The 144,179-nt window shown below is 42.4% G+C and overlaps 1 protein-coding gene across 3 annotated transcripts; it reads left to right on the top strand.

Moving 5' to 3' along the window:
• Positions 1–23,188: 23,188 nt before the first annotated feature.
• TSHZ3 (teashirt zinc finger homeobox 3) lies at positions 23,189–111,950 on the top strand. Of its 3 annotated transcripts, none has more exons than XM_040409671.1 (3): positions 23,189–26,199; positions 28,282–28,459; positions 106,993–111,950. In XM_040409671.1, the coding sequence occupies exons 2-3, from the start codon at positions 28,420–28,422 to the stop codon at positions 110,178–110,180; spliced, it is 3,228 nt and encodes a 1,075-aa protein (XP_040265605.1). In that variant the 5' UTR covers positions 23,189–26,199; positions 28,282–28,419; the 3' UTR covers positions 110,181–111,950. The 3 variants fall into 3 exon arrangements, with proteins under 3 accessions (XP_040265605.1, XP_040265606.1, XP_040265604.1); XM_040409672.1 differs by lacking the exon at positions 23,189–26,199 and adding an exon at positions 27,731–27,848; XM_040409670.1 differs by lacking the exon at positions 23,189–26,199 and having other exon boundaries at positions 27,920–28,459.
• The last annotated feature ends 32,229 nt before the right edge of the window (positions 111,951–144,179 follow it).

Below are 144,179 nucleotides of genomic sequence, written 5' to 3' on the forward strand. Positions count from 1 at the left end.
TAACCGATTCTAAGATTGTTTTCTGGTAACACATTATATTTCATGTTAGTGGTAAATTTGGGTCAATATTTTTCCCTTTATTTATAAAATCAAAATTTACAGAAAACTTTGAAAAATTCACAATTTTCTAAATTGTAATTTCTCTACTTTTAAGACAGATAGTAATACCGCATAAAATAATTATCAATTAACATTCCCAATATGTTTAGTTTATGTTGACATTATTTTGTAAGTGGAATTTTTTTTTTTTTTGGGACATTTGAAGTCTTAGAATTTTAGAAGGCATTTTGCAAATTTTAAAGTCAATTTCCAAAACAGTTTTTTCAAGCACCAATTCAGTTTTGTATAAAATATTGAGCCGTTCTGTCATAAAGGGTTACGGTAATTGTTTTTCTAGCTGTGTGCATCCTACTTTCACTTTGTTCTGGTAATCTAATAACCCTGATCTCTAAATTACTATGAGGTTTTAAACACTTATTTAAGCCACATTCTTATCAGTAAGAGAAGGATTGAGCTTTGAGTGTTTATAAGGTCTGAGAGCAGAGATAAGGAGCCCATCAGTGGAAAAGAGAGAAAATTCAGATCCCTCTATTACAGCATCTCAGCTCTGTACTAAGAAAAGGCTTCCATATTTTTTATAAAGACCAACTGAAAAAAAAAAAGATTTTTAGCTCATAATAAGTACAATGCACTAATAAAAAAAATTGCCCCAAAGGTGTACAATAAAGGAAAAACACTTTTTGCAGACTTTTTACGTTAATTCATTTTAACAGTAAAATAAACCTTAATATTTGTTTCCCTGATTCTGCAGTTTACAGAAACACCCCATATGTGGGGCAAATAGCAGTGGTCAGAAGGGATGGAGCGCTATGGTTTTCTTGAAATGGTTCTTGGGTGCCCTGTTGTATTTGAAAAGACCCAGGGTACCCCTACAGTGGAAACCCCAAAAAGGTGGCCCTGTTTTGCAAACTACACCCCTCAAGGAATTTAGTAAAGGGTGTACTGAGCACTTTGACCCCTCAGGCGTTTTACAGAATTTTGAAACACTTAGCTGTGAAAATGAAAAATGTAACTTCCAATAAAATGTTGATTTAGCCCCACATTTTAAATTTTCACAAGCAGTGACGGGAGAAAAAGCACCGCATAATTGGTTACTTATTTTCTCCTGAATATGGAAACACCCCATATGTGTTCATAAACTGCTGTAGGGGCACACTGCTGGACTCAGAAGGGAAGGTGCGCCATATGTCTTTTGTATCGCAGATTTTGATTGGTTTATGGGCACCATTTTGGTAATGAACTGGGGTAATAGTACAGCTGTTTTCTGATAACCATACGTTTTTCGCTGTGTGAGGACTTATTTTTTGCACGATGAGTTGCCATCATCATTGGTTGTATTTTGGGGCTCATACAACTTTTGGATCACTTTTTATTTTGCTTTTTGGGAAGCAGGATAGAGAAATGCAACCATTCTACCATTGATTTTTTATTTTTTTTTATTGCGGCATACACTGTCCGGGAAAAATGAAACGTTATCTTTAGGCCTCATGCACACGACCGTTCCGTTTTTTGCAGTCCGCGTCCGTGTGCCTTCTGCAATTTACAGAACGGGCGGGCCATTGTAGAAGTGCCTATTCTTGTCTGCAAAACGGACAAGAATAGGACATGCTAAATTTGGGTCCGCACCCGAGCCGCAAAAAATGCGGCTCGGATGCGGACCACAACAACGGCTGTGTGTATGAGGCCTTATTCTGTTGGTCAGTATGATTGCAGAGATACCAAGTTTTTTTTAGTTTTTTTTTTTACATTTTACCACTTTTACACAAAGCATTTTTATAAAGAAAAATGTTTTTGCATCGAAATTTTCTGAAAACCATAATTTTTTGGGGAGGTTGGAGGGGCGCGCAAATGTCTTGGGTAGGGTCAAGTTTTTTGCAGGATGACATGATGGTTTCATTGGTACCGTTTTGGGGGTACATACAACTTTTTGATCGCTTGGTATTACACTTTTTGTGAGGCAAAATGACCAAAAATTGTGGTTTTGGCACCATTTTAATTTTTTTTTTTTTTTTTTACAGCATTCACTTGATGCAGTGGGTCATGTGATACTTTTATAGAGCCGGTTGATACGGACGCGGAAATACCTAAAATGTATTTTTTTCTTTTTTTTTCCCCCTATTTTTTTAAATAATTTTATATGACTTAAGCCTCATTCACATGTCATTGTTTCACGGACATGTGCTGTACGTGTTCTCCATGGACAGCACACGTCCCCATTCATTTTAATGTGTGTATTCACATATCAGTGTTTTAGCACGGTCTGTGAGTCAGTATTTTTAGCACGGATGCATGCTCTATTTTGTCCGTGTTCACGGATCCATCACGTCCATTATAGTCTATGTGTCTGTGAAAACCACGGATATAACACGGATGCCATCCGTGTTGCATCCGTGTTTCACGGATCATTAAGAAGAGATGCTTTGAAAATTTATTTTCAGCAGTTCAGTGTCAGTGAAACATGGATGCAACACGGACAGCAAAAAACAGACACACAGACCCAACACAGATCCATCACGGACAGCTTCACGGATGCATCACTGACCACCTGCTCACGGATTTGAGCATGGACACGGACGTGTGAATGAGGCTTTAATCATGGGAAAAAGGCTTTAGTTTTTCTTACTTGGAACTTTTTTTATTTTATTTTGTAAAATACTTTTTTTTTTTCTTACTTTTCTTTGCTTTTTATTTTTGTCCCACTATGAGACATAACTTTTGGGGGTCTGAGCCCCTCTACAATACATGTGTAATTGTAATACATTGCCTGTCTGTGTATTAGACTGACATCGTGCCTATGAGACCCAGCCTGGGGGTTGGATCTCATAGGCTATCATAGGAGGCAAGCCCTGATGCCTCTGTAAGGCATCGGGCTGCCTTCCCAGCCATTGGATCCCTGTCACCAGAGGGTGCTGGTACTCTTTGCAAATCCCGTACATGCCGCAGATGCCGGTGTATACAGCAGGGCCCCTGCACCCTCCGGATCATGTATGGTGCTGGGGCTTAAGTCAAGTCCCGCATTAAAGTCAGCAAAATGTAATTTTTTTAATTATTTTGTATTTGAGGGAAGCAGAAAGCATTATATAGGAAAATTTAGTCAAAGCACACATTCGATATTGTCTGTTGTCCTTTTAAAACCTATATACATTTAATATAATAAAACCGAGAAGCTTGCTGGTATTTGAAGCTTAAAAGAAAAAAACAAAAAACAAACCAGAGAACAGATTTCTCTCTCATGAAACAAGCCTAGTAACTACACAACGGGCTGTACAGCGCGAGCCTCAGCCTTTGTAATCAGCCAACTTGGCAATTACATAGTGTTGTTCATTGATTTAAGTGTTTGTCAAGTGGGGAGTAGAGTTCATTCAAAATATATCCAGTTACAAATGAGAGACTTGTGATTCACTACAGAACACTCATTCACTCCCAGTCGCCTCTACCTGAACGGCTTAAAGGAGCTTTGTGTCTTGGGGAAAAAAATAGTAATTTGGCTTTTCCAGAGTACTATAAGGTTTTCTCAGCAGTGCTGGTCATAAGAACCCTAGAAATCCAAGTGATAAGGGATTGAGAATTCATTGTGTCCTGAAATCCTTCTTTTCAAGGAACACCATAATTTTTTATTCACCTATTAACAACAAATATGTGACTATTCTATATATATATACAAGCAAAAAAAAATACAAAAAAATCAGGTAGTTTTTCTGGATATATATATATTTTTAAAAGTCACTCCATGTATTTTACTTGGACTTTTAGCACAGCAGACAGTTTACCTTAACTATCTGTCAGGCCAACAATGTGGGCAGAGACGGTGGGTGGGTGACTCAATTAGAGCATCATACATTAGAAAAATCTGTGCAGCTCTCTTCTGTGGTCATCTTTATTTACATCTGTCAAACAATAGAGCTGTCATACTTTTAAGCAAATTCTACACCTACTATTATAACATGGAATACCTTGCAGTTAGCCCCTCTCCCCCTCACAACAGCAGTGAACTAACAATGGATTACCCATATTGATATTAATTTGGGTCCAGCTCACTTCCCCCTCATTGGAGAGTCCCGTAGGGCCTTTGAAGTTGCCTTCTAGCTAGTCACACCTCAGCAACCCGAGATAACGCAGGGCTGGCGTCATAAAAGCGTCTCATGAATCTTAGCTATACTCAAATATTCCACATTGACATCAGAGGATGGGGGATGGATAGAGAAAGAGAAAGGTTCATAAGTTATTAATAACCAGGGTTGGGTGTCATTTTTGGGGGCTCACCAAAGTAGTGAAGATACTTATATCCTGGTTTTCTGCCTGCCCCAGGACAGGAGCCTATGCCATCAACATGAGAGAGTTAGGTTTCTGGTTTATTTCCTTGTATTTTATGAAACTGTTGTACGTTGTATTTCTGTTTGTCTTTTGTTACGATAGATATATATGACAAAAAAGACAGCAGTCAGAACAAGTGAGTGTGGGTTATTCCTCCACTATTAGAGCCAAAAGCAAAAAATGAGGCAGCACTCCATGATGGTGAAAGGGTGTTGACCCGTTTATTCCCAAGCAACGTTTTAGTCCAGCACAATGAGGCCTTTATCAATTATACATTATTAGCATACACTTAGTGACATAATTAGTAAATAAAAATCAATTATATAAAAAATATACATTGTTTGTGTAAAGAGGCATGATTTTTAAAGAGTAACTAAACTTTTATAATCATTTTTAATATGTTATCCCTAATCCCCTAAACAAAAAATTTCTAATATACTTTATTAATTTTGTATTTTTACTGTACTTTTACATCCATAAAGCGCACATTCAGTGCGCGCTTAAAACTCTGTTTTCCCTACACCGCTGACAGCTCAGGGGAGTACGGAGTACTCATTTTATGAATGGGGCCGCAGGGAGTAGGGGCAGGAGTGCTTCATTGCTGCTCCTGCCCATGCTCCCCGGACAATTACTAACTCTTGGCATAGTACATGGGTACCCTGTATCCATGTACTAAGCCAGGATTAGCTGAGCGGAGTGAGCGCCTGCCTGTGCCTGCTCCGCTAAGCTAAGAGAACTGTCATGCAGTTCTCTTAGCTTAGCAGAGCATGCAGAAGCAGGAGCCCACTCCGCTCAGCTAATTTTGAGATGAGATAGGGGATTGGATGGCTCACTCCTCCTCTCAGTCGCAGCAGGATGATGTAGAGGTGTCCGACACCGTCCCGTGGAGCTGGGGGTCACATCGTTCCTCATGCTCCTCCTCCTTGCAGCCCCAAAGAAGGCTTTCAGTGGAGTCCTCCAAGTCTTTACTGCCCCTTCCTAGAGGGGTGCCTCTAGGGGTGATAGTCAAGAGAGTCTGTTTTGACGACTTGTGTGAGAGCAGTCAGTGTTTGTACTGCCCTGAGGAGGTGGACAAGGAGGCTGCAGACCCCAGGCAAAGTCATGTTGTTTGTGGTAGTAGTGGCCCCCGTCGCCGCTCTATTGACATTGGTGGCCAGTGTCAGTCAGGGAAGAGCAGGGGAGGGGAGCCAAAGAACTCGCCATAATATGCCACAGTCTGATAGAAGCGAAAGGGAGAGTGATGACTCAGATGATGTTTGTGTGCTGGACAGGACCTGGGAGCCAGATCAGGTTGCTGAGGAGGAGGCAACATCAGAAGAGGAGGGTGATCCTCCTTGGCATCAAGAAAGAGCAGAAGCTACGGATTTCCCAAATAACAGCCATGGCCATGTCTGATTCAGGGTCTGGTGATGACGCTGTGGGTGGGTTAGGCTCAAAACGCGCCAGGGTTAAGCCCAGCTCGGCTGCCTCTATCTCTGCTCTGCGAGTATCTCCAGGCCACATCCATGAGCAGTACGGAGTCTTTCACATGGTCATCATTCCTCCCGCTCAGACGGAATATGTGGCCAGGAAACACCTCTATGTGCCCAGCAATCCAATGGTGAGCAAGCTTAATTCCCATCTGGCCACGTTGCTGGCAGTGCAGTTTCTTCAGTACCATTTAGTCGAGTCTGCTGCCTTTAGTGAGCTAACGCTGTGTGATCAGGGAGATTCCTAGCCAGCATTATTCCTCCAGAAAATCCATCCCAGCATTGTACACACATCTGGCAGACAATGTGGGCCGATTTTAGCTGTGTGTTAAGGTTCACGCTACGGTGAACACCTGGAGCAGCTATTACTGGCAGGAACAGTACATGTCTTTCACATCCCACTGGATAAATGTTTTTTCCAGCAGTGACGAGGCAGCACCCCGGCAACAAAGCCAGGTCCTTTTTACCCCCACCCGTTCTTGTTCCCAACAGCAGCTGGGCACAGGGTCACTCGCACTACCCCTCCTTCCTATCACATGTTTCAGGTCAAGCGTTGCCACGCCGTGTTGGAGTTGATCGGCCTGGGAGAGAGTAGCCACATCAGCAAGTCACCCCACTGACTCCAACTGGGCAAGGTCAGCGACAATGGGCGCCATATCCTGGCTGCCCTGAACATAGGCGAAATAACACATGCTCCCTGCATGGGGCACATAAACCTAGTGGTGCAGCACTTTCTAATAAGTACATTGGATTGCGGTGTGCTGGCCTGTAAGACTGAGCCATGCCAATGTATAGCAGAGTAATCTAGAACATTTCCCCTAAGTGCAACCACACAGTACTAATGCCACTCTTGTGGCCCCTCACAGTAGTTATGCCCACCTTTGTTCCTGTCACAGTAGTTATGCCCAGATATATGCCCCCTCATAGTAGTTATGCCAAATATGTGTCCCCTTACAGTAGTTATGCCCAGATATGTGCCCCCTCAGAGTGGTTATGCCAGATTATGTGTCCCCTCATAGTAGTAATGCCAGATTATGTGTCCCCTCACAGTAGTAATGCCAGATTATGTGCCCCCTCACAGTAGTAATGCCATATTATGTGCCCCCTCACCTAATAACGCCAGATTATATGCCCCTCACAGTAGTAATGCCAGATTATGTGCCCCTCACAGTAGTTATGGCAGATTATGTGCCCCCTCAAAGTATATATGCGCCCCCTCAGAGTGGTTATGCCAGATTATGTGCCCCCTCACAGTAGTAATGCCAGATTATGTGCCCCTTCACAGTATTTATGCCCGGTTATGTGCCCCCTCAAAGTAAATATGCCCAGATATTTGCCCCCTCAGAGTGGTTATGCCAGATTTTGTGTCCCCTCACAGTAGTAATGCCAGATTATGTGCCCCTTCACAGTAGTTATGCCCATTTATGTGCCCCCTCAAAGTAAATATGCCCAGATATGTGCCCCCTCAGAGTGGTTATGCCAGATTATGTGCCCCTTAGATTAGATATGCCCACATATGTGCCCCTCACAGTGGTTATGCCAGATTACGTGCCCCGTCACAGTAGTTATACCTTCACATAACTCACAATGGGGCAGATGAGAAGGGCTCCCCGTCTTCTTTACCACTCCGCGCCGGTACGCTTAGCCACTATGTCTTATTTTCGGGGTATGTCTTATTTTCGGGGAAACACGGTACCGACATTTTCTCACAGCTCACAGCCAATTTCAATAGAAAAACCTCACCTTGCTGGCGGTGCTCCATCTTGCCACTGTCGCTGTCTGTCGGCCTTACCACCATCACGTTCTGTACCGCTGCTGCCACCGCCTCCGTCGTGCCATCACCGCCATCATGCTACTTCTGTGACCTGCCTACCATCATCTTCCATAAGGCTGCTTTTGCCACCATCATGCTGCTGCCATTCTGCCAACATGTACCATGTACTATGTGGCTGCTGCTGCAGCCGCCGCTGCTCCTTACTGTTAATCCCTTACCGCCACCACCATTGACGCAAAGCAGCTACCACCACTATCACTACTACTATTACTAATATGGCCACTACCACCCATAGACAGCATTGTATGCCCCATGCTACACTCCTCCTGCTGTTGCAACTATTGCAGCCGCATGCCACTATATCTGTGCCCTTTTCACATCCACACTGCACTGCTACTGCTCCCAATTAGGAGAATTTTTGTAGGCTCGTTCACAAGACACTTTTCCTTCTGACTATAAACACTTGTGTGTGTCGTACATGTAGGCATTCCAAGCCTAGAGGAGGTTATATACCCACTTTCAGGGCAATTGGAGCCTAAATCGATTTGGGTCTGAACTGAACTTTTTCCAAAATTCAGCGAACCAGACCCAAACTAATCTCGACTGGTTCGCTCCTGTCTAGATAGTACTACCGAAGTGAAAACACTTTAAAAGTTCTAAAAAATACTTTATTATTTTTTTTTTTTATGAATGTTGAGTTTTCTGTGGAAATGTTTTATATTTTTCTTAAAGTAAACAGGAAGTCTGTTTCTCTGTGTATTCCTATGGGAGCCTCAATGTCAGTCTCATAGGAATGAATAGAGAAGTAACTGGCTTCCTTCCCTGTGTCATCTGGAGTTAAGAGTGCTGGCCACATAACACAGCTGAGCATCAGAAGAGAGGTTATAACTCACAAATACAGTCACTGGTGAGAAGATTACCTTCACTACAGTTTACATCATGTACCTTTCTAGCAGGTCAGAGAATAAAGATTTTTGTGGGATCTCTTTAACTATATATATATATATATATATATATATATATATATATAAAATAAATAAATACACGGCAGCACATTTTTTATTTTATTTTATATTGTGACACTGAGGTAGAGTGTCGACACCGCTGGCACCCAGTACTTGCTACAAGGTGTGCTGCCCTGAACTCCCGTTACACTATATATATATATATATATATATATATATATATATATATATATATATATTGTATTCTTCTCTCTCTGGTGAAGCTCACAATCTAACTTTCCTAATTAAGACACGCTCACTAGGGCCAGTTTTCTCAGAAGACAGTTAATCTGAATGTTCTTGGAGTGTGGGAGAGAGAGAAAATCCATGCAGATGGTTGGGTTTGAAAGTTGGTCTTCACTGTTGCGAGGCACCACTAGGCCACTCTGCTGCCCATAAATGCTATATGTTTCAAATAGTTTCTGATGTTACGGGTTGAAGAAAATAGTGGAGCTAATTATATGAAATATTTTTAATATCATTATATTTATGTATTTTTTTTCATTTAAGAGGCAAGTTTCTCAGCCGCTCAGGGCAATTAGTTGGGAGGTAGCAGGGTAAAACCTGGTGCTCTCAGATCTGTGTGTTCCATGGTGTCTCGAAGATATTTTATGCAGATCAAATTAGCTATGGTAATTACATAAAAAGCAGCCGCTTTGTAAACTTTTCCGGAGATTTTGCATGATAAATATGATGCTAGAGGTAAAATCTTGCACATAACTTACTGGTATTAATGAGCAGGAGATGAGTGTCTGAACTGGCCGTCGAGAGAATTAACACTTTACTTGGCGTTTGGTGTGGTACTGCTCTAATTTTGTGATATTTCATGGCCAGACTTTGATGACTTTCTTACTAATCCATGTGTAAATGAATTCTAATATGTTTAGGTTCTGTACTCCTATACAGATTATTAATAATAATAATAATAAAATGTATTTATATAGCGCCACCATATTCCGCAGCGCTTTACAAATTCATAGGGTTCATGTATGAAACAAAACTAACTAGCTAATATGCAACTGAAACACTAGAAGTCAGGGCCCTGCTCGCAAGAGCTTACAATCTATGAGGAATTGGGGGTGACACATAAGGTAGTTGATTGTGATAAGTAGGATTTGAGCCATTATTGAATTGACATGAGTGGTGCCGGCCAATCTGCTTGGGATTTGGGACTACTAGAGGATCGAGTTTAGGCCAGAGGAGTTGGTGGGGGAGAGGTTTAGTCGGGGAATAGTCAGTTAAGGTAGCTTGATAAGCCTGTCTGAAAAGATGTGTTTTTAAGGCACGTTTGAAGGTGGAGAAGTTGGGAATTGACCTAGTATTCCCGGGCAGAGTATTCCAGAGAGTAGGTGCAGCTCGAGAAAAGTCTTGAAGACGGGAGTGAGAGGTACGAATTATGGAGGTTATTAATCTTAGGTCGCTAACAGAACTGAGAGCATGAGTAGGGTGGTAGATGGAGATGAGGGAGAAGATATATGGAGGTGCAGCATTGTGGAGAGCTTTGTGGGTGAGGGTGAGAAGTTTGAACTGTATTCTGTGGTGGATGGGCAACCAGTGAAGTGACTGGCACAGACTAGTGACATCAGTGTAGCGGTTGGATGGATAGATGAGCCTGGTTGTAGCATTTAGGACAGATTGTTCCATTTATGGAAATCATTTACTTTCTTAAAGGGGTTGTCCAGCCTTTTAGATGTTTTAACTATCGATAGCAGCATGCTCTACCTGCTGGAAAAACTGTACTTGCCCACTCCACTGGGCTCCATTCTGGCTCCTTTCAATGGTGATGTGTCCCTAAGCGGCATATGACCCAGAAGCAATTTGCTGCTTAGGGACTTGTCCCCCTTTAAGGCCAGTCATTAGACTCTTGGGCCAGATTTCTTACCTTTCCCTCACAGATTGGTAGAGCCCCAGTGACCTGGAACAGCACATAATGATGAGGTCGGCAGTTTGCCCATTTCCCAACTGTTTTTCCCCATGTCTTAATAATGGTCCTCTTGATTTTGAGACTATTGCTTTCTGTGCAGCAATATTTAAAGGGTTATTCCCATCTTGGACATTGGGGGCATATCGCTAGAATGTTCCCCCAATGTATCATAGGTGCGGGTCCCACTTCTCGGACCCTCACCTATCAGACCCTCTATACTTAGAACAGAGCCCTCAAAGTGCTGATGCGCACTGCACATGCACGGCCACCCTCCTCGGCTATTTCCGTAAGTCCCATAGAAGTGAGTGGAGCAGTGGCCGCACTTGCGTGCTGCTCTTCTCATTCATTTCAATAGGACCTGAAAATAGCCAAGTGCGCCGCACAGCTATTTTCAGCAGTCCAGTAGAAATAAATGGAGGGCAGCCGCACATGCACCGTGCACCCTCTGTCACTTTGTGGGCTCCGTTCTCAGTATGGGTGCGGGTCCCAGAAGAGGGGAACTAGCAATATGTCCCCGAAGTCAAAGATGGGAGTACGCCTTTAATCATTGGTCTACATATTCTCAATGAATATTTAGGTAAAGCAGAGGTTTTACACAACTGGATGAGAATCAGACTATTCATGGACAACTATTGAGCACATTTGTCAAAAAGTCAGTTTTTAGGGAGAGGATTTGGCATCAAGAGCTTTTTCATTGGATATAGCGCTTACAGGCTATGGACACCTTGGAAAAAATATTTTTAGATATGTTAGTAGTTATCGTGAGTAAAAATAAGTTGCACCATGGTTCAAACTACAATCTTCATTCCATCTTTTATTTTTCAGACCACTGATGAGCAGTTTACAACATGCTCCTAGTCCAAGATACTGATGTTTTCCCCTGGAAACTGCATTGTGGGTCTGTTCCTCCCCATCTACAACCTGTATCAGATGCCCTCTTTGGATTTTCTCTTCCCTCTCGACTGATCTGCAATGTACTGTACAGACTTCTCTCCCTTCCTGCTGCTATCTTTAACACAGAGAGAAGGAGAGGGGGAGAGCAGAGAGAGCCATCAGAAGCAGAGCTTTGACAGATTAATGTCAGATTGAGCACTACCACAAGCTAAGACTTTCAAACAGGCTCTGCATCATGTATAAAGTTACGTGTGTTCACAGGCTACATATAGAAACATGCGCACAGTTCCAAGCACAAAATGCTAAAATATGTCTTTATAGAGGTTTGCCTTTTGCTTTTAAAAATAGATAAAATCGTGGAATAAAAAAAATACTCTCTCACTGATCCCCCGTCTCTCACCAGTTTAGTTGCTTACTGGGCCCCACTGGCCCAGCTTCCTGGTCCGCTGTCATCACACAGGAAATGCCTTCTTAAGGTGCCTAGACAGATTAGATATAATTTGCTTGCTGGTCGAACAAACATCTGGTGAACAATCGCTTCGCAGAAACGGACATACACATTTTACTCCATTTTGGCCATTCCAAGTTGAGGAAACAGGCCATACAAATGCAATGAAACCAGGCAAGGGACAAAATATCTTTTGGCTTACTATCAGACGAAAATATTAAACATGGCCGACTTCTTCTTCTGAATGATGATCTGTCATCAGTCAGCTAAAAAGATTGATCGTTGATGGTTGAAATTGTCTGTTTTGATCAACTGTAGACTAATGTGAATTGCCACCTTTAGCCAATGACTGGCTACAGCGGAGTTTTTCTAAAAGTTCCTTGGGTATTTTTTTTTTCTTTTTTCTTTCACTTTGAACCCTTTGTAATGAAATGTTTAATTGGACAATCTGATCTGGATATACAGGACGTTTATTTGGATGTGTCCCATCCATACACATGTAAACCTGCAATGCATTACCCGCAGTTTATGGACACTACACAAAGCTTTGAACCCTGTATGGGGGGGGGGGGGGGGGGAGGAGGAGAGACACAGAATCCTTTTTATTATGGGTCTGTAGTGACTGTGAGGCATGAGAAAACAAATGTCCATAGGCCCTTAGACTGTGTTATCTTGTGTCAGACCAATGATCGATATATGACCTTCTTAATTTTTTAGTAATTTTATACCCCCCACATGTCTAGTTTCCTCAGCAGGACTACTATGAACATCCCAGAATCTGTTCCACTCTGGTAGCGTATTCTCATACACCGTAGGAGACTGTAGCAACACTTGATGTATATTAGTAGCTTCAACCGTTGGCTCTCCAGCTGTTATGAAACTACAACTCCCAGCATGGCCTCATCTTTCCATATGCATTTGATCTTTATGTTTAAACATTTTGTGCAAATGACCACTCACTATAGCCAATACCTGTCGAAGCTGCCGAAAATCTGGTTGGTCATGTAGGGTTCAATTTCTGCTTGACTGCAATGATGTGTATATGGTATTGTCAGCTGAGTCAGCCATCAATTTGTGTATTCGTTATCCTCTTAAATAAATATATATTTTTTATTTATTTTTCTCCTTTGTACATCAGTGTTATTAAGTATGGCTGCAAACATACCATTATAAAGAAGATGACTATAAAGCAGAAACTGTTCAGATGTATGACTGGCAACGAGATAATGTACATGGAAATTTCTGTTATTGCGGATAGGGTGTGTGCACCGTTTGCATGTGGGGGACTACATGTTGCAGGAATTCTTTTGCATTATCAACGTGTAACACAATCAATGAATAACTATCCAGATGCATCACAATGTTGGTGGTAAACAGGAAAATGCAGTGAGTTGGCCTGATGTTCCATCTGGCTGGACGTACTGACACTTGTAGTCCTACCACAGCTCGTGAGACTGATTAATTACCTGCCACAAAGCGATGCATCTAGTATTGATCAAGTTGCTGTGCTTTGATGTTTGTTACTAAGGAAATTGAATCATGTCTGGGTGGTGCTAGTGCAAGGCCTGCTGCAACTTGTGGTCCAACCAGGCCTGGAATCCCCCTTTAACATCTGGCTGGAGCTTAGCCACAGATTTTTTTATTTTTATGCTTATGATGAGCAAATGCTTCAGTATAGTCAAAGGTTATTTGACTGGATGTGCTGTTACTTGTAGTTCTGCGCCTCAGCTGCTACCACTTACCTGTTACCCTGTTTAATGAATGTCAAGTTGACTTTGTACTTGGCTGTTTTTAATTTTCTTAGTGGATCTGGTTGATTGGTGGTTTGCTGGGACATGTAGTTCTGCCAGAGCTCTAGCCCGTGCCAGCTGTTGTAGGGAACTCCCTGGAGCTCACACACTGTGCACTCAGATCAGTTTACACAGGCAGAACATGTGCTCAGTCTCTGGACTTTTGGCTCGGAGAGATGAATTTCGATGCTTAGTTTATTTCTGCAGACTCCAGGTCCTGCCGACGACAGGAATCTTGTTCTCCTGAGCAGATGGAATTTGCTTCTTTCCTCATCTCTGCGGCCAGTCTTCCACTAGTGGCCGCAGACAGAACAGCACGTGGGTTAGGAATCTGCCTTCCCTGTCAAGTTTTCCACCTTCACAATTAGCAGAATGGAAATGTAGCTATGTGATCAATAATCTGCTCTCACCCATAATCTGTGGAGACGTCTGCCCCACCCGAATGTGATAAACTTCTTCATAGCATAAAGTGGACAGTTCTATAATAAATATTAATTCATATTGTCATTTTATTTAGTTTGCTATGATCCTTTCTCTAATGACAATTGCCCCAAACATGCCCATTGCATACCATGCTCCGCCCAGAGCATACAGTCCTATATGTACATGTGTAGATGCAGCAGGGCTGAGTTTTGGCATATCGCACAGTTTGGATATGGTGATATGTTTTGCTTTGTTTTCCATAGGCTGCAGGTAACCATCTCTTTTGTCTTGACCAGTTTCACATGAGTCTTTTATATTGTCCCTATTACAGCCACAATAACTGTACCTTGCCACACTATGATGACCTAAGCTCAGTCCAGTAGAACCCCAGGGTGCCTGGTCATTGGGTCTGCAATAGGGACTGTTAGATCCTGATGCATTAAGCCTGTCTGGAGATAGCCTAAGGGCTCGGTCACACGACCGTAGGTGTCCCGTTCCCGTATTGCGGACCGCATTTGCAGATCCGCAATACACAGGCACCATTCAGTTGTCATTCCGCATCACGGATGCGGACCCATTCATTTCAATGGGTCCGCAAATCCAGAGATGCGAAACGGAAGCACGGAACAGAACACTACGGAGTGCTTTCTGGGGTTCCGTTCCATACCTCCGCAAAAAGATAGAACATGCTCAAGTGAATGAGTCTGCGATCCCCATGCGCCTGTCCCACGGAAGGTGTCCGTGCATTGCGGACCGCAATTTGCGGTCCACAGCACGGGCACGGGCTTCACACGTTCTGACAGGCTTGTCAGAAAATAAAAATCTGATTGTGGTTGATCGAGAGGAATCATCAGGGCACAAGTACAAAAATGGCATTGCTAAATATTGCAGAATTAAATGATATGCAACGGACTGCTTGCATTGCATACGGTACAGATTGCCTGATGGTGTGCTACCATTTAGTGCCCCCCAGGAGCAAAAAAATATTTTACATAAGCTGCATGTGTGTGCCATGTATGTCAGAAAACGGCACATTTTGCACGTTTCTATATTGTACTTAACATGTTAAAGGTAACCACAGAGATGTTATCAAATGTTAAACAGAAATCTGGAGGCCCCTAGTAACCCCCCCCCCTCAAACAGCAGACACCCCAATATGTCCTGTATATACATTCATTGTCATTTTAATGTCTAGTCACCAGGATAACAAGGTTAGCCATAGAAGGGGCTGCTCAAAAGCCTTGTTAAATGAACATTGCTGCCCCTTTGTGTACTTATTAAAGGCCATGTTAATTAACATACCATGTATAGAGAAGGGGCCCGGACATCGCTGTATGCCCATTACAATTACAGACTTCATCAAAAAGTCTTTTTCCTCTCCTTTTTGTAATTGTTCATTAATAGTTATTGTGTATTAAGAGAAATCTTACATTTTGGCATGTTTTCCAACACACGACAATATATTTGATATATATATGGGAAAAGACAGTAAATGTAATTCATTTTTATTTATTTGCTATGACTTTTGGGTCTAGTTATAATAAATCTATATTCCATTAAATAATAGTGACAAATGATTGCGAATTCAGCGGCCATAGATAAATATACATTATATATATATATATATATATATATATATATATATCAAAGTATATCTATTTTTGTATCTTTTCTTTCTGGTTGTAATACACATTGGACCATTGCTTCCACCAGAGCAAATGGCTTCACCGTCCATGCACACTTCCTCATCTATGCAAGAGATCAATAAGCTGAATACACTTTAATACATAGCAAAGGCTAAAATATAGGAGCATTAAACGACGACTCCCAGCTAATATATAATCCTGCAGAGGTCCCTTTTTTCCAGTTACTCGCAGGGCAATCTTTCAGTTTTATCTGATTTTTACATTACTTTTTTTTTCCAGCAGCCATTACAGTTTTATGGTTAAACTGAGGAAATTAGATAAATACGCTTCAAACAATCAAATAAAAATAAATATATAGATATTATTTTCCTGTTAAGTGCATCTAGGTCATTCCAGATTATTGCACTTTGAATATCGTGATGCAGTATGGAGATAGAAATAAGATGGGAATTAATAGGAGGCCAAAAAGGGTGACAAATTAGCTGAGAAATGGGTAATTGGAAAAAAATATATAAGGAACCCCTTGTAAAGCGAGGGTTTGCGATGTTGATGTTCGGTAACGTACCTTGTATTTTTGTAGCTCAGCTCAATGTGATATTTTTATTTTTTTTCAGTTCGTTCCCACAGTGTCGGGAATAGATACTTATGTAGCAGGTGACCAATAAAGAATAATGTGTTCTCGTCTGCCACTACCTTATTTAAATGAAGACACAGGATGAATAATTTATTGCAATTTATTATGTACACGGCATGTCCTCATTGGCTTCTGACTATATGTGAAATAGGCTGTTATGGGTTTGTTGAGACACCTGCCTTGGAGGACCCATCTCGCATCATAGACAATTTATTATTTCAGGGAGGGGGGCGCAATATGCATTGCTTGATTGTAATTATATCATTTAAATATTTTATTAGAGACAACAAATATGATTAATTCTTAATAGAAAAAAGCACATAAGTCAGGTGAATCTTCCTGGCAATTAAATCACAGTTAAAAAACATTTATCTTTTATCCGCATAATAATCTGCTGATTCCACATGGATTTAGTTTTATTTTCATGCTGAATGATGATATCCCGGCCTATTTTCTTAATTTTTTTTTATTATTTTTTTGCTGAGCGCAGATAAAACACGTGTTACTCTCGTAATAATGTAATAAAATTAATTAGCAAATAATTGGAAAATGGTCGCTTACAGAGTCCACTTTATTATTCAGCCTATGGCTCTTTAGCCACATTAAAACTACAAGAACCAGCATACCTCTGGGAGCTAGGGAGCCATCGTGGAGCTGCAGCTGGCTGTCTATAGTCACTATAGTGTGAAGGAATGCTCTTAGGGCAGGTGAGTGTTACAGTATCTTTGTTTTTTCTCCCTTTTTTCCTGTTTAGTGCAGTCTGTTCTCCCAAGCCATTGAGCTATGGACCCACTGGGAAGGATTCACAGTACAGTCAGGTAATTAAGCAGTGCTTTCTTGCGATATAATGCTTCCATTAGCGATCAGCAATCGATATCATTAGCGTATTACAGACTAGTTGCTAAGTTTACACAAAAGTAAAGCTGCCAATTAAGCCGTTTAATTATGCCTCTGTGTTCTGCATCATCAGTACTGAGATAGCTTGGTGTCTGACTCCCCCACCCTCACATTTGGACGATAATTTGAGAGGATGGACATCAAACACCCAGATTGCTGCGCTCATAACGCCATGGTAGTGTTACTGGGTATTAATTGCATCTAAATCTTTCACTTTTTAAAATGACCAGTCATGGATGATTGATAAAAGCATTAACCCTTCCGTTTGCATGGTACGTGCAGCTGAATTCACAGGGAATTTGTAAAATCTTATGCGGAAGTAAAAAAGTATTAATATTCCCTCATGACAAGACGACGCACTCTCCCGAATCCAAACCAAAGGGTAAATCTTGAATATTCTTGCTATATAACAAGTCTCTTTGCTTATTAGATAGACTAAAAAGTCTTGCAAATGTTGCAGTGGTGTGCATATTAAATCTGGTCTAGGATACAGACGGAGGGGATGGTACCAAGAATACTACTTTAATGCGTGCAGTATTCTGGATCTACTTTGTAGAATTTATTTTCCTCCCATTAGAGTTTTGCTTAAAGATCTGTAATGCAATTATAAGGACGCTTTGATCTTGAGCGACCTTGGAAGTTTTTTATTTATTTATTTTTTATAAGGATGCCCTTAACATAGCTAGCCATGGTTGTGACGATTTCCCCCCGCATACGTTCCCATATTTATACAGCATCCTTGACTTACTGTAGAAGCACCTGTGCTGCTATATTTGCAGTTATTTTCCCCTTAGAAAGTCCTCCTTATTGTTTGTCTGCGTTGCCCCACGTGAGAGATCCTCTGCTGATTGTTGTCTATTCCTATAACTACCTGCGACCGAGAGAAAGATATATAATATCCAATGCATCTTTCCAAATGAGCTAACAGATTTCAGAAGCAGTGGTCGCTCGCCGTATTGGCCAACAATAAATAAATAAAAAATTATATGAAATTTGAAATAAAATTCTAAATTTGTGAACACGGTAGAAAAATATCATGGTAGGGAAATGGTTAAACTAACACCTATCTACAAAGCAATGCTCCAGGTTTGAGCAGCACATGGCCTTCCTGTGCTTGTACGAGTATGCTAGTTCCAGGCAGCTGGTACTTGTAGTTCTACATTAGATTGCAGGCGTCTACCGATAGTCACTTAGAGGAGGTCCTGTCTCCTGCCCCTGCTTCTTTTTCCCCGCAGTGGTTACATGACAAACTTTACAAGAAGTTTTTGAAGCCAGAATTGACTCTGCCGCCCATTCACACTGTTCAGCAGGGTTCACGATATGTCGAAATTGGAGAATTTACAGACTGCATCTGGATTGTTACAAAATGAAGAGGGGGGGGAAAACTCCAGAGCGAATTAACTAAACAAACTTTGCTGCTGTGCAAATTTTTACTTAGCAAAACAATTTACATTCATGCGAGACTTAGCCAGGACTTAAACCCTTTGTATAATATGAATTTAAGAGGCTGGAGGGAGACACTTAGGAGCGCGCTGTTCTGCTCCTTTTAATTAGATTTTTTTTTTCTAGCGACAAGAATAGGTACGTGCGTGTACCTACATAGACATATACACACTCACGCTGGTGCATGTGTAATTAACAGTAAGAAAACTTACAAGGTACACGCACGGATGTAACCGCGACGGTTTAGCCACTTGCCAAAATAAACATGTTGTGAACAGCAGATGATAAAGTTTTAATTACATGGAAATATCCCTTATTTAGATGCAGAAAAGAAATCATAATATTTAGTGCCTGCTGAGAAATGAGAAGATATCACCGTAAAATATCCAACTAATGGTTGAGCATACCTTGCTGGAAATAACTGGCCACAGACGGAAAAAAGAAATGGCTGAATGTATTAAAATTAAACATATGAAGTTTGGTTGGGTCTGAATTTTCTGTATGCTTACTTTGCGCAGAAAACTGGTCATTCAGTAGCCATGGTCTCTTATATATTTGGTTGTAAGCTGGTACTGGGGGTACGTCTGCCCCATAGCATGGCCCAAAATGTGCCAGGCTACCATGGCTTAAACAATTCATAAATTATGTAGAAAGGATTTTCTGTCGCCTGCCAGATCCCTCTACATACATGGACAGATAGAGGTCACCTTGCCGTGGTAGATGGGAAGAAATAATTTAGATTAAAATATATTTGCCTCATATTCATTTATATAGTGATTATGGCCTTAGTTCATATTAAAATCCAAAAACCGTCATGGCGGTGCATTTGCATTTCCCAGGGCTGTGACGATCGCTACATAATAGTGACACAGACTTTAATCGTTCTCTTATTTCAGACTTACTGATTATTACCAATGGTAGGCTCAATTAAAGGGGTTGTGCTGTAATAGAATATTGATCTCCTTTGGGTAGTATCAGTATCAGAATGGCTCCTGGCACCCACACCAATCAGCAGTTTGAAGCGGTAGTGGTGCTTGTGCGAGTGCTGATCCCGCTTCAAAATTACCTGCGCGTCACCTTGCTTATAGAGGCGGCGCAGTGCAATTACAACTGCTCTTCCATAATGGTCCAAGCACTTATAGTTACACTGCGCTGCCTCTATAAGCGAGATGAAGCGGGAGCCCGAGCAGCTGATCGACAGGGTGGGTGCCAGGAGTTGGACTCCCGCCGATCTGATATTGATGACTTATCTAGAGGATAACTCATCAATATTTTACTCCTTGAAGTGATGATCCCATGCAGAATATTTGTTGCAGAAATTTCTATAACTGTCCCATCTGAATGAGATTTGCAGAAAGCCATCCACATACTGCGGATATAACCCCGTTAAGGTGTATGGGGCAGATTTTCATTTGCAGAAATATTACTTTCTGTGAAGGTAGCTTATTGTATTGGTTGGACCAGCTCAGGATGTGCAGTTTTCTAATTAGCTACCCAAAATACAGCGTATATGTGATCCTCTGCCTACCATAATATAAAACAGGGAGCATGCTCTATGAAAGGTTTATAGCCAATGGTCAAAATAAAATATAAAACAAATGAATACAAAACCTATGTAAATGGCTATAAACATATAAAAAGCAAAGACATGCAAAACCTGAGTCTCAGAACGGCCGTAAAACTACTTCACATTCCATAAGACACATGATAATGTATGTACTGCGCCCAAACTTCTCCTCTTCATGTGATCCCAGAACATAGAACTTTAAAAAGGAGGAGGAATCTGAGCTATTGCTAATCAATCTGCTCATTAACATGCAGACTGATGAGCTCTTAATATCTGATATGTTTTGGGATACAAAAGCAGGCCTGTGACATTATAGATGGGGGTGTTTATATATTGGATATTTGCATGGAAAAGGGGATTTTACAAATACGTCATATAATCTTTTTATCACATAATCACATTTTTTATATGACCTTTGACATATGCTCACAATTACTTTACATTATTCGGGAGCATTTCTCTATAACAAATAATCATGCTTAGGTCATCGAGGTCAATTAATGATCTATTATCAGAAGTCTTTCCTACATTAATGACAAGTGGTTCAGTTTTTGTATGAACACCTTTTGTATAGTGCGTCCCTCCTTGTGTCAGTAAATCAGGCGGATGGGAGTTTGCACGGTCCTTACATACGCTGCGTCTGTCTATAGTGAAATTACAATTAGGAGGCTCAATAAAGAGGCCACTATTGACCGGACGTTGCCTTCTGATGCTTTTCCTGGCACTTTTCAGTCTGGAAGTTTACATTTCAGATCATTATCATACAACCTCATCAGAATACTCCTATTTACTGCTATCTCACACCTATGTGTGTCCTGCAGTGTCAGTGAGCACAGCTGAGGACTGTGGACAGCGCTGCACAATATTCTAGAACTGTGTTAGCAATGCACAGTAAATACATATGTTATGTGGACAGCATGGCAGCAGAGGATAAAAAGTCAAAAAATTACATCTATGAATGCACATTTTCAGTAGTATTAATGACTTTAAAAAAGAGCATAATTGGAAACGTCATCATACTGATATTCATACATTGTATCTGCCACTTAATATGTACGTATCAGTGTATTGTCATAATGCAACTATTTATCATCTGATATTTATCTATCGCATATCTATCTATCATCTCATATCTCTCTTATATCTATCATCGCATATTTATAATTCATCTATCATCTCATATCTATCATTGTATATTTATCTATGTCATCTATCATCTCATATTTATCTATCGCATATCTATCTTCTCATATCTATCTATAACGTATCTCTCTCTCTCATATCTATCTATCTATCTATCTCTATCCGTCTATCTCATATCTTTGTCTATCTTTCATATCAATAGAATTAGCAGTTTCAAAATTGTTTTATTAAATGTCTTGATGATAACATGTTTGATTGCGAACACCAAGGAGCATATAGAAGAAGTTAACTGATATATAGATTGATATATAAGAGCGGATCTATAAGAAGGCTAAGGTCCACGCAGTGAAGGTTAGCATCAGATCCTTATGTATTTTTTCAGGGTTTTTTTCTGATAGTAATGGAAACTTTGCTGGTTAAAGTTTCTACAGAGAGACATTAATAAGAACGTTCCTGCCCTTACTCCCTTCTGTATTGTACATTGGAGACCTCTACCTACAATTGTAATTTGCGTAGGCTATCATTACACATAAAAGGAGGTTTATTAAATATTAGAGGCACCTTAGTACAGCGGAGAGAATAGCATCATTTTGCTGCAGCTACAACCCTGTTCAGCTAATAGAATAGAGTGGTAAGAAGTTGTACTCATCCTCACATGTCTGTGCACAATACAGAATGCATAGAAATGTAGAAATTAGCTGCACGTTCTCGTGTTATAATGATGCAAAACAAAATGACAATGAGTCAGTGCTTCTATTCTAACAGTGAGGTACAGTGGGTGGGTGGGGAGACGTCTACCAAGATCTGTCATTTTTTTTAAAGGGAAGACCAGGAAAGATGTATATAATTAATGATAAGACTGATTTTACATGTTCTGCACCTGCAACAATTATGTTCAGTATCTGAAGGGAAAGAGAACTTACAGAGAGTCCATAGATTACCTTTAATACACGTAGAAGCCTAGCTAGTATTCAGGCATACAGTGAGGTCCAGCAACTAGAATGCCTCCACTGTGTGAGCTGCTAGTTATCTCTCTATACAATTATTTCCTCCCTGCCCCATCAAACATGCTGCCACCGTCCTGGTCCCACGTCATCTTCCTAATTATTTGGTGAGACACACTCTGCAGGAGTTGTGTGGAGATTTGCTGTTCACAATTTTAGATTTTAAAAGGAGTTTCTTTCCTTGTGTAGTCTTTAATTACTGATATATATATATATATATATATATATATATATATACACACACACACCGTACATATATAGATAAAATTCTAGTAATATATTTTGCTAACATATAAGCTGGACTTGATTTTTACATGAAGCTTTAGAATTTTCTTTTGTGTTGATGAAATTCTCCACAAATCTAGGGAGAAATAGCTGATAATATTAAATTATATGGTATTGCCTTCAGTTTATAACGTCACAAAATTGAAACGATAATCTGTTTAAAAGCTATAACGAGAATTTTTTTATTTAGAAGTCTTTTTTCAGTGTATCTATCTATCTATCTATCTATCTATCTATCTATCTCTGTCCATATCATTATCTATCTGTATGTCTCTGTCTATATCATTATCTTTCTATATATCTCATATCTATGTGTCTGTTTATCCGTCTGTTTTTATCGTATCTCTATCTATCTATCTGTCTATATCGTATCTATCTATCATATCTACCTCATATCTATCTGTCTATATCGTATCTATCTATCTATCTATCATATCTACCTCATATCTATCTGTCTATGTCGTATCTATCTAGTATGTCTTTCTAGCTATCTAATATGGATTATCTATCTAGCTATCTAATATGTACCTGTAGCTTTCTAGAACATATACATACCATATCTATCAGTCCTTCCACTTGCTCTACACATTACATTACACACCCCAATGCAATAAAAATGACTTTTTATCTAAAGTAGCAAAAGTTTCATGCACACCATTTATAATGTTCACAACCTGCACATTCACCCACAGACTAATAGAGAATCAATACAGGCAATGCTTTCCTTGTATACTGTTGGAAACGCTATATCTTAACTGTACGTTCCCTGATGGAAAGTAAGATTCTTTTAACCAAACCAAAATAACATAAAACACGTATGACAAATTTATATTAATCAGCAAAATATTCTGCTATTAAAAATATCCGATAAAATGAAATGGATCTCCTTTCTATAGAAAATAATTATCTTCAGTGTCTCTTACCACCCACCTCTTGACATAGCAGGCTTTAAAGCCTGGATCAGGGCATGCAGGTTACAGGCTTGTGAGATCCCTGTAAATCAGGGGGTGTCCAGGTTCTTGTAGATTAGGCAGCAGATTACAGCAGAAGTGGATGCTTATTGATTTTTCTTTACAATACTTAGGTTAATGTAACATGCTGGAGCAGGAAAAGGGTCCTGTGTGTGTAATGCAGGTGCTGACCTTCCCACCTCTCAAATAAAAAAGATCATCCAAATAAATGGATGATTATTAATCCAATCAATAGTAGCCACCTTCTCCACCCCCCTCCTCGCCAGGCACATATGGTCCTTATTGTCATCATCAACATCGTAAAAGGTATGTTATTTACTTAGGCTATTGTTAGTATGATCCAGAGGCAGCTGGACCTATGTATGTGGTACAGAATGATAACATGGAAAATAAACATGGAAATTACAGGTTTACACAGGGTTATAAAGGCTGTGACCCAATGGGTGGTAAATAACCGAGGCGGAAATTAAGTTGTGAAACTTTAAAGAACTAGTTTAGATGTGAAGAAGAAGCTGAGTGTCCTGTAAAGCTCTATGCATGGCTGGCAATGGAATCGGCTGCTTAATGCCATCATTTTCTTAGCATTATTGCTTTTATTATTAACCATTATGACATCATTGATTACTCTAGAAATCTATGGACATCTGCTTTTCATTATACTAGAAAGTGAGACAAACTAGTGATAGGCTGCAGACTTCTTGGAACAAAATGGTCATATCTAATACCGAAATGCACTAATAATAATTCATATGCATTTGCAACCTGATCCATGCAGCTTGTTGCTATTGCAAAGCTATGCACGGCGCTTTAGGCAGTGCACAGCAAAAGGATAAAATGCAATGATTTTGCTTAGGGGCAATGATGCATTTTGTGCATTAAATGTAGCAATTGCAATTCTATGGAATATGGGGGTGGGTGTGTGGGGTAATCGGAAGTTAATAGGAGAGTAAATCCAGGTTAGTTGGCAGCATGCAAGCAGAAGCAGCAGCGTGCAGGCAGAGAGAGCCCCCTTGGCTGAGCTGTGGGGCTGAGCAGGGTCCCACATTGAATGGCAGCCTGTGTGTGTGTGATGTGTTGTGCTTTCAGAGTGCAGCAGTGTGACACTGATGGATGAGCCAATGGTTAGACGGACAGATGTTAGGGCGGATCTAAGACTATGCAATGCCAAACCAGCAGATAGAACAGAGAGAGGGAGGGAGGCAAGAAGGAGGTTAGGCAGCAAAAATCCCGATTCCTTGAAAATCACCTAATCCTGACAGACGACACACTGGATGTGGAAAGCATTTACCTCTCTGCAGATCACACCCCGGCTCCTCTGATCACCCCTCCATACCAGCACCCCAGACCCTTGGCATTCAGCAACATCATCTTACCAACTCACCATCCTCTTCTGTGACTGCTATTTGTTATTTAATTTTTTTCATTTTGCTTTTAAATCCCCCATTTTCCAGCGCATTTCAGGAAAAAGAGCTGCAATATATATTTTTGGGGGCATCAGTCAAGATCAAGAGAATAGCTGAGGAAAAAAAAGAAAGAACTTCAAAGTCCTGAGAACAGCAAGTTGGTGGGGAAAGCAGTCTTCTTCTTGTTGTTGTGCCTGTGAATGCAGCATGTGAAGAAGAAACATCTGCAGAGAGGGAAGGAGGCATTTGGAAATATCCCAGGTCCTGAAGGATGGGGGCAGTAGGAGATTTTTTGATCTTGTAAGCTCATCCTCTCTCTCTGTGCTTTTTTTTTTCTTCCCTCCTCTCTCTTTCCTGTAAACTGAAAGTAAAGGGCACAGAGCTGCTGGAGAGAGTGCACAAGGCGCATGGGACTTGGAGTGAAGCCTGTAATTTGCTGTTGCTGTCATGAAATATCTATTAGCCACACAAAGGGGGGGAAAAATTGCAATTGGCAGCCAAGAAGGTGTTTGGCAATAGCTTGCAATCCAAGCCCAGAAAAAGCATTGAGACAGTGTTAGGAAAGAGTCCATCCCTCTCTGATTCAGGAACAGGATTCCAGCCAGGAATGCGTAATCGAGCTCACTGTGCATCGATCGTCTGTTCTTCTGCCTGGGGGTTCCCTTCTTGTGAACTTGGATTCGAGTAATCCGCAGCTCCCACATAAGAGTGTCATCTGATCCCGGACATCAAAGTAATCCGCTCTAAAGGGCGTTGCAAGATCCGGCTCATAAACTAAAGTGATCTGATGTTCCAGTTGCTGGACGAGGCTGTCTTTGATTACTGTGGCCCCAAGTAAAAACGCGGCGTGTGCACACACTGATAGAAAAGACACAACAACAAAAAAAAAGAACAGAGAATCTAATTTTGTTTCTTGCCGATCAATCTTGATGCACACCAGAAAGAAACTTGTAGGGCTTCCCTTGAAACTCCACATCCCTTTCTCTGAGCCGTTTTGGGATTGCATCAGGAAGCAGGAGGGTGCTGGCTGTCAATCATGCGCTGATCGGTGTACGTGGAGAGACATCGCCGGTCGCTTGGCCCAAGAACAATAGCACATTTTTTTTGTAAGTAAATTCATTTCCCAGTGTTTTTTTTTTTTTTTTATATATCAAAAATTGTAGAGCCTGGAGATGCTTGATTCTTCTTGCTATTGTTAAGGACTTGAATAGAGAAAGTTTTCTAGATGTCCCAGTGTGGTAAAACCCCCTCTTTGTAAATCTGTGCTGATGCTGATAGTCATGCATGCTTTATGCTGGCAGACCCACAAAGTGAGGGTATTCAGGGGTCAGCGTGGTGTAGTTGTAGCAGAGGGGGTGAAGAGTCTGCATGTGGTCTGGGCTCTTGGCAATAGCACATAGTTTAGGATAAGGCCTCTAGCATCATGCTGTGTTCTGGAAGTGGCCTGAACTTAACTCAATGGGAAAAAAAAAAAAGGTAAGGCGTGTCTGTTATGGGAAAGTGCTGCAAGTCTCATAGGATGTGGTGGCTGTAGAGTGCTGGGAGTCGGGCAGAGGACAGGGGAGGGTGTTGGGGCTGTGACATAGAAAATCCCAGAACCTAGGTATCATCCAGTACAGTCACCGCTATCATGGCTATAAAGGGTAGCACTACCTGTATATTGTGATCATGCCCCCAGGCTCATAGCAGTGGAGGTGGGCTTGCACATCAATCAGCCTACCCACAGTCTGCTAATAAGTGACTCCCAGTTGGGATCCAGCGACCCTGGGGTTGTTGTCTGTAGGACACTGAGGTTTTGCTGTACCTTTTCCCATGATAGGACTGACACAGCGTTAAAGGGGGCAGCACAGCCCTGCCAGGAAGTGTCTTATCTGCAGGCTCTGGGCATGTGCATGTCAGCACCAATAGCTGATATGTGTGCCATGCATCTGGTGTCCCTCTGGCACCTAAGCAGTTAATGAGACCGAGCCGGATGTGTGTATTATATACTTAGTCAGACACTGCCTCTTTGTAGCAGCACCAGATAAGAGTTAAGGTGACAGCAACCAGTCCATCTGTCTGTGCAGGCTCTGCTCCTTACAATATGGGGTATAAACAGTTAATCTGACAGCTACACTGTGCATGTGAGACATTCTTGTCAGCAGAGCATGCACTTTAATTGGCAGGCTGTATATCTGTAGTTATTAGTGATCCGGGTAAGGGCCAACCACCACTGCGTGCCCCCTTGTAACGTTTAGGTGCAAAGTCACCATATGTATGTTTAGACAGTGTGAATATAGGTGAATCCTGTAATATCTTGTCATAAGAGCTTGCACTTTAAATGGCAGGCCATGCACAGAAAGGCTATTGAAGTATTAAAGTAGCAGCTGCCCCCAACACTGCATGCAACCAAGAAATTACCGAGTGCCCTGTATCTGCAGATTGATGTGGCCAGTCAGTGTGACTTTATATATACATATATATCCATGTATAGCCATGTTTACGGACAGTGACTGCCCCTCTATAACTGCGTCCTGCTTGTAATACTCTTTATTTGCATGCCTTTTGGCGCAGCTATAGTTAAATTATAAGCACTGACGCTGCACTTTATATGGCAGGATATATGCATATTATATACTGTACATACCTTTCTATAAATCCCAAGACTGCATGCTCGTAGTCACACAGAAATCCTGTCGGAGAGCATGCACTTTCCCTGGCAGTCCATGTGCATTGTGTGTAATCATTGTGTGCAGGGACAGCAGTCTCAGCATGAGTTAAGTGACAGCCTCCCATTAGCTGCACACTCCCTGGAACGCTCTAGACAGCGTATGTTTCTGCTCTTGGTCGCTGTGCACACATGGTTAAATGCCAGTCACTGCATACTGTGTGTATGTGACAGCGGCGCTGCTCCCCCCAGGAAGGAGTTAAAGTGACAGCCCCTGTGGGTGCTGATGTCTCTCAGAGAGGAGCTTTCCCCTCTCACACTAGTTTGAGTGACGCGCTCAGCTCTCCCTCTATCAGCCTGTGCCTGTTGCAGAGACTGGAGCCACCGACTGAGGATCAGGCTGGAAGCCTCCAGTGCCCCCCATGCCCTGAATGTGCCCCCCACCCTCACTCAGCTGCCGCCTGGGGGCCACAATCCCTGCGCAGATTCTATTTTTATATCTATTTTCTCTGTTGTTTTCTTGCAAACTTGCGCTGTACAGGCAGCCGGGGCTGTGGTGTCGGTGCATGCAACCTTCAAGAAGTGGATCCCATCACAGGAGGATTTGTGGGGCCCCAAGAACTCTTCCTGCCTCCCCCCCAGAGCCAGCAGAGCCCAGGCAGGCGAACTGATCAGCAGCATGCCGAGGAGAAAGCAGCAAGCGCCCAGGAGAGCTGCAGGTAGGTTCTAAGTCCTTTATTGTATGCACGTTGCTACATTGTTCCTAATTACTCCCTATTAACCCCCTTTACCCCCCCCCCCCTCCCCCCCGGTCACCACCCTACACCTATCCTGCATAGAACGACTGGCACCTGCATTATTATTTTATACATTATGTATTTCTTTTGTAACATTAGAGACGATTCTGCAACTATTGGGGTGATCCGGGGGTGTCCTGCATGAAATGTTATGACTGAGAAAGTTGAGGGAACAAGGGGTTACTGTGCACCCGCTCCCCCGTCTTCCCACCCGCCCCTCTCCTGGGGATTGTAGTCTTTTTTTATTTTTTTTCCCCTTTCACATTTAGCACTCATTTGATTCATTTTGTGAACCGGTCTCTCCAAAGGAAATTGTTTCCTGGGGGGGTCAGGGCATGTTTGTTTAGAGGAGGCGCTTGGGGTGGGATGGATTTAAGGTTAGTGGGGTAACAAGGGGCCAGGGAAAGTTCACCCAAGGCTGTAGGAGAGGTGCGACATTGTTCTCCTGGCCACACAGTGTACGCTGAATGATTTACGACTGTAAATACCACGTCCAGATGACTATTTTCGCTTTTGTTGCTTTTATGAAACTGAACAGGAATTAAATCACTAAAAGCGCTGAAGATCCGGTTCTGACCCGGCCTACGAGGTGTCCCCTCCCCTTCCCCCTCGTTTGGCATGCTTTATACTTATTTCCCAGTGATGTCTATTAGTTATGTTGAGCCCTTGTTCCCTATGTCAGATCTTATTAGGATTTAGCAATCTCTGTCGGAGACAATTGGGAAGGGGGTAAGAGAGCCAAACATTATTTTGCAATAATGTTCAGTTAGGACATGTGGAGCAGTGGGAAAGGATTTCATTTTGTGGACTCTTGCCATCTTTCATGTGACGACTGATTGATTGCCTGTCATCCTCCTCGTCTTTGATCTATTCATCACCAATAAACATCAATAAATCACTTGCCATGGTAACACCAGGCACCGTGACGTCACCGGTGCCATGTCAACTTCCTGCCAGGTTCCGCACTGTGAGCTTGTTACAGGATCCATGTGGTTGCAGACGGTGACCTTCCACATCTGTGGCATTGTGCAGACTTCACTGTATTACTGACTGGGCTGCAGATTGCACCAACTGCCTCCCGTTTAGCCTGGCCTTGTCACATTTCTCATGCTTTCATGTTTATCTTCATAGGTCTTTGTATTATTCTGTTGTACTGTGTTATATTGTATTGTAGTGTTAGATCAGGGGTTATGGAGTACTTTGACAGTGGTTGCAAGGTTGCTGATTGATATTAGAAAGAGATATAAAACAGATCGATAGATTTATACACATAATCGTGAATACGTAGATACATAACAAAAACAACTGCAAACTTTTCGGTGACGTCTAAATATACCCCATAGGCCTGTAAATTGATTGCTACTGTATTTCTATCTTTATGCATACTGTATACCTACCCGTACAGTATATATATGAGTGTGTGTCTATATATGTGATATACACCTATACAAGCACACACATGCACATATAGTGGACCCTAAGTGCATGCATGTATGTAAATAGATAGACATATAGATCTTGGTATGTTACAGATTGCAGGCTATCTCCTTACTGTACTTGTTACTCTGCCCTATAGATCTGTGTCTGGGATAGTATGGTCATTTTCATTTAACCCCCTGTTTCAGGCGGCACTAAATAACTTTAGAGGGCAGCGTCTTATCTCTGGATACGAGAGGAATATCGTCCTCTGCGGTCGTCACCAATGCGCTGGCCATTGTGCGCATTGTGTATGACATGTAGGAGGAGTTTACTGTAATATCGTGCCCATAATGACATCTATTACAGCACCTCTAATATTACCGTCTTGTACAAGACCTCTGGATTACATAGAAATCATTGTGTCTTTATTTTGCATATGGCATTCGAGTAGCAGAAACGTGTATGGCGTGATGGTATCTGTGACGTCTTTCGGCAGCATCTGCTAACATAATACCGTACTGTATTCGGCCATATCTGATCGCCCTGCTCTGAGTTTGCCATTGCACGCCGTACACAAATTTATTAATAAAAATTTGACTTTACTTTTTTTTTTTAAGTTCAATTAAATTGCAGGTTAGTTAAGAGGAATAAAAAAATAAAACCTCCGCTGCCCAATTAATAAGAGACTGGAGAATGGTTTTACTCTATCAAAATGACCCGTCAAAACGACTTTGTTTCATATTTGATTTAATTGTCTCTCTCCTGACAAGCACATTCATCAATAGCCTAATGGTCAATCACAGGCTGCCAGGGAGCGCTCTACGGATCTCATAGACTGGTAGTGTCTCTGTTTAATGGACGTGGCTGGGAATGGCCAGATTGTTGCTTATTTAAGCAGGAAATAAAAAAAGGCAGGGGGAGTCAGCTATACTGTTGATTGGAAAATGATAGGAAATAGGTTTAGACTTGTGTGCATAGTGTAGACCCAAACAGAAGACAAGGGCATTCTGCAGAAACGCAGATGGTTGCAAAAGTCATACTAGTAATAATGTGGATGTTCTCCATGTTGCAGGGTGTCTCCTAATCATCTATTACGTGGACGTGCTGCATGATGTCGGGTCCATGGGTCCTTCTGTGTCCTGCAGAGAGTGATGACAAATTGGTTTTGCAATCAGAAAGGGACAATCCCTGGTTGGTGACTCTTTGACCCATTCACCCAGCAAACCTTGAGAATACTTGAAAGGGGAAAAAAAAATGTCTTCTCTCCCCAAACTGAAAGGTCCACTCAGCCGTAAAAAAAAAGAAAAGTTGTTTTGCCAGCTTCATTAGTGTTCACCTAATTAGCTGTAAACCTGATGGATTCCTGACAGCTTTAATGATTGGAAATGACAAGCTCCACGCAGTGTCATCGAGGAGAATTAGGTTTGCAGCTAGTTTGATGTAATCAAGTTGATATTACACAGTCCTGCTTGCCTTTACTTGTGCATTAACTCAATTTGCTGCTGCAGGTGACAAATGGATTTTGGTACCTGGATAATCATTTCTTAGGGATTAGGCCTTTTTAATGGTCTGCGGGGAGGAGAGCAGCACCAGGAGCTGCGGGTAGCCCCAACCTGGCAGACCTTAACTGATAGTTGTAGAGTTCACCCCCTTAACCCAAGCTGATCAATAATTAATAATCTCGCCTAACTGTACATACAGTAGAATATCTTCATCTCTGTGTGTCTATTTGTGGACATGTCAGAGATGCAGTTTAAGGCTACATGCACACGACCATATGTGTTTTGCGGTCCGCCAAAAAAAACGGATAACATACGTTTTTTGTTTTTTTTGCGGATCCATTGAAACAATGCCTAAAACGGACAAGAATAGGACATGTTCTATTTTTTGCAGGACTACGGAACGGACATACTGATGCGGACAGCACCCATTGAAATGAATGGGTGCGCATCCTATCCGCAAAAAAAAACGGAACAGACACGGAAATAGACAATGTTCGTGTGCATGTAGCCTAAGCCTGTGGTCTCCATGTTTGTGTGCATAGGTCTTGTCGAGATCCTTTCAATGCCTTAAGATGATCCAGGCCTCCGTTACCTTTCTTTACCTATTATATAGCCATAGACTTGCAATATGTTTCACTAGCAGGCACCTCAGGCTGCATTGTCCAGCACCTGCTGTGATTTTGGTGAATTTCCAAAACCCCGTAATTCTTGTAATCTTTTTATTGATTAAGTTCACTTTATACCTCTAGCCTATTTCAGTCTTTTATTATTACATCATGTATTACTGTAGTTGTGAAATTTTTACTTTGCCTTCCAAATTTGCACCGAATTATGCACCAAATAAGTCACCGTAAAACGGAGGGTCGCAAGGTTGCGCAGTGCTGCTCTGATGGCCATTTTGTACTGATGCTGAACGCTACCCTTTCCCAGGCCTTGCACTGAAATCACTCATTTTTTTCTTCCCTAGTATAAATTCAGTTACAGTCACCCCCTGCAGCATATCTGCCATACATTTGTTCATTGGGACAGAGATCCCTCCTTAGTAGCAAGCTGACAAAATGATTAGCTATGGCTGTCCTTTGCAAAGAAAAAGGAACAATGCAAAAAAAAAAAGAGCGAATTTAGGGGGGAAAAAGCTTGGCTGGAAGGTTCCAGTGATAACCAGAGACAGAAGAAAAAAAAAGAAGCGCGTTTTGGGAATCAGCTGCCATCTCTCCCATTAGCTTGACAGCTGTCAATTAGTACTTCAGTGTTCGCTCCCAGTTCAGTTTATTGCCTGTCGTTGATGTTGTCATTTGTTCTGTGTTTTGCCTACAGCGTTATCATGAGCAGGACTGAAAGAGTCAATAGCTGATGTATCAGCAGTTATTTTGTAAATTGGCTCACAAGTCTCTGCATTTTCTTCTTTTTTTTTTCCTAAAGATTGTTTTGTACAGTGATTCGAATGAATTGTGACTGCGATACGATTATGAGATATCCACTTCAGCCAGGGGTTGGGTAAGTGTAGGCATCATGATCACACTGGGCCATAGAGATGATGGGGATTTCTTTGAGGGTTATCAGAATGAAAAGTAATCCTTGGCACCTTCCACATTTGCTCGTTCCATCTCTTCCGTGACATCGGCGTCATTTTATTTCACAAAAGGCCATGTTATTAGGACCCCGTTGGCTTTACGGGCTAGTGCCACCCATAATTAGCTTACTGTTAACCTTTTTGCATTAAACAGGCGTAAGTAGACTCCTCGAACACCCAGCCTACGCTTCACTAAAATGCCATAGCCGTCGCAACAATTAACCCGCGCGCAGACGCTGTAGTTTTGCCTGACCCTGGGCTGTACCTCTTCACCAGTTCGAGCTGTTAAAAATTCCCAAGGTGTAGCGCTTCGTCTTATTCCGACACAGGGTCTGCTGCAAAAGGTTGCAATTTATCGTTGTCGTAATTAATATGGAAGCCTTGCATGGCGGAATGAGGGCTTGGAATACCAAAAGGAGTCTACAGGTGAAGCATCCCAACAAATCTGCTCGAATGCATGCCCTTCACTATGGCATTACTCCCATATTCTCCTGCTTCTGGTCACCATGTATTTGTTTCCTCCTTTTCAGGTCTATGAACTTCTGTCTAGTAATAGCCATCTTGAATCTAACCAAATAGGCAGCCCTCACTTTCCTAAATGGACCCATACATCAAGCAGTCCTATAGTAAGACCAGTGATGACTTTATGGGCAGGTTGAAAAACTCTCATAATGCATGCATTATAAAAAAAAAAGCTGTATTCTGCGTCTTTCACCCGGGCACATTGATTCCACCCCCCAACTTCTATTTTATCTCCTGTTTCCTGGATTGAATTAACATAGACCCTAAACAGAGGTCATTTTTATTAATTTTTTTTATATTTTTTTACGTGTGTGACGTCTCCTTAAGTAGTATCAATACAACGTACAGTAGATTCCGGTGATTTCGCATGTGGTCTAAAAGTTTTTAATTATCTCTCATATAAGAGACTTTATTTTCAGGATATTATGTATATTGTTTTTGTAAAATCTGATTATTTTAGATTTTTGTAGCACATGGAAATGCAGTAAATTGGCTGCTCAAGCGACAGTTAACATTTCCATTTAGAGACTTTTTAATAATTAGTAAATTAGCCTGCGTTGCTTTGTAAACAATAAATAAATAATTTGATATCATGACACAGAGGCCATGCAGCCTCCAAACCTACGGATCTCTTAAGGTGTGAGCCTTGAAGACTGATGTAAGTTTCCTAGTTTGTGCTTTAATTATAAATTATTAATCCCTTCTGTCAGGACACATGTTATTAATTATGACTGGGGTGTTTTTTCACCTACAGCAGCTGTTTGGGAATAAAGGGGAACAGGTTGAACTGTATTTGTTGGATATTCAGAAATAAAAAAAAAAGGAAATTTCCACCGTTCTGCTGAAAACAGAACATTATAACGTAGACACGATTTCACAAAGCTTTTAAATAACACATCATTAGCATCATTTGAATATCTCTTTTTGACGCGTTAATGACACATTTGTGAGTTTGTATCAAGATCCCGAGGTCAATAGTACATGCCAATAAGCATATATAATAATACTTTTACGCCTGAAAAGGCAAGAAGGGAATGAAATGTAAAAAGCTCTCCTGGAATTTGTGCAGTCCAGGTCGCCGGTAATGCCAACGTAACCTAGCGCCAGCCTCTTAACACTTGTATTCTCCTTTGTAAATTACAATATGAATACAATTAGCTGTTGGCTTATCAAAATGCTCGATTCCATTTTAAATGGTATTTGAATATAGATGAATATTAATGAAGCAGGATGAATTTATTTTGCATAAGTAAAGATGTATAACTCTTCCCTCCATTAACTATGGTCATTAATAAAGCGTGGTCATTATTTAAGAACATATTTATTTTTTATGCAATTTTTTTCCACCCATTTTTTCCATTTCTTTTAATGAGACAAGGCCTGATTAATTATACAGCCATGACAGCGGTGAATGGTCTGTGGTGTCTATGTAGCAGGTAATACGTCCTTTTATGAATCTCGTTTTCGTCACAGATTATTTTTTTTGTCTGCTGTTAAACCACTCGATAAAGTTGCATTTTATTTGTTTGTTTCTCGTCTCCGGTAATGGCCGAGGAATCTACAGAACGAAGAGATATCTTATAATGAATTCACCAAGATGTAATTGCTTTAATCACATAAATGTTACACGCGGCACAGATAGCGCTGTAAAGCATATGGAAAAATACACCGCAAACCGCCCCATTGTAATCCTCCAAACAAGCATTTTCTAGGTGGTTTCAGTCGCACAATGGACCGTTAGTTATTTTTTGGAGCAAGTAAGGTTTGTCTCTTACCTGCGGTGATTGGCGTTTTGAATGCGCCCACAGAAACCTGTGTTACGTATAAACATGACTCTGCGGAAGGATCCGTCAGCCTTCAGTAGGAAGCATGAAACTTTTATGGCTGCTTGCAAAACTAATGATGATTTTCTGTTTCTTTTCCTTTGAAGTGCAGAAGGATAAGGCCTGTTTCACATGGCCGACTGGCTGTTTCGGCCTAAAATTTTGGGAATCGGCCTGACAAAAACTGCTGCGGACAGCTCCTTTTATCCAGCCGTTTCTCTGCATATTTGCCGGAACGTGGCCAGATCACCGTCGGACTCATTATAGTTAATAGGGTCGGACTGCATTCTGGCAGCGTCCGGACTTTTGACCTTGCAACAGTAGTTGGATTATAGGAGGGTATTCACATGCGGCAGAATTGTTGCAGAAATTTCCTCAATTGTTCCACTCATCTAAATGGGGCTTGCAGAAATCCATGCGCTTGCCATCAAAAGAGCCCCATTCAGATGAATGGGATGAAATTTCTACAACAAATCTACTGAGTGTGAATTGAATTTACCCTAAAAAAAATGGGTCAACTATAGTGTGATAGATCCCTATACGTACACACTGCAGAAACAACCCGATTCACTTGTACGGAATGGATTCTACTGCATGTGAGTTCACCCTTTTAAGGGGCACTATACCTTCAGTATTATCTTCAATCCATTTGCTGTGCAGTTGCATCTATTGTTCCCTGTTATCAGCCATTTCAGGCTGGCCGCAGTATCGTCTACATATACAGATGTGTCCTTCCATACCTATCCTCTTGGTTCAAGATATCCTGAGATGAGTCGCTTGAGATGACCAGCAGTAAGAAAAGAAAACTGCATAACACAAAATTACCTCAAGCCACTCATCTCAGGATATCTTGAGCTCAGGAGAAAGGTAAGGAAGAGCACATCTGTATATGTAGGTGATACTGCGACCAGCCTGAAATGGCTGATAATGGGGAACAACAGATTCAACGGCACAGCCGATAAAGGATCGCAGGAAAATCATTTCTGCAGCATGTACCTGGGTATCTGCATTAAGAGATCCATCGTCTGCAACAAATCTGCCACGTGTGAGCAGACCTATTTTACTGACATCTGGTATCCAAAAACAGGCCATAGACCAGCAGTCAGCAACCTTCGGCACTCCAGATGTGTTGAAACTACGACTCCCAGCATGCTCCATTCACTTTTATGGGAGTCCTGAAAATAGCTAAGCAAGTGTGCATGCTGGGAGTCGTAGTTTCACCACAGAGTGCCGAAGGTTGCTGATCCCTGCCATAGACCATACACATCGGAGGGCTATGGGTCGTCTCCGCTGTTATCAGCTATGTATTTTCCATTACTATTTAGGAGAAATAACAAACCAAAGCTATAATGCTACAAAGCAGATGACCGGTATAACCACAAGTGGCAGGTTTCATCCCTGTATAAGAATAGGCCTCCATTGGCTGACAGCAGCATCGCTGTTAGCCACTTCAGCAAACAGAATGCCGCTCAGCTGCCTTTATTTTCTAACTTGCTGCTTTATTTGGGAGCCCGCTATCGAAGCAGATGTCCCTGACACTTTCTTCAACGGCTGTTGCTTTGTTTTAGAGATATACGTATGGGCACATGAAAAAACATATTTGCAGTCCTTATGTTCCAGACAGTATTTGCATAAAGAAGCGTATACTGTATAGGCGCAGACATAACTGCAAGAAATTGACAGCCATTTTTTTTTCTCGCCTTTTGTATTTTTTTTTTTTCTCACAGTAAAGTTTATATCAAGTGTGAACAAGAATGAGCATTTAACTGTTGTGGAAATGATCATGATGAATTTTTCAGTATGTGTTATTATCAGCACATTCCACAGAATTCACGCAAGGATCCTCGTCTGCAGAGCATACAGTCTAATTACCCTACAATAGATTAGGGAATGAATGTCACAGGAATCCAGATATGTATTTAAACTTTCGGAAGTAAGCAAGGAGTCCACAAGAAACGGACTACACTCCAAAAGTCTCATGGCCTGGTTGGTTATCGAGCCCGATAATGCCACTGTTTCGCAGCCTATCTGTGCACAGGGTGAATATGTCCACTGTGGGTTTTGTGTTACAAGTGGATTTTGTGGCATTGAGTGGAGTGAAATCTGCAGTGAAAAGCCACACAATAAATTGATATGCTGCTAATTTGAAAATCTGCATTGCATGTCTATTTATGTGTGGATCATTTCCACAGCGTGCAGATGAGATCATCTACTTTGCTGCTCCGCTTTGCCTGTACAGAGATACAGTCTATGTTATACGTTTGTTTTAAAAGGATCTTTCATCCCCTTTTTTTGGACAATTATCTATAGTAATACATGAGTAGTACTGCAGATATGGAGTCCAGTTCACAATTTCTTATTTTCCTACTGTCCCCAGTTCCCTGGCTGTCAGCGCTCAGAGCTGCATTGCAATACATCGTCACTACTGTGCACGCGCACACAAGTCCTCTCCATTGTGTTGGAACAGCACAGCAGTCCGGACTGTGTATTTCAGAGTGCTGACAGCGGGGGAACCAGGGGCAGTAGGAAAATAAAAATCTGGATCCGTACGCCTTAGGCTACTTTCACACTTGCGTTCAGAGCGGGTCCGGCTGGTGCCTGCACAGACGGATCCGCTGCTATAATGCAGACGTTTGGATCCGTTCAGAACGGATCCGTCTGCATTATAGTTTAGAAAAAATTCTAAGTGTGAAAGTAGTTCAGACGGATCCATCCAGACTTTACATTGAAAGTCAACGGGGGACGGATCCATTTGAAAATTGAGCCATATTGTGTCAACTTCAAATGGATCCGTCCCCATTGACTTACATTGTAAGTCTGGACGGATCCGTTTGCCTCTGCACGGCCAGGCGGACACCCGAAGGCTGCAAGCAGCGTTCGGGTGTCCGCTTGCTGAGTGGAGCGGAGGCTGAACGCTGCCAGACTGACGCATTCTGAGCGGATCCGCATCCACTCAGATTGCGTTAGGGCAGTACGGATGTGTTCGGGGCCGCTTGTGAGAGCCTTCAAACGGAGCACCGAACGCTAGTGTGAAAGTAGCCTTATTTGCAGTATGATCATTATCAGTGTGAAGAAACTTCACGTAGGTGCACACTATTTCCCTCTACCCTTTGTAACTACCTGGATTCTCGAGTAGCGTAATACAGTACCAGCAAAGTGTATAAAATTAGACAAATGTACACGTTTTTTTTTATTCCGTGCGGAAATTTTTAAATCCACAGTATGGCAATTGTTTCTGCGATTTGTTGTGCGTATTTTACCCTTTGCAATGGAAGGGCGAGATCTGCTGCAAAATCGCATCAAATCCACAACAAAAATGCAAGTAACACATGCGGTTTTTGGTACAGATTTGGTGCTGAAACGCGCAGAAATCCGCACAAATATTTTGCCTGTAAACCCGTGTGCAGGTAATCCAATTCTCTAATTTGCCCTTTGTCACTGCAACTTTAGCTCCAGATTTTGCAACCTCTCCAGAAAATCTCTATTTCTCTGCGTTGTCATTGCTCAGATTTCATTTTCTAATATAGACTTCCAGGCTCTGCCTCCTCATCCTCTCCCCATGTCTGGACTGCTCTGTAAATACTAATAACTACCTATTTAATGGATTAATTATTCTAGAGGCAGAGCATGTTATGTTGCCGGAGACAGAACCGGCGCAGCAAATAAGCAGCGTACACAAGGCTCTAAGAATGGAGGTCAGGTCACTGTTCAAAGGAGCTGACAATCTATTGTGGCATTCCAGGCAGGCACCTTGAATGGACTTGTCAGGGACGTGCACAGGAGGTTTCTCCAGCTCAGGCTTATGCATATGTTTCAGTTTGGTCTATAAAAACATCCTGTCCTTACTGAACAGATTATCCCAGAGTAACCTATTATCATTTTTTTATGCTACAGGAACAAGATGGGGGTATATTATTTTATCCAGTATCTTTTTTTGGGTCTGGGCTCATTGCCCATAAAGTTCCTTTCCTGCTGGGTCAGGGCTGTTGCTGGAGGGCAGGATCACAGCAGGGGCGCCCTGGAAGACTGGCGGACGCTGCTTAAGACTGGCATCCATCAGTCATCCATCTGCGACACAGAGCCTGTTTTTGATGGCAGGGATGATAAAAAGGCCTGGGAACTGTATAGACCCTTGTAATCAGGGCCAGTACTGACATCCTTCTCAATTGTGACAGCTCCTTCCTTTTCTCTTTTCACCGCCAAGACTGTCTGAACTGGGTTTTTTTTTTTCCCTCTCTCGCTCTTGTTTCATGTACTTGATCAGTCTCAGATGCTGAGAATTATTTTTTGTGTCTACGGGGAGGGAGGGGGGAGGGCGAGCGTTGGTTGATTTGGGTTTGTGGGTTGGGCAGGTGTGAGAGGAAGTCGCTCATTTTTTTTTTTTTGTACTGTAGGCCTGTAGCTAATTAATGTTCCTCCATAAGATTCTGTCTGAGTTGAGTAATGTTTTTGATCTTTATGTCTGATAAGTGCATACTTAATGAGATTTCAAAGCTGTGACTACAGCTCTCTACAATTATTGACAGATGCCTTTCCTCTGCCATTGGGTTCAGCTTCATAAATCCTCTTTCGGTAATGAGGTTCACAAGTGCCACCCTGCCAGTGAGCTAATGAAAGAGAGGGGGAGGGAGACGCTCCAGCCTGTCTTACACAATTTTTTTTCTTTTAAAATTTACTATGCAGATGTCAAGCTGCAGGACGATTACTTCAAACATGCTAATTTTTATATATCTCTTGGTGTGTGCATATATATGTGGATGCAAAAAAAAAAATCAACTTGTCCTCTTGCACATACTGTATCACTCTAAGGCCCCTTTCACACGGGCGAGTATTCCGCGCGGATGCGATGCGTGAGTTGAACGCATTGCACCCGCACTGAATCCTGACCCATTCATTTCTATGGGGCTGTGCACACGAGCTGTGATTTTCACGCATCACTTGTGCGTTGCGTGAAAATCGCAGCATGCTCCTCTTTGTGCGTTTTTCACGTAAAGCAGACCCCATAGAAATGAATGGGGTTGCGTGAAAATCTCAAGCATCCGCAAGCAAGTGCGGATGCGGTGCAATTTTCACGCACGGTTGCTAGGTGACGATCGGGATGGGGACCCGATCATTATTATTATTTTCCCTTATAACATGGTTATAAGGGAAAATAATAGCATTCTTAATACAGAATGCATAGTAAAATAGGGCCGGCTTCTCTTCTGTCTTCTTTTTTTGCTGTGTGCAGGAAAAGAACCCGTGGTGACGTCACTCCGGTCATCACATGGTCCGTCACATGATCTTTTACCATGGTGATGGATCATGTGATGGACCATGTGATGACCGGAGTGATGTCACCACAGGTCCTTTTCCTGCACACAGCAAAAAATAAGACAGAAGAGATGCCGGGCTGCGCGAGCAAGTGGATTAAGTGAGTTTAATTATTTTTATTTTTTTTAACCCCTCCAGCCCTATTTTACTATGCATTCTGTATTCAGAATGCTATTATTTTTCCTTATAACCATGTTATAAGGGAAAATAATACAATCTACAGAACACCGATCCCAAGCCCGAACTTCTGTGAAGAGGTTTGAGTACCAAACATGCGCAATTTTTCTCACGCGAGTGCAAAGCTCATTACAATGTTTTGCACTCGCACGGAAAAATTGTGCATGTTCCCGCAACGTACCCGCATCTTTTCCCGCAACGCCCGTGTGAAAGAGGCCTAAGGGTATGTTCACATGCCGCATATTTGCTGCATTTGTCCCACTCATTTAAAGTAGAGCTTGTAGGAATCCAAGTAGATGCTGCAGATACAATTTTCAGTTGCACAAATTTCTGCAACTTTGCTGGTTTTGTCTGCACATAATCTGCAATGTGTGCAGGTAGTCATAATAGTTAGAAACCACTGAGGCTTCATGCGCTTTACCGCATCGGAGACGCATTTTTTGTGGGTCTCATGTGGACCCTTTCACTTCAATGGGGCCGCAAAAGATGCAAACAGCACTCCATGTGCTGTCCACATCCGCACAACCGTTACATGGCCCCGCAAAAAATAAATAAAATGGAACATGTCCTATTCTTGTCCGTATCACGGACAAGGACAGGGCTGCTCTATTGAGGGCTGTACGTTCTGCAAAATGCATAACACACATGGCCACTGTCGTGTACATGGGGTTTTCTGGCCTTTTTTATATCCTTAGGATAAGCCATCAATATCTGATTGACGGGGGTTTGACATTTCACACCCCTTCAACCGTGGGGAAGCCGCAGCGGATCGCAGACCCATTCACTTTAATTGGTCCGCGATCCACCCGTTCCGCAAAAATATAGGACATGTTCTATCTTTTTGCCGAACACAAGTACAGGACCAAACCCCACGGAAGCACTCCGTAGGGTGCCGTTCCGTACTTCTGTTCCGCACCATTCCGCATCTCCGGATTTGCGGACCCATTCAAGTGAACGGGTCCGCATCCATGATACAGAATGCCGACAGAACGGCGCCCGTGTATTGCGGCTGCGCAATACGGCCATGGAGCGCACACGTTCGTGTGAAAGAGGCCTTACCCTAAGGTTACACTTGCGCGTTTTACAGCGCGTTCCTACGCGCTGTAAAACGCTCAACAAGGAGAAACCAATGCTTCCCTATGGGAATGGTTCTCACCTGGGCGTTTTACAGTGCGTACGATCGCGCTGTAAAACGCCCGACGCTCAAAAAAGTTCTTGAGCTTCTTTGGGGCGTTTTGTCGCGCGTTCCCGTACATAGACTTTCAGGAACGCGCGACAATGGGCGTTCGCTTGTCTCTGTATGCGCGATTGTAAACGCCGGTACAATCGCGCATACAGAGAGCTCCATCGCGAACGCTCAGGTCTGAACCCAGGGTTAATGTGGCTTGCAGAAAATCATGTGCTTGCCTCCCCATTCAAATGAATGGAACTGATTTTGAGTTGCAGAAATTTCTGCAACAAAATCCTCTTGAGTGCACCCCAAGTCGTCAATATAAAAGTGCCAAAAAAACACCTTTATTTGTGCTATGAAATGGTGCACAAAAATAAAAGCGCCCCAGCATCTTTCTATCACTCTATATAGTTTGAAAGCACCTCAGCATCCAGCTTTTAGTAAAGTGTTTTAATGTTATTTAAAAAAATATTTATGTTTTGTCCAACCCAGTCACCAAGCACTTGGTCACTCCATAGAGTAGCACATGTATATGTCTGTGCGATTTTTTTTTTCTTCCCCTTTTAATGTATCAACGTGAAGGGCACAGAAAAGGAGAAAGGACAAGTTGTCCCGTTGCCCTGACCGTGCTTTTGAAATGTTGTAGATTTAATTTTCCGACTGAATCCTGGTGGAGAATAGCTTCACCAGTGCCAAAGAGTCGATTTCCGTTTCAGCTAAGCCATATATCACTGACCCACCCTTTCCTCTTGACAGAATGACACGTGTCATTTATCAAATGGGCCCTGCCAGACAACAAGGGAAAAAGAGAGCGACGTTGCGTGTTCTCATGTCTGTTCCCCTTTAGAACAGTGAAGCAGCGTTGCAGATTGTACAGAGGAGGGACTGTGCACAGTTCTAGGGGGTGGCACTTGTGATTGAAGACGCTGTGTTGTTCCAGATTATCGGACACATCCAGTCTTTTTTTACGTTTCCTCCAAAGTTTTTTTTTTTTTTCTCTTTTGTATCTGTGACTTTGTTTAAGTTTTAAGCACTTGTGGGAAAGCAAACCTTTTTGACAGATATCACTCAGCTGGCATCTGCTTACGGGGTGGGGGGTGTTTAAATGAATCTGTGAACTCCAGGTTTCTCAGGAATCAAACATTGCGGAAGATGGATGTGTTTTGAGAAAGATTGATGACGGATATCAGGCTGGCGGTGCCATTTATCATTTTGAATATTATTTAGACTCGCTGTGTACATCAGTAACTTGAGAGGTGGACGAGCAGGGGTTGAATGAAGGCCTCGATCTTTCTCGATTTTGATGGATGACTTGCTCTTCCTTTATTGTTTGTACAGAGTCATTAGCAGAGAACTTTAGCCCTTCATAAAGTGTCGTCATTGCAGTTTTTTTTGTGGGGGAACGTGTCAGAACGTTAAAAGGAGATGGGAAAAACAAAGAAAAATTGCACAACTCTCATCTATATATAATGTCCATATTTGAGTACTGTAAATCAAAGCCTGAAGTACCCGAAGGATATCATCACCTGGTCGGTTCTTTTTCTTGGAAACAATGCAGCTTGTCTTGACTTAAAACTCAGATTGTGTCTTTCTGCTAATAATTAACTTTTATATGGACCTGTAGTGAGGTGAAGATGACGTGATATAGTGCAATGTGGCTTAGGTTATAAGAAAAGAATGGTGGTTGTAGTGTTTTGTTAGGTTCTTTCTCAATGGTCGTACCAATTGCCTGTTTAATGGGTTTTTTGGGAGTATAACTCTGATAGGCTGTCCTTAGACGTTTTTATAGTTGGGGCTCCGACACCTCAGGACTGTCACAATCAGTAAAATGATGGGGCCCCAACGCTTGCAGTGGGCTGAGCTTCTATACTAGGTGTGCATGGATGAGCCACTGAGCCAGTGCTGAGTGGCTCATTCAAGGATAGGACTTTAAAGGACTAGGATTCAGGATTAGAAAAACATGTCTGCTTTCTTCCATGAGCAGTGTCACACCTGTCCGTGGGTGGTGTGGGGTATTACAGCTCAGCACCATTTACTTCAGAAGACACAATCCATGGACCATTGTAGCACAGTTTTCCTAATCCTGGACAATCCCTTGAATGTTTAACTCCCATAAAACTCCTTTAGGCCCCATTCACCTAACTCCATGACTCCAACCAAAAAGCCAGTGGCGACCATGCAGAATCTGCAATCCGTTGTTCATGGGAGACCGTGCTGCCATTTATGTGGTGGACAGTTGTGAGTCGTGACCATGCCAGGAAAGGACATGGCCTTTCTTGGTGCAGTGTACAGACGGACGCTATGGGAAGTCATGGCTGGTGTCCGTTCACAGTTTAGCTCCATTATTATGTGGCTAAGGCCTCATGCACACGACTGCTGTGTGTTTTGCGGTCTGCAAATCGCGGATGGCATCCGTGTGCGTTCCGCAGTTTGCGCAACGGCACGGACAGCCTCTAATATAACTGCCTATTCTTGTCCGCAAAGCGCAGACAAGAATGGGACAGGTTATATTTTTTTTTTCAAAAAATGCAAATCGCCTCAGAAACAGCAGAAAATCCATGTGTGACACCAGCCTTATGTTTGTAGTTTACAAGGGATTTTATATAGGTTTGAAGTTTTTATAGTAATTTTAGGTCTAGGTGGTGTTGTTCACGTTACAACTTGATGCAGCACAAGTTCTGTGTTGCATTGCTTTGCTCTCGATTTACAGACAGTTTTATGCATTGTGGATTTACTATTTTTATCATGTTTAAATATCATGATAATAAATTCCCCCCGTGGGTAAACCACATCACATTCACCAGTGTTTTTCTATTACAAAATTGCTGGTACTTTTGTTTTTTAATTCTCGTTTTTCTCTTCCAAGTTGCATTTTCTGTTAATTTTAATCTCCTTGTGAATATTGAAGAAAATACTGTAGATGTCTATGTGACGCACCAGCATTGGAGATTTTCTATAATGGTTGTTGATCATTTCCGTTTCTGTGCATTGGAGAGAGCAGTTTTTTTTTTATAAAAAAAAAAAAAAAAGAGCCTTGTTTTTACATATTGTCTACAGAAGGCATACTTCATTACTTGTCTGTCTCCGCTGTGTCTGTGAAATAATTACATAACAATACACATTATTACATCTTCTGGCACTTTGCACACCAGTAAAATTCAACAGCATATCTTGGAAAAATAACTTGTCTTTGACTTTTTCCAGCAGCTGCTTTTAAATAGTCTGAAGGATGGCACGTCGGTCACACCATAAAATTCATTTTGGTAGCTTGCCTCCTTAGTGATCAGCCCACAAATTAATTATCATTGCTAGAATATTTGGGGATCTCAAATATACTACAAGACATTTGGTATTTATAGTTTTATAGCAGTACACCTGTTACAGAGAATAGTTCTGGACCCAGTGGGCTGACCGGTTTGACTTTGGGCTATTCCTGAGGGCGTTGTTCTGGCACTCCCCTTCTTTTCACCCTTTAACCCCTATACAGGGATCTGGCCTTTACTGCAGGAAAGCTACCAGGCTTCTACCTCTTGGAATAGTCCCGGTGTAATTGGCATCTGACCCATGGGTGCAATGCACCAAGGGATCAGGCAGTACTTAAAATCTGAACCAGGCCAAGGTTAGGCAGGCACAGTACATACAAATCCAAGAAACAGTCCTAGGGTCAGGATCCAGGAAACAGGCAGAAGACAAGGCAGCAGCAGACAAACAGATCAGGGTAACCAGCACAGGTCAGGTGGCTGGCAGACAGACTGGAGACAAGGAGAACACAATCCACAGATAAACGGATTATAGCTCCTTCACAGGATCAAGCAGACTAGAAAGACCAGACAGAACTTGTTGCTCAGGCCAAGGGGAGGAACAAACAGCACGGTTTATGTAGGAGGGCTGATGAGCTCATTAGTAAACAGCTGAACACACAGAGCAAGAGAAGTTTAACCCTTTCAGCACTGCAACTGTGGTGAGATACAACGTACAATGGCTCTAATTCTCACACAGAAAGCGCTGGACAGCTAGGACCATTATCTGCCATTGTAACAACGCCCATTCTATTAAAGATGATATAGGACTACAGTCCTCTGCTTGGATAGTTCATAATGGATTAAAGGGGTGTTCTGGGATTCATACATTGATGACCCTATCCTCAAGATAAGTGATCAATATTGGCACCCCAACAGTTAGGCTGCGTTCCCATGGTGTTTTTCCCATCCGTTTAACTCTTACAAAAAATGTATACATTAAATGAATGCCATACAGTTACACTGTAAAAAAAAAAGAAGTATACTTCTTTTTTTACCAGACTCTGCAGCATATACACAAACGTGATGTGCCGCGTTTTTGTATCCTTTTTTTTTTTTTCTAACGTATACATCAAACAGATGCATAAAACTTTCTAGGCCAGGTCACATGGTCTGTTTGAAGCTCATTCAAGTGAATAGGCCTGGGTTGTAATAACACTATCCACTGGACGGCGCTGTGCTCTCTTTGCAGTCAGGAGGCCACAGTGCTCACCAGAACACTTCGACCTCTTCAGCTGGCGGGGATGCTGGGTGCTGTACCCTCACCGATCAGATACTGGTGACATATTAAAATAAATAGGTGACATTTACCTATTTATTTTAATATGTATATTAAATAAAACATCCTATATTTCCATATAAGAGTGACCAATCCATCTCTTTTCCACATTTATCCGATATCTTTGAGGGGTGACTCAAATTTTGGATTGGAGCACCTATCCTGAGAGAAATAGGGGTGAGCGGATCCCTCTTTTTTACAAACTACTGGTGACCTAGCCTGAAGATGTCATGTCCTCCCTATTCTCAGTTTCGAGAGGTGGGGCCATCATTTACGGCATATCCTGTGGATAAGAATACCCCTTTAAGGTGTATTGCAATGGAATAGAAGCAAAGAATGAATGTGCGTATAAATGGTTTGGAGAACAGGTAAACTACCAACAACAAAGAGCAATGAATGTTAAAATATAGAAGGACTTCATCGTGTGCAGCTTCATACCCATCCCTTGGCGACTTCTTAGAAGTACAGGGATAAAATTCCCTCCTTTACCTGTGAAAGTCCCCTGTGATTAAAAGTGCTTGGGCATTTCCCCTTTAAGGTACAAACTTTATCATTGAAGTAGGAAAAAAAAAGTCCATTTCAGGTGTAGTTGGGAGGGTGCTGGGTGGACTCATGGGAAGAAACCTTGTTTTGTTTTTGTCCTCTTGTATTCTTATCCCCCCAGTTTTATAGCCGTAGACATGATTTATTACATCAATCCATCTTGGGGGCTCATCCATCACAGCCCCGTTGCTAGGCATTCGTGGCAGCAGCTGTTTGCTTTGAATCAGACAGAAAAGTTGTCAATCATCAGAGGCAGGTGAATAGCATTAGAAACCCGCTATTGTCAGACGGAATAATTAATCAAAGAGAGAAAAGATAATTAAAAAGATATGACCCTTGCAAGTACTTACTCTGGGTTGCCTAGAAAAAAAATAGAAAAAGAAAAACTGCCTGGTCTGTTCTAGGCACTTAAGCAGCTGAGAGCTGATAAAATATGCACTCTGCAGTGCATAGTTTTTAATTAATTGAAAAAGGTTCAACATTCAAAGACGAAGCCGGAGAAAAAGTCTGATTATGAGCAGAAGTAATATTTATTGTTTGCATGAAAGGCTTGACATGAAGTTTTAACGTCCTGTCACAAATCTCCTGCATACTTTGCAATAAGTCGCCCCCAGCGTTTCTATCTCCACTCTGGAATTCCATTAAATAAAAACTTGAAAGAACTTTGATTCAACCTTTTTGTAGCGAGCGCTCATTTTCAGATATTTAAAGTGGCATAGTCTTCTGAGTACGTGACTTGTTGTCAAGAGGAAATTAGTTTTTTGAACCCCCATCCTCCTGTCCTAGATTGTCGCAGAGGAGTGAACTCGTGTCCGGATTTTTTTGTCCACAACTTCCAACCAAGTTGGAAGATCTTTCCATTGAGATTGGCATTGGTCAAGCTTTGTTTAGGCCTCTTGCACACGAACGTGTGCGTCCCGTGGCCGTGCTGCGGGCCGCAATGCACGAACACCCACCGTGGGGCAGCGGATAGTGGACCCATTCACTTTAATGGGTCCACGATCCGGCCACGGAGCGCACACGTTTGTGTGCAATAAGCCTTAGATGCAGGAGACCTGGCTGAGTCTCTGCATAGTAACTGGCTTTCCTCATGACATCCATACACAAAAGGCAGCTGCCAAGTGTTCTCATGCTGGGGTGAATGGGTTAATGGTCAACCAACGTCTATGGATGGCGTAGGAATAACCCATGTGGGTTTAAAGTGTCCATCTAGGCATACTCTACCAGTCAGTCTGACATTGGGTATGGGGAGACTTGTTCTTGTTTCCTATCCTGATTTCTAGGACCCATACATAAGTCACTGGTTATTGTGTGGTTTATGTCCCATCATGCAGCTGCATGGACGGTCACTTTAACCCCTTCAGGACCTTGCAGTTTTCATTTTTTACTCCCTGACTTCCCAAAGACATAACTTTTCTTATATTTTTGGTCACATAGACATATGAGGGCATATTTTTTTGCCATCATTTAATATGACATACAATGTAGTGGGATGCTGGAAAAAAATGGGGTGGACTTGGAAAATAAAAAAATACAATTCTGCCACAGTTTTAAAGGGTTTGTTTTTACAGCCTGATAACATTATTCTGTGGGTCAGTACGATTACAGCCATATCAAATTTTTTTATTTTTTTTTATTAAAAACAAAAATTTAAAGTTTGAAAAAAGTTTTTTTCCTTTGCATCCTCCTATTCTGACCCTCATACCTTTTTTTTTATAGTCATGTCTAAGTAGCTGTGTGAGGGCTTATTTTTTTTGCAGGTCGGACTGTACTTTTTATTCATACCATTTGTGTGTATGACTTTTTGATCACTTTTTATTCAATTTCTTGGGGGAGTTGAAGGATTTTTTTTATAGTTTATTTTTAATATAGGGAAAGGGGTTGATTACCATTGCAGTTTATGGCTCAATAGGAACTATTGCGGTGGTAGCCTTCTTCCAAAGACTCAAGACTACCACAGGGAACGAGTAGCTCCCCAGATTTCGGCACTGGGGAGCCGTTCAGGCACAGGGAGTACAGTGCTCTAAGGGAAAAGCCCCTCAGATGCCATAGTCACAATTGACCACAGCACCCAAGGGGTTAAATGTCTGTGATCAGCGTTATCGCCCATCACAGGCATTAGCTCCAGGTGTCTGCCATGTAAAACAGCAGAAACCCGTCGGCTGTGGCGCCCACTCCGCTCTGGAGCAGGTGCCATCTCTAAAGACCAGACTTATGCGGCAGAGGTCTGGAAGGGGTTAAATGTTCTAACCCCATAAACATTTAGGATTCTTTGGCGCATTACTAATTTTATATGAGCTCAGTTCTACAAAGTCATAGATTCTGGAGGCCTGGAACATGTATTGTACCTGCACCTCTCTAACCTCACAGCGTGCCGCAGGATAATGTAGGTGACCACTGCATAAAACCATAGATACAAGCCCTGTATACGAGCCAGATGCCTCAGTCACAGATCTCACCGTACAACTCTTAAGCTTAAACACCTCAAGATACTAATAACATTGTGAAATTCGATAAAACACTCTTTTTTTATTTTCCCATGCCTGTCGTTGCTTTCCCAGGAATCGCAGTTGCTAAACAGTTAATTGAGTCATATGGTGTGTTTAGTGCTGACATGAATGTGTTAGGATATGCATACTCTTCCACTTAAATGTTCAGGGTCATTGATCTGACATACAGCTCCGCTTACACTCTCCAGCAACACATGTAGACATTGTACACAATGCAATCCATAATGGAGGACGTTAAAATATTGTAAACTAATGCACAGAGGTATTTGCCATCCCCCTCCCCAATCCGGTACTGGAGGGAACAAGCGTCCAGCATTTTATGGAACCTTCCAGACATTCTTTTAGGAGTACTTCACAAACTTCCACTTAGTACCTCGTACGGTCTTTGATTCAGCTTACAAAATGGCGGACAGATAGAATTCCTTATTAACTTAAAGGGAACCTGCCATCAACGCTATGCTGCCCATACTAACAGCAGTATAAAGTAGACACAGGTGAGTTGATTTCAGCGGTCTGTCATTTAAAAGTTTAAAAGTAAGTAGTTGCCGAGAACCAACATCACAATCATTGCAGACTGGGCCTGGAAAAGAGTCCCAACCATCTGAGAAGAGTCCTGGTTATTCATGAATTCCTGCTCTCCCGCCCGCCTGCTGATGACTGACAGTCTTTCTTCTCCCTAGTTTTCTCACCTTCTCTCTAGGAGAGAACTGCCAATCATCAGCAGATGGGTGAGAGCAGGAGATGATGAATAACCAGGACTCTTCTTAGGTAGATTTGACTCTTTTCAAGGCTTGGGCTGCAATGATTATGATGCTGGTTCTCAGCAACCACTTACTTTTAGCTCATGGGTGACACACCGCTGAAGTCAGCATTTCTGTCACTATTTTATGCTGCCCTCAGTGAGGTCAGCATAACGTTGATGACGGGTTCCCTCTAACTTTCCATCAATTTCCATTGAATTTTCTTTTAAACTTTTTTTTTTTTTTCCGTTTCCTGTTGCTTATAGCGACAGTCTGAATCCCAGGAGCTCACAATCTAATCTCTCGCACACAGGGGCCAAAGCCATAATAAGCCAGGTATAGTGGTTACCAGTTCATTAAAATTGATGGCCTATTATTAGGATAAGCCACCATTATTAGATCAGTGGGGGTCCTACTCTCAACACCCACCGCAGCACTGCAGTTTACTACAGCATCTTCCTACACAGCTGAGCTGTAATACAAAGCATGGCCACTACTGAAAGCATGGTGCTGTGCCTGCTACCCAGGGAAGAGGATGGCCCATTCAAACACCTGATTGACAGACACTGATCTACTATTGATGTCATATCCTAATGATAAGTCATCAGTTTTAAAGAGCCAGAAACCCCTCCAATTGACTTCCTATGAAATTGACCTCAGTGTGTGTAAGAGAAAAGGAGGATAGTTTGTGAGCTCCTGGGGTTGAGATTGATGAGAGTGAATGACATGTGCAGAATATATTATTACCATAAGCAAAAGGAGAAAAGAGTAAGGCATTTTACAGAACCAGATAAAGATTTTAAAAGGGTTTTCTAAGATTTCTATACTGATGATCTGTCCCCTGGATAGGTCATCAGTATCTGATTGGTGGGGTCCGACACCCAGGACCCTCCACTGATCAAATGTTTAAGAATGCACTGGCGCTCCTGTGAGTGCCGCGGCCTTCTCTGTGCTTACCAAGGACAGCGCCGTACACTGTATAGCGGCTGTCCTTGGTTTTGCGCTCAGCCCCTTTCATTTGAAAAGGGGGCTGAGCTGCTGCTGGGCCATGTGACTGATGAACGCATCGCCACCAGCCTAAGAGAAGGCCGCTGCACTCTCAAACAGCTGATCAGTGGGGGTCCAGGGTGTCGGACCCCTATGGAACATATACTTATGACCTATCCTGAGGATGGGTCATCAGTACAGAAATCTAAAAATAAAACTTTTAGCTATTGGTATGTTGTTGGTGGGTGCAGGGACCCCTCACAAACATGGGGAGAACTTGCAACCTTCATGTGGTGGGGTCTGAATCCTGGCCCCTTCTCATACACTATAGAAATGCATAAATAGCAATTCACTAAGATGTCCTTGCATCAGGAGCAATGTTGGTAATGCAAGGAGGAAGTTATAAGACAGCCTGTCAGCAATAAAACAGGGGCCTGGAGTCTGTGTCTCATTCACAGACTACAGTTTGCTGCCACATCTGCAGGGTGTGTTGTATTCCCCATCCCCCGTGTGCATTTTGCCACTTCTAAATGGAGAAAATTCTGATAGTATACAGGTAGCGTCGGGTCACTACACATAGCACTACTACTACACATGTAGAATCCATAATCTGGCCAGAAATGGTTTACCGCACAATTTCTGCCTATACAGTGCCATATGTCAGAGGTATTATTTGGGCAGTGCTCCCAGAGTATACATCAGCAACCTTCAGCACTCCAGCTGCTGTGAAACTACAACACCCAGCATGCACACTCAGCTGTTCCTGCAACTCACATAGTACTGCATGAAGCATTCTGGGAATTGTAATTTCAGAACAGCCGATCCCTGCTCTGAGGTAATGTGAACAGAGACGTATAGACCTGTTACAGATTGCAACATTGTGGGTCCTGGTACTCTCTGCCTTTTGGGTGGGTTCAAATTGTGTTTTTTTTTCCCATCCGTTTAACGTATAAAAAAAACCATATACATTAAATGGATTCCTCAGACGGACGCCTTACAATGGCATCCGTTTACCATAGACTTGTTAAAAAAAAAAAAATGTATACTTTTTTGTCAGACTCTGCAGGATGCAGAAACCTGATTTGCTGCGTTTTTTTGTGTCCTCTTATTTTTTTCTAACTGACACATAAAACGCAATGTAAACCCACCCTTGGTTTGGAGATGCGACCATAGGGTTTAACAGGAGCGTAGTGGAGGGGTCAGAATTGGTGCAGTAAATTCCATATATTATGCACACGTCCTCTGTGACTCTTAATTCGGCTGATATCACTGTTACATGATGTAGCACATATCCGGAAGTGGGGGGGGTGTCATTAATTTGTGTACCCTCCCAAGAATTGGGATAATTAAAGGCAAAAATATAAAAACCTGACTAATGGTAGTGACTCCCCCAGATAGCATTGTGCAAGCCTCAGATTGACAGGGTTAGCACGGAGCCACATCATTAATCTTCACATTGTGTGTGTGGGTTGTGTGAGTAATTGCTAACACGTTTCACAAAAAAAATTAAACTTCTGAGTGGGCTGCATTTGTTATGTGAACCCTGTGACAAATAATAGCCAGGACTGAGTGACGGATACCAGGAAGACACTGTGACAGTTTCCATGCTTCCTCTCTCCTTCCCACAATCCTTAGTTTCCCACAGGTTTGGGTTAAATTTCTCAGAGTGGTTGATTCATTGCACCCACCCATAGATATACAGGAAAATTCCAATAGTCTGATGATCCAAATGTATTGCGGTACCCAAGGCAGACCTACAATGTGCTGCATCACTTCACAGATCTGGTCACCAGATCCCCGGTATATGGTTTTATAATTTCCTTCATTCATTTTTATGGTGTCAACCTATTTCGCTGTACCGGGATTGTCATCACGTCAGCACATAGGGGTGTACAATCTAAATTCCAAATTACAAACGGAAAATGCAAATGTGATCGCACACTACATCCAGCACTCTGCCCTCCATGCTGGACGAGACATTGGTTTATATTTTGGCCAAAGCATAGTAAGCCACTCACCGCGTCAAGGTTGTCTCATGAGTGGTCCCTAACTCTTGTTCCTACCTGTTCATGGGCCATGACAGCCACATAAAATCCAGGGAATGCAGGTCAGCATGCAAGCCAAGTACACTTTGCTTGTAACCCCGTCCGGTGCCATTACAGCTTTCATCGGATCCAGGGATGCAAGTACCAACATGCATGCTGAACCCACCATATACTTCTCCTGGAGCCAGATGGCTAATGGTAGGTTCTATACAAGCAGACTCAGTTTTATACTGACTTTAAAACCAGCCTCAAGGACAGATTAACTGGTCAGGTGTGCAATGACTCCAAGGAGATCGCCACGCCTCCAATATATACTACAAAGAAAAAAATAAGGGGTTGGGTCAGCACAACCTGCCTGTAGGTGCACATCACTATGGCGAAATACATATACAAACGGAAAATGCAAATGTGATCGCACACTACATCCAGCACTCTGCCCTCCATGCTGGACGAGACATTGGTTTATATTTTGGCCAAAGCATAGTAAGCCACTCACCGCGTCAAGGTCGTCTCAATTGAGTGGTCCCTAACTCTTGTTCCTACCTGTTCATGGGCCATGACAGCCACATAAAATCCAGGGAATGCAGGTCAGCATGCAAGCCAAGTACACTTTGTAACCTATCAGTAAATCCGGAGGAAACCCACTCAAACACAGGAACTAAAGCCTTGGCAGGACTTAGTGTGTGGTGACCTAGCAGCTAATGGTCATAGGTATGGATGACAAGGAGCCCCTCCTGACTGCTACGTATCTAACCTTCAGTGTGGACTTTATTATGGATATCATTTGGATTTGCACAGTTTTTCTATGACAAGTCTATTCAGGCCGCAAAATGTTATGAGGACATTGGGCCCATAAACTGGCCCGGTATTCTGATAGTCCAGCACACTGGTGCCATTCTGGTATTTTAAAATGAATATGCATGCACATATACATAGATTGGGATGTGTGTGTGTGTGTGTGTGTGTGTGTGTGTGTGTGTGTGTGTGTGTATGTGTATATATATATATATATATATACACATATACACAGGTAAACTTGAAAAATTTGAATATCGTGCAAAGTTCATTTATTTCAGTAATGCAACTTAAAAGGGAAACTAACATATGTGATAGACTCATTACATGCAAAGCGAGATGTTTCAAGCCTTAATTTGATATAATTTGGATGATTATGGCTTACAGTTTATGAAACCCCAAAGTCTCAATCTCAGGTTCCCTTTGCTCAGGAAGTATGTATTAATTAGCTGAATAGGGTGTGACTCTTTGAGCCTAGAATATTGAACCTTTTCACAAAACTCTAATTTTAAGTTGCATTACTGAAATAAATGAACTTTTGCACGATATTCTAATTTTTCAAGTTTCACATGTGTGTATATATATATATATAGTATAGCAGTGTTCCCCAGCCTCTGGCTCTCCAGCTGTTGCAAAACTACAATGCCCATCATACGCTACCAAACTGAGGCTATCGGGGCATGATGGAAGTTGTAGCTTTGCGACAGCTAGAGGTTGGAGATGACTGTTGCATACGTTGTTTTTGCATTATTCCTGTGTGTATATATATATATTTCATTATTCCTTCTATACACTTTCTGCTTCCTCACCGGTCTACCTGGCACCTTCCTCGGTGCTGGGCAGAGGTTCCCACGCCAGGCTGTTTTACATGAGACATTTCACCTTGTGTCTCATGGAGCGTTTGGCCTTGTTCTGGATTCCTCAGTGTTTCTGCACCTCGGTCAGAGATTAGTCTCAGTGAGTTTGTTTTACATGCTCCCCACACATCTCAGGACCCTAGGCAGCTGCCCAAGTTTCTTTCTGCTTAATCCAGCCGGTTTCAATGCCTTGTCTGATATTAGAAAACGTATTAAGCACAAGAGTAAACAGTGGAGACATTTGCGCAATGTAATGACAGATTGGAGGGGCCTTATTTGACTTTATTTCATTCGTTACTCCTCTGACCTGATTGTATTCCCTGCAGAATATTTTAACGTAACCAATTTTTTTCTAATTTGATTTGTTAACTCAACCTCTATCTGCAGCTGTAAAGTCTCTCTTGCTATGAGCTAACTGGTGGTTATTTTCCAACTAAAAGCAAAGTTTGCTGATCACAGCCAGTCAGATATTTTTATTTTATTTTGTTACATGCCAGACTAGTAGAAATTGCTGATTATTGGGAGGCTAAATAAAAGTGGAACTCTAGCCTTGACTCTGTGTATGTGTTACTTATTTTGTATCTTCCTTGTAAACCTCTGATTAATTATTCTGTAGTTTTATCAGTTAGTTAAAGGCAAATCATATCTACATATAATGACTTCCTTCTGCGCTTGTGCTCATACAAAGCATCCAGTCTTAACAAGCAGAGCAGCAGTGTAAAGCATGAAGGCTGGATACAGAAACAGAGGCACTAATGAGACAAAGTTTGTTTTAAGAGTACCTCAGCTACACACAAGCTATAACTGAGGAGAATAAATAGCAGGTAAAGGTCACTCACAAACCATCGCATGTTTTAGACTAAACTGGAATTCTGCTTTAAAGGACATATGGACATGATTAAGGGGGACCCCCTGAGCTTTGTATGAGCTTTGTCCACTGCAAGAGAAATACCTGGTTGGCTGTGACTTCAATCATTTGTCTGTAAAGAGTGGATTGCCCCGGGGTGGCATTCAGAAAGGTGTTTTCTCTGATGAGACAACCCCCTTAAGGCCCCTTTCACACAGGCGAGTATTCCACGCGGGTGCAATGCGTGACGTGAACGTATTGCACCCGCACTGAATTCTGACCCATTCATTTCAATGAGGCTGCGTACATGATTGTCACGCAGCACTTGTGCTTTGCGTGAAAATCGCAGCAGGTTCTATATTCTGCGTTTTTCATGCAACTGAGGCCCCATAGAAACGAATGGGGCTGCATGAAAATCGCATAGCATCCGCAAGCAAGTGCGGATGCGGTGCAATTTTCACGCATGGTTGCTAGGAGATGATGTTAGTAAATAGGGATGAGCAACCCCGGACCCCATTAAAGTCAATTCACTGTATTATTTTCCCTTCTAACATGGTTATAAGGGAAAATAATAGCATTCTTAATACAGAATGCTTACTAAAATGTGGCATGAGGGGTTAAAAAATAAACTCACCTCATCCACTTGATCGCGCAGCCGGCATTGTCTTCTTTCTTCTTCCTGCAGGACCTGCAAAAGGACCTTTGATGACGTAATCACGCTCACCATGTGGTGAGCGCAGTGACGTCAGCGCAGGTCCTGCTGAATGAAGATAGAAGGTCCTTCTGCAGGAGGAAGAAAGAAGACGATGCCGGCTGCGCGATCCAGTGGATGAGATGAGTTTAATTTTTTTTATTTTTCAACCCCTCAATGGATATTTTACTAAGAATTCTGTATTAAGAATGCTATTATTTTCCCTTATAACCATGTTAGAAGGGAAAATAATAAAATCAACAGAACACCTAACCCAAACCTGAACTTCAGTTAAGAAGTCTGGGTTCGGGTCTAGTTACCACAGTCAGTTTATCACACGCGTGCCAAACGCATTGCACTCGCATGGAGAAACTGAAAAACGGAACGCAATCGCAGACAAAACTGAATGAAATTGCGTGCATACTCGCGTGGGTTTGCCGCAATGCATCCAGACAAAATCCGTGACGCCCGTGTGAAAGAGGCCTAAAGGGAATGGGTCACCAAATATATCTCAATAAAACTAGTTGATCTGAGACATGTCAACTGAATTTATTAGTGCCATCTCACTATGTTCCTGCATTGCTGTGAAATGAGCCCCTAGGTGCAACGAGGGTGGTACCATTGCACCCAGAGGCTCTGCTCACTCCACCACTTTGGATGACAGGGTAGACAGTGATCACACCCCCGGCCCCAAAGTCTGGCTCCTGCACATTGGCTTGTGTTTAGCGCAGCACAGTACAGAAGTGTGCAGGCCAATAGATTCTGCACTCCGCCAAACACTGAAACCAACTTGCAGGTACGAGACTTTGGTGCCAGGATTGATTAAAGGGGTTGTGTCACTTCAGCAATAGCATTTATTATGTAGAGAAAGTTAATACAAGGCACTTACTAAGGTATTGTTATTATCCATATTGCCTCCTTTGATGGCTGGATTAATTTATACACTGCTGGTTTCCAGGGGTCACGACCACCCTGCAATCCAGGAGTGGTGGCCGTGCTTGCACACTATAGAGCTATATGAGCTCCCACTGTCCCGGCCACCAGAGAGGCTGGCATTTTTGCAAGCACGGCCACCAATGCTGAATTGCAGGGTGGTCATAACCATGGAAATGAGCAGTGTATAATGTAATGGAAAAATAAATCCAGCCAGCAGAAGAAGCAATATGGACAATCACCATACATTAGTAAGTGCCTTGTATTAACTTCCTCTACATGATAAATCCTATTTGCTGAAGTCACACAACCCCTTTAAGTCTTCACTTTCATGCCCTGCCAGTTAGTGGTGGGGACAGGGCATGCAAGAGAGTGAGTGGCGCCTCTGAGTGCAACAGCACCACCATTGTTGCACCTAGGGGGTCATTTGCATATAATTAAAAAGAAAATATCTCCATGATGGGGACACACAGTGAGATGGGACCAACAGCATTAAATTCAGCTGACACGCACATCTCTCAGGTCAGCTGGTTTTATTGAGTTGTTCACTTTAATGTCTCTACTGTATTTTTAATATTATACTCATTTTCCAGCTGAAATCATTTTAATGTTTTATTCTTTCTAGACTTGGCTAGAGCTATACTTACAGTTGCAAGAAAGAAAAAAATTTGAACTCTATGGAATTAAATGGATTTCTGCATCGATTACCACTAAACTGTGGCCTGATTGTGTTTGTCTGTAATTGTGAATTAGAGAACAATCTAAACTAATAACACACAGACAGTTGTAAGTAGAGTGGAAATCTAAAGGGTTCACTTACTTTCTCTTGCAACAGTAGGATAGGTTGCATAGCAAATGCCTCAGTCCTCCCGCACAATGTACAGTATATAGACAAACATGCACGTGATAAGATAAAGTTCAGTTTGTCGTTGCGTTCCCCAGCACTGCAGGGGTTAATCCTGGCAGCACTATTTTAGTACCATACAGCAAGTCTAGTCTGATTAATCGGTAGGCACTGAGGAAACGCAGGGATCGCGATGTCTCCATAGACTTGCATGAACCTGGCATAATGTCAACATCTTCCACCGCAATTGTTCTCAGTTTCTGAGACTGTAAACAACAAAAGGAAACTTTTCCTTCAAGCCGTGGCTGAAATTCCCTCATCTGACGGTCGTAAATAGGTAGAGAGCTCAGCACACAGCAGGAAAACGCGCCAACCAATTATATTTTCATAATGACAAATTTACTGTCTGACCGCAATGGGGGAAGAGCCCAAAACACGTTCCGGAGGCCCAGTAGGTCACTTCTTCTCCGGTCCATCTTTTACGGTGATGTATTTGCCATTTCCTTTATTGTTCCCAAAGTCCTTCTCCCCATCAGACTCACGTTTTCTCCTCCATCATGTCCTACGATGGCTTTAGAGACCGAGGCGCTAGAAGAATGTATGGCTCAAAATAAATTGAGGATCAAAATATCGCAGGTGGCCGCAGTAAATGCGGCGTTAGCCAGCTCCCTGCACACATATCTCAGCAAGCGAGACGTCCGCTGCGGGGAAAATGCATTTTCCAGGGTCCAATAATGCTCGCTGTATTCCTGGGCCTGTAAAACACGTTTCTGGCAGCTGTGACAGACAGAAGAGAGCGATAATCACAAACATTTTCACTTGGAGCAGCAAGGATCTGATGTACGTATCCCAGAGAGGGGGAAGCAATTGATTGATTTAAACGTGGAAGATTCCCAGTGCCTTGTAAATTTGTACTATTCCTCCATTTTGCAGCTCCTTTTAACTTGATTGTTTTTGGAGAGTTTACGCCCTATTTGGGGAACATTGCTGCATTCCATAGGCATCAGCTACACGGTGACCTGGGATAGGTTACAATATTCATATAGTAAGGACATATTGGAGAATTGCTGGACCTACCAGTCCCTGATATTGTTATGGTTTGAGTAAAGCATATTGCTTTCTAGCTTCTGTGGAGCTGCTTTGACTGAAAGGACATTCTGGGACTTGTAGTTCATTTCCCATACACAGTTTGTATAAGGCTAATTAGAAGGAATATGTCATCAGGTAATTCTGGAGAAAAAGTACTTGTAATCCATAAGCAAATGAGCAGATAAAGGGCCACGGAGTTTTCAGAAAACTTTTGATAGGTCATAGAGACATCTGAAAGGTTTTAATTGGTGGGGGTCTGAGTGCTGAGACCACCACCGATCGCTAGAACGAGGAGAGAGATGAGCTTGCACATTGCGTTCTCTCCTTGCTGCAGGATAGGATGCGACACAGACTCAGTAGAAAGTCTATAGGCCTGTCTCCCTTCCATCTCCTGCAGAGAGTAGAGAGAGCTTGCTCTACAAGCTCTTCTCTCTCCTCTTTGTAGTGATCGGTGGGCTACTCCGCATTCAGACCACCACCGATAAAAACTTTTGATATGTCTCTATGACATAGCAAAGGTTTTCTGACAACTCAGTGACCCTTTAAGTGCCCAGAAGGCTGGCCCAAGCCGCTCTGTGCACCATTGCTCCTCCATCTTCCTTTGCCAGCCCCTCCCTCTCCTTGATTGACAGGGTCATGCATAATGACTATGCAGAAACATGGCCCTATTAATCAAGATGAAAAGGGAAGGGCTGGCAAGGGTGCACAGAGTTGCTTGGACCCGCCTTCAGGACACTTAGCTGCTCATTTGCATATTAATTAGAAGTACAAGTTCTCCAGAATAGAATAATTGGCTGTGGACCCAATTCACTAGAATGGGGGCACAAAAAAATCTGTATGTCTGTCTTTCCCAAATTAGAACATGTCTTATTCTTGTCCATTTTGCAGACAGTCATTTTGACAATAGGACCCATGGAAATTGCTGGATGCACACGGGCCATATCTGTACTTTGCGGTTCCAAGGTTTGCTGACTGCAAAATACATATGGTTGTGTGCATGAGGCCTTAAAGGGAAGAACACAATGATCCCTCCATCTGGAGGTGACTGATTCTGATGTATTAGGTAGACAATCCCATAGCAATCTAGACACTGTGTGAACATGGGTTGACTGTTACACATGCATTTTAATTGGGAACTAGCTACACAAACCTGTCCTCTGCGGAAGTGCAGTCGCCGCATGTCTGTGGAAGTGAATCTGAAATGGCTTGTTTTGATTTCAAGCTGCAGTCACAAAGGCCTCACAGTCCCTGACGGCTGGACACCGACTGCTTCTTACATGTGAAATTCTGATCAATCAGTATTGACGGTTTAGTCTGCTTGTCAGAACGGGGCACATAGGATCACATAACGGACCCACAACCCTGCTTCACGATACCAGTATACTGCACCACATACTGTAATAATCCAACAATGGAAATATTGGTCAACAGCTTTGACGATGTCGTATTGAGTCCTAGGGATTATTGTTGCTAGTAGAAAGAGAACGTCTTTCCTTTTTGATGCATGTTCACCACCAAGAACCATACACAACTAGATGATTTGGAGCCTTCTCATACATGGCTCTGTTCACAGTGAGCTGACTTATATCCCCTGCTTGTTCAGGGTCGCTAGTGACTTCTGTTCCAGGAGGAGTAGTCTGTATCTGGTATGTAAAATCTGAAGCGAATATTAGGAGCAGTGTATCTCCCTGAAATATTTTGAATAAGGGCTCATGCACACTGGGTTTGCCCGGCAATACATGGGCACCGGCCGTGTGCACCCCTATCAAGGATGCGGACCCATTCACCTGTCTCCTCACCGCAAAAAAGTAGTGCATGCACTACTTGTCGCATTCAAGTGAATGGGTCTGCGATCCGCATGCGGCAGCTCCGCGTTCGGCGCCCTGCATTGCGGACCACACGGTCGTGTGCATGAGCCCTAAAGGAGATGAGTCATACTCCAGGCACCTCCCATTAATCAGCCGATTGGAGGCCCGTGGCACTGCATCCCCTCTATTATTTACCAGACATAGCTCTGTATATTGTATAGCGGCCGTACCTGTTCCATGTACAGAACTGTGCCTGTACATGGAATGCAGCGCCGGTGGCCATCAATCAGCTGATCTGTGGGGGCGTCAGGAGTCTATCCCCTCACACCAGCCTGATATTTATAACCTAGTCTTAGGATAGACTGACAATAATCTAAGTCTTCAGAAACCTCTTTAACTGCATGGACATGCCTGCTGCAGCTAATGAGCAAGTGACGCAGCAGATGGAGCAGTATGTAGTGTCTTGTTGGAACAGAAGAGACTTTCTGAATGAGACAATTTCTGAGCAGCAGCTACAAGTTTCCCCTCCAGTTCTGCATAACACTTATGCGAGCCCGATATCTGTGAGCCTTGAATGCTGTTCTGAGAATTGTCCCCTAAGGAACCACAGAGCTACTATACTGAAGGCGTATGCTGTCATTTGCATCTAAATGTCTTTTGCACCAAAACGATGTAAATTTTTTTCTCTCCATTGGAAAAAAAAAATATATAAATTCACACAGGATGTTTAAAACCACATGGCGGAGGAAAGCTGGGAGCAAAACAAGAGCACATGGGACCCCAAGAATATGCAGGTGCCATTAGCTTGTCTATTACATGTAGTATGTACCGGGCGAACTGTGAGGTAGCTATAGGGGTTTCGGTGCAATTGCAGGATGGATTGGTTTCTGAAGGGGACAGTGAAGGTCTTTTGCCACATAATACTGGATTACAATATTATTAAAGAGGTACTCCGGCCTTTGATATTTATCACGTATACACAGGAATGTTTGCTCAGTGGGGGTCCTAGCAAGTGACGCCCCCCCCCTTTCCCTACTATCAGACGCCTAGGGTTCAGATTGCATGGTACATATTTGACATAATAATAGGTTATAAAAACAGAATATAAGGGTAACTGCACGCAATGCGAGTAATGTGTGATCCGTGCAGATTTTTGTGCAGAAACAGCTAAGTGTATTAAATTAGCCAAATCTTATGTACACTTTGTGAATTTTTCTGTGTGGAAATTGACCAGCTGTGCGTTTTTTTTTTAATCCACAAAGTGTAAATTGTTTGTATGATTCCGCACCTTATAGTCTTTTTCACCATAGACTTCAATGGGATTATTAACATAAACAGAAAATACCAAAAACCGCGTAAGAACCGTAAAAAAGCTGTCCTTCTGGAAGAGTATTTCTCCCACTCCTGGCCTAAAATGGAAAAATAAATGGCATTCAGTGATACTGCAGTATTTAGGGTGGAATGGCAGATGTACGCGGGCTGAGCATGTTGCTGTTGTCACTTGGCGCTCCTCGTCACCCACCATTGCTGACTATGCAGATGTGCCGCTGTCATTGGAATCGCAGTATAGAGCAGCCGGTGACCGCTCTCACTATAGATCTCTCCGCAGTCTGTTCCACCTCCTAGTGCAGCATTTAGCATGGTTTGGACGAGGTGTAAAGAAGGGGCTAATTAGCTGATATCTTGCTCGTTTCCAAAATTTTCTTCTTGTGATATCACAAAACTTGTGCACGGATAATGTGCTGCAATCTGCAAGATCGTCCAAGGATGATCAGTGCGGATAAATATTTGCTTTGTCCCATGTTTTATTGTCCTCGTGATGGAGAAATCATCCCGTGAATGTCAAATTCTGGTGAATTCTTTGTGCGTCTACGGCATGATAGAAGCAGTTTTGGATTTAGGTGAAGTCTGGTAACTTGTAGCCTGCAGCCGTCCATCTCATTTCATGAATTCCTGATGTAGATGTGGCCGCGTGTAGTGGTCAAATCACGTTTTTTGCCATGACTTTAGCAAAATCACAGTAAAAAAATAAAAAATAAATCTGATTTGACCGCAACATGTGAACACACCCCGATTGCAGGTTTGACCACACTAATCCTGAAGAGCAACCACCGGCAGAACAGTAAAAGACAGAAGTCGCACTATGAACTCTGCTGGCTGTTTTTGTTTTTAATTAAGTAAACAGCGAAGTTATTATAATTGATTTTACACACACACATATTTTGATGATCCTACATTTGCATTTTAATCAGAAATCAGTGACAATCAGAGTCTTACTGTATAACGTACTAATAGTTTTTCTTCTATTGTCTTATCATTATAGCTGATTTGAGGAAATGTTATCTGGAGCCTTTGTCTCTCTGTGGCCGGGTGTGCACCTCTTCCCGTATAGGCACATGGAGGATTCTGACTATGCTTGTCCCATTCTCCGAGTCTATATGGTGGGTCTCATGGATCAAGCCCATTTACAGTCTCTGACAGAGGTATGACGTATACCTCCAACAGATGACTTCCTATAGGCACAGAGGCATCTGCTGGCCTGTGCCCCCCGTGTTAAAGAAACATATACCATGCAGTATTTTTGTTTTATTGGATGCCCCTGTGGAATAGGCGGCCTGACAGAGAACTATAGGTCACTTTTTGGCCTCTGTCATGTGAATAGGGGCCTATGGGTACATTTGATGTATGTACCAAGGGTTTTCCTAGTGTATACAGCAAATGTACACTGCAAACTGCGTAAAGGTAACTTAAGTGGCCATTTTCTGCGCTGATCCATAGCAAATGGAGTCCAGCGCTAAATATTTTATGCGATCGCTTTAGTAATGTCAGGGGGTAATAGCCAATTGACAGAACTTATTAATATTAGATCGTCTTACAAAATGGCGGCACTGTGCGGAGATGACAGGTGCTCTTTAAAGGACACGTGTAAATTCTGCGTCTATAGAGCTAAATGCCACGACCTTCTTATCCCCACTGGATACACGGAAAGGAAGCACCTGAGAAGAGAGAGACGCTAAATATTTTCATTCCCAAGTAAATATTGCACAGTTTGAAGCAAATATTTCAGCCAAGATTAAATTACTTTGAAAATATTTAATTCGGCTGCAGTTATCTGCGTGTAATGTGAATGAACTACAGTGATTTCTAGGCAGAGTTATGATTGTAAATGAACATCTGAAGGAATTAAAACAGAAACAATGCAATCATGTCGCCAAATGGCACCATAAATACAGAGACATTTACGGAAATCAATAAGAAGTGCGCTGTTAGTACATGGTACATTCTAGAGGCAGACACAGGGGCTTGTGGGTAACGAGTGACCGGTCAGTGACTAAGGTTACTTTCACACTCGCGTTTGGTGCGGATCCGTCATGGATCTGCACAGATAGATCCGTTCAGATAATACAACCGTCTGCATCCATTCAGAAAGGATCCGTTTGTATTATCTTTAACATTGCCAAGACGGATCCGTCTTGCACACCATTGAAATTCAATGGGGACGGATCTGTTTTCTATTGTGCCAGATTGTGTCATAGAAAACGGATCCGTCCCCACTTGCACTGTGTGTCAGAACCGGATCCGTTTGGCTCAGTTTCGTCAGACAGACACCAAAACGCTGCAAGCAGCTTCCAAAGCGGAATGGAGGCGGAACAGAGGCAAACTGATGCATACTGAGCTGATCCTTTTCCATTCAGAATACATTAGGGCAAAACTGATCCGTTTTGGACCGCTTGTGAGAGCCCATGACGGATCTCACAAACGGAAAGCCAAAATGATAGTGTGAAAGTAGCCTAACATCTGTGTGTGACAGGCTTAAATTATAGCGGACTTTTCTGGTGATATGGAAGTAGGCTAAGGATGAAGAGGCTGACGGATCATTGTGGACATGATTGTATGGGAAATCAATAGAAATGGCATGTATGTTTACACTATGCAGAGAGATTCTAGAGCATGTTGGCCAAAATCACCAGCTCTTCAGGGAGCGCTGATAATCTGTGTCTGTATAGTACACATGACTTCCTTATGATGCCAGAGGTTATTAGATATATATTCCCTTATAATGATTCATTAAGGGTTTTCCAGGATTTTATAACTGATGACCTATTGTCTGGCTAGTTCAGCAATGTCTGATCAGTGGGGGTCCGACACCAGGGACCCCCGCCGATCAGCTATTTGAGAAGGTAGCAGCGCTCCTGTGAGCCCCACGGCTTTCTCTCAGCTCACCAAGCACAGCACCATACATTGTAAAGTGGTTGTGCTTGGTATCACACTCAGTCCTCACACTCACTCCTATGGAGCTGAGCTGCACCTAGGCCACGTGACCGACGGACGTGACGTCACCGACCTAGGAAAAGCTCAAAGAGGACCGTGGCCCTACTGTGAGTGCTGTTGCTTTCTCAAATAGCTGATTGGTGGGGTTCCCAGGTGTTGGACCTCTGCTGATCAGATATTGATTACCTATCTTGAGTATAGGTCATCAGCATGAAAGTCCCAGCAAATCCCCTTAAAGTCTACCCACGTCAGTGGAGTCCGGCTGCGGAGACCCCACCTAATCGCTGGAAGGGCAGAAGTGCTCAGTCTGTGCCTCTTTCAATGTGATCAGCTCTTCTCGACCATTAGTGGTGTCTGTACTTCATAGAAAGTCCGCTCTGCTAGTTCCTCATGTATAGATGAACACTGCTCAAGGAGCATGGCTCTCTACTCTTTCATTTTAGTGATTCCATGTGGTCTCAGCACTTGGGGCCCCACCAACAAAATCTTCAGAGATACCAAAGTTGCGGTACATAACTGAAAAATTTAGTCATCAAACATGTCAGAAGATATCATATGTGGATGCCATTTAAGACCTCCAGCAATTACAGCCCAGACACAGTATTCTAAATGGAGAGCCACTTGCCTACAGTGTAGTGTCTGATGGTTTCAGTTCAGAGCTGGCTCCTGTAAGGTTTGGCCGTCCGGTAGAAATGACAGCACCACCATGGACTCGATAGCACAGTTACTGCACATGCAGACACTTTATGATCTTCAAAAAGATTTCTGTATTAAGCAATTGCATCTGTTAATATTAGAGTGGGTTTCCAATGGAAGAAGATTCTGATCATATTTTCCAGTGGAATAGATTGATGAGTCGGAAACATTTTGCTGCAGTTTGTACATGGGTAATGATCGTAAGCTTGTCTATGTCCGACATATGCTGTGCTTGAAGACAGCTCCGTTCAACCTGGTAGACTGTCTTAAGGGCTCATGCAACCCAGCCGTAGCCGTTTCTGCAGTCCACAGATTGCTGATCCGCAAAGCACGGGTACCGCCATGTGGACAACGCACGGGTACCAGAACATGCGGACAAGAGTAGGATATGTTCTATATTTTTGATGATGCCACAGAACGGACATACCGATGCGGGCAGCACGCGGTGTGCTGTCCGCATCTTTTGCAACCCCATTGAAGTGAATGGGTCCACATCCGACCTGCAAAAAATGCGGATCGGATGTGGACAAAAATATGTTTGTGTGCATGAGCCCCAAGGCTGTGTTCACATCACATTTGGTGAAGGTGTAGTGTGCCTGGGGGAAAGCTCCCAAAGTGCTTTATAAAGGTGAAAATAGTTTTATGTTGAAGTCCAAAAAAGTGTCCTTTTTTTTTTTATTCCATCTGACCAAGCACCAATTAAAACCCCCCCACAAAAAACTGTTTAGAATAGCGTAGTAGACTATACTACAGTACAGACCAAAAGTTTGGACACACCTTCTCATTCAAAGAGTTTTCTTTATTTTCATGACTATGAAAATTGTAGATTCACACTGAAGGCATCAAAACTATGAATTAACACATGTGGAATTATATACATAACAAACAAGTCTGAAACAACTGAAAATATGTCATATTCTAGGTTCTTCAAAGTAGCCACCTTTTGCTTTGATTACTGCTTTGCACACTCTTGGCATTCTCTTGATGAGCTTCAAGAGGTAGTCCCCTGAAATGGTTTTCACTTCACAGGTGTGCCCTGTCAGGTTTAATAAGTGGGATTTCTTGCCTTATAAATGGGGTTGGGACCATCAGTGGCGTTGAGGAGAAGTCAGGTGGACACACTGTTAAAATTTGTATTATGGCAAGAAAAAAGCAGCTAAGTAAAGAAAAACGAGTGGCCATCATTACTTTAAAAAATGAAGGTCAGTCAGTCAGCCGAAAAATTTGGAAAACTTTGAAAGTAAGGGCTATTTGACCATGAAGGAGAGTGATGGGGTGCTGCGCCAGATGACCTGGCCTCCACAGTCACCGGACCTGAACCCAATTGAGATGGTTTGGGGTGAGCTGGACCGCAGAGTGAAGGCAAAAGGGCCAACAAGTACTAAGCATCTCTGGGAACTCCTTCAAGACTGTTGGAAGACCATTTCAGGGGACTACCTCTTGAAGCTCATTAAGAGAATGCCAAGAGTGTGCAAAGCAGTAATCAAAGCAAAAGGTGGCTACTTTGAAGAACCTAAAATATGACATATTTTCACTTGTTTCACACTTGTTTGTTATGTATATAATTCCACATGTGTTAATTCATAGTTTTGATGCCTTCATAGTCATGAAAATAAAGAAAACTCTTTGAGAAGGTGTGTCCAAACTTTTGGTCTGTACTGTATATCACAGTAAAATAAGGTGTATGTTTTATATACAATGGCACTCTATGGGTGACTGCAGCCACTGCATTGTAACGTCTACATTAAACGTGATGAGACCAAAGCCTAATTCTCTGTCCTCGGCTGAAGGGCAGTCCTGCCCCTGAGTACACTCCATGTCCATGGTTTACCACTGAGGCCTAGTGTGTTTACCAGACCTCTTCCCAAAGAATACAAATATCCATTGGAAGATTTCCGAACCGCATGTCCCTGGGGATTGAAATTCTCCCCCCCCCCCCTCCCCGGCTTTCTGTCTTCCTTTCTTTCTGTTTCTTTGCAGACATGTTTGTGTTTCAGTGTCAGAATCGCTGTTTTTTAAGACAAGGGATTACTTTGTGTACACGAAAAGAGGTGAAGTGGATCTCTGTGCACATCATAGAGAAACATTCTGCTAATAAAAGGATCAAAGCCGCTCTTTCTGTGGCTGTAATGTCTGTGAAAAACATTCGTTTTGAAAGGAAATATGTGTCTCCTCCTGAGGGAATCTTCATAAAAGAGATTTGCTGTATTTAAGGCTTTGCCCGTTTGAGGCACATTCTCCTCACATGACGATGCTACAGTATCACAGTGCCGCGTTACTCCACGCCAACGCCAGTAACCCAGCGGCTGCAGTGCAACTTGGGAAAATAAGGAGGTCATGCTGATATTTTGCTTCTGTTCCATGACGTGCATTATGATCTTTAAGACCTGAAATATCCACAATTAGCTGGATGTTAATGGCCGGTCTGTAATTTGCGCTGTCCAGTTTTCTCTCATCTAGGTTATGCTTGGTGTCTGCAGAATACCAGATGCACTGAGCAGATTTACTAACACTGTCATAAAGTAAGATGGAGTGAATTTAGCCAGATTTATCACAGCGGCTGATACTGGATGATAAATCTGGTGCATCTTTACACTGTCTCGTCTAACTTTCACCGACTTGTTGGCTAAGTTTACTAAAAAATGCACCCCTCCAGTCACAAAAGCGGTCGTCTAATTCAGTTAATAAATGTGCAGCAAAGCATGTACGGCAGAATTCTGGTGCATTGTGAATGTTGCTATTTTCTACTTTTTAGCTTTGGCTTATTTGTACATTTTAATTAATACTTTTTTAAGTAACATTCACTGCAGAAATAGATACATGTTGTAGCCACCTGCAAGGGTTAACCTAGTATGGACAGCACCGCATTATCTGTAAGATCTATTGTACATGACCCCTATATGTTTTCCTGGGCGTGTTTCCCTGGTTTTTGCTTCTGTCCTGTCATCAGGTGTCAATGTTCACTTTTTCCATGGCTCTGCAGATTTATTTGTATCCAGAATGGTGATTTGTGTGCCCACATGGACACCTGTCCGGTCAGATGATATAGAAAATGGATCCGTCCCCATTGACTTGCATTGGGGGTCATGCCGGATCAGTCTTGCTCCGCATCCCAGGACGGAAAGCAAGCTACAACATGTTGCGGTTTACTCTCCGGTCTGGGAACGCAACTAAACGGAACAGAATGCATTTTGGAGCTCTCCGTTCTGTTCAGTTCAGTTTTGTCCCCATTGACAATGAATGGGGACAAAACTGAAGCGTTTTTTTCCGGTATTGAGCCCCTATGACGGATATCAATACAGGAAAAATAAAACGGTAGTGTGAAAGTAGCCTAAGAACATAAACTCTCCGGGAACTATGTTCACATATATATCAGCAAGACATTGAAAGGAGTTAAAGGGAACCTGCTACCATGAATGTGGTGTCTGATCATCAGGAGGAGCTGAGCAGATTCATATATAGATTTATAAGAAAAGATTCAGTAAAACTTGCAATTTATACATTTATATCCAGGCTCATTCTTTTAAGTCCAGGAGGCGGTCTTATCAGTAATTGACAGCTCTCTCTGTATACAGTCATAGAGGAAACACTGTCAATCACCGATAGGTCCGCCTCCTGGATATAAATTCATAAATTACAAGTTTTACTGAATCTTTTCCTATAAATCTATATATCAATCTGCTCAGCTCCTCCTGTTGATCAGACACCATGTTCATGGTGACAGGTTCCCTTTAAAGATGGAAATTTCTTGAGGACATGGCTCTTATAGGCTTATGTTCTTGAGGAGATGTGCAGAGGTGCAATGTATTTAGGTGCGTATATCACTTTATCAAACCCACAACACATGATCACCTATTGACAGGAAGAGGCCCCTGTGTTCACACCTGTCATCTGCTGGACGGCACCTTTACATGGTTGTGGCAGCTTCTCAATCGCATAAACTTTGTATTGTGAATTACACTGTGAACTTTTTGATCAATGGGGTGTGACTGGGAAAGTTAAAAGTGGTTTTCCCATCTTATAGATGAAACTCTCACTGATCCTGAGAAAGGAGGTTTCGTCTGTGTCCCCTTCACAATTTTTCCTCTGTATAGCAGCTCCCGGGCCACCCATCTTCTCCGGGAACTGCAGCATGGCCTCGTTCAAGTTATCAGGACAGGAGCGCAGGAGTGCAGGGAAAAGTTAAAAGAAGATGCAGCGCTAGCTTTGCATCTCCTTATTGTGAGTATCAGTGTGTGTCATACAGTGATGGAATATACTAGCGACATGGCATCACTTTATTAGAGGGAAGTACCCCTTTAGGCTATGCCCACACAGTATTTAAATTGCAGAAGAAAAATATGCACAAGCTACATGCACATTTTGCAGTGGATTTCACCCTATGGATTGCAAAGGGTAAAAATCTGCAACATAAGGCTGCTTTCCGTTTGTGAGATCCGTTCAGGGCTCTCACAAGTGGTCCAAAATGGATCAGTTTTGCCCTAATGCATTCTGAATGGAAAAGGATCCGCTCAGAATGCATCAGTTTGCCTCCGTTCAGTCTCCATTCCGCTCTGGAGGCGGACACCAAAACGCTGCCTGTAGCTTTTCGCTGTCCGCTTGACGAAACTGAGCCAAATGTTCTGGCACACAGTCGATGGGGACGGATCCGTTTTCTCTGACACAACAGAAAACGGATCCGTCTCCCATTGACTTTCAGTGGAGTTCATGACGGATCCGTCTTGGCTACGTTACAGATAATACAAACGGATCCGTTGATGACGGATGCATGCGGTTGTATTATTGTAACGGATCTGTTTTTGCAGATCTATGACGGATCCGCTCAAAACGCAAGTGTGAAAGTAGCCTAAATTGAGATGCTTTGATTTAAAAATTTGCAATAAAGGTCAATTTCCACATTTTTTATGCAGTCTGTGGAGATCTATTTAACTCTCATCCAGTTTTCTGCTACAGATCATCCAGGCAGTAAATCCGCAGTCTGTCCTAACCCTTGTGGACAGACTTTTAGGCTGGGTTCACATGTGACTGAAAAAAACAGCGGGAAAATCCACTGCTGTTTTTGCTGCATTTCCACAACAGAACAGCACATGAAAGTCTGCTGGCGACAGCTGCAGCATTAATGGACATGCCGCAGATTTCAAATCCACACTGCAGGTCAATTTACGCTGTGGTTTTGTACACGGCACACGGTTGAGGTTTCTTAAAATCTCATCCACTTCACTGGTACTGTACAATACTGCAAATTTGCCACACAAAAGTCTGCAACAGCAAATCCACAGCTGATCAGGAGAAGGTCATATTAGGCTTTTATGATGACCCTTCATGTTTCATGTTTGTATAGCCACACACTATAGGTGTCGGTGACTGCGTGCGGCACATTATATCCAGGCAGTGGATGATAGTGGCAGTGTATTTTATATTTTAGCTTGACATCATTTTATGACTAAAGATCTCTGATCCGACCACAGAAGGACAGGTTACACTGTGAATATTCGTAAAAGCTTTTTCTCCACTCTTTCCCTGGTTATGGACGCTGTACTTGTAGTCTTTGCTAGGCTTTTGAAATAGAATTTCACAGTTGTTGCGCCATCAAAGGAAGCTAGAAACAAAACTTTTTGATTAAATTCCATAACTAGGACAATCCCTAATCTAGCATTTCTTAAGATTTATTTACGTTTAGGCAAATGAAAGCGGCAAGCGGAGAAAGGACAGTGAGTTGTGTTCTTAAGGACAGTGCAGTTTTATTGCATTTATTAGAAATCCGAGAGAGAATGATTGTTAAAAGTGGGTTACAGGCAAACAGGGGGTAAAACACTTCCAGATTAAGGTGAAATAATTGAATTTCTAAAGCTGGATGCATAGCTGCTGAATGGATTTTTATGAAACAATATGAGATTATATTAAGAAAATTTATATGTGTATTACCTAATAATAATTCTTGCTTCAGTGCTAGAGACTGGCGGCCACGATCTGCAGAATGACAGGGACCGAAGTGCCAGTGGTTTATCCTTCATTTGTGCCACCAGTGTTTCTGTAGTATCGGTGGTCCTGCCCATCTCACAAGGGTATGAAGATCCAGCATGGTGACCTGACCATGCTGGATCAGGTCACTCGTTCAAACGCTAGACTCTTTATTCAGGAGTATAAAGGAATCCTTTGTGAATAATTATAATGAGAATTATTACTATTTATCCAATTACCTGATATATTAGGTAACGGTCACCAAAGTCAGAGGTTTTTCAGGAATTTAACATTGCATTGATAATATGAGATCAATGGGAAGCCCTCTCCTGACACCTGTTAGAAGGGGGAGCGGCAGTCAGGTGAACGCTGTAGTTGTCACGGCGGACAGGATACCAGATACACAGAAAAATAAACAAACAAGTGTCTAGGCGAGAAGCTGGGGATCAAGGTCACCTCCTGACAAATCCCTACCAGCTCTCCCTATACTTCTCTGCCCACGTTCAGACCCTGAGGGTAGGAATAACGTGTCCTCGTGCCTGGGCTGAAAATTCCCTAAAATCCCTAAGATGGTTAAAGGGGGATAGAGGCAGCCTGCTCCCTCAGAACCTGTAGGGGGCAGGCGTCTCTCTAACAGCCTAGACAGCCAACCACAAGAAAACAAAAACCAACTTATCTTTTCTGAGCAGGAACAGCAAATCCTTCTTTCCTTCCTTTCACAGAGCCAGACAGAAGCTATAACCCGCACAGGATACTGGGAGTGGGCGTAATTTAAACTGATACCAACGACCCCACCCAGTGCACTTGAAGGGAGGTGGCTACAGCTCACTCCAAAACAAAAACAAAAGGCTACACACGTGCTGCTAATCTGGCAGACCTCCGCACATAGCCTGAGCAGGGCATGACAGTGGTCTCTTCATTGTTTTCCTGCCTTGATGCTGTACTATACTGCTGCATTGTGCTATTCAAATGAATGGGACAGAAGCACATGTAGTACTAGTTTATTTATTTCGATCACTTATATAGCGCTGATATATTCCACGCTGTACAGATATTATCATCACTCGCTGTCCCCAATGGGGCTCACAATCTAAGTTCCCTATCAGTATGGCTTTGGCGTGTGGGATGAAACCAAGGAGAACATACAAACTCCATGCAAAGGTTGTCCTTGGTCTGATCTGAACCTAGAACTTAGAACTTAGGTAACACTGCAAGACATCAGTGCTAACCACTTGAAGAGGCCACAGCGCTCGCCCGACTGCCATTACCCCTTCAAACAGCTGATGTTGCAAGCTCTCCTTTTGCCTGGAGGCAAATTACACCTTTCTACATTGCTATAACTTACTGCTAAAAATAAACACACAACAACTTCTTCTTTGGAATAAAATGGCCACAATGCTTTATTAAGGGTAAAACCATAATAAATAATTTTATAAATAATTAAAAACCACAAATAATAATTTTACGAACCATCAAACCATTAGATAAATACCGAAATCCACTCAGAAACACTGAGTGATACAGCCCCTCTATTAAAGAAAAGCGACAGATAAGAAAAAATAATTAGGGAGGGAGGGGCGACGATCCGGTCCTCTTCAAACGGACCCAGAAGCGCCGCTAAACCCCACAATTTAAAGGAGAAATCCTTCCCGCCAAAAGCAGGGCAACAAATCAGGACCCGGTATTCTCCCACAGCATCAGCCAATCAGCCGTGGGGCTACAGCTGCCTCAGAAGATCTACTCAAACCAGCTGGAACCGGTCCACAATTCAATCTTGAGGTAAAATCTGAAATAAATGAGCGGGAAAGGGGGAGAGACACAAAAAAAAGTGTGGGGGGGGGGGGGGGGGGGAGGGGAGAGAGAACCATATAGGACCCTACCTAACTAAATTAATGGGGTCATTGCCCCCATGTGTCCCCAAGCTAAACGCTCTGGGGCGGCCTTAACATTTGATGATGAGAGAAGTAACCAGTAGAGATTTCCCATGCAGCAGTATCTCAGCATAGTTTGCACACCCTGATCTATTGTATAAGCAGACATTGGGGGAGATTTACTAAGCGAACGGTGTCTGAATTCTGGCTGTACATGCATTGCACTACCTTTATGGTATGTTTTTGCTCCTCATCTGACAAGGGGGCATGGCTTAGCAGGAAGCTTATGATGCACCAAAATCTTGGTGCAAAGTAAGTCAACCAGTAGGTGGTATAAAATTAGACAAAAGTATCTGAAACTAAACCCTTATCAGCTACTGTCTAAACTGGCTGCATTTTTAAGGCTGAGTTCACACTTCAGTTATTTGATCAGCATCAGTTATTTTGAGCCAATACCAGTAGTGAAGCCTACTCGGAGAACGGATATAATGGAAAGATCTGCACCTGTTCTGTGTTTTTGACCCAAACCTGTTTTTTGTTCACTATAACCAGGGGCGGATTGGCCATAGACTATACAGGGAATTTTCCTGGTGGGCCACCCTATCTCTCCTCACAGCCACTGTCCGAGTACATACTACTAGGGGAACAATAGAGGTCATTATTAGAGGAAGTCCAGGCAGCATGCTGAAGGTAGGGCTGGCCTGGTGTTGTGACACACATCTCATCTCCTAAGCCTCCTGCTCCATATCTATATTAGAGACAATTGGAGGAGGACAGAACATGGCAGCTATTAAGTGCCACCACAGAGGGACAGCTTCTGGGGAGGTATTTTGTGCCGCACTGCGGTCTTTGGTTCTGTGGAATGGTGTTCTGAGCACCATCTTCTGTCAATTTGGACCCACCTATAACATTGGGGCCACTTTTTTTTTTTTTTTTTTCCAGGGCCACTTTAAGTTCCCAATCTGCCCCTGACAATAACTGATCGAAATAACTGACCAAATAACTGAAGTGTGAACTCACTCGCCTAACTGTCCAGTTTTCCGAATTCCTAGCGACGATTAGTAAATCTGCAGGTGACTAACTCATAAACATGGAGGATAAAATTACAATGCTGCAGATTCAAGAGCAGCGGGTACATTAATACAATAGAATGCATATACTTTTAAAGACAAATTATTAAAATTACATTGGGCTCCTTGATCGTGTGACGACAGCAAGAAATAATTACCGTGCCGGAGATTGAAAACTATCTGCGTCCTCTGCATATTACGACCATTCAGAATTTTCTAGTCCGCCAGTCCTGACTGTTATCATTCACCTGAAGACATTCATTTTCCCAGCACAGAATATTCTCTGTCAAGAAAAAAAAAAACTAAAAATGTACGCATAATTTAATGATAAAAAAAAACCTGCGCATTTTATTTCTGTCTTAGGGTAGGTGTTTATGATAAGACATTCACATTTGAAAACTAATATCATTTTGTCGGAACCTTGCCAAAAGATTTAACAAAAAAACGCCGAAGTACTTTTCTGGAAGAGACATCTGATTAAAATGATATTTTCATTCAGGAAGAGATGAGCCATACAGGCTCTCAGTTTGTATTAAGTTACATTGCGCACTACCTTAGCCGAGCGGCGCGCTCCCATCATGGACGGCCCGAGAGGCTCATTAACACATTGCTGAGAGAGTAAGCAATTTCATACACACGTATCCATATCATAGATTAATGTAGTGGTGGCAACATCATATATTATTCAGAGTCCTGTAATATAAATGTGGCATCCATTATCACTCAGAACACACATGCATCGGTAAAAGAACCTTTCGGTATACTTATTGATAACGAATTCAAAGATTTTTTTGGGGGATATAACGATATATTGCCTGATAAGACTGACCACACACCTACTTAAAGGGGTTGTCCATTTCAGAAGAAAAGGACTGCTTTACCTAGAAATTGTTGGTGATGTTTCCTGGCGGGGAACAATGTACTCTGTTTTTTCCTTCTGGACACCCCTCCCCCTATAAGGTAGGCATAGACATAAAGTGTATCCCCGCTATCCTTTTTGTATTCTTCAGAAGCTTTTTGGAAAGGTCACATTAAAAAATTTTTTTTATCTCAATACAAAGATTTTAGGAGAACAATTTTTTATAGGAAATGTTGTACTCTTGTCTTACACCACACGTGTTTTATGACGTATCGATAAGTAATTAGTTATTGACTAGAGATTGTAACTTCCATACCCAATAGGTAAATAGTAGTCGCCCTAATGATCTTGATCTAGGTGTGCAGGTCCACCCAAGCCATCCAACAGATGTAAAATAACCTTGTGGTTTACTGGTTCTCCGTCAGATGAGAGCTGGTTTGGAATATCTCATAGTGTACAAGGCTGCCATTGTAAGGTATGCTGACTAAGCCTGTCATCTGTCTCATGGATAGATTGATGGCTTGCACATACGTGGCTTTTGGCATATAGCCTTTGTGTCGTTGTCTATTGTATGTCGTACATAATAGGAGTCTAAGACACATCCAGCTATCCTCTTAATGCTGTTGCCAAACCATTTTAATGGGGTTTCCATCAATTTCTAACATTTTTTTATGAACCAGACACCCTCTTCTCTTCCGAGCAGGGGGTGCCTGGGGTTCTCCCATTGACTTCCATTGTGCTCGGTAGAACACACGAGCATACCAAGGTGTTTGACCAGAGCACCCGAGCACTTTGGTGCTCGCTCAACACTAGTAAATGCCAGCCAGAAGCACTGATTTCAGCGGACCATATAGTGTGTATGGAGGTCACCATTGGGAAAGGGCTCTGGCAGCAGCTTGAGAGAGATGGAAATTGCTGTCACATTTGTCCTAAAGGGTTATATTGTCTCAGACATTGATGTCATATTGCTAGGATATCCCATCTGGGTCCTGCTCCTATCTCCATAATGGAGTCCCGGAAGTAAAGGAGGACACACTAGGCATGTGTGGTGTGCTCTCCATTCACTGCTTTTGAAATTACAAAAATAGCCAAGCAAGCAGGCTCTGCTGTTTAGGAAGTCCCATAGAGGTGAATGTAGGGTGGCTGCACATGCGCTGTGTACCCTCCTTCACTTTGGCATGCTGGTTTTGGAGATAGGAGCTGGTCCCAGAAGTGGGACCTACACCTATCTGACATTGGTGACTTTTCCTAGCGATATATCAGTGTCTGAGATGGCAATACCCATTTAAGTTTATGATGTATGGTAAGTGATCTGTTTACTCGCCCCAATCAATGTCTTATAGCACCACTCAATAGTTCATTCGCATTCTGCTGGAGCCCTACATGGAGGCACATTACACCCACGAGGCTTAACTTAAGCATAACTAAATAATAAGAAAGGACCAAGACACCTATCTGATGGAAGAAATGGCTGCAATGCTTTATTATGAGTTACCCAATAAATTAATAATTAATTAATCAATCAATAGATCAGAATAAATAAATAATTAACCTTTAAAAACCAAATCATTAACCATTAAAGACCACAATCCACTCAGCTACAGCTGAGTGATGAATCCCACTAACCAAACATGCAACAGAAAAATAAAAAATTTCTAAAATTTTAGGGCGGGCGGGCGCAGATCAGATCCTCTTCAGACTGGCACCCCAGCTCAGTCAAGTGGTGCAAGGTGTATGTGTCCCCCAAGCTAAACGCTCTGGGGGGGCCTATCCATTTGCCGTGTACTCCAGATAAGCTTCTGACCGATTGATGCCTATAGACTGTCCTCTTTTTGTAACTCTAAAGAAAACCATAGTCACGTGTGATTTTTCTATGCAGAGGAATCCTATACTACACAAGGTGTTTTTTTTTTTCCTTTGGAGTTATACATCACACTATACTCCCAATGTATACATATGACGGAAGGACCTAAGAGGTTAGGGCTTATCACAAGTATTGCAGCCACCTCTATTGCATCATTTGTAGTCACAGTAAATACACTGATCTGTATATAGGTTCCAGTATGGGTGAACCTGTGTAGACCACTTCACAGACCGCTCAGGATTTAGTCCCCAAGTCGGAACGTCCACCCCAGCGGTCTCTAAGCATTTCAGAGTAAGCATTGACCAGATCGGAATAAGCCCTAAGAAGTGACCCGCTCTGCTGGAGTATTTGGTTAGTAAATTGGTTCAATGTGAATGTGCTTTGGGCATCAGAAAGGTAACTGGAAAGAGATAATCATGAAATTTACTCCATGGCCCCTGTGCCAGGGACTAGAATAGATTGTGCTGTCTGCAGGGCAAGAACTAATTGTCCTTAGATTAACCGAACTCAGCCCAAGATGTCTTCTAAGGCACAGTGTTTTAGAGTAGATCTCTGCAAGGAGGTGAAGCCAGACACACAGAATTAATTCAGTGTTCACTTCTCAGAAATGTGATGAGGACAGCTAGAATTTAGTACTAAATATGGCTGCCAAGATCATCAGCTCCCCTGCAGCTCTGTATCTCCTTGTGGCGCCATTTTATTTCCTTTGGGTATACTGTTTTGATTTAGACAGGAAATAAATATTTCGGTTATATTGTAATGTACAATATCCCTGTTGCCTTCCTATCTGTCTGGTAATCTAGGCTTAAGTGTATTGTATATATGTGTGTGTATATATAGGATTTTATTTTTCAATTATCAGGATTACTGTACTTTATCATATTAAAGGACCTTTAACAAGTCTCTTTAAATTAGACTCTCAGGTGGCCTAACACCATGGGAGAGCTTACTACTTTCACATTATCAGCGGTATATAAGAGGCATCTACTCTCACGCTACCCCTCTGCAGATACATACGGGCTATAGACGGTCTCTTACCTTAGAGTATATCCAGTGTCCTGTAGTTGGTTCGTCTCCTGGGGAGGTAAGGCTACTCTCACACTTGCGGCAGAGTGATCCGGCAGGCAGTTCTGTCGCAGGCAAAACGTGTGTGAACTGATGGCATTTGTAAGACTGATCAGGATCCTGATCAGTCTTAAAAATGCCTGATCAGTCAGAAAAATGCATTGAAATGCCGGATCCGTCTTTCCAGTGTCATCTGGAAAAACGTATCCGGCACTTATTTTTCACCTTTTTTTCGGTCTGCTCATTAGCAGAACGGATCCGGCATTCCGGTGTTTTGAATGCACTAATACATTCCTATGGGGAAAAAAATGCTGGATCAGGTATTCAGGCAAGTCTTCAGTTTTTTTTCGGCTGGAGATAAAACCGTAGCATGCTGCGGTTTTATCTTTTGCCTGATCAGTCAAAAAGACTGAACTGAAGACATCCTGATGCATCCTGACCGGAATGCTCTCCATTCAGAATGCATGGGGATAAAACTGATCAGTTCTTTTCCGGTATAGACCCCCTAGGATGGAACTCTGCCGGGAAAGAAAAACGCAAGTGTGAAAGTACCCTCAGTTAGCTTTGCCTGAACGCATTTCCTGTGAGTCTCATAATTGCATGCATCATGGCTAAACACTTAGACCATACTATATGTCAGGGATCAGCAACCTCCGGCACTCCGGATGTTCTGAAACTACAACTCCCAGAATGCACCATTCACTTCAATGGGAGTCGTGAGAACAGCCGAGCATGTTTGCATGCTGGGAGTTGTAGTTTCACAGCAGCTGGAGTGCCGAAGGTTGCTGATCCCTGCTCTATGTAGTTCGATAAGTTTTCAGAATAAGCAAGTGTGTGTGTGTACTTGAGGAACATGTATTCAGAATTTATTACAAGTTCCCATCTGTCCTGTCTCTGTAGCATACTTTCAAAAGCAGCAGCAGCAGCAACAGCATGGAGGTCAAAATACAACAGTAATGAGCAGTGTAGATGTGAATCCAGCACTGGGGTGAGATAAGAAGCTTACTAAGGCCAGCAGCATTGTCTGTACCTTTCTTCAGTAGCTGCCCTCTGCATAGACTTCTGCAAGGATGCATTATTATAACATATAGATGGAGGCTCCTGCCAGGTATCGTCAGTAGTATATTATTGCTTTGTGTGCGTAGATAGACCGTGTCTTCAGGGGTTTTGCTGAACTCTGTTAGGTTTGTAGGGCCCTTACAAATATGTCTTTCTATCATCATTACTTTTCTACAGTGTTTTCCAAAGTATCACTGTACGTCACCGGCTCCCATACTTCTGATGCCTGTAACATCACAGCCCAGGTCTACTTACTGATCCTACTGCTTTGTGAGTTAAGAAGTGAATGTATTTGACCTGGTACTTGTCCATAACCTGTAAGGAGATATGAAGTGGTGTGACCTGGTCGTAGCTTGCACAGGTTCTGAGACCGTACTAGAGTATGGACACTTGGTCCAGTACATCTGCAACCTCTGACGTCCGTGTACCATATCACCACATTAGATTGTGGAAAGATAGATTTGCCAGAAGCAAAAGCTTTTGTCTGCAGCAGGGCACTGGTCTGATAAAGTTAATGGTTAATCATTTTTCGCTTCTCATTATTTGCTCTGTAAAACCATATGTATTGTGAGCTTCATCTTTGAAAATCTGGCACGGCAGAAGATGTAGGATTACAACACAGTCTGTCCTTCTGCAAAGCCAGCAAAACAAACATGTTCCCTTTACAGGCAGACAGCATCTTCTAAAGACAAAATATCAAGCTCTTGTGTTCCTTGTATGATGAGCCACAAGCCAATGTAATTCCACGACCACAATACCAAAAGATGACTTTGTATTTTATCATTTAGGAGTAGAGCACATGGTGCACAGTTATACCAACTGTCTATGCACTAACAAAGCTAGCAACCCTAAACTGCTGATAGATGCAGACCGAGTGCGGCCCAGGCCATGGACAATGCTGCGTTCACTTTGGTGATTGCTAAAGATTGTAGAAGGGAGTGTATCATTATAGATGCAGCGTCTTCTATCCTTGAGATGCGTTGGATATCTTTCTAGAGCTGTTTATTTGCCATCCCAGCTTCACCACATAAGTCTGGAAATTGCAAGGATTCCTGGCAGTGGCTCGTGTGGGCAGAGAGCCCAAATAAAGCAGGGTTCATTAGGTTTGCAGGAACGTCTCCTCTCAGTGCAGTGTGTCAGGACACTGGGATTGGATCCACGTTTCCCATGTTGATATCTGTGAAAGTGTTAGAATTACGGGTCAGGGAGCAGGCTGAGTTGTACGAGAGGGAGATGAAAGAATGACACTGAAGTGATTAAACAAATTATACCTCTCCAATTAATTAACCGGCCCTATAAACTTTGAGGCGAGGTCTTCTGTGTCCTGGTTTCTGAAGCCTTAAGTTGGAATATTTGTTTTCACAGAAATCAGATGCCAAAGAAATCTGTGTTTAAAAAAAAAAGAAAAAGGCAATTGCTTATATAGCAATTCCCTGCTACAAAATCCTCCTCTGGTCTCCATATACCGCTGCTATAATTCCACAACTTTTACTTAATTTAAAAAGGAAATTGAATTCATTATGTGAATTATGACCGATTTGTCTTCAGGCCTATAGCACAGCAGACCTGTAACCTGCTTAACTGGCAATGCCCTAATATTGTGTAGGCGGCAAAATCAGTGTTATTAGCTGCATCCAATTAGACCTGCCAGGCGGTAGAATTACAATCCCTGTGTCTTCGTCCAATGGGGGTGGGATTCTGGCAGTAATTTAATATTTGGAGATTTCTATTTAAGCAGTTTCCTCATAAGTTTTAGGCTAGATCTACACAACGATATGTGTCGCAGATAGGGCACAACTACACTGCAATATTTGTTGCGTGCCAATTTTTATAATGATAGTCTATGGTGTCGCAATGCAACATGCGACATGCTGCGACTGTTGCAGAAAAATCCATCTCGAATGGATTTTTTGCGACTGTCGACTCGGGCGCTGCAAGTCGCATTGCGACACCATAGACTATCATTATAAAAATTGTCGCGTGACATTGGTGCGACAAAATGTCGCCGTGTAGACCTAGCCTTATGCCCATGTGGCTTAAAACCATTCCCTGGGACAACAAAATGTCTCCCTGTGCTGTCTGTCAGGGACTGGTAGCGTACCTTAAAAATAAATCACACCCTATTGACCCATGAAGGAAGTATATACAGAACAGACACCTAACAGATGGCAAGAAGCAGATGTAAAGAGACGATAACCAAAACCGCCAACCACAGATCTATAGTGGCGTCCGCACAATCTCTTATCCTGGAGATTTTTATCTTTCATGTTTTTTTTTTTTTCTTTTAGTTTTATGGAGAATTGTCAAATTATCTGTTCTACCAGCTTCGAATGAAGTTTCTATCAGACATAAAGCAGATTTATGTTACCATTAAAACACAATATCAAAGACAGAATAAGCAATTCAATAAAATTACAATAACACCAAGATAAAGCGGAGCCCCCCTCAGTAAGTGCTTTATATGAGGATATTCTGCAGACAAATATGTGTTTATGGATCTTTTCAACGTACGTTCATCGTTCAGCTTCTAATAGAGCCGCCTTCCTTCATTTCTTACTTATGTATTGTAGTTCGAAAAATTGTTTGATTTCCTTCCGAAGTTTTTTGTTGTTGTTTAGTTCAGTGAAAAAACCCAAAAAAACTTCTATAGAATATTCATAGGAAACAAGAGGCCGCACTTACTCACAGTGGCCGACTCCGAGGTCGGGTGCTTTCAGATGCTGAGGTTTTATGTGTGCTTTATTATTAGCTGAGCTTTATTATGGGGATTCAGGAGGTTATTTCTATATAAAGGAGTGATAAGGGGCCACAACATCTGTATTTGGGGTCCCGCAGGTTATATGTTGTGTCTTCTCTGGCCCTATGTAAGCAGTGGCTATATGTAAAGGGCATCTGATTTCATTATGTAACCACAGGGAGATCTTATTGCTGTGGCCAACATTATTTTTGTTTGGATTCTAATTGGCTGATAGGGAAGAAAAACTAATTTAGATTGATTTCTAAAGGCCCCACCTTTTTCCCCATAAATCTCTCCTTAGTGGGCTTATAGGCCTCTTTCACACTGGCGTCATGCATTTGCTCCGGATGCGTTGCGTGTGCTTTGCGGGAAATCCGCGCGAGTGCGCACGCAATTTCAGTCAGTTTTGATTGCGTTGCATCGTTCAGTTTTTATCACGCGGGTGCAATGCGTTTTGCACGCGTGTGATAAAAAACTGAATGTGGTACCCAGACCCGAACCCGTACTTCTTCACTGAAGTTCGGGTTTGGGTTAGGTGTTCTTTAGATTTTGTAATTTTCCCTTATAACATGGTTATAAGGGAAAATAATAGCATTCTTAATACAGAATGCTTCCTAAATTGCCGATTGAGGAGTTAATTTTTTTAAATAAAAATTAACTCACCTCATCCTCTTGTTCGCGCAGCTGGCATAGTCTTCTTTCTTCTTCTTTCAGGACCTGCAAAAGGACCTTTGACATAATCACACACGCCACGTCGTGAGCATGGTGACGTCAGCACAGGTCATGCTGAATGAAGATAGAAGATCCTTATAACTTCATTCAGCAGGACCTGCGCTGACGTCACCACGCTTAAAACGTGCGTGAAAATCACAGAATATAGAACATGCTGCAATTTTCACGCAACGCACAAGTGATGCGTGAAAATCACTGCTCATCTGCACAGCCCCATTGAAGTGAATGGGTCCAGATTCAGTGCGGGTGCAATGCGTTCACCTCATGCATTGCACCCGCGCGGAAAACTCGCCCATGTGAAAGGGGTTATAGGGTTTGTTCACACATGTCGACAAAATATTTATTAGAGGACCCATGGCAGAGATTTGAGGTTGAGGCTTGGATTTTTGCCACAGATGTGCAGAAGATCCACATGACAGTCCTGCTTTTTCAGCGGGTCTGATCTGCTGGCTTTTCCACAAATTCTACTTAGGGCTCATGCACATGAACATATTTTTTTTTTGCGTGTCCATTCCGGGTTTTTTTTGTGTCCCGTATACGGAGCCATTCACTTCAATTGGTCCCCAAAAATTACTCCATGTGCATTCCGTGTGTTTTGCGGATAAGGATAGGCATTGTTACAATGGATCCGCCCCAAAAAACTGATTCAATATGGATGTTACATGGACATCATCTGTATTTTTTGCGGATCCATGTTTTGCGGACCGCAAAATACATACGGTCGTGTGCATGAGCCCTTATTGTTATAGATTATTTTTCCACAGTGTGGACAAAACTCAAATTTTTTTTTTTTGTGTGCATGTGAACGAGGCTTCAAAATCCCATTTCACATGCATTGCACGTGGATTGTTAGTGGATTTGAACATGTGAACAGGGCCTTACGATGTTTATGTGACAATAACCTGACATATCTAACAGCACTGAGGTAAATAAGGGGGCAAATAGTATGTGTGGCCCCAAAATGGCCTCCACTTCTAATAACGTTTCTGATGAAACTGAGCAGATCTGCATTGGCTGTGCCAGGAAATGCTCTAGACAGAGGCCATTAGGCCTAGTCCTCATGCTGTGCTAGAACCGTGTGCTGCGGATGCACAAGGAGAATGGAGAGATATGTGATGTGGATCTGTGTGCAGACCCTGAACAGGCAAGCCTGTACGCTGCAGCCCTGCTCGCTCCAGCCCCCTGTCTTATGTCATACAGCAGTCATAATGTCTGGCTCACTGGTGTCTTAATTACGCATCCTGTTTACATCCTTTTGTCTCTAATTCCAGCGTGTAGCTTACTGCCCTCCTGCAATCACCGCCACCCTTTTACCTGCAGCCCTAATGTCTGCAACACAAGAAAACGTAGAGGAGGGAAGGACTGCCATGGAGGAGGAGGAGGAAGGAAAAAAAAAAAATCAATGCCTCCGACATAAAAATATAAGTGCATTTAGGATCATTAGACCATCCTTCAAAAACCTTTCTTTGATTTCATTACCCCTGGGGCTGTAATAGTAGCGTATGTTAATGCTCAAGTGCTTTCTAACCATTGTACGAGAAGCAAATCGGCTGCTGACCCTGGGCATTCTGGAAGTGTCTGCTCTAAGTAATCTTTTTTGAACCCCTCCGACACCTCTCACCCTTTAAATAATTGCCGCTATTCTCATGACCAACGGAAAATTAAACATAAAAAATACATGTATCCTTTAAAACCATATATTACAGGCAGTTTTTTTTTTCTTGCACGACTAGGCCTGACTGCATGAAACTCCTCTGACGATACATCCTGTGGCAGTGACTGGTTCTGTAATTGTACTGCGCCGTAGCGTTGTGCTATTTGGACGGCGTTCTGGCACTGTGTAGCGGCGCTACATGACTGCTGCAAATCGCACTATTTCTAAAGGCACAGGCTGTGTGATTGCAAGAGACTTTGATTGCACCATTAGTTTTGAAGTGCTGTGCTCACCGAGACAGGCGAGCATCTTGGACATTAAACTGGTATCCTGTTGTTTATGAGGAAAGGACTTATAGTCCTGCACTTCATCTTACAAACCTGCTTCCCCCCCTCCCACCCCAAGAGTATTCGTGCTGCATTAGGTAAACAATTACACAAGATGACTTTAGTACTATTCTGCCTTCTACTTAATTCATGCATACACGCATTCTGCCGTTACCACTGCTTGATGTATAATGGAGATTTGCAAACAGACATACTGGGATTCCAGCCTCATTTTCACAGACGGGAGAGAGAAGGCATTTTTAGTGCTGGTGGTGGTGGGGGGGGGATCTGCCGAGTAACTGGGAAACAGAGCTATGTGATATTAATATTTTGTGTCTGCAACAGAATAAAATTTCAGGAGGCGCAATCTCTTCTTCCCCATGAAATCAGCCTGCAAAAACAGATCCAGGCTCATTTGCATCGGTGCATACCTCCCCGTTACACAGGGTCATCTCCATCCAGGGAGCAGTAATTAACACGGCCCAGCTAAACTGGCTTTGGGTGTCACTTGATTACTGGAGAATTACAGAATGGTATCCGTCCTCCCGCCTGAGAACAGGAAATAAAGGAAAATAAAAGGGGACAGTGTATCTTTAACGTCTTTGTCCGGCTGGTTATATTTTATATGAGCTCAGCTCACATCACTTTTTATTAGCTTAATAAATCACCTTTCTTGTCAATCAAGGAGCAGAGAATAATTGGATATGGTTGAAGCCTCTGTGATGGATTATAAATCATTCAAGATTAAATTAAAAGATAATGCAGAAACTTAATGGTTTGTGTTTTGCAGTCTTAAATTGCCTCGAAGCGCTGCTGTTTTCTGCTGTAGTGAAAGCCGTATTCTTTTTTTTTTTAAAAAGACTCTGATTATGGCCAAATATTTTTTTCTGCTTTCTTATCTCATTTAAATGTTATTTTTCATATTCATAAGAGTCGTTTCCCAACTGTTAAAGTTAAGTTCACCCTGTTGACAGAGGTCACTGGTAACGTAGCAGGAAATAGGTATTTAAATCCGGAAAGTAAAGTACAAAGGTTTTTTTTTGTTTAGTTTTTTTTCCATGATTGACAGCCTTAATATTCAAGTTATTTGCTTGTCTCAAAAACAAAATCATTGTATCCGGTGATGACAGTGTTTGTATTCATCTTAAATGATTTGCAACACTTTATATAAAATTTCAGTGGAATTAAAGTTAGAGCTGGGTTTTTTGGGACCTGTCTAGATTGGAGGAAGTTGCAGCCTTTGGGCCCAACATTTAGGCGTTTACTATCAGCACCTTATATTATTATGATTGGGGTTTATTTTATTTTTTTTACTTTCTGCAGCATTAATTATGTTGAAGACCACACAAACCTTTCTTTATGACATCCAAGGTTTCTCTCTTGTCGGATTTTCGTTCATTAGTTGTCAGATCAGCCAGTGTCCCTGCAAGTTTGCATGTCCCCATTGCTGCGCATCTGTCACACGTGTTGTGTAAATTCATTGCATTAATTTTTTTTAAAGTCATTTGATGAAGGGGGAGGGTGGGTTTGTTGAGGCGAGCTTGTATCCATCACACAATTTCAAGAGAAACTCCTAACTGCCGCCCACTACTGACAAACATAGCGTGATGGTCACATCTGCATGTCAGTAACATACGGAGAGAGCCCTGAATCTGTCACCGTGCTAGGAAGAGCATTAGCGGTTTCAATTCTGCTTTATTTCTAAGTTGAAATGGAGAAAAGCAGGCGAAAGGAGGAAAAAAAAAACAAATAAGGAAACTAAACAGTGGCGTGAGATCCAGCAATTTGCTGGGGCTCCCTGTGACAGACACTGCATTATCATAATTGTCTCTACTACATGATAGGTCAGAAAAATAATAATGTCATTTTATTTATAGCCCAGATACCCCTTTTATGAGAGTCAGGCAAGTGACTGCCAAGTGGAGTAGGTCAAATGACATCTTTTGATCAGACCTGTCCAAAGAGATCAAACATGAATGGCAGGTAATGGATACTCGGTGACAAACCAAATCTACAGCAGAAATAGGACTGCCGCAATCTGCCAGTTACCTATTAGAAGCTTACCTAACTAAGGCAGTCTGCCTGACACACTGGCCAACCACCTAAATCAGCTAAGCGACAGTGCTAAAATTGTGTATTATCATTGGAAATGGCTATTATTCCCCCAGTAACATTTCTGTTAGGGGTTTGTTTGCATAGGAGAAACAGACACAGAATGGTTGCTTAGCAGGAAGCCTCTGTTGTGAGACTGTGGAACCCAAATCCTCAGAACGTTTTTTAGGTATATTTACAGCTTGTACTAATATCATTTCGAGGGACTGGACCGTACAGAACCCACAGCCGCTCTATATGCAGTTTATTACTGAATTCTAGTGCAAAAGTTTTTGGGCATTTTCCCTGGCCCCTGAATATTGAGTCAGTGCTGATTATAGTTGTGCCTGGATCAGATGTTTGAGGTTACACACGGCCTACGGCAGTGCTTCTCAAATAGTGGGGCGCGCCCCCCAGGGCGCCAGGCTCCGTAAAGGGGGACTCATTCAGGGCCGGCCTTTGGGGTCTGCGAATTTCTTCTGTATAATGCCGGCAGGCAGGCCGGCGCGTCCCTCAGTGATGTCACGTGCCTGCGCCGCCTGCTTTATGAATGAGGCAGGCGGCGCAGACAAGTGACGTCACTGAGGGACGCGCCGGCCGCCCGGCCCGCCTGTCGGCATTATACAGAAGAAATTCGGATATACGGTACTATTAGGAGTGGGGGGGGGGCATGTTTAATAACTTTAAACGGCGGCGGCGGGCACACGGAATCTGTGGATGGCACAGTTAAGGGGTGGGGGTCTGTGGATGGCACTGTTATGGGCTGGGGGGGGGGGCACTGTGGATGGCACTGTTATGGGGTGGGGGGGTCTGTGGATGGCACATATATAACAGTGCCAGCCACAGATCCCCCTGTAACAGTGCCAGCCACAGATCCCCCCCATAAGCGTCCGTCATACACAGATCCCCCCATAAGTGTCCGTCATACACAGATCCCCCCATAAGTGTCCGTCATACACAGATCCCCCATAAGTGTCCGTCATACACAGATCCCCCCATAAGTGTCCGTCATACACAGATCCCCCCATAAGTGTGTGTCCGATCCACATTTCTTTCTTTTTTTATTCTCTTATACGTTAATAAGGATACAGTGTTATGCAGAGGTGTACTTATAACAATTTTATAGACAAATAATACTATTTACAGTCGCGCGGGGGGCGCGAAATGTTTTCTTCTTCCTAGGGGGGGGCATGACAGAAAATAATTGAGAAGCACTGGCCTACGGTAATATTAAGTGGCCTGATTTTTGCTGCCAGATAGATCCTTATCTATACTGGGGCGGTATCATTCACAGAATAACTATTCTGAGGATTCTCAATAATTTTTTCCTCGTGTAAAAGACTAAAAGACATCAATAATAAAAAAAATTGCTTATTTATGAACTTTATGTCAGTACATGCGCAGAATCTTGTTGCAATTAGGAGAGACTCAAGTTTATACCAGTCTTTGTAGCCAATCAACCCTACATCAAATGCTCCTGGAGCACTCGGGGCCCAAATCGTAATGGACATAGGGAACTCGATGTACTGGGCTCCTCAAACAAGATTTCTAATGGTATGTAGTGAGGCACTGACATCACCAGAGCTCATCTCAAAGTGAACCTGTTGGTTTACATCCTCTAAACCACCACAGAGTTTTGGTGCCCTTCGATAGCTTTAGCATCATGCTTGGATGTAACCTATAAGATATGGCATTATAATCCTCTGCACACAGTATGCCACCTGGGCAGTAGGGTGAAACCATATCACCCGGGCATGTGCCATAAGGTATGATTCACACGACTGTGCTCATTCCGGGACATGCGCCAGCCGTATCTCCCCAACCTAAACTGACTGCATAATGATGATTTATGATATGATAGTTCCTACCTCATAGCAGTTCTGTTGTACTGTACTCACATCATGATCATGTGAGTACAGTACAACAGAGCCACAATCGTATAGGAACTGGCTATCATAAATTGCTATGATGCAGTCAGTTAAGATTACGGGAGATGCGGCTGACCCATGGGCCGTCTTTCCCTGACCGATCATGGTCGTGTGAATCAGGCCGAATGCAAGATGAACCTGATGGCCTGACTTCATCAGCGCATGCACTGAATCTCCTCCATAAGTCTCGTGCACAGGTTGAGCTAAGCCAAGTACACGTTGCTTCCTTGTGCATATGTGAGAGACATGGATTCGGCTAGACTGTATGACTATTCCCCAGAATGGCGCCGCACATCATGTGGATGACTTAAAAACTTTCTACACCATTAGAAAAACATGGCTGCTCTCTTCCATGAATAGCACCATGCCTCCTCATGGTTACGTCAGATATTGCAGTGATTGGGCTGAGCTGTAATATCACACACCCCATGGTGCTGTTTTTGGAGGATTTTAGCCACATTTTTCTCATCATGTAAAATCCCTTTTACTCACTGTCTGCTCTGCCCTACAAATGACCATACTATCTGAACACTTTACATACGGCAGTGGCTGATGGGATAACCTGTAAGGCTTCGTTCACATCACCGTTCAGCCTTTCCATTCTCGGGGCAGGAAAACGGAAAGGACGGATTCAGCACATAACTGAGCCGAACGGAGCCCACGTGTCCCATAGACTATAATGGGGTCCGTTAGGTTTCCTCTCCGAAAAATCTTCTTCTGAGCGGAAACCTAACAGGCCCCATTATAGTCTATGGGGCCCGTGAGCTCTGTTCGGTTCAGTTATGTGCTGAATCCGTCATTTCTGTTTTCCTGCCCCGAGAATGGAAAGGCTGAACGGTGATGTGAACGAAGCCTAATTTGAGTGAAATGTATTGAAGTAGAAGCACTCATGCCCTGCACGTCACAGGTGAATGTATATTTCCATGGAGCTCATAATCTCCTTGTGTTTATTACTCTTAGTTTTCACACAAGTTCATTGTAGCTGCAGTCAGGCACTGGATAAATGTCAGATTTGGACAGTCTCACGTGGATAATTGCAATAATTGATGATTGCGAGAAGATTTACTGGTTAATTTTCACCTTAAGTGAACTGGAGCACAGATGATTGTTAGGGGTGGGTCAGGCAGGAGCACCTCCAGCTTCCACTCTAACCACAAAAATACGACTGCACCAATTAGTAGCCAGCAGCCTTCATTTTCCCTGAGAACCTCTGTCTACATTATGGGGAATGTCTATGTAGAAAAAGCCCAATAAAATGACAGAACTGGAACCATCTGACTGTATCCTGTCCTACACCCAGCTTGTCCAGCTCATGCTGACGTTCTCCATGCAGTGTGGATTATTCACTATAATAACCTGCAGCAGTGTCCAAATCCTATGAATGGTGATTGTATGGATATCATCACTTAAAGGGGTCGTCTCACTTTAGCAGATGGCATTTATCATGTAGAGAAAGTTAATACCAGGCACTTACTAATGTATTGTGATTGTCCATATTGCCTCCTTTGCTGGCTGGGTTAATTATGTTTCACCTGATCATTTCCATGGGTAACGACTACCCTGCAATCTAGCAGCAGTGGTCGTCTTTACAGACTATATCTGGTGACCATGGGAGCATGCACAGTGTCTGCCGCATGGCCGTTCCACAGATAATAGAACATGTCCTATTATTGTCCACATTACGGACAAGTATTGGACTGTTCTATTAGGAGCCTGCCGTTCTGTAAAATGTGGAATGCACATGGCCAGTATCCATGTTTAGCGAATCTGCAATTTTTGGACCGCAAAACACTGAAAGGTCGTGTATATGAGCCCTAAGTGTTTCTTAAAAGGAATGTCTTCTAAACTATATATTCTAAAACCAGATCATGACTCCTATTCCTTTTTATGAATCCGTTTTTACTTTCTGGTGCTGTCCACAACATATATTGATTGGCTTTATAGCAGCCACGTGGACACAGTAGACAGGAGATGTTTATCGCCTTCTATGGGAGAGTGTTTCGCCCATGCTGTGCGACTGGTTAAAAATATAAATAGTGTTCCATGAAAATTCTAAAGAACATCACCTAATATTGTTATAAATATACTTCACATAAAAACTTTAAGCAATAGATTATTGTTGAGGACACATTCCTTTTGGGATAATACAGTAATGTTATAAGAGGAGCGGCTGATATCAGTCACATATGATGTCAATGTCTCTGCACTGGACCTGTGTGACATAAGTAGTGATGGGGGGCCGGTGGTTTCTGCACTTCTGTTGCTCATCCCGTTGAAGAGAAGTACAGTTTGTCTCCCACCAGCTTGAAGTGGCTGATAACAGAGGACAATAGAGCGTATAGATCTGTACAGCAATTGCAGAGAAGATTGAAGATTGTCAGTTAAAAGGAACCTGTCATTAACGTTATGCTGACCTCACTGAGGGCAGCATAAAATAGTGACAGAAATGCTGACTTCAGCGGTGTGTCACTCATGAGCTAAAAGTAAGTGGTTGCTGAGAACCAACATCATAATCCTTGCAGCCCAGGCCTGGAAAAGAGTCACGGCCACCTGAGAAGAGTCCTGGTTATTCATCATCTCCTGCACTCTCACCCGTCTACTGATGACTGGCAGTTCTCTCCTAGAGAGAAGGGGAGAAAACTAGGGAGAAGAAAGACTGTCAGTCATCAGCAGGTGGGCGGGAAAGCAGGAATTCATGAATAGAGATGTCGCGAACATAAAATTTTCAGAACGCGAATTTCCGCAAATGTTCGCGAACAGGCTAACCGCCATAGACTTCAATAGGCAGGCAAATTTTAAAACCCACAGGGACTCTTTCTGGCCACAATAGTGATGGAAAAGTTGTTTCAAGGGGACTAACACCTGGACTGTGGCATGCCGGAGGGGGATCCATGGAAAAACTCCCATGGAAAATTACGTAGTTGACGCAGAGTGTGGTAAGTTGTAATCGCAATGCGATTAATACAGGTTATATTAATCGCATTGCGAATTCAACTTAGAGCTAAGTTCCTAATGGTTGTATTGCTAGAATTGACGAATATAGCACTATATTCTAAATCTTCGTTATATTCTAGCAATACAACCATTAGGAACCCAGCTCTAAGTTGAATTCGCAATGCGATTAATATAACCTGTATTAATCGCATTGCGATTACAACTTAGTCAAATTTGTGACACTGCAGCTTCAGAATGAATCTAAGATGGATGCTGTCCTTGCTTTTTGATAGGAGGTGGGAGGGTCTGGGAGGGAGGGTATGCTGCTGATTGGCTGGAATGTGTCTGCTGACTGTGAGCTACAGGGTCAAAGTTTGCTCAATGATGATGTATAGGGGGCGGACCGAACATCGTATATGTTCGCCCGCCGCGGCGAACGCAAACAAGCTATGTTCGCCGGCAAATAGTTCGGGACATCTCTCATGAATAACCAGGACTCTTCTCAGGAGGCCGGGACTCTTTTCCAGGCCCAGTCTGCAATGATTGTGATGTAGGTTCTCGGCAACCACTTACTTTTAACTTATAAATGACAGACCGCTGAAATCATCTCACCTGTCTCTACTTTATTCTGCCTTTAGTATGTGCAGCATAAAGGTGATGACAGGTTCCCTTTCAGTGTTTCTCACTACGACCACTGGACAGTATCAGGGTATTACTAGTACAATTAATAGCTGCTGATATATTAATCTGAGGTTCTCAGGAACCTTATTGGTACAGCTCATGCCTCCTGGTATTGATGAAATCAGCTCCATAGTAGTAAAGAAGTACTCTGCCATTATAAGAGAGACTCCAGAATAGTAGGTTTCAGTGTGGTGGAGAAGACAGCAAGTAGTTCAAGCCTCATGAACACATCCACCCTGTTTGTGAATGTATACAATAGCCAAGCCCCCATATACCCGCAGGTTGGCTTATGTCTGACATTCTAGTGATATGCCATCAATGTTAGATGCTCTCCGTTCACTTCAGGGGCCCTGTTCTGGATATAGGGGCAGATCCCAGAGGTGGGCCCAGCACCGATCTGACATTAATGGCATATTCTAGCAATATGCCATCAATGTCTGGGATGAGACAACCCCTTTAAAGGTGGTTTTAACAAAATTGCCCCTACATGTTGTTCTCATGGTCCCTTTGGTTGGTTCCCAGCCAGAACCAGAATCCAGTTCTTTTCTCCTTCACATGACAAATGCCCTAAAATGGCACCTATAGAAGTTGTCACAACCTCCCAAAAAACTACCTGCCATCAGTAATATGGGAGAAAATATTGAAAATTTTCATTTTGTCTCTCATTAACTCATTTGGGCGATATGAGATGACATAATTGAGTGAACATTGCCTTTAACACTTTCATTGCCAGAGTAGAGAGCTTCTTCGCTTTTACAGATATCCCAATTAACCCTGTGCCCAGGGAGGGGGTGGGCTTGAGACCAAAAATCAATGTCCTCCCGCCATCATTTGCTGTAATTTTAATTCTTCGAGAAGCATTGAATGGCTTTCACTTAGAACTGTGCAGTACGACCAATCTATCAACAGATTACAATTTTGCTTAATTTTAATGTGGCTAACTTAAGATGTTGTATAGTAAATTTATGCAACTGATCACAGTTATTAAATTACTGCATCTGCAAAAGAGGCAATCAACCCCGTTATTATAGTTGCTGTGCGTGGATGGTAAATGTCAAGGATCTACCAATGCACTGCAGGGAGGCACGGTATTGTTAAAGATGCATAAAATATCAGCACTTTTTATATGCTTGTGCATTCAACAAAGACTCTCATCATAATTAACTGGTGTGGAAATAAATAATTTTTACAAACTACCTTGGATACAGTTGTGCATCGGCGCAGCCCCCCCGTCAATGTCTCAGCGCAGATCTGTGATATTTAAACCTTTTTGTCGTCTCTTCTTTCCAGCTCACGTGCGCAATAAAATATTTAAACCTTTACATAGAGATTGGGAAATTGTATTGTAAATTCTGATCCTGCCGCTAAAAGCTAATTTATTATGATAAATTTAATTGCGCTTTTTTACGGTTCAGCTCATTGCTGGCTTTTGTTTTCCGACGGTGCTGATTTACAGCGGTATCAGCCATTTCTCCAGCCCCTTTGTTATCTGTACGTAGGTTGTGAGCAGTTGTGTGTCTATAGCCATCAGAGACTAAGGGCGGCCATAGATGTCTCCTCGATACCAGCGGCCCTCGTGTCATGTCCCCTGTACGTGGTTCAGTTCTCGGCCGGTCACTGTATTAGCCATGAAATCAAGGTGTATATAGTCTGCACACATAAATGTGACTGCCAGGCTTAATATTGCACAAGAAATAAGATCGTGCCAGCTTTCTGTATAATGATATGCTGTGCAGTAATTCAATGCATTCAACATGCGTAGATACATCTGCTAGTTTCCATAGCATAACATATGGCAGACCATGTGAACATACACTAGGACTGTATTCCTCATCACATTGGGATTGGACGCTTTTCAGGAAAGACAGACAGCTTCCAAAGAGAAGTGGGGGAAATGAAGCAGCAAAAGAGTACTCAAAAACATTCTGGTCATTACTGTTACTATGCTCAAATGTTCAAAGGGGGTTTCCAGGAGTGTATCAGATAAGCGGAGGTCCAAGTCTGGGCAACCCCACAGTCAGCTGGTCACTGCACTCCAGAACAGGCACTGATGCAGAACAGCTCCATATGTCGGGTAGTGGCTGTAAATGGTACTGCAGCCCATTTAAAGGGGTTTTACCACGAAACATATTCTACAGTTTTCAAACCAACATCACATATAATAAAAAATGTTGTATACCCACTGAGTCATTCAATAAAATGCATCTGTATGGCACCATCTTTCCTTATTTCTTGTCCTTCTGACTGCGATGGTCGCACATGCTCAGTTTAATATTCAGCTGCCACCAGCCATGTCTTCTGTTAGAAGCTGTGTCAGTTACAGGGAAAGAGCTGCAGCATGAAGGACACGTCCCCTAAGCTGTTGCCTCAAGCAAATCTAGCAGAACAACTGGAGCAATGTGGTGACCTCTGGATCCATGTGAAGTACAGGGCCAGTTCTGGCTCGTCCTACTCAACATGATGTCTGATTTTCATTTTTGTTACATCATAAGCCCTTTAGGCGTTGCACTACCATTCCCGGCCACTAGTAGTGTACAGAGCTTTGTTGTTCCAGTGCCTGTTCAAACAGCTGATCTATGAGGGTCCTGGGAGTCAGACCCCTACAAAGAATAGGTCATCAGTATTGCAGCCCGGAAACCCCTTTACCCACCGCCGTGACCGTACATACATTCAGTTGCTGTTTGTTTTGGTAATGAAATATCGGCACATCCATTTGTTGGTCATACTATACATGCCTTTATGGACTGCTTAATTGGCACCGGGGTGCAGATCTCTCCAGAATCTTCTACCTCCTATATATCCACACACCACACCTATGTGCTGCTCTCTGAAAGATGAAAATCACACGACACATCTTTTTTTTTTTTCTGTCATTCCCATCTGTCCGACCCCTTAACATTCCTGATCTGCTGCAAGTGCCAACTCAGTATTGTTTTATGGAGCAGACATGACCTCTTATGAAGCAGAGCTGTCAGTCACTGCGCGAGCTGGAGGGATGATTGACAGGTCAGTTTGTAAAATATCTCATTGCACGGAGCCCAGATGAAGGCGATAATTGTGTTCTGAAGAATAAAGCAAAAGAAATATCCCCGATTTATACTTTTTCTGCATTCAGTTTGCATTTTCTTACACGGATTCTAATTTTATACCCACAAAAGTTTCCTAGCCGTTCCAGTTTAATCAACTGATGCGGTATCGCCATGACTCTCCTGATTGGGCAGAGAATACGCTAAGTAGTGTATATTTTCTTACTGAAAGACCCTTTACTATAACATTTATTTTACATTTTTTATGCAAACACACATTTTCATCTGTAAAAACAAACACCATTAAGAGTTTAATGCCTCACCGGAGCCCCGCCGAATAACACCATTCAATTACAGAATGTACATGATTTCACCACAAACCGCACACTTCCTAAAACATCGCCCCTTTCCCTCCAGAAGCTGAGATTTTCTCCTCCGTGTGCAGTCGCAGGAGTGCAATGTTAACTTTCATTTATTTCGGCTGCTTTCACACTGGCGTTTCTTGGTCCGCCTGTGAGATCCGTTTCAGGGCTTTCACAAGCGGTCCAAAACAGATCAGTTCAGCCCCAATGCATTCTGAATAGACAAGGATCCGCTCAGAATGCATCAGTTTGGCTGCGTTTGGTCTCCGTTGCGTTTTTTAGACGGTCACTAAAACGCAGCTTGCAGCGTTTTGGTGTCCGCCTGACGATGCGGAGCAAAAACGGATTCGTCTAGACTTACAATGAAATTCAATGGGGACGGATCAGTTTTTCACTGACACAATATGGTGCAATTGAAAACGGATCCGTCCCCCATTGACTTTCAATGTAAGTCAGGACGGATCAGTTTTGACTTAGACTTTTTTTTGAATGAATAATGCAAACGGATCCATTATGAACGTATACAAGCGTTTGCATTATTGGTGTGGTCCGTCTGTGCAGATACAAGACGGATCCGCACAAAACGCGAGTGTGAAAGTAGCCGTCCGGCCCTGATGCATTCTCAATGGAGGCGGATCCACTGAGAATGCATCCGCCTGCCAGCGCTCAGCCTCCGCTCCGCTCAGTGAGCAGACACCTGAACGCTGCTTGCAGCGTTCGGGTGTCTGCCTGGCCGTGCGGAGGCGAGCGGATCCGTCCAGACTTACAATGTAAGTCAATGGGGACGGATCCGCTTGAAGATGACACCATATGGCTCAATCTTTAAGCGGATCCGTTCCCCATTGACTTTCAATGTAAAGTCTGAACGGATCCGCTCAGACAACTTTCACACTTAGAAAATTTTCTAAGTTATAATGCAGACGGATCCGTTCTGAACGGATGCGAACGTCTGCATTATAGGAGCGGATCCGTCTGATGAAACATCAGACGGATCCGCTCCGAACGCTAGTGTGAAAGTAGCCTTACTGAGATAATTGCTCCTCTTTTCAGACTCTACTAAGAAATTGCTCAACTGGCAATCCCTTGTGAAATGTTGCTGAAGGTGGCTGTGAAATAGTCTGTAGTCTGCTGACGAACACTCAGAAATCTGGATACCGCCGGCAGTCAGTATTATCGATCAGCTCTGCTAATGTGACATAATGGAATTGCTACTTTAGCAGCCTGCAGTTAGTATTTTTGCAGAGCACCAAGTTTAAGGGTGAGAATCAATTCCAGTTGCCCCCTCTCTAGTTCTATAACCCGGGGAGGGGTTTAGTCTTGAAATAATCGTTTTATTAGTCCTTGATTTCCTTTGTTGTTTGTTACGGTTGTGGTGCTGGCATTTAGAGAACCTTCTTGAAATGATGCTTTATGTATAATCTAGTTTATGAGCAGAGCGTGCAGACTGCAGGAGATCTGCCTTTCCCTGAAAGTGAAATTATTCCTGATTTTATCCTCTAAGGGCAGCACCTGACTGTAAACCCGGAGACTCATGTCTGCCGCTCAGTACATTAGTACAAGACCCATCATCATGGAGGCTGACAAAACTTCGTTTGTGACAAAATGCAATCATAAAGGAAGCGGAGAAGTGATGTAGATGAAAGGTGGAGGGCTGAAAAATAATCCCTCTAATCACATATTCATATCTACAGACATACCATATCTTATTCACACATATACATCATAGCCTAAAACACATATGTGCATTGCACATCACATCCACCCATGTACTGTAGACATATATCCACACACACACATTGATATAATATCTAAACGTGTCCATGTAAAATATATGATTAAATACACATCATATTTATAGACGCGAAATCCACATATGCGTCATATCTACATACATATCCTATTTACATTCAGACATATGCATTATATCCACATGTACATCACACCTAAAAATACATATACAGTAGGTGCACATACACATGTACAGGTGTATAGTATCCACACACATTACATCTACAAATACACCATATCTAAATTCACATATCATATCTACGCACATGTAAATCTTATCCGCACATATACAACATAACACATACATCTTTCTCAATTCACACGCATATCATATACACAGATATATACTAGTATAATATATAAAAAATAAATCAAGCACAGATCAAATACACACGCTTACATATCCGCTGGTCAGTAGTATCTGGTTTGCAGCTGCTGCAGAGGTATTTGGGTGATTTGTGTCCCGGCACAGGGATCAGTACATTACTCCCCGCTGTCAATCAGAACAGATCTTGTAAGATATTTATCTAAGCACTAAGACAATATTTGAGCAGAGGTCTTTTGAAGGTTTACTAAAGCAAATATCCCTGCCTTACATATGTCAGTTGCTTAGAGGTCAACCCCATGCCAATCTGTTTTTCTGAAACTACAGTATGACTTTGGAAGTCTGTATGTTTGGTTTGCTGAAGGGGTGGAGAAATCGCCTGAAAATCCTCAGGGCCAGATGAAAGATTTTCAGTTTCCCACTTTCTGTACATTGTAAATCCAGGAATCTCCATGTTAAAGATGATGTTTGTTGTAAAATACTAATGACTGGAGGAGCAGAAAAGCTTCAGGTGACCTGAGGAACGCAGGAGACATCTGTGACCAACCAGTTCACGCTGATAGTGTAGGGCCTGGTGGAGGCGGAGCATGACACACTTCCAGTGCTAGTCACCACCTCCTTAGGCCTGCACTAAGCGTAAAGCAATGTACATACTGTACCTCACACATTTTGAAAAGTCCCAGGGAGAGACAACAGCAGCAGCACACATATTGTACCGAGGCAAATTTATTTTACACTAAGCTACACCTCTAACTCCACCATATGTGTATCTCAATCCTGCCCAATCCCCTTAGTTCCCCCACACAGTAGTTATGCCTATATAGTGTTAATAAAATAAAAGTAATACCTAGCCCCATTCCCCAATGAATGGAGAACATCCTGCTCTCCTCCCCAGTGGCAGACACAATGCGGTAACGTTATCACGCCATCTGAGCTGAGAAGGGAAAGCCACATGCCAATTCTCTGGCCCAGGGAATGATGCCCAGCCTGTGCACTTTCCTCCACAGCTCAGCAGGTGCAATGAATTCACCACATTGGGTCTGTTCCTGGGGAGAGCATCGGCTGGTGAATAGTGGAGCAGAAAGCTGAGATTCAACTGTATCTGCTTCCTGGGGACACAGATACACTTGAAATTGGGACATACCTCAGTCGTCCCGGGAACTGCGGGACAGACGCCAAAATCCATGAAGGTCAGGAGGTATGGAATGTATGCTTATTTTGCTATGGTTGTGTGTACCTGGGCTAGTGAGACTCTGGGCCCCATATATATCCTGATGCCACAATGCATGTCTCTCAGCAGTGCCACATGCTGCCATGGAGAAACCTTAGCATCACTTCCATACTATAGTGTCCATTGTGATGAGTGGCAACAACCTGCACAGTAATGTACAATGACTATAAGAGACGGTATGGATCTTCAGACCACGTAGCAGGAGCTCACTGTCGTATATCCATGGCTCCATTGTATAGCTGCATTAATGCTATAAGTGCAATAGTCAGGTAGATTATAGGACATTATGTGCATGTTCTGATGTTTGGTCCTGCTGCAGCTTGGAAGTAGTCGGTCTCGGTTCTGGAATTTCTTGCAGTCTTAAGGGCTCGTTCACACAACCGTGCCGTTTTTTGCAGTCCGCAAATTGCGGATCCGCAAAACATGGATGGCGCCCGTGTGCCTTCCGCAATTTGCGGAACAGAACAGGAGGCCTATTATAGAAATGCCTATTCTTGTCCGCAAAACTGATAAAATGATAATTTTTGCGGGTCCACGGAACGGAGCAACGGATGCGGACAGCACACAGAATGCTGTCCGCATCTTTTGCGGACCCGTTGAACGAGCCCTAACATTAAAGGTTTCAGCTGACAGAACGTGTTTAATGTAAATACGCTGTCACACACCCCTCCTGTAATTGACAAGAGCAGATGATTAGCAGCGTTCTCAATGGTGTTTTTGCATAATCTTACATTTTGACAGAGCTCCACAGCGCCTTTATATTGTCAGAGCGCCGCAATCAACTAAGTTTTTTGACAACATTTAGTTTGTCATTATAAATCTCCTAAGTGGTCATTTAACATGTTTGGTATGCACCAAGCAGAATAAAAGGATTATTGGAAAAACATTGACTTTTTACAGAAAACTTTGCAGCCACTCTGGGAAAATCAGACATCATATAGTACATGATAATCTCTTTCTAACAAAGCTAGAACCAGCCCTGTACCTCACATGGATCCAGACATCTCCCCATTCGTTGCTCTCCTAGATTTATATAAAGCCGACAGCTCAGGGTGCAGACTAGGGATCGACTGATATTGATTTTTTAGGGCCGATACCGATAATTTGTGAACTTTCAAGCCGATAATTTATACCGATATTCTGTGAAATTTCATTTTTGAAAAAAACTAATTCCTACACATATCTGCTGAAAATGAATATTTTTATTGTTAATGTGTATTTTCTTTTATTTTTGTAAATCTTTATTTTTTATTTATACTTAATATTATTTTTTTTACTAACTTTTAGCCCCCTTAGGGACTAGATCCCTTGTCCTATTCACCCTGATAGATCTCTATCAGGGTGAATAGGACCTCACACTGTCCCTGCTGCTCTGTGCTTTGTGCACACAGCAGCATGGAGCTTACCATGGCAGCCAGGGCTTCAATAGCGTCCTGGCTGCCATGGTAACTGATCGGAGCCCCAGGCTTACACTGCTGGGGCTCCGATCGGAGGGGAGAGGGGACCCTGTGACCACTGCCACCAATGATTAAAACTGGGGGGGCTTGGGTGGAGGGGGCGCACTGCACCACCAATGTTTTTAATACTGGGGCGGGGGTGGGGGGTGCACTGCGCCACCAATGTTTTTAATACGGGGGTGGGGGGCGCACTGCACCACCAATGATTAATACTGGGGGGCTTGGGGGGGCGCAGTGCACCACCAATGAACATAAATCTCTCATTTATTCATATACAGAAAGCGGGAGCTGGCTGCAGAATCACATCGCCGGCTCCCGACCTCTATGTGGGGTTAACTATCGCAGATCGCAGCTACCGCTCATAGAGGTCGGGAGCCGGCTATGTGATTCTGCAGCCAGCTCCCGCCTCCTGTTCAATTTGAATGAATGAGTAAGTTAATATCATTGGTGGCGCAGTGATCTCAGCCCCTCCCCTCCTCTTCCCATCTGTCTCTTCATTAGCGGCAGCAGCATCACAGGGGGAGGGAGACACTGCTTCCTTCTCCCCTGTGCTGCTAAGGGGACCACAGAGAGCGCTGAGAGCAGCGCGATCTGTGTTCCCCATACGTTATCGGAATATCGGCAAAATAGATGCCGATACCGATAACGGTCAAAATCCTGAATATCTGCCGATAATATCGGTAAAGCCGATAAGCTGTCGATCCCTAGTGCAGACCCTTTCTGTTTCTGCTCCAGGGGTGCGTCCTTTCTGCTGCTTTCTCTCCATATCTGAACTCGACTGGAAGCAGTTGAAAGATGGAACTGAGCATGTGCGTCCAAACTACAGAATATTTTTCTTGGGACAACCCCTTTAAATTGCATGTGTAAGGGTACTTTCACACTTGCGGCAGAGGATTCCGCCTGCCGGATCCGTCAAAACGCATGCAAACTGATGGCATTTGTCAGACGGATCAGGATCCGTATGACAAATGCATTGAAATGCTGGATCCGTCTCTCCGGTGTCATCTGGAAAAACGGATCTGTCATTTAAAAATAATATAATTGTGGTCTTAACATGCGCAGACCGCAATGCCCGGCTCCGTTTTGCCAGAACACTCGGGGCTGGATCTGGCATTAATGCATGTCAATGGGAAAAAATGCCGGCAACATGCTGCAGTATTATCTACATCCTGAAAAGTCAAAAAGACTGAACTGAAGACATTCTGAGGCATCCTGAACGGATTACTCTCCATTCAGAATGCATTAGGATAAAACTGATCAGTTCTTTTCCGGTATTGAGCCCCTAGGACGGAACTCAATGCCGGAAAAGAATAACGCTAGTGTGAAAGTACCCTTAGTCTAGTGTAGTAGAGGGAATCAGGTTATTAGAGTTCATTATATCCAGATACCTGAAACACAAGTCAGTTATGGATTTCCAAGCTCCAGCAAAAGCAAGGTGGAAAGCCTAAGTCATCCTCCGATATGGCATGCCAACGTATCTATTCCACAACACTTATCACCATGTGGCTTGATAAACACATTGCATCGTTACAATATCACTTGCTTGGCTTCCTCTTTAGTGCACCTCCTAGTCAGTATAGACATGAAAATACCACAAGGTCACTGAAATCTCACAGCATGATTAATGTTTTCTCTGTATTGTTTAGTGGGGTACAGTATTGTTTGGTCTGGACCAACCCAAAAAAAAAATCAACAGCTGCTCTGGGTCTGTGGTCAGTTTCTCTTCTCCCTCTCAGAAGTGAATCATGGTCTCGGATCGCGATCTTAAAAATTGCACTAAACATTTTGTATTTAAACATGGACGCTCACTGCTAAAAAAAAAATCTACCTTATAAAGTACTGACAGCTGAGGAAATTTAGAATGACACTAATAAAATCCTGTGGCTTTAGTTCAGCCAAAAGACCTTGCATAAACCTAGTTTGCGCTCTCTTATGTTGCAGAATTGTGGAACTCAAGGGGATACGATGAAATGAAGTTACTGGGAGCCGCCATATTTACAGCTGGGCTCTGTTGTACTGTTCTGGGCCTTCCAGCACTTTTATAACGTGGACTCTGTCAGCCATGACGTGTTCAGTTATTGCTATATAATAACTGGAACGACGGGACTAATCTTAGATCTCACTTGTAAAACTGTTGCAAGTGATTTTCCAGATGGGTGCGTATCACTCACTACCCATCCCATGCCATCAGCCCTCAAACGTCTTATTTATAACACTGCACTCATTGCACAACCCCCAGAGATCTAAAGACCCAGCAACGATTACAGATGGTGAAAATATAGCGATGAATCAGTAAGACAGCCTGAGCAATGCTTGAGTCATTTCATTTTCAAACAAAGACCTATATAATGTGATATAAAGAGACATCACAACAGCAGATCTGGTGCACCGGGTCCTGGAGAGGTGCTCTTACTACCTACACCTCAATAGTAGAGTGCCGGTACCTAGGTCCAACTCTCCATACCCTGTGCTGGTAGCAGAAGATCCTGGCTGTGATGGATTTTCATTAATCCAGATTGATTCATAAAGTCTCATAGTGCAGGGTTACATTAATACGCCGTATAATAAAAGTTCACCTCTATTGAAGCATCTCTTTTTTTTTTCTGCATCAGTTCTCTAATCTATCTCCATAGATTTGCAGGGTATAGCTGATATAGATCTGGCTGGTGACAAGGGTTAGACCAGTTTAGTAGAACATGTACTTGTGGCTGAGGAACATGTGCATTCATCAGAGCTATCAGGTCGATCGCCTTGTACCTGGATCAATGGACTGCCGTGTGATCCCTCTCACAGTCTAATGTGTTTGAGGACCCACATACCAAGACATTCCTCTGTCCTGCAGCCATTTATCTTTGAATGTCAAATTGCAATAATTAACCATTATTGATCGTAAATTCAATTAACTTCATTAACACAAGTAACGGTAAGGGTCCTGTAAGGAAAGTCTCCTGACAACTGTCTCCATTCTGTGAAGCGCCCATGTTTGGCTGAAGGGGACATTAATGTACATATCTAACTTCTTGTATGTGCAAAGTTTCTAAATGTTATCACCTTAGTTCTATATATATATAAAAAAAATAACATTTGTATAAATGTTACTTATTTCTGCACAAATACCAGAGTGTACACATGAGCAGCTATATGGCCATGTTGTATAGCATCCAGGCTTCATAATCTTGTCCTCTTAGGGCATGTTCACACAGTGAAGTTTTCTCACTGATTTTTGTACATATTCTATGCTGAAATCTGTGTGATACCTGCTACGGTAGATACAGTAAACTGTCCTCCTGTTATCTCTGTGAGAAATCCTTATGGTAGCTCACATATTCATGGATTTGCAATCCACATGGTAGTGGAAAAATAAACTTACATGTCAATTCTTGCTGCAGAAACGACAGTGGGTGGTCATATGGGGGCTAGCTCCATTGAATAGGGCTAAATCTGCATGCTTATATGCAACATATAAAAAAAATAATTTCCATGGTGGAAATATCAGGGTCAAGGCTGACCCTGCGGCAGATTCTTCCGAAACAAAAATCTGCCATCTGAAAATGGTTAAAGACAGGAATATGGCATCTGCTTGTTTGTGGACAACATTCTCCTGCCTATAAAAAATAAATAAAATAAAGATAAGAATTATGGTCATCAGCCATACATCTCCAACATTTGCTAAAATGGCTGGTACTGATATGGAGCATTTCTGATTGAAGTGCTCCCTATGCCCAACCAGAGCATCAGGCCAGGGGTCCAGGAGAAGGATTTAAAGAGGTGGGTGGATGCTGCACTGCTTCCTTACTAGTTCACATATCTGAGCACCTGTCATGGAGAAGGGACCATATCTGCTCTTTCCCCTCCCCCCCCCCCCACAAAAAAAATACAAATAATCTAAAAAAAATATAAACCTTGCCAGCATTTTGTCTTTCTTCAACTCTCGACATTTTGTCTGCAAAAATCCATAAAGTATATTGTGCATTTCACACAGTGTGACGTTTCTCATACAAAAGAAATTGCGTGGAGGCATCAGTAGCCTTAGTGACAAAAGGACAGGCGAATTCTTGTGGGTGGGAATCAATTTGTGCTGTAATAGGCCGTAGTGAAAGTGTTATGATACACAGAGGAGCGACAAGCCTCATCTTTAATCACAAAGGAAAATCACCCAGGAAGTGCCGGGCCGTCCCTGCGGAGAGGTTACATGTCTGATCTATCGCTTATCCTCCTCTGGAATTTGTCATCTGTAGGTTGACGATTTAACCCTTCTGTAGCCTCGGATCCTACACGCTGTTCTGTGTCTCATAAGTGGCCCAGTGCTGATAACAATAAGTTACTGTTGTCTTATTACATATGTAATGGCCAAGAACAATGCACGCTCAGCACAGAGCCTCCTATTAGTGGGCTGAGGACAAACTATGCTGGTATTCTTATGGCAGAGTTACATGATTCAGAAACCCCGCATTAGCTCTCGAAAGCAGAGTATAACTTTATTTTTCCCATTATTGTATTAAACGTTTCATTATTGCTTCTAATAGAATAGAGACCTGGAACATAGCTGACCTATTGCTTTTTGATGTAAAGTGGCTGACGTTTTTCTTTTTATAAGCGTGATTGGTACCTTTGACCTCATGTCGACTGCATTACTATGAAATTACAGTACATCCTCTATAGCACATGAACTTGACTCCCTGCTGTGATGCGCAGGTCTAAGTGACACAAATGAAAGGTTTTAAAGCTGGCAGCCGAAAGGCCACATAGAACCGCACTGTGGTTCTCACACCGGGCATACACCATCAAATGTCACTGAATGTTAGGGGGGGACACAGCTCTTCTCACAATCCAATATTTAAGGGGGGGAAAAGAAAAAAGTTTTGGCATTTTCAGTTAAGTCATTCATGCTTCAGTCTTTTTGGTTTGTGGACTAGATGGGGATAAGCATATTTTCAACTAATCCATAAAGAGATATATTTGCTTTGAGACTAATTACAGGAAAGGATAACAACTTTTTTTTTTTATAAAAAAAAGTTTTACCGATAATCCACAGGCTATTTGGAGAGCAAAGGGTTAATGAAAATGAATTAACGAATACAGAATCTGCACGAACATTACTTAAAAGTGATTATAAGCTTTTAAGCCATTTTCTTTATACACGGAAGACACATACAAAATCTAAATCATTTTTTAATTTATTGTAATTGATGTAAATTTCTTTCATTGTCAAAATCATATTGATAGTTCTCTACTTTATGTTTATTAAAGGTTGAGGATCAGAAACGTTGTGGGTAAAAAAAAAATGTGCTTAATTTAAATTGTGAAACTGTCTGTCAAGAAATGCATTAGGGGTAGAAAAAGCATAAGACATATTAATTGACAGACAGGAACTGCTGTCTCTAAGGTTGATACAAGTAATTTATTACTTTAGAAATGAATGCCACCTCTAGAATGTGCTTCATTAATTTCAAATTTAGTTTTAATTTCAAGCTGTTGCCCCTTGAGAAGAATAAGGTGGCAAATTATGTTTGAAGAGATTTTTTTTCTCCTTTAGCTGTTTTTCTCTGAGAAGAAATGCCACAGTTTAACTATTTATTATTAGTTGTAAATGTGCTCGCTTTTATTTTAATTTTTTTATGTAATTTGGAAATAAAGTTTTTGACATTTTAAGAGGTCACAACCTTCTCTGATATATGTTTTTCTTTACAATTTTGCAGCATACGTCTCTGATGAGTTGAAGGCAGCCGCCCTCATTGATGATGATGCTGAAGCTGAGGACGCTGTCGTTGAAGGCGAGCCATCTTCAAAATATGTCTGTCCTGAAAAGGAATTCGCAAATAACTCTCCGAGCTACCAGCACTCTCCTGCCGGAGAATTCTCCAACCATGAGATGGACAGCGAATCTCACGTCAGTGAGACCAGTGACCGCATGGCTGACTTTGAAAGTAGCTCCATCAAAAATGAAGAAGAGAGCAAAGAGATCTTGGCTCCTTTGGAGGACTCCAATGTGTCTGACAGCTTAGAGCAGATGAAAGCTGTCTACAATAATTTCCTATCAAATTCTTACTGGTCCAACCTCAGCTTAAATCTTCACCAGTCAACTTCAGAAAAGAACAATGCCAGTAGTAGCAGCAGCAGTAGCAGTGCTAGCAGCTGTGGAAGTTTTGACTGGCACCAGACAGCCATGGCTAAAACGCTACAGCAAGTATCTCAGAGCCGGGTCCTACCTGAGCCGAGCCTCTTCAGCACTGTCCAGTTGTACCGACAGAGCAGTAAACTCTATGGTTCCATTTTCACAGGTGCCAGTAAATTCCGTTGCAAAGACTGTAGCGCTGCATATGATACACTAGTACAACTGACAGTTCACATGAATGAAACGGGACATTACAGAGATGATAACCATGAAACTGATAACAATAATCCAAAACGTTGGTCAAAGCCACGTAAACGTTCATTACTTGAAATGGAAGGAAAAGAAGATGCCCAAAAAGTGTTAAAGTGCATGTACTGTGGTCATTCATTCGAATCTCTTCAGGACCTAAGTGTTCACATGATTAAAACAAAACACTACCAAAAAGTGCCTCTTAAAGAACCCGTTACCCCTGTAGCAGCAAAAATTGTCCCAGCTGCTAGGAAAAAGCTCTCTCTAGAACTTGATCTTCCAAGTTCTCCTGATTCGACAGGAGGGACACCAAAACCCACTATTTCAGATGGAAATGAAGTTTTGCAAAAGAATTCAAACCCATATATTACACCAAATAACCGGTATGGCCACCAGAATGGGGCCAGTTATGCTTGGCATTTTGAAGCTAGGAAGTCCCAGATACTAAAGTGCATGGAATGTGGCAGCTCTCATGACACATTACAAGAACTCACTGCCCACATGATGGTCACAGGACATTTTATAAAAGTGACCAACTCAGCGCTTAAGAAAGGAAAACCTGTCATGGAAGCCCCTACTACACCAACCTCTTTACTGGATGAAAAGGTACAGTCCGTACCGCTAGCTGCCACCACTTTTACACCTCCCACTAATAATAACGCTTCACTTTCACCAAAACTTACTGTTGAAATTAAAAAAGAAGTTGACAAAGATAAAGTAATCCCAGATGACAAAATCAAAGACAAGGAGAAGTCAAGTGAAGAAGAAGAAAAGTTTGATGTCTCTTCCAAATATCATTACCTAACTGAAAATGATTTAGAAGAAAGCCCCAAAGGTGGGTTAGATATCCTTAAATCTTTAGAAAATACTGTAACATCTGCCATTAATAAAGCGCAGAATGGCACTCCAAGTTGGGGGGGCTATCCAAGCATCCATGCTGCCTACCAGCTCCCCAACATGATGAAGTTATCACTAGGCTCCTCAGGGAAAAGTACTCTATTAAAACCAATGTATGGTAATAGTGATGTTATGTCACCTACCAAAAATCCGCCACTGGTGTCACCACCAAGCAGTCAGACCTCCCCTGTGCCAAAGACTAACTTCCATGCCATGGAGGAATTAGTCAAGAAAGTGACAGAGAAAGTAGCTAAAGTGGAGGAGAAAATGAAGGAGCCAGAGGGGAATTTTTCACCAGTAAAAAGGGCAACACCATCTCCAAGTGGTAGTGAGACTAGTGAACCTCAGAAAACTGATGTTCTGAATGAAGTTGTATTTAAAAGCCAGCAAAATAGTCCAGTTTTACAAAAAGACAACTGCAAGGAAAGCTCGACTCTAGAGCCAGTAGAAAATGGCAAGGACCACGTCAAGTCGATAATAGGCAGCTTAAGTAGCAGCACTGCTATAATAACAGATCACCCTCCAGAACAACCGTTTGTTAATCCATTAAGTGCACTGCAGTCTGTTATGAACATTCACCTTGGCAAGGCAGCTAAACCCTCTCTGCCGGCTCTGGATCCCATGAGCATGCTATTTAAAATGAGTAACAGCTTGGCTGAAAAAGCTGCAGTTGCGACCCCACCTATCCAAGCCAAAAAAACAGACCACTTAACAGACCGTTATTTTTATCATGTCAACAATGACCAGCCCATAGATTTGACGAAAGGAAAGAGTGACAAAAACTGCTCTTTGGCTTCAACGCTTTTGTCACCCACATCGACATCTTCTGCATCTTCTTCATCTACAGTGACAACAGCAAAGACATCTGCAGTCGTGTCATTCATGTCAAACTCACCGCTGCGCGAGAATGCCTTGTCAGATATTTCTGATATGCTGAAGAACCTGACAGAAAGCCACACATCAAAATCTTCTACACCTAACAGTATATCTGAAAAATCTGACATCGACGGTACCACAATAGAGGAACCAGAAGAAAACACACCAGCTCAGAAAAGGAAAGGACGCCAGTCCAACTGGAACCCACAACATTTGCTTATCCTACAAGCCCAGTTTGCAGCTAGTTTGCGACAGACATCTGAAGGGAAATATGTCATGTCGGACTTGAGCCCTCAAGAAAGAATGCACATTTCCAGGTTTACAGGACTCTCTATGACCACAATTAGTCACTGGCTAGCTAATGTGAAATACCAGCTACGAAGGACAGGTGGAACGAAGTTCCTCAAGAACTTGGACACTGGGCATCCAGTGTTTTTTTGTAATGACTGCGCCTCGCAAATCAGGACACCCTCAACGTACATCAGTCACCTTGAATCACATCTAGGTTTTAGAATAAGGGACTTGTCTAAAATTTCTAGTGAACAGATACACAATCAGATAGCACAAACAAAATCCCCCTCTGACAAGCGAGCTTCCTCCCCTGAAGAAGAGACTGGAACTTCTTATCAGTGTAAGCTTTGCAACCGGACATTTGCGAGCAAGCACGCTGTGAAACTGCATTTGAGTAAAACACATGGGAAGTCTCCAGAAGATCACCTTCTATATGTGTCAGAGCTAGAAAAGCAGTAGTATTTGCTTTTTTTTTTTTTTTTTTATGTTAAAATGACTGTAAATTGCTTTGAGGAAAACTGTCAGGAAAAAGCCTTAAAGCTACAATACTTGGCACACGTTCCTATATTGTCTCTGGAGAGTCTTTCTCTCTGGGAGTGTGAACTGTTTTTGTAAAACTGTACAGTGTTTAATAGAGGTGCATAATCGGCTGTTGTTACAGGTAACACGCGAAGGTTATAATGCTATGGGAAGAGTTTGGGACTCGTGTAAATTGGAATAGTTGTGCGCCCGACTGCATGAATTAACAGGACAGTTTTATTAAGCATTTATATCTAAATCTGGTACACTATTTTTCATTTGACCTGTGTGCTAGTTTTTTTCAGCATTCGACCTTTAGCCCTCTGAGTACTTTGGAGCACTATTTTATGTTAATTGGGGGAAGGAGGCCCTTCTTTTTATTCTTCTTATTTATTTACTAAATAAAAACTACTGGCTCAGATCCAACGTCATGATTCAATTCTACAACTGCAGTTTTTTATTTTTTATCATACTGAAATGACTATTCCCTGGGACCTTGAACGCATCGCGGTGCAATGCGCAACTGACCCCTTATGCTTTGAAAGAGTTAAAAAAAAACCTGTATATAGTGTACAGACTTGCATTTTGGAGATTGTGATCTTTGTTATCAGCAGAAGCCCCAAACCAACCCTAATCCCAACCACCCTGCAATTCTGACTTGTTTTTTTAAGTAGTAAATGCAGTATGCCCTTTAACATAAGCTGTGCCTATGTATAGTGTAAATTTCTTTTCTTAATTACCTTTTAAATGCCAACTGAAAAGAATAACTGTTTCTGGCAGTGAGAAAGGTTTGCTTTTTTTTATTTTTTATTTTATTTTTTCTTTCACCCAAATGGTGTAAATTATTCAAAGCATACAACAAATAGTCTTTATAAAATATTCAAAAACTATTATTCTAAAAAAAAAATTATGATTGCTTTACTATACATCTATATTGTTAAAAGTTCATGTTTAAATTATGCATATTTATTAGCAATGTAATATCATTTGTTGCCAATAAGAATTGAAGTCACAAACCACAGGAATACGTAACCGGCACTGCTAATTTGTTTGTTTTTTTCTTTTTGCACAAAACCTTTTTTTTTTTTTTTACTTTTTTTTTATATTTATTAATGTGAAACAAATATATTCTAATTCTCAGTGCTCAAAGGGTTAAAAAAAAGAGTATTTGCATAATTTAAAAACAAGTGTACTGTATTTCCTGAGAATTGCTAATGCTTTAAAATGGAAAAAAAAAAAAATAATAAAATAAAAACTGTTTGTACTAGAAAACTTTGCTTACAACACGAAGAGGCATTCTGTAATATAACCTCTTTTACTTATTTATAAGCACCCCGGGTTGTTAGCCCAGATTGTAGAATGCTTTTTTATTTCATTTTTGTAAGTTTTTTTTTCCTGTTTTGTTTTGTCTAATTATCTTCCCGAGATCCCATTCTGCCGCTTTATCTTAAAGCATATGAAAGGTAACCCGTGGTTACCAACTCACTAAGTGATTCTGTTCTTCTCCATATTTGGCAGTTAATTTGCAGAAATAACTGACAGCTGACACCATACAAGGAAAATGTGTATACAATATTGGCATGTAAACAGCACAGACACTGTAATGCACTCTGTGTCCTTTTTTCTGTTGTTGACAATGAGATATCATTATATAATTCTTCTTCATATAACCTTTTTTTCTACAACAGCATTAAAAAAAATTGTCTTTTTTTTCCTTTGCTATATAATTTTGACTCATGTTCGCAATTACGTTTGCAATGTTTTCCAGCTAACGAGGGTATTACAGATAAGTTGTCTGCAGAGACGGGTGATTCCCTTTATCTATCTGGGGCAAAAGTAAATTGCAAAAGGGGGGGAATTCATGGGACAAAAAAAAAAAAGTTAAAAAGGATATTGACAGAGTGGGGTCAAAATATTGGGAAAAAACATTTGCATTGTGTGGTTGAATATACAAAATAAGTTTCCAAAAATTACAAAAAATACCTTTACAAGTAAGGCCTCATGACATGACTGTGTATTTTGTGGTCCAAAAAACGCAGATCCGCAAAATACAGATACAGACCATGTGCATGCCGGAGTTGCTAAATAGAACTGACTCTTCTTGTCCACCAAACGGACAAGAATGGGACACAGATGCGGAGAGCACGTGGATGACATCTGTGTGCTGTCCACATTATTTGCGTCACCATAGAAATGAACAGGTCTACATGTGATCCGCAAAAATTGCGGATCTGACACAGACCAAAAATACGGTTGTATGCATGAGGCCTTAGATGTATTTTACAGTAAACATTCTTTACTTGGATATTCAAAATTTAAGGGAAAATAACACTAGTAGGGTACTTTCACACTTGCGGCAGAGGATTCCAGCAGGCAGTTCCGTCGCCGGAACTGCCTGCCGGATCCGGCAATCTGGACGCAAACGAATGCATTTGTGAGACGGTCCGGATCTATCTCACAAATGCATTGCAATACTGGATCCGTCTTTCCGGTTGTGGTATTTATTTTTTTCGCAGATTTAATGGTCTGCGCATGCGCGGACGGAAAGAACGGATCCATTGCTTGGGATCCGGCATTAATACATTTCAATAGAAATGAATGCCGAATCCGGCATTCCGGCAAGTGTTCAGGATTTTTGGCCAGAGAGAAAACTGCAGCATGCTGCGGTATTTTTTCCGGCCAAAAAACGTAAGAGGGACTGATCTGATGCATCCTGACGGAATGCTCTCCATTCAGAATGCATTAGGATAAAACTGATCAGTTTTTTTCCAGAAAACAAAAACGCTAGTGTGAAAGTACCTGTAGCTGAAAAGTCATTCAAAACAAACAATTAACAGCAAAGAGAAGAAAGAAAAGCTTCCTAAACTTTTCATTTAGGACTGTTTCCCTTCTTGGATTTCTCCCCAGTTTTATGCTGTATACTGCTAATATGTCAGACTTGCACCACATGGCGTATAAAGAGAATCTGAGAAAAAAAAAAGAATATTCTGTGCTGTAAAATCATGATAATTATTATCAATTCAATATGAAAAATCACGCAAATACTAACCTTCCAATTCTACATTTTCATTGTGAAATCTCAAATCAGGTGCTTACAGACCCCTGCATACATTCACCACTATCACACGATTCTTTTTTTATTTTATATATTTTTTGTAAAATCAGTTCATTCATTTAAAATTATAATAAAATACTACTTTTAACATATCAAGTCTAATCCTCACAACTGTTCCTTCCAATCTGAAACACGAGCACGAAACTGCCTGATAAGCCGTAACATTGATTGGAAGTGGAAGACTGGATGGGGATGGCTAGCTCGAAGACAGTTATGTATTCTGTCGGTAATAAAATGGCCTCCTACTTGCTATAGGTTTGTCTACAGAAAAAACTGACCTCATCTGGACTGCAGAGGCTCACACATGTGCTTCATATTCATCATGATATGGAGGAGACTATCCAAATAAGACTCCCGGCACCCCCACAATCATGCAATTAAAGGGGCCGCAGCTCCACATTCCTGTTTACCAGGTACAGCTTTGTACATTTTGTGGTGTTGCAGCTCAGTCTTAGGCCTCATGCACACAACCGTATTTTTTCACGGTCCGCAAAACGGGGTTCCGTTGGTCTGTGATCCGTGACCGTTTTTTCGTCCGTGGGTCTTCCTTGATTTTTGGAGGATCCACGGACATGAAAAAACAGTCGTTTTGGTGTCCGCCTGGCCGTGCGGAGCCAAACGGATCCGTCCTGAATTACAATGCAAGTCAATGGGGACGGATCCGTTTGACGTTGACACAATATGGTGCAATTTCAAACGGATCCGTCCCCCATTGACTTTCAATGTAAAGTCAGGAGTTAATATACCATAGGATCGGAGTTTTCTCCAATACGATGGTAAATTTTAACTTGAAGCGTCCCCGTCACCATGGGAACACCTCTATGTTAGAATATACCATCAGATTTGAGTTACATCGTGAAACTCAGATCCGACAGTATATTCTAACACAGAGGCGTTCCCATAGTGATGGGGACGCTTCAAGTTAGAATATCCTACGAACTGTGTACATGACTGCCCCCTGCTGCCTGGCAGCACCCGATCTTTTACAGGGGGCTGTGATCAGCACTATTAACCCTTCAGGTGCCGCACCTGAAGGGGTTAATTGTGGGTATCATAGCCCCCTGTAGGAGATCAGGGGCTGCCAGGCAGCAGGGGGCAGACCCCCCTCTCTCCCCGGTTTGAATATCATTGGTGGCCAGTGTGCACCCCCCCCGGCCCCCCCTCTATTGTAATATCATTGGTGGCCAGTGTGCAGCCTCCGTCGGCCCCCCCTCCCTCCCTTTATTGTAATATCATTGGTGGCCAGCGTGTGGCCTCCCCCTCCTTCTATTGTAATATCATTGGTGGCCAGTGTGCGGCCCCCTCCGGCCCCCCCTCTATTGTATTAATATCATTGGTGGCCAGTGTGCGGCCTCCCCTCTCCCCCCCCCCCCCCCCGATCATTGGTGGCAATATTAGAAGCATCATACTTACCTGCTGCGATGTCTGTGACCGGCCGGGAGCTCCTCCTACTGGTAAGTGACAGGTCTGTGCGGCGCATTGCTTAATGATCTGTCACTTACCAGTAGGAGGAGCTCCCGGCCGGTCACAGACAGCGCAGCAGGTAAGTATGATGCTTCTAATATTGCCACCAATGATCGGAGGGGGGAGGGAGAGGGGAGGCTGCACACTGGCCACCAATGATATTAATACAATAGAGGGGGGGCCGGAGGGGGCCGCACACTGGCCACCAATGATATTACAATAGAGGGCGGGGGGGGGGGGCGCACACTGGCCACCAATGATATTCAAACTGGGGAGGGAGGGGGGTCTGCCCCCTGCTGCCTGGCAGCCCCTGATCTCTTATAGGGGGCTATGATATGCACAATTAACCCCTCAGGTGAAAACTCATCTTTGAAAAAGCTTTTATGCAGACGGATCTTCGGATCAGTCTGTATGAAAGTAACCTACGGCCGCAGATGCCAATCTTGTGTGCATCCGTGTTCTTTCACGGACCCATTGACTTGAATGGGTCCGTGAACCTTTGTCCGTCCAAAAAATAGGACAGGTCATATTTTTTGGACGGACAGGAAACACGGATCACGGATGCGGCTGCAAAATGGTGCATTTTCCGATTTTTTCACGGACCCATTGAAAGTCAATGGGTCCGCGAAAAAAAACGGCACAACGGCCACTGATGCACACAACGGTCGTGTGCATGAGGCCTTAGTGGGGTGAATTGGACTGAGCTGTTGTACCAGGCACAGTCACCGCAGAGTGTACGACACTGTGCCTAGTAAACAATGAAGGGGACACTTTCCGGAATGCTGTGAAACGCTTCAATTTGTTCATTGTAAAGGTGGCGTGAGTTGGATCACCACAAATCTATTATTGATGGCCTATCCTAAGGATAAGCCATCAATAATGGAGTCCTGGAAATTTTAATTTTGCCCTCTGATACAGAACCGTATTACAAGAGCTTAGCTTTATCTCCAAATGAGCTTTCCCCAATATTTGTAACTTGGCTCAAGACACAGAGAGTCCAATGGTGTTTATACCACCGTATTCCATTTTGAATGCAGTTCATGAAGACTTGCCAGTTCTTGGTATCTTATCTCAAAAATCCATTACACTGCTATGCTCAAAGGGAGTCTGTCAGTATTTATGACCAGGCTAAACTGCTGCCAGTAAGTTGGTAGGTACCTGAGAGAGCAGGACAAACATACCCTTTCTGGAGTTTTTTAATATATTTTTTTAAGTCAGGTGTAGTGTTAGAATTATGTTTTATTCTGGCAGAGTTTGCTCCAGCAAGTAAACGAGGCGGGCTTTACTGAGAGGCACTTTCTGCTTTACACTACCTCCCCTTTGCTCTGAGTGACAGCTGTAGCATCCAACCAGGAGACTACTATGATCACTGCCCAGAGGGGAGGGGCTTTGAAGCAGCTCATTGCAGAGAGCACTTTACAGAGAAGCAGCCCATCCCTGGGCTCTTGTTGGAACAAAACCTGGAAAAGTAAACCTTCATTTTCACACTACTTCTGATGAGAAAAGCTCCCAAAAAAAGTATGTTTTGTTTAGTCAGAACTGCTGGCAGACATCCTTTGCATTTTCAGTGTTTTAGTTACAATTAAAAAAGATTTGTAAAAGGGAACCTGTCACCTCCCAAAACCACCCCAAGTCGCCAGCAGTACCTGCGTGTAGCCAGCAGCGTGTTTCTGATGATGCCTTTCTTGCTGAAGGCCGATGCAGCAAAAGTACTGAAAACGTTTTATCCCCTGCCCGGCGCGCTTCTCCACACATGCTTGAAGTCAAGGGGGCAGCGGCCTCCTTGCTTCAAGTCACAGTAACCACGCCCCCTTCCCTGCCCATTCGCTGTAACTGCAAAGGGGCAGGGAAGGGGCGTGGTCACCGTGACTGGAAGCAAGGAGGCCATTGCCCCCTTGACTTCAAGCGCGTCGGACAGGGGATAAAAAAACGTTTTCAGAACTTTTGCTGCATCGGCTTTCAGGAAGAAAGGCATCATCAGAAACACGCTGCTGGCTACACGCAGGTACTGCTGGTGGCTTGGGATGGTTTTGGGAGGTAACAGGTTCCTTTTAAAGTGTTTGTCTGGCTGTAGAATATTATTATATTTTCTTTTTTATAAAAAAGAAAAGGCTTCCCATGGTGTAAAATGATAAAATAAGTCACTTCCCAATCACTCCCAGGTCTCTACTTCCCGGTCCCTCTTTTCATGCATGAAGTGACTGCTCAGCCAATCCCTGGCCACAGCATTGTACCACCGCAGCCAATGACTGCTGGCATTGCTTGCAGGAAAAGAGGGACCAGGAAATGGAGACCGATTAGCGATGGGAAGAAATGGTGGGGAATTGGGAGTTTAAAAAAAAATAAAAAATTATATGGCTAGACAACCCATTTACCATATACTTGTAGGGGTCAGATCTGCATTGATCTGATCCTCTGCTTCCTTTCACACAGAGTTACATGATTCTTACTGCCTGTAGTGTCCAAATGTGGTCATACACAGCAGGGCCAGTAATAATTCTTGTAAGCCCTAAAACTCCCTATCTCGAGTATTCTGCAAGTCGCCCACTGATCCTTTTCTCATAGAAAATAATAGATTAACACTCACAAAGACCATCTAGCCTGTGATGATGAAGCATAGAAAAAACTCATACTTCCACTATGGAGAATGCAGTCATATGATGGCCGCCGGCAAATCCTGACATGTCGCTTGCTGTAATTCCACCTTGTCCAAACCTTGAATTCAGTGGCAATATCTGACTGTGAAAAGGCCACAGAAGACAGAACTACAACCACCGGGCCATTACGTAGAACATGATCTGTGCTATATCTATACTGATAGGGAGTTTAGATTGTGAGCTCCACTGGGGACAGCGAGTGTTAGCAACATCGATAAAGCACTGCGGAATATGTTGGTGCTATATAAGTGAGTAATAAAAAAAGGGAGGACACATAGGACGTACTCACACATCTCTATACCAACAGGGCTAAAGGATTAAAATGTGTAATTGGGAAGTGAGAGCAGATGTAATCATTGTCAAAGAATCAATTACACTTTGTGATAATGTGCAGATGAAAGATGCAGAAAGTTACCTGACATTCTTACCACCCAGAGCAATTATCACAATAGCTATTGTGGGGATTCGCTCTGGTAGTTGGTAGGACTAGCGGATGCAGTATAGAGGCAAAGTACACAGTTCTTCAATCAAACAGCGGTGTTTATTCACACATTGGTGTATAACAAAATGCAGATTAGGTGTATCACAAAACGCAGGTGGCTTGGTGTTTGTTCACACACAAGGAAAGTCCATAAACAATAAAAGTCACCTTTTCTCCTGGGTGTTAATTCACAACCTGTTAGCAGTTCAGCCTCATCAAGTCCATAGGCGGCCTGTTCCCCTTTAGAGGGGCCCGAGTCCTCAAGCCCAGGTCAAACCTCAAATCTCAGCACAGCCCTCAGTTCACAGCACACAGACTCCTGAGCTCCACTGTCAGAGGGAGGTAAATCCACCACACCTGGCAGTGCTGGCTGTTTTTTATGCCTGGCAAAACCCGGCCTGGAACATGGGGAGTAGTCACCCACCCAGCACTTTGACTACTCCCAGTAAGAGCCATCCTGGATCAGCTATAACAGCCATGCTAAATCTCAAGGTGTCAATTGGCAATAGCTGCTGCTGACACATAAAATACTGGCTCTTAGTTCACTGATGCCAGGAACCTCGGTGACACATACCTTCCATCCACAATGATTCCAGGTACCTTCTTACACTATAAAATGATTGACGTCTAAACTTCTGATGGATTGATGATTGTCTATGGACCCTGATGTTTGAGCAATAGTCACCAACATTGTTAATGGATTTTTCCTTTAGATATAAATTATAGGGGGTCCACGAACAAGGCACCAGTGCATGCATGGACTGTACTGCAGCTCCCTGGCCCTGTGCTTAAAGTACAGGCATTCCCTGTGTTTTTTCCCTAATGGGATCATAAAGAACCCCTCTGTGCTCCTCCCTATAATTTGAGATGTACAGTTAGGACCCACTGCAAGCTATGGGATTTATGTCACGGACGCATACTACAGATCCACAAAATGCCAGTGTGCATTTGACCTAAATTATGCATGCATCCACTGTTAGGAGCTTCAATTGTATACATGGAATATGTTAGGGGAAATACAGTAATGGTAGCATGCTGCACATATGCATTCTCACTAGGGGAGAAAACGGTGTCACACATAAACACTCGTACCGTGTAGAGGTCATCGTGCTCTCAGCCATTTTAGGGCTCATGCACACGGCCATTCTGTGCATTAGGGACCTCAAATTGCAGTCCCCAATGCACAGGCAACATCCGTGCGGCGGCCAGGACGGACCAAAACCCATAGTTATTGACCTAACACTTCAGTTATTTAGTCAGTTTTTTCCATCGGTTTAGGTGCATCATAAAACGCAGGTGGCTTGGTGTTTGTTCACACACAAGGAAAGTCCATAAACAATAAAAGTCACCTTTTCTCCTGGTCTTAATTCACACCCTGTTAGCAGTTCAGCCTAATCAAGTCCATAGGCGGCCAGGTGCCGGTCAAAAGCACAGAACAGGTGCAAATCTTTCCATTATACCTTATCTATATAAAGGCTTCACTACTGGTTTTAGCTCACAATAACTGATGGAAATAACTGACAAAATAATTGAAGTGTGAACTCAGACTTTTTTTGCGGACCGTATACGGAACCATTCATTACAATGGGTCCACAAAAAAACGGAAGTTACTCCTTGTGCATTCCATTTCCGTGTGTCTGTATTTCCGTTCAACAAAAAAATTAAACATGTCCTATTATTGTCCGCATTATGGACAAGGATAGTACTGTTCTATTAGGCTACTTTCACACTTGCGTTGTTCTTTTCCGGCATAGAGTTCCGTCACAGGGGCTCTATACCGGAAAAGAACTGATCAGGTATGTCCCCATGCATTCTGAATGGAGAGTAATCCGTTCAGTTTGCATCAGGATGTCTTCAGTTCAGTCGTTTTGACTGATCAGGCAAAAGAGAAAACCGTAGCATGCTACGGTTTTATCTCCGGCTAAAAAAACTGAAGACTTGCCTGAATGCCGGATCAGGCATTTTTTCCCATAGGAATGTATTAGTGCCGGATCCGGCATTCAGAATACCGGAATGCCGGATCCGTCCTTCCGGTATGCGCATGCGCAGACTGAAAAAAAGGTGAAAAAATAAATGCCGGATCCGTTTTTGCCGGATGACACCGGAAAGACGGATCCGGCATTTCAATGCATTTTTTCGACTGATCAGGCATTTTTAAGACTGATCAGGATCCTGATCAGTCTTACTAATGCCATCAGTTAGCTTACATTTTGCCTGATCCGGCAGGCAGTTCCGGCGACGGAACTGCTTGCCGGATCTCTCTGCCGCAAGTGTGAAAGTAGCCTTAGGGGCCAGCTGGTCCGTTCCGCAAAATACAGAATGCACACGGACGTCTTCCGTATTTTTTGAGTATCAGTTTCTTGCAGACTGAAAACTACATACGGTCATGTGCATGAGCCCTTAAATGACTGGGATTGGAGTAATCTCTGATCCCGGTCACTGTGTATAACACAGCCTGTACATCCGCATAAAACAAGGTCTCTTTTGCAACGGAAGTTCCAAAGCTTGCCATGAGAATAGAGTGGTGGTGTGCATGCAAGATGACTGCTTCATTAATTTCTACAAGACTACCTAGTCATTAACCCCATCCCGACCTGTGACATACTAGTAGGTCACATGTTGGGTCCTTAAAGATGGCTCCCGCTCCGGAGTGGGCATCATAGCAACCAGGTGCCTTCTGTTTCACACAGCAGACACCTAGGCCTAATGTCAAATGTGACAACGGCATCTGGAGGCGTAAAAACACAGAAGCGCGTGCTTCCAGGTGTGCTCCACAGAAGCTGCCGCACATTAGTTACTATGGAGCCCCTGTAAAAAAATAAAGGTTTTTAAAAAATATAAAAATTCTAATCACCCCCCCTTTCCCCAAAATGAAAATAAAAATATATAAACATTTACACATCATGGGCATTGCCGCATGCAAAAACACCCATACTATTAAGACCTAAAAATATTCAACCTATAGGCAAACAGCAAAATAGAAAAAAAGGCAAAATGGCCGATTTGTCGTTTTTTGGTCGCTACTAGGGATGAGCGAATCGACTTCGGATGAAATCTGTACTGTATTAGAATGTATTGGCTTCTATGAGCTGAAGTTATTGCTTCGCAAAGTCTCGCAAGACTTTGGGTAATAACTTCATAAATTAATTTGTACTATAAAAAAACATTTCCTGAACTTGAATCAAGGTGGGCTCAGAGAAGGGATTTGTGGATCCTTCATCCTCTGGTTCACAGGGGTCCCAGAGGTAGAATCCCCCAGCAATCTGACATATTATCAGCTATCCTAGTTAGGTGACCAGACTTGCAGTCCAATTAGCTGCTTACTTCTAGTGATGACCCTCATACACAGCTCTGCAGTCATACTTACACAGTTTCTCAGAATAACATTTTGATAAATGTTCAGTTAAACTAATTTACAACTTGGCGATCTGCTCTGGGCTACAGGCAAGATGAAAATCTTAAATGAAGAGAAATCAATAGGCCGAAGCTTAGAAATGCAGATAAACCGATGCTAGCCTTTAAACACCAGGGAGGGCAAAGACAGTTTTTCAATTAGTAGCAATCATGGTGCCGACTCCTCCAGCATTGTTATCAGCAGGATGTGTACATGAAATCCACCTTACATGCAATGGTTTCGTCCTTTTCCCAAAAATAATCGCTTATCAGTTCTGGCAGGAGATGATGGGCATGCTCCCTAACCATATCGGCAAAGAGATGATCTAATGATGAATGACATCTACAGTAAATATACAGGTGCAATAAAAAGTAAATGTACCCTTTAGAATGGCCCAGTTTCTGTTCCGATTGTTCTACAAGGCACAGTTAATAGACAAACACAATCTGAACAAACATTCACATTTCAGGGGGAAAAACAACACAGCAAACATTGCACTTTTCTCACACAAGGGACCCAACGCACAGAAAAAGTAAGTGAACCTCTGATTTAATAACTAATTGGTGTTAAAGTGTTAAAATTAAGGAAATGAAATTGGAAGTCTGGGTTTCACAGCTGCCCATTAAATAAAGGCACACAACGCCTGGTTACTGACAAATGGGTTCTTCTTAAGAAAGATTTTAGTGTGAACCATGCCAATTTTCAGAAGATTTGTTATAGTGACAAATGACACTGCAAAATTCACGAGCACTGTTAAATACCTGCGCATACATGAACCCACCATTAGACAAATTATCTACGCATAGAAAAAATTCAGGACTGGCTGGTCTCCCTAGGAGAGGTTGTCCTATTAAGATCACTCTCAGAACACAGAGGACAAGCCTCACTTTTGCTATAGGCATTTGTTCCTACATTATCTTTATATGAGAAATTGATATTTAAAGTGGTTGTCTTATGTAGACAACCTCTTTCAGCGATCAGCTGAATCTGGCTCTTAGGGCATTCAGCTTTTTTTTTTACATGAAAATACCAAATCACAGAAAGCTTTATAGCCACAAGTTTAGCATCACTTCATCTATCTTATTCTGCCCTCAAATAGGGCTACATAGGGGACCTGACAGATCCTCTTTGAACATGGGGTATGTAGAATGTCACCAGTCCACTGAGTGATTATGCAATACAGAAGTGTCCACCATTACTTTAGCTCTAACTTATTTAAGGACATTCATTTCTCATGAAACCAATTCAATACAATATCGTGACATGCTAGTAAAGCCCTCCTGAAACCGCAACTCACAAGATCACTGGCCGGCCACACATAGACACATACAGGATAAACAGCTAGTGGCACAATATCAATCATGTTTTAAAAAGCTGGTAATTTTGTGATCCATAACAGGGCATGTACAGCCAAGAGGAACGGTAAGGCTACTTTCACACTAGCGTTTTTACTGGATCCGGCAGGGTTAAGCAAAAACGCTTCCGTTACTGATAATACAACCAGCTGCATCCGTTATGAACGGATCCGGTTGTATTATCTTTAACATAGCTAAGACGGATCCGTCATGAACTCCATTGAGAGTCAATGGGGGACAGATCAGTTTTCTATTGTGGCAGAGAAAACGGATACGTCCCCATTGACTCCGCATCCCAGGACGGAAGGCAAACTATAACATGTTGCGGTTTGCTCTCCGGTCTGGGAACGCAACGGAACGGAATGCATTTTGGAGCATTCCGTCCAGTTCAGTTTTGTCCACATTAACAATGAATGGGGACAAAACTGAAGCGTTTTTTTTTCCGGTATGGCGCCCCTATGACGGATCTCAATACCGGTAAACTAAAATGCTAGTGTGAAAGTAGCCTAAGTAGGGACACATCCATACGAGGTTGCGTTGAGTGTGCTAGAGAGGGAACCCCATGCAGGTGACACCTGTGCTCTGTCAGATCATATGAAAAGGGGGTTCTCCAGATAGGACAGCCCATTTAAGTATATTAATGTTACTTTATCTTCAGCTAAACTTCCAAGTATTTAATTGACTCAAAGATTTAGTATGAGTTCACACATAGCAGCAATGCTATGACTGAAAACTGTGCCAACATGCAGCAAACCAGGGGGTGTTTCAAATGGCAGCCCTGTGCTGCCATTAACAATCATTTTGAAAATTTTTCAGAATTATTTTTTGAAAGAGCTTATTTTATAAAATAAGGAAAGTAGATATATTTACCCCTATAATCACCTGCCACTAATTAAATATATATTGCACAAAAGCTGGACAACCCCATTAAGTACCCTAAAGAAAGCCTACTTGCTGGTAGTTCCCAGTTAACAGCATAGATAAATAAAGATATTAAATATATTCATGTCAATACAGTCAATGTTTAATGGAAAAATGCAATGCAATGACAGGACTTTATGTAAACAAAATAGACGAGGTGGCAAATCATAATGAGGTCGTTATTAGAGATGAGCGAATCGAAGCTGACGAATTGGAATTCGTTGCGAAATTTCAGGAAAAATTTGATTTGCACTGAATGTGAATTTCCTTGCGCTTTGTGGTAACAAAGCGCATTTTTCCTAACATGGCTGCTGCATGTGTGAGGACATGGAGCAAGGAACTCTGGGAAGGCGGGATCACCAACAATGCCATGCATACAGCCAATCAGCAGCCAGCCCTGTGATGTCACAGCCCTCTAAATAGCACAGCTATCTTAGATTCTGCCATTTACCAGTGTACTGTACTTAGTGCAGGAAGAGACATCTGCAGGCGCTAGGAACAGTGATAGAAAAAAAAACTTCATTGTGCTAAAAAACACGATTTACAAGTGCAGGGAAAGATTATTCAAGGTGTAGGGAATGGATAGGGAGGAATCAATCCACAGCATTTCTCTTGAACAGGGTTCCTTCAGGGAGGTGACAGCCTGGGTAATAGGAACATACACCTTGCAGCACTGAAATAAAAGGAAATATTTCTACGTTTTATTTGCCCTAGTGCAGTGCAGTTATATGTTCTAAAGCATTTTTTGGCTTGTATTAGTGGGGAAAAAAGGGCTTATAAGTCGTTGTGTGGTGAAGAGTGAAAATGACAGTCTTCTTTGTCATGTATTAGTGGCAAAAGTAAAATACACTGCTCAAAAAAATAAAGGGAACACAAAAATAACATCCTAGATCTGAATTAATTAAATATTCTTCTGAAATACTTTGTTCTTTACATAGTTGAATGTGCTGACAACAAAATCACACAAAAATTTAAAATGGAAATCAAATTTTTCAACCCATGGAGGTCTGGATTTGGAGTCACACTCAAAATTAAAGTGGAAAAACACACTACAGGCTGATCCAACTTTGATGTAATGTCCTTAAAACAAGTCAAAATGAGGCTCAGTAGTGTGTGTGGCCTCCACGTGCCTGTATCACCTCTCTACAACGCCTGTGCATGCTCCTGATGAGGTGGCGGACGGTCTCCTGAGGGATCTCCTCCCAGACCTGGACTAAAGCATCTGCCAACTCCTGGACAGTCTGTGGTGCAACGTGACGTTGGTGGATAGAGCGAAACATGATGTCCCAGATGTGCTCAATTGGATTCAGGTCTGGGGAACGGGCGGGCCAGTCCATAGTATCAATGCCTTCATCTTGCAGGAACTGTTGACACACTTCAGCCACATGAGGTCTAGCATTGTCTTGCATTAGGAGGAACCCAGGGCCAACCGCACCAGCATATGGTCTCACAAGGGGTCTGAGGATCTCATCTCGGTACCTAATGGCAGTCAGGCTACCTCTGGCGAGCACATGGAGGGCTGTGCGGCCCTCCAAAGAAATGCCACCCCACACCATTACTGACCCAATGCCAAACCGGTCATGCTGGAGGATGTTGCAGGCAGCAGAACGTTCTCCACGGCGTCTACAGACTGTCACGTCTGTCACATGTGCTCAGTGTGAACCTGCTTTCATCTGTGAAGAGCACAGGGCGCCAGTGGCGAATTCGCCAATCTTGGTGTTCTCTGGCAAATGCCAAACGTCCTGCACGGTGTTGGGCTGTAAGCACAACCCCCACCTGTGGACGTCGGGCCCTCATATCACCCTCATGGAGTCTGTTTCTGACCGTTTGAGCAGACACATGCACATTTGTGGCCTGCTGAGGTCATTTTGCAGGGCTCTGGCAGTGCTCCTCCTGTTCCTCCTTGCAGAAAGGCGGAGGTAGCAGTCCTGCTGCTGGGTTGTTGCCCTCCTACGGCCTCCTCGACGTCTCCTGATGTACTGGCCTGTCTCCTGGTAGCACCTCCATGCTCTGGACACTACGCTGACAGACACAGCAAACCTTCTTGCCACAGCTCGCATTGATGTGCCATCCTGGATAAGCTGCACTACCTGAGCCACTTGTGTGGGTTGTAGACTCCGTCTCATGCTACCACTAGAGTGAAAGCACCGCCAGCATTCAAAAGTGACCAAAACATCAGCCAGGAAGCATAGGAACTGAGAAGTGGTCTGTGATCACCACCTGCAGAACCACTTCTTTATTGGGGGTGTCTTGCTAATTGCCTATAATTTCCACCTGTTGTCTATCCCATTTTCACAACAGCATGTGAAATTGATTGTCACTCAGTGTTGCTTCCTAAGTGGACAGTTTGATTTCACAGAAGTGTGATTGACTTGGAGTTACATTGTGTTGTTTAAGTGTTCCCTTTATTTTTTTGAGCAGTGTATATTTGTTGCTCAGCTGTGCAGTTATCTGTTTTAAAGCCCTTTTTTTGCGTGTATTAGTGGAAAAAGGAAAAATATCTTTGCAGCTCAGCGGTGCAGTGAGATATTTTACAGCCCAGTTTGCCATGTATTAGTGGCGAAATACAGATATATTTGCCTTTCATCGTTGCACTTATCTGTTGAAAAGCCTTTTGTGTAAAAATAGAAAACATTTGGGCCTAATTGCCGTTCTGTGGTGCAGTGAGATATTTTACAGCCCAGTTTGCTGTGTATTACTGGCGAAATAAAATTATATTCTCTGTCCTGTTTTGCACTTATCTATTGAAAAGCCTGTTGTGTTCTGTAAAAGTGTAAAATAGGGCCTTATTGCCCTTGTACGGTGCAGTGCTATACTCTAAAGCCCAGTTTGCCATGTAATACTGGCGAAATAAAAATATTTTCGGCGTCCAGCGTTGCACTTATCTGTTGAAAAGCATTTTGTGTAGTGTAAAAATAGAAAAAAATTAGGGCCTAATTGCCGTTCTGCGGTGCAGTGATATATTCTAAAGCCCAGTTTGCCGTGTATTACTGTCGAAATAAAAATATATTCGCCGTTCATCATTGCACTTATCTGTTGAAAAGCCTTTTGTGTAAAAACAGAAAAAAATTAGTGTCTATTTGCTGTACAGCGGTGCAGTTATATGTGGTGAATCACTTTTCGCGGGATGGACCGAATTACGTAGTGGTGAATTTTTTTATGTGAAACTGGCTTTTTTGGGTAAAATTGGGTAAAATGGAACCGAATTCCATTATGCTTTCATTGGTGAAATTTTTTATTTCAACCATGTTGAACCATGCTCTACTAAGTGGGCTACTTATTAAGTGGAGGCAAAGAAAAGGAGTTTAAGACAAGGAGTTGGAAACTAAGGTTGGATAAAATTTCCTTGTGTGTTGTTGGCTTAATTCTAGATAGTCCTTCAACTACAGCAGACAGGGTCTAATTACTTTTTTACTGTTGTAATCCCCATTCAGTATGTGTTGCACAATTGACAACGCAGTCCAGTGCACATCTTGCATGATGTATGCAGTCCTGGAACAGCCGTTCGAGGGTGTATATCTTTGTTCAAGATGTGAGCAAATTACCAGTTTGGAATCGCAAATCGAGTATCTAAACGGGCAAGTTTCAACACTAAGAGGCATTGACAATTTGCAAAAGAGTTTGCTTCTCACCGAGCAAGCACTCTTTGGGGTAGATGAGGGGGAGGGTGACAGGGAGGAGGCTGAGGAAAGTGAGGTAGCTAGCTGGGTAACAGTTAGAAAGCGGGGTAGAGGGAAGAGTGCCAGGGAGGCTAGCCCTGATCTGACACACCCCAACAAGTTTGCACGTTTGGCAGATGAGGGGGATGTCAGTCCAGGGACGGCACTGCTGCAGCCGGACACTTCCTCTGCCAGTCAGGGGAATGTCAGCTCCAGTAAGCAGGAGAGCAGGGCAGGCCAGACAGGTGCTGGTAGTGGGAGACTCTATTATGGGAACAGATAGGGAAATCTGTCACAAAGACCGTGATCGCCGAACAGTGTGCTGTCTTCCTGGCGCTAGAGTTCGACACATCGCGGATCGGGTTGACAGAATACTGGGAGGGGCTGGAGAAGATCCAGCAGTCATGGTCCATATCGGAACCAATAACAAAGTTAGAGGTAGGTAGAGAGTCCTTAAAAATGATTTCAGGGATTTAGGTCAAAAGCTTAGGGTAAGGACCTCAAAGGTAGTATTTTCCGAAATACTGCCTGTTCCACGAGCCACACAAGAAAGGCAGCGGGAGATTAGGGAGATTAACAAGTGGCTCAAGAACTGGTGTAGGAAGGAGGGGTTTGGGTTCCTGGAGAACTGGGCCGACTTCTCTATCGGCTACAGGCTCTATCGTAGGGACGGGCTGCACCTCAATCGGGAAGGGGCAGCTGTGCTGGGGAGAAAGATGGCTAGAAGGTTGGAGGAGTGTTTAAACTTGGGATCGGGGGGAGGGAAATTACATTATAGGAGGCGAAGATAGGGCAGATAGAGACCGGGGGCAAGGTAGTGGGACTGGGGGAGGAATGGAAGGAGGGACTAGAACAGTTCAGAAGGAAAGGTGTAGGGTAAAAAAATATACATAAACCTCTCAAATGTATGTATACTAATGCCAGAAGCCTGACTAATAAAACTGGGGAGCTGGAATTAGTGATGTGTGAGGAAGACTATGACATAGTGGGAATAACTGAGACATGGCTAGATGATAGCTATGACTGGGCATAATGTACAAGGTTACAGTCTGTTTATAAAGGATCGTCAAAACCTGAGGGGAAGGAGTTTGCCTTTATCTAAAGTCTTGTCTAAAGCCCACACTCCGTGAAGGTAAAAGTGAGGGACATGAACATGTGGAGTCACTGTGGGTAGAGATACATGGAGCTAAAAACAACAATAAATTACTAATAGGAGTTTACTATAAACCACCTAATATACCAGAGTCCACAGAAAATCTACTACTAAACGAGATAGACGAGGCGGCAAATCATAATGAGGTGGTTATTATGGGGGACTTCAACTACCCAGATATAGACTGGGAAACTGAAACTTGTATATCTCATAAAGGAAACAGGTTCTTGGCAATAACCAAAGACAATTACCTCTCCCAACTGGTTCAGGACCCGACTAGAGGGACGGCCATACTGGACTTAGTATTAACCAATAGGCCTGACAGAACAACAGACAAGCAGGTTGGGGGACACCTGGGAAATAGTGACCATAAAGTAATAACCTTCCAATTATCATTCAAAAGAGCATTTCTACAGGGAGGAACAAAAATACCAAACTTCAAAAAAGCTAAATTTAGCCATAGGCCTAACTAACTGGGACAAAGTCCTCAAAAATAAAAATACAGCCACAAAATAGGATATCTTTAAAAGCATCCTAAAATCTCATTGTGAGAGGTACATACCTTATGGGAATAAAAGGTTAAGGAACAAAAAGATAAATAGAACTGTAAAGAAAGCAATAAATGACAAAAATAAAGCATAGAAATCACTAAAACAGGAGGGTAGCACGGAAGCACTGAAAAACTATAAGGAAAAAAAATAGAACATGTAAAAAACGAATAAAAAGGGCCAAACTAGAGACCGAGAGATTAATTGCCAAAGAGAGTAAAACTAACCCTAAAATGTTCTACAATTATATAAATGGTAAAAAGTTTAAATCTGAAGGTGTCTGCCCTTTAAAGAGTAATGAGGGGGGAGTCGCAGAGAGCGACGAGGAGAAAGCAAAGTTGTTAAATATTTTTTCTCTCCAATGTATTCACTGAGGAAAATAAACTGTCAGATGAAATGCAGAATGTAAAAATAAACTCCCCATTAAAAGTGTCCTGTCTGACCCAAGAAGAAGTACATCAGCGACTTAGGCTACTTTCACACTAGCGTTCAGAGCGGGTCCGTCTGATGTCTGCTCAGACGGATCCGCTCCTATAATGCAGACATTTGCATCCGTTCAGAACGGATCCGTCTGCATTATAACTTAGAAAAAATTGTGTGAAAGTAGCCTGGCCGGATCCGTCCAGACTTTACATTGAAAGTCAATGGGGGCGGATCCGTTTGAAGATTGAGCCATATTGTGTTATCTTCAAAGGGATCCGTCCCCATTGACTTACATTGTAAGTCTGGACGGATCCGCTTGCCTCCGCACGGCCAGGCGGACACCCGAACGCTGCAAGCAGCGTTCAGGGGTCCGCTTGCTGAGCGAAGCGGAGGCTGAACGCTGCCAGACTGATGCATTCTGAGCGGATCCGCGTCCACTCAGAATGCATAAGGGCTGGACGGATGCGTTCGGGGCCGCTTGTGAGCCCCTTCAAACGGAGCTCACGAGCGGACACCCGAACGCAGGTGTGAAAGTAGCCTTAAAAAGATTAAAATAGACAAATCGCCAGCACCGGATGGCATACACCCCCGTATCCTAAGGGAATTAAGTAATGTCATAGCCAGACCCTTATTTCTGATATTTGCGGACTCTATACTGACAGGGAATGTCCCACAGGATTGGCGCATGGCAAATGTGGTGCCAATATTCAAAAAGGGTCCAAAAACAGAGCCTGGAAACTATATAAGTTTAACATCTGTTGTGGGTAAACTGTTTGAAGGTTTTCTGAGAGATGCTATCTTAGAGCATCTCAACGGAAATAAGCAAATAACGCCATGTCAGCATGGCTGAGTGAGGGATCGGTCATGCCAAACTAATTTAGTTTCTAATTCAGTTTCTATGATGAGTTAAGTTCAAACTTGACAGCCGCGAATCAATGGATGTCGTATTTGACACTGTACCACATAAAAAGTTAGTATATAAAATGAGAATGCTCGGACTGGGAGAAAACGTCTGTATGTGGGTAAGTAACTGGCTCAATGATAGAAAACAGTGGGTGGTTTTTAATGGTACACACTAGTGGGATACCTCAGGGGTCAGTACTGGGCCCTATTATCTTCAATATATTTATTAATGATCTTGTAGAAGGCTTGCATAGTAAAGTATACATTTTTGCAGATGACACTAAACTGTGTAAAGTAATTAACACTGAAGAGGACAGTATACTACTACAGAGGGATCTGGATAGATTGGAGGCTTGGGCAGATAAGTGGCAGATGAGGTTTAACACTGACAAATGTAAAGTTATGCACATAGGAAGGAATAATGCAAGTCACCCGTACATACTAAATGGTAAAACACTCGGTAACACTGACATGGAAAAGGATCTAGAAATTTTAATAAACAGCAAATTAGGCTGCAAAAACCAGTGTCAGGCAACTGCTGCCATGGCCAATAAGATAATGGGCTGCATCAGAAGGGGCATAGATGCCCGTAATAAGAACATAGTCCTACCACTTTACAAATCGCTAGTCAGACCACACATGGAGTACTGTGTACAGTTCTGGGCTCCTGTAAACAAGGCAGACATAGCAGAGCTGGAGAGGGTCCAGAGGAGGGCAACTAAAGTAATAACTGGAATGGGGCAACTACAGTACCCTGAAAGATTATCAAAATTAGGGTTATTCACTTTAGAAAAAAGACGACTGAGGGGAGATCTAATTAATATGTATAAATATATCAGGGGTCAGTACAGAGATCTATCCCATCATCTATTTATCCCCATGACTGTGACGAGGGGACATCCTCTGCGTCTGGAGGAAAGAAGGTTTGTACACAAACATAGACAAGGATTCTTTACGGTAAGAGCAGTGAGGCTATGGAACTCTCTGCCTGAGGAGGTGGTGATGGTGAGTACAATAAAGGAATTCAAGAGGGGCCTGGATGTATTTCTGGAGCATAATAATATTACAGGCTATAGCTAGAGAGGGGTCGTTGATCCAGGGAGTTAGTCTGATTGCCTGATTGGAGTCGGAAAGGAATTTTTTATTCCCCTAAAGTTGGGAAAATTGGCTTCTACCTCACAGTTTTTTTTTTGCCTTCCTCTGGATCAACTTGCAGCATAACAGGCCGAACTGGATGGACAAATGTCTTTTTTCGGCCTTATGTACTATGTTACTATGTTTCCTTGGGGAAAATTGATGGGTCATTGTACACATTCTTTTGCGGTATGGACCGAATTACGTAGTGGTGAATTTTTTTATGGGAAACAGGCTTTTTGGGAAAATTAATGGGTGATAGCAGACTTTCTTCTGTATGAACCAAATTCCATTATCTTTTCTTTGGTGAAATTTTTTATTTCAACCAGTTTTTCTTCAGTAAAATTTGCAGTATGGACCTAATTATGTTGTCGTTGGTCCTGCAGTAAACATAATGAAAACGCTGATGACAACACACCAGCACACTTTGCCTTTGCCATCTATTCACAATTAAATCAAACTGCTTTGCTAAGTTGAAAACATTCATGTGTTTTTATCTGCTCCGTCTGCATTCGATATTCACAGCACATAAGACATGACAGGAGAGTCTCTGTTTTGGAGTCTAAGTCCAGTTTCTTAAGATCAGGAGTTCCATCAGAATTGTGCGGAACAATCTTGCTCCCTGTGCAAAGCCATAACAAAAGGACTCCGTAGGCATACACATCAGAGGAAGTTGAAGCTGGTTGCCCCAATATTAATATAGGAGCAGTAAACAGCAGCAAGCAAATAGAGGTGTCTAAACTCCACTGCTCTGTATCTCTTGTGAAGTCAATGTCTCCAGCAATGCCCCGGTGGGGAGTGGGGGAAAACCCCCACTGTACAATGTAAAGGGGTAAAGGGAAAGCAGCTAGGCCAGGACGCCGGAATCAGGGAGCAGGTCACCTCCTATTGCGTCCCTAATCCTCTCCCTAACTCCTAAATGTATGAGCGAACCCTGATGGTGGGACGGCTCATACCCTGGATACCTAATATCCTGATTCCCCCCGGAAATCCCTCACTTAGGAGCAGGGGAGAGACGACCTGTTCATCCACAACACGGAGGAACAGGAGTCTCTAAAGGCCTATAAGAAGGGAAAGGGAGAGACCGTACACAGCAAGAGGATCGGCAGGTAAGAACAACATGACAACTCACTTACCTGCCGAAGCCTCCACAACTGGAACTCGTGCATGCCCCCCAAAATAGTACCAATCTAACCGTCACCTCATCCCACAAAAAATGATACCCTATCGAAGACAATTGCCCAAAAAATATAAAAAAAACTATGGCTCTCAGACTATGGAGACACTAAAACATGATTTTTTTGTATCAAAAATGCTTTTATTGTGTTGAATGTAAAAATAAAAAATAAAAAGTAGACATATTAGGCATCGCTGCGTTCATAACAACCTGCTCTATAAAAATACCACATGACCTAACCCCTCGGGTGAACACCATAAAAAATAAAAACTGTGTCAAAAAAGCCATTTTTGTCACCTTACATCACAAATGGTGTAATAGCAAGCGACCAAAAAGTCATATGCACCCCAAAATAGTGCCAATGAAACCATCATCTCATCCCGCAAAAATGATACCCTACCTAAGACAATCGCCCAAAAAATTAAAAAACTATGGCTCTCAGACTATGGTTGTTGGGACATATTATGTTGATGGAATAAAGCTGATACATTTATAAGAAGACACTGCTACTGGGATTTTTCATATTGCATATGTGGGGTTTGCTCCTTCTCTTGGCAGCGTGCGCACATGATTTTTTTTGTTTAAAAAATGATATCATTGTGTAAAACTTACATAAATAAAAAAAAGTAGACATATTAGGTATTGTCACATCCGTAACGACCTGCTCTATAAAAATATCACATAACCTAACCCCTTAGTTGATCACAGTAAAAAAAAAAAGTGTGTCAAAAAAGGCATTTTTTGTTACCTTACATCACACAAAGTGTAATACCAAGCGATCAAAAAGTCATATGCACCCTAAAATAGTACCAATCAAACCGTCATCTGATACCGAAAAAAATGAGCCCCTACATAAGACATTCACCCCAAAAATATGGCTTTCAGAATATGGAGACACCAAAAAAATTATTTTTTTCAAAAATGCTTAATTATGTAAAACTGAAACAAACAACCAAAAAAAGTAGTCATATTTGGTATTGACGCCTCTGTAAGGCTACTTTCACACTGGCGTTTCTGGGTCCGCCTGTGAGATCCGTTTCCGTTCAGAATGCATCAGTTTGCCTCCGTTCAGCCTCCATTCCGCTCTGGAGGCGGACACCAAAACGCTGCTTGCAGCGTTTTGATGTCCGCCTGACGATGCGGAGCCAAACGGATCCATCCTGACTTACAATGTAAGTCAATGGGGACGGATCCGTTTTCACTGACACAATATGGTGCAATTGAAAACAGATCCGCCTCCCATTGACTTTCAGTGTAAGTCAAAACTGATCCGTTTGCATTATCATTGACTTTCAGTGTAAGTCAAAACGGACCCATTGCATGTTCATGGTAATTCAAACGGATCAGTTCTGAACGGATACAAGCGTTTGCATTATAGGTGCGGATCCGTCTGTGCAGATACCAGACGGATCCGCACCTAACGCAGGTGTCAAAGTAGCCTAACAACCTGCTCTATATAAATACTACATGATCTAACCTGTCAGATGAACATTGTAAATAACAAAAAATAATAAAAACTGGGCCGAAACAGCTATTTTTTATTACCTTGACTCACAAAAAGTGTAATATAGAGCAACCAAAAATCATATGTACCCTAAAATAGTACCAACAAAACTGCCATCTTATCCTGTAGTTTCCAAAATGGGGTCACTTTTTTGGAGTTTTTACTCTAGGGGTGCATCAGGGGGGCTTCAAATGGGACATGGTGTCAAAAAAACAGTCCAGAAAAATCTGCCTTCCAAAAAACATATGGAGTTCCTTTCCTTTTGTGCCCTGGGGTGTTTCTGTAAACTACAGAATCAGGGCAATAAATATTGAGTTTTGTTTGGCTGTTACTGGAAAAATTGATTAAAATGGAAAATTGACAAAAAAGTGAAATTCTGAAATTTCATCTCCATTTTCCATTAATTTTTGTGGAACACCTAAAGAGTTAACAAAGCTTGTAAAATCAGTTTTAAATACCTTGAGGGGTGTAGTTTCTAAAAATGGGGTCATTTTTAAGTGGTTTCTATTATGTAAGCCTCACAAAGTGACTTTAGACCTGAACTGATCCTTAAAAAGTGGGTTTTGGAAATGTTCTGAAAAATTTCAAGATTTGCTTCTAAACTTTTAAAGGGCTTCTGTAACCCCACTAAAGTCTTTTTTTTTTTTTGCGCTAGTTAAATTACTTATTATGCGATAAATGAAAATATAATGGTCTTACTTTGCTTCAGCAGTTTCTTCTAAAAACAAACTTTTATAATATGTAAATTATACGTCTTCTATTTCGGTGATGTCATAGGCGCAGGCGCACTGAGGGAGTTCTGAGGAGGCGAGCCTCCTCATCTCAGCGCCTGCGCCGAATGAACACAGGCGCGCGATTTTTGAAATGCTGACAGGGCCGGCCGGAGGAGGAGATCCCGGCTGGCCCTGTCAATCAACACGACGAGGGGGCGGTTTTCTGCAGCTGCTACCAGCAAGTAGACGCCCTTTAAGCCTTCTAACGTCCCCAAAAAATAAAATGGCTTTCACAAATTGATCCAAACATCAAGTAGACATGGGGAATGTAAAGTAATAACTATTTTGGAGTTATTACTATCCATTATAAAAATAGAGAAATTGAAATTTGGAAATTTTCAAATTTTTCCCAATTTTTGGTAAATTTGGTATTTTTTTTTATAAATAAAAATAAAATATTTTGACTAAATTTTACCACTGTCATGAAGTGCAAATGTGCCGAGAAAACAATCTTAAAATGGCCTGGATAAGTAAAAGCGTTTTAAAGTTATTACCACATAAATTGACACATGTCAGATTTGCTAAAAATGGCCTTGGCAGAAAGGTAAAAAATGTCTTGGTCCTGAAAGGGTTAAAACACCCCAAAAAAGTCATTTTCTCACTTCACCACACAACGGCTAACAAGCCCTTTTTTGTCCACTAATACACACCAAAAAGGACTTTAATTTTCTCACTTCACCACACAACAGCAAATACTTTTTTTGTGCCACTAATACACGCAAAAAAGGGCTTTAGAACATATAACTGCACCGCTGAACAGCAAATATATTTTTCTTTTGCCACTAATACATGGCAAAAAGGGCTTTAGAACATATAACTGCACCGATGAATGGCAAATATATTTTTCTTTTGCCACTAATACACAACAAAAAGGGCTTTAGAACATATAACTGCACCGCTGAACAGCAAATATATTTTACTTTTGCCACTAATACATGGCAAAAAGGTCTTTAGAACATATTACTGCACCGATGAATGGCAAATATATTTTTCTTTTGCCACTAATACACAACAAAAAGGGCTGTAATTTTACTTCACCACACAACGGCTAATAAGCCCTTTTTTCCCCAACTAATACAATCCAAAAAATGCTTTAGAACATATAACTGCACCGCACAAGGGCAAATAAGACGTAGAAATATTTCCTTGTAATAAACCCTATTGATGGCTGTATGAAACAACACTTGCACCCCAATAACAAGAACGGTTTGCTAGAATTACAGAGCTGTATAATGGTAATTTTATATTACCCAGGCTGTAACCTCCCCTACTAAACCCTGTTCAACATAAATGCTGTGGAATGATTCCTCCCTATCCTTTCCCTACACTTTGAATAATCTTTCCCTGCACTTGTAAATCGTTTTTTTTTAGCACAATTAAGTTTTTTCTAGCACTGTTCCTAGCGCCTGCTGACGTCTCTCTCTGCACTAAGTACACTGGAAAATTGCAGAATCCAAGATGGCTGAGGCTATTTATAGGGCTGTGACATCACAGGGCTGGCTGCTGATTGGCTGCATGCATGGCATTGTGGGTGATCCCGCCTTCCCATAGTTCCTTGCTCCATGTCCTCACACGTGCAGCAACCATTTTAGGAAAAAATGTGATTCCTTACCATGAAGCGCAAGGAAATTCAGGTTCGGTGCGAATTAAAATTTTGAGGTTTAACACTGACAAATGGTAAGGTTATGCACATGGGAATAAATAATGCAAGTCATCAGTACATACTAAATGGTAAAACACTGGGTAAGGGTCCATTCACACATCCGTAGAATGGGTACGGATCCGTTCCGCAATGTTGTGGAACGAATCTGGACCCATTCATTCTCAATGGGTCCGAAAGAGATGCGGACAGCACACAGTGTGATATCCGCATTTCCGGAGTGCAGGCCCCGATCTTCCGGTCCGCGGCTCCCGAAAAAAATAGAACATGTTCTATTCTTGTCCGCAATTGCGGACAAGAGTAGGCAGTTCTATGGGTGTGCCGGCCGGGTGTATTGCGGACCCTTAATTTGCGGATCCGCAATACACTACAGATGTGTGAATGGACCCTAACATTGACATGGAAAAGGACCTAGGAATTTTAGTGAACAGCAAACTAAACTGTAGAAACCAGTGTCAGGCAGCTTCTGCCAAGGCCAATAAGATAATGGGTTGCATCAAAAGGGGCATAGTCCTGACACTTTACAAATCACTAGGCAGACCACACATGGATTAGGCTACATGCACACGAACGTTGATTGTTTCTGTGTCCATTCCATTTTTTTTGCGGATAGGATTCGGACCCATTCATTTCAATGGGTCTGCAAAAAATGCGGACAGCACACTGTGTGCTGTCCGCATCAGTATGTCCGTTTCGTAGCCCCGCAAATAAAATAGAACATGTCCTATTCTTCTATTTTAGGCATTGTTACAATGGATCCGCAAAAAAAACTGATGTCATCCGTTTTTTGTGGGCGGATCCGCAATTTGCAGACCGCAAAACACATACGGTTGTGTGCATGTAGCCTTACTGTGTACCGTTCTGTGAACAAGGAAGACATAGCAGAGCTGGATAGGGTTCAGTGGAGGGCAACTAAAGTAATAACTAGAATGGGGGGACTACAGTATCCTGAAAAGATTATCAAAATTAGGGTTATTCAATTTAGAAAAAAGACGACTCAGGGGAAATCTAATAACTATGTATAAATATATCGGGTCAATACAGAGATTTCTCCCATCATCTATTTATCCCTAGGACTGTGACTGTGACGAGGCGACATCCTCTGCGTCTGGAGGAAAGAAGGTTTCTACATAAACATAGAAGAGCCAGAGAAAGAGTAGTGAGACTATGGGACTATCTGGTGTTGGAGCAGTGAAACTCTTTACTGTAAGAATAGTGAAACTATGGGACTATCTGTCAGAGGAGGTGGTGATGGTGAGTTCGCTAAAAGAGTTCAAGAGGGGCCTGGATCTATTTCTATTACAAGCTATAGCTACAAGAGAGGGGTTGTTGATCCAGGCAGTTATTCTGATTGGAGACGGGAAGGAATTTTTTTCCCCTAAAGTGGGGGAAATTAGCTTCTACCTCACAGAGGTTTTTTGCCCTCCTCTGGATCAACTTGCAGGATAACAGGCTGAACTGGATGGACAGATGCCTTTTTTCAGCCTTATAAATTACCGTATCTTTCGCTTTATAAGACACACTCCCCCCCCCCCCCAAAGTGTGCCTTATAAAGCGAATACTTGTGAGCGCTTCCATTATGGTAGTGCTCACTAGTATGTATTAGGTGACGGGAGCGAAGCGCAGCAAGCACTTCTGGTACTCACCTTGACCTGACACTGCACGTAGTCAGGTGACAGAGGAGCGCAGGCCGGGAAGACAGGGGAGTGCAACTTCTGCCGGAGGTGGAGAGGAGCCGCGCCACCGGAAACGTAAGAGGAGGTTTTTATTTTAATATGATCTGAGGTCTGATGGGGTCTAACATTGAGGGGTGATCTGAGGTCTGACAATGAAGGCTGATCTGAGGTCTGATGGGGTTCTGACATGGAGGGCTGATGTGATGTCCTGATTAGGGGGCCTGATCTGATGTCCTGATATTCATGGGTTCTGATATGAGGTCTGATGAAAAATATTTTTTTCTTATTTTTCTCCTCTTAAACCTGGGTGTGTCTTATCATCGGGTGCGTCTTGTAAAGCGAAAAAGACGGTATGTTACCATGTTACTGTCCATTGTTCTCCCAAAAATTCCACATGAGAATTCAACCAATAAGGGGCTATTCACCTCATGTTATCGCTCTCTGTTGAGCATTCTGGTTTTTTTTTTAGGCGATCATAGAAGGGGAATTTGTCACACTATTAAGTCCTGAAAAATTTTTTTTTACACAATCCAAAAGCAGGCTAAAAGCTTAATCTTTTGCAATCCATTTGCCTTATTTAAGAGAGTGGATCCTCTGAAGGATATGTATGAGTACCATTTGGGGATATTGAAACATATACCCCTGGTGGAATGGAGGGATAAATCATGATGTGAATGGCTCCTTGAATTGGCAGTTGCAAACATATTTAGGCGTATTTTTTCTATGGTAACAGTCACCACACATGATATAACAGATGCTGGTGCATCTACCAATGTTATGCATTGCTACATATTGATAAATATGATAAAGTTGTAAAAAGACACTGGTCCATCAAGTCTAACCTGCAATACTATTTTGATGATCCACATGTAAGGTCATGCAAATCTCCCCACATTAAGGCCGAGTTCACACGAACGTGTGTGACCCGTGCCCGTGCTGCGGCCCACAAATTGCGGGCCGCAATGCACGATCGCCGGCCGTAGGTCAGCCGCATCGGATCGTGGACCCATTCACTTTAATGGGTCCGCGATCCGCCCGTTCCTCAAAAAGATAGGACACGTTCTATCTTTTTGCGGAACGGAAGTACGGGATGCAACCCCACGGAAGCACTCCGTAATGCTTCCGAGGGGTCCCGTTCCGTGCGGCCGTTCCGCAATTCCGGATTTGCGGACCCATTGAAGTGAATGGGTCCGCATCCGTGATGCGGAATGCACACGGAACTGTGGCCGTGTATTGCAGCCCGCAATTTGCGGGCCGCAATACGGCCACGGATCACACACGTTCGTGTGAACTGGGCCTAAGGAAGTAATATTTCTTCCAGAATCAGGCAATTAGAATGAATACCTGGCTCGATATCTAGTATCTACTGTATAACCTAACCGGGCCGATCTTGAGTCTACTACAGTGCTGTGAGAAAGTATTTGCCCCTTAAAGAAATGGTTTTGTAACGTTTTCTAGACTGATAGATGTCAATGACTTTCTTTCTCATCTTTTCTTGAATTTTTTCAGATCGGGGCAGGATATGTTGCTTTTTGGAATCTTGTAGCCTACTTCATGTTGTCAGACAGGTTCTGTTCAAGTGATTTCTTGATTCTACAGGTCTGGCAGTAATCAGGCCTGGGTTTGAACTCAGCTTTTCAAAAAATGTGGTTAAGGCCTCATGCACACGACAGTGTTTTTTCACTGTCAGTGATTTTGCTTCAGTGGTCCGTGTCCGATTTTGCTTCAGTTGTGTTTCCTTGTGTCTTCCTTTTTTTTGTCTGACAGGGGGAAAAAAAGGAAGGTTAATGAAAAGTGTAATTTTATTGCACCAAGGTCTTGTAGAAAAAAACAGACGCGGACACGGATGACATACCAGTTGTGCATCCTTTTTTTTGACGAACCCATTGACAAGAATAGGACAGGTTATCTTTTTTTGACGGACTGGAATCACAGATCACAGACGCGGAGGAAAAACGGAGGACTATCAGTTTTTTTTTTACAGCTCCATAGAAATGAATGGGACCTCCGCTAAACTGTGAAAAATGACGCAACGGACGCGGATGCACACAACGGTCGTGTGCATTAAGCCTAATAACAGTTATTTCATGGCAGGACAATTATCTTTACACTTAGGGCCAGGTTGGTTTGGATAGTTTTTTTTCCCTTTAATAAATGAAATCACTTAAAAACTGCTTTTTGTATTTAGTCGGTTATCTATGATATTCAAATTTGTTTGATAATCTGATTGATAATGTTTCATAAACATTTAAGTGTGACAAATGTGCAAAAACAAAAGAAATCTGTAAGGAGGCAAATACTTTTTCACAGCACTGTATATCAACATCATATGCAGAGAGTTGCATAGCCTCACAGCTCTTACAGTAAAGAATCTCTGCTGACAGTGACCAAGGTCATTGTAACCAAGGTCAGTCACTGATTTATAATGATTTTTTTTTTCTCAGCCTATTAATATAGAATAAATACATAGACCGGATTGTTCCATGACATAATGGGCCGGATCTCTGAGAGGGATGAAAATTTCCAAAGTAACAGATGCAGAAATACTTTTAGAGAATAATGGAATGAGTTGAAATGGAGAATATTATTCTTAAAAAAAAGGTCTATTTTTTCCACCATTAAAATTAGTCTAGTAAAATCTGCAATTTCACTTACTTTGTAATATGGCAGATCTATTTTATGCTGCAGGAAACGGGGGACACATTTATAGCAACCATAACAGTAAATTAGTGACCTTTTTAGCCAAGAGAGAGAAAATCACTTGAAAATGAAATTTTGCTTAATTGCTGGATTAGTAAAATGTAGGAAAGAAAGGGAGGTGTCCTGCACTCTTTGGAAACTGGGGGACATAACAGCCCTCTAAATGACCCAGAAATTTTAGGGTTCCTTCTGGACATCACTTTGTGTATTGAGAGAAGTCACAGTCATGGACACTTGAAATCTTTAAATCCAGAGGTACAGTTGCTGTAGTTCTGCCTCAGTGACCATGAGCCAAAGTCGGATAATGCTGAAGGACCAAGCTCCTGAAAGCCTCATCAGGACTTGTCATCGCTCTAATGAATATCATTTAAATTGCTTTGTATATTGGTTGAATTTGGATGTCGATTTAATTTGTGCATGTGTTTGAGTCCTTCTGCATGGCTAGTCTAACAGAGAGCAACAGCCTAATGAAAAGAGAGTTGGTGACAGTGTGATAAGTCCCCATCCCAATCAAATGGGTCTGAAGGCTTGTTTTGACAGCGCCGTTAACCCTGCCAGTGCTAGATGTGCGGAGACGGCTCTAATCACCACTAACGATCATCAGAGCTGGTAGAGTTAATGCTGTATCTTTAATGGCAGATTTCAGTGACTTGGTCAGGCACATGTGAATTTATAAGCAGTGACACGGTAGAGACGGGATGATGTGAGTGAAAACAATGGCCATTCTGGGAACAGCCAAGAATGTACATTGCAGATCCCCCCCCCCCCCATCCTATAGACGAGTATTCAGTAAATTTTCTTAATGCGGCTTTCAAAAAAACAGAGCAAGACTTTTCTAGAAGACTGTGAATCACAGCTGAGAGTTCAGGCAGTTCAGCTAGGAATACGGGGCAGTTCTGGTTTGCACAAAAAAAAAAGTCTGACCTTTCACATAGAGTCATGATCATCTTGTGAGAAGTACAATGACTGCACACTAGGCCAACGTTTACATCATCTTTCAATTCATTCCTTCTGAGCACAAAAATGCCAGTAATCTGTCCCACAATAAGTGTGGTCAGATTGACATGGTGAGGGTACAAGTAGAAGGTGAGAACCAACCAAGGAGTTAGGGGTTTTGCTACAAAACACACAGTCTCTACATTCAGCTCAATGGGACAGTTGGAGATAGATGGGTGCTGTACTAGCCTATCTTCGGATGTCCCAAAGAGTTTAATGCATGCGCAACTGCAGCTCCTCAGTTGATCCTCAAATGATCAGACACTAACGAGGAAGTTATCATTCCCCCACCTTAGTTTTCTAGTGTTCAAAAATTTGGAAAACTTTGTAAATGCCACAGCAACTTTTTAATTGCAACGGGTGTGTTTTTTCTACGTTGCCCTAGCCAGGATTCCTAAAACGGGGCATGGCGAAGACGAGCTTTTGTCCCTGGCACATTCATCATTATTTATGCCAGAAGTTGGTGTAAATAATGACTGAAATCAATCTATGTACACCTTCGGAGGCAGTTTTTTATTTTATAATTACATGTTACTTCATTTTTGGCTAAAAATCATATTTTCAATTTGCCTTTATTAAAAATATTGAGCCATTCTGTCACAAAGGGTTAACTGTTTTACTAACTTTGTGACTGGTAATTTCACTTTCACTTTGTGCAGGTCATTTAATAACCCTTATCTCTAAACTACTAAGAGGACATAAACACTTATTTAAGCCAAACTGAGCTATAATGAGTGTTTATAATGTCAGAGAGCAGAGATAAGGAACTGATAGAAAAGACAGAAAATCCAGAGCCTGCTACTAGAGAATATCAGCTCTATACAGAAATGAGGGCTCCATATTTTTAATAAAGACCAATTGAAAAAAATGATTTTTAGCTCAAAATGAGTAGAATAAAGTAGAGTAGAAAAAAAAATTGCCCCAAAGGTGTACATAGCCTTTAAATGCCTGCTCTGGCAGCACAGGCCCTATCATGACCAGTGTAGTGCATGATGGTCTTGCTAAAACATGGCCTTAAACCCCATCCTGTGCATAGTGGAAATATTCTGTTGGTGGGAGAATCTGTAGGATGCAGTAACAAGGACAGCTGCTTTTACAGTCAAGACACTTTGCCTGGGATGCAGAGCTTGCAGGATTGCCATCATATTTCTTGTGATGCTGGTAACGAACATTGCCGATATGTGGTTTGGGCTGGTTATCAAACTTAGAATAGTTTCATATTTAAGGGAATGTTTACTTGTGGCGGATATGTCTGAAAATCCATCTCATATGTATGACTGGGGTTGGTTCTGCATTATGTGTATGGATTTCTGCAGGCCTCATTTGAATGATGGTACACTCACGTACATTTCTGCAGCAAATCTGCAGAAGTGTGATCATAATAAAGATGTTATATGTACAGGTATTGGAGGAATGACTGAAACAATAGGGGAATGGTGTCATTTGCCTTTTCAACATTAAGGCAACTTCAAATGGCAATGGACAACCATGGAATGAGGGCAATGGAGGATATTCTGCAAGTGTTTTGCAGATTTTTGTATTGGGGTTGATCGCTGTATGAATAGTGATGTTTTATCTGAATTCCCTGTAAAGTTCAGGTTCTTCAAAAACAGCTGAGTGCAGGAAGTAGGTAATTGTGGGGTTTTGGAAGTGACTGAAGTCTCCAGGGTGCTGGCATATCTGGTAATTCTCTGCTAAGCTGGAAAAAAAGTGACATTTTAATAAAGTCGTTATTGGTTTGCTACTATTGATTGGCGAGTCGGGATGTACTTCCTGTCTCGCTGAATACATTACAAATTTGCCTCAGTTAGATGTGGCCTCGCACACTCTGCCTGCCATGAGATAGCTCACACCTTCCACTAGACAGCTTTCCAATGTACGAAATTAGAGGACCTAACGTGCCTTTTAACCTTGTAATGGTGAGCATATGGAAAGCACCTGGAAGCCGCCTCACAGCTGTTGTGGTTTTGCCAGTGGAGGAGAAAATGCTCATTGAGAACTGTAAATCTGTTTGGTTGGACAAGGAAAACATTTATTAGGTTCAACTTTGTCCCTAAAACAAATTTAGAGAAACAATGAATCTCTAGAAAGTTATAATTAATTTGCTTACCAGGGTTATGTCTACATAGAAGCCGGAGGCTCTGTAAGACAGAAAGGATATGCTACAACAGATCACAGCAATATAATAAAATAATAAATGCTATAAAATTATCAGGATTTTTTCTCCATAGAGAATAATGCAAGGT

The sequence above is a fragment of the Bufo bufo genome, chromosome 10 (assembly GCF_905171765.1).
Source record: "Bufo bufo chromosome 10, aBufBuf1.1, whole genome shotgun sequence".
In the NCBI taxonomy this organism is placed as follows: Eukaryota; Metazoa; Chordata; class Amphibia; order Anura; family Bufonidae; genus Bufo; species Bufo bufo.

Coding starts and splice junctions, on each gene's coding strand:
- TSHZ3 (XM_040409671.1), top strand. CDS start 28,420: ATGCCGAGGAGAAAGCAGCAAGCGCCCAGGAGAGCTGCAG. Junction 28,460..106,992: donor AGCGCCCAGGAGAGCTGCAG/GTAGGTTCTAAG, acceptor ACAATTTTGCAG/CATACGTCTCTGATGAGTTG.